At 43.1% G+C, this 132,500-nt stretch overlaps 1 protein-coding gene and 1 long non-coding RNA gene across 2 annotated transcripts in view; both read left to right on the top strand.

Annotated features, from left to right (window-relative positions):
- MAF1 (MAF1 homolog, negative regulator of RNA polymerase III) overlaps positions 1-23,290 on the top strand; it is a gene marked incomplete at its 5' end in the record, with an annotated part of 53,665 nt that extends 30,375 nt beyond the window's left edge. The window contains one exon of the mRNA XM_056554268.1: positions 22,649-23,290. Coding sequence (XP_056410243.1) covers positions 22,649-22,670 — 22 coding nt within the window. The remainder of the gene's footprint in view (positions 1-22,648) is intronic.
- An 8,346-nt stretch (positions 23,291-31,636) lies between these two features.
- LOC130342240 (uncharacterized) lies at positions 31,637-97,042 on the top strand. The gene is made up of 3 exons (XR_008881922.1): positions 31,637-31,727; positions 49,692-49,735; positions 96,941-97,042. It is a non-coding gene; the product is annotated as an uncharacterized LOC130342240 (long non-coding RNA).
- Positions 97,043-132,500: the final 35,458 nt, after the last annotated feature.

Genomic DNA, 132,500 nt, shown 5'->3' with positions numbered 1-132,500 from the left:
AGTCGAAGTCTTCAAGAGTGAGTATACAAACCCCACTTCCTTGGCGAACGAGCATATGTCACTATTCTGGGGCTGGTTTTTAGTGTCCAGGCAGTGAGGGGTTAACCCTCGCTCTTTTATTCATGCAGCTTCGGCTGCATCTCCTAACTGGTGGGGGGTTGCCAGGGAGCTGTGCCATCCTTTTCCTGGCAGGACCTTTTTACTTTTTGCAGTCTCGCAGGCTGGAGCAGTCTCCTCCTCACCTCTGCGCACCAGGGTATTCTGCCTGCGGGAGTTCGGGGGATCATGGCGGCCGTAGCTTCACCCTTCTTCCCCTTACTCAACGCCAGGCAGCTCCTCCTCTCTGGCTCGCGCGCTGCTTGGAGCCGTCCCCTCACACTCTGGCGCCTAACTCCGCCCTCCTTCCCCGCCGCAGGGGCGGCGCTCTAATACTGACAGGACCGCTCAGTTCCTAACAGTTCTCTTTCTCCCGACGGTAGCTCTTTGTTCCGTCCCGCAATTGTTCCCTGCCTCGGACTGCATGATGGCTAGCAGGCGCTTCTATAGCATTCTGCTATGAGCTGTCGCTGCTCCAGGGGCTTCCTGTCTGCCTGCATATGGGACATGTGTACTGCAGGCAACACTTTGCAGGGCGCCTTGCGCCCCATGCTCCCTTCCAGCCTTAGTGCATGATATTTTCTCACAAAAGACAAATATAATAAAAATTTTAATAAAATAAAAATGAATAAAAAAAATAAATGTTATGTATTCCTTGGCCCCTCACACCTTTTGGTGTGGTTTGGCACCCCCTTGTGGCCCATACTTCTATTGCACTCACTTGAGGTGTCCCTTTGGCATCCCTAATCTTGCCGTCATGGAGCATACACAAACCGCAGTGTCGGGTTGTTGCCGGGCTTCACGTTTCCTTGGAAACTGCCAGAGGATATATTCAAGCCGTCCGTCATACAATGTGCAAGCCCTTTTGCGTTCCTGTGAGATGCTCCAGGTTTCTTTTGAGATTCTGCATCTGTCAGGTCTGCCGGCCTCCCATCCTAGGGATGTTATTGGCAGGTCATGCTCTATGATTCCCTTCTCCACAGGCTACCGCATCCGCGGCTGGTGCTCTGGTTCCCCACATTAAACGGTTGGTCTCCATTGGAGTATTCCTGCATGGATTGGTCCTGATATCATTATGCCAGACAGTAGTCTCGCATGTCATGCATGTATGTGCGGCTGGAATTCCGCTACCTCACTACCAAGCGAGGTGTCTGATGGAGTGACCCGTTGTCTACTCTGGACCCATACCAGTAAGCCAGACAGTGGTCTGCATGGTTTCCTCTGCCGCCTGTCTCTCATCACATGGCTGATGTATCTGCGGCTGGAATACCGGTAACACCACTACTGAGCGAGGTGTCCGACGGAGTGACCCGTTGTCTACTCTGGACCCATACCAGTAAGCCAGACAGTGGTCTGCATGGTTTCCTCTACGGCCTGTCTCTTATTACATGGCTGATGTATCTGCGGCTGGAGTTCTGGTACCTCACTACCAAGCGAGGTGTCTGATGGAGTGAACCATTGTCTACTGTGGACCCGTACCAGTACACCAGACAGTGGTCTACATGGTTGCTCTGCCACCTGTCACACATCAGTCGGCTGCTGTATCTGCGGCTGGAGTACCGGTAACTCACTACTGAGCGAGGTGTCCGATGGAGTTACCCGTTGTCCTCTATGGTCACATACCGGTAAGCCAGACAGTGGCCTGTATAGTTTCCTACACCTCCTGTCGCACATCACATGGCTGATGTAGCTACGGCTGGACTTCCGGTACCTCACTACTGTGTGAGGTGCCTGTCGGAATGACTTGTTGTCTACTATTGACCCGTACCAGTACGCCAGACAGTGGTATGCATCGTTTCCTACACCACCTGTGATCGGCTGATGTATCTGCAGCTGGAGTTCTGGTGCCCCCCTGCTGTGCACGGTATATGTAGAACTGACCAAGCATGTCCTGTGGACCCCATCAGATTACAGGGATGCATTCCACAGCTCCTCAGCCTTCCCCTATCTCCAAGGGGTTTCTATCTATGTCTCTCCTAGGCCTCCCTGCCCTCCCACGTATGACGAAGGGGCACAGTTATTCTGACTGTTCCCTTTTCGCCAGTACCTGGAGGTGTTCTTGTTCAACCAGGCTGTTGTATGCACGGTTTCCGCCGCCTTCGGTCTTTGATCTCAGGACTGCCGCAGACATAGCCAGGTTTCCCGTACCTCACTGCTGGGTGAAGGTTCTGGAGGAGGGTCCCTATAGATACACGGGATTCATGCCAGTCACAGTCCTTCATCTGTTGGGTCTTCTACGCCACCAGGTCGCCCGTTGGAGGGGCCGCACTCCAGTTTCCTGCTTTCTGTGGGAGGTTGAATGGAGTGACCTTGTGCGATCAGGAATCCTATTCCAGTCGTCCAGACGGTTTTCCGCATGGCCTACTACTACGTCGGGTCACCTGCCATACTCTTTTCACATCGTGGACGGTGGTTCTGGTATAACCGACTGCCAAGGTGTAGTTCCGAGTGAGTCACTCGTGGGCCTTCGACAATGCACCACATACTGGTTTGTAGGATACCCTACTTTACCAGGTCCCTCTCTGCATGCTTCTACTCTGTCTGAAGGCTGGTATCTCTCTTCACTGTGTGTTTCTGTATGCAGGACCGGCGTGGCCATAGTCCCTATGCCACATATCCAGACTGCGTCTGCATGCTTTTCTAGTCCAGTGTCTCTACCTCCATTTCTGCTGATGCCGCAGTCCGGTGTCTCTCTTCCAGGTGACCTTCCACAAAGTGTGTGGGTTCATGGGACCTTTTCTACCTGTAAAGTCCAATGGTGTCTGCATGTTTCCTGCTCCACATACATTCTTTTTCTCTTGATTCTGCGCCTACAGTCTTGGCGTGTGACCCCATTAGATCAGATATGGGTTTATTCTGCAGGTCCCTTGGATGTCTGCGGTTTCTTTAATGTCTGCAGTCTTGGTACTCCACTACTATCGTGAGGTACCCATGTCTGTGTCCCTCCATATGATAAGGCTGCTCTGTCAGTGTTAAACCAGCCTTTCCTTCTGTTCGGTGGGGTGTGCCTCGGGGCTTCCTGGGATTTTGTTTCCGCAGTTCTGTTGAGCACTTCGGTTCTGGCATGGTTCCTACCGGGGTGACAGTCAGTTCTGCCCCTCCCTATACCTCTAGGTACCTCCTGGGTTTCTGTCCAGGGTGGCTCAGGCACCTACTTTGCTGCCTTAGTCATCGTCCGGACTGGCTCTCCATACATCTTGTATGTTTGCCCAGCTCCAGTGTGCAGGATTTCTATCCCCCTGGGGACACGAGGTGGCTTCTCCATACAGCGATGGGTTGTCGCTGGTGTCTGGGGGCTACGTCCTCCCAGTTCTGGTCCCGTGGCTGTGGGGCAGAATTTCCCTGCTCCTACTGTGCCTGGCGCACTTGCCACTTCCCTTTTCCACAGGGGGTACGGGGATCAGGGTGCTTGACATGGTCAGTACCTGCGTTTCATCTCGGCCACCCTTGTTTTCCCTCCTCTAGGGGGACTATTTTTGTTGAGCTTGAGATGATGCCATTTTGTAGAGCTTAAGATGATGCCATCTCTCTGTTACCGCTATATAGGTAGGGTATCTGGCTGGGCCTTTTTTTATTTTTTATTGGTGGGAGCGATCACCAGGGCTTTTTACTGTCTTGATGCTGCTCACACAGCCTTGACTCTCTCCTCTCTTGGAGGAGTTTGTCATCTTGTATGGCCGGCAACAGCCGTCTGTTGTTCGGGTCCTGTCATTGCTCTTCTCCTCCCTTCTCACAATCTCCCTGGAAGGCTGTGTTCTTCCTTCCCTTTTGTCACCTTAGTCTTCTGGAGTAACTTTCCTGTGCCCAGAACCTAAGGAGCCCGGCTGGGTCCTTCTTGTTCCCCCCCCCCCCCCCCTCCCTCCGTTCTCGCTCTGGCGGGATGTTTATTCGGAGTGCTCCGGTCTGCTCGGACCACTGGGATCCAAGATCGGTTAGTCCTTGGCTTGGTCTCTGTCCTAGGATGCTGTGGCGTGCCTTCCTTTCAGGTGACTCTTCCGGTCCTTGGGCCTTGTTGATGGTTGAGGTCTCGGGCATGTGTAGTGATCCAGCCCGGGCTCCTCCATGATCCCTTTTGGTGGTGCGATTGTTCTTTGCTGCAGTTCTTCACATCTTCATGTTTCCACAGGAAAGTTTGTCGTCAGGAGAGTTTTCATGGACGTCTGTTTTCCTTACTCTTCACGTATGAGTCTTCCAGGTGACTCTTGATCCTCCATTTCACCATGTCGGCTGCTCCAGTGTTCTGGGATGTTCTCTTTCTGGGTGTTCCGCTTGTTCCTTGGCCATTTGATTTACGGGTTCGTCTTCCGGGTGAATCAGACATCTCTAGTTTCCATGTCTGGTTCTCTGTTAATTGGGATGCCCCTTTTTTAGGGTGATCCGCTCCTTTCTTCATTCTGGGTTCATGTCCTCCCGAGTTAGAGGGCGTTCAAGTCATCCTGATTACACCAGCCTGGCTACTGTCTCCTTCCGGGTACTCATGGTGGGCCCCTGGGACGGGTTTTGGGGTCTGCAGCTGTTTAGGTCTTTCTTCTCATGCACCAGACCTTTCTTGTCTCTCTTTATGGCCCGTGGACGGGGGTTCTTCCGGGAGGCCATTTTTCTGGGCTTGGTTTGTCTCTGGCCTGGGGGCTTATCCGCAGGCCTTGTGGACACGTGAGTTCGGTCTTGGGACTGATTCCTTTTCTCTGGTGTTTTTTTTTTTTTCCCCACCCTGGGGGACTACTTTGGTACGTCCCGTCAGTACGGTGTCCCCAATGAAGAGCGACCGAGAAAAGGAGATTGATTTGATTTATTTATTTTTGTACTCACCGTAAAATCTCTTTCTCGTAGCCTTTATTGGGGGACACCGCACCCACCCATTTCTTCGTTTTTCGTCCAAATGATCGCATCCGGTTGTGTTTTCATTTTTATTATTTTTTTTATTTTTTTTAAATCCGAGATTCTTTTCTAGGGTCTTTTGGACATGTTCTTGGTTGGCTTCTCATACTGCTTTTTGATACATCTGGTTACCTCACTTCCAGTGGGCGGGTATATCCTGCCAGGGAGGAGCCGACTTTTTTTTTTTTCCTAGTGGCAAGAGCATATACCCCATCAGTAAGATGTCCCCCAATGAAGGCTACGAGAGAGCCTAGTGAGTACAAAAAAATCTACTTACATGTACGCCCCTGTCCCGCCGCCTTCTATGACGCACACTCAGGAGCTTGGGTCATAGCGGGGTGTTCCTGGTAACTGTCTGCCACCGGGACCCCTGGCTAATGCCAGACATAATCGATCATGGTGATGCCTAGCATTAACCTCTTAGACATTGCAATAAAAGTTGATCGGGGTGTCTAAAATGTTTATAAAAAAAAAAAATTATATAAAATTCCCAGTTGCTCAGCTGAGAGGCCGGTAGGAGGGCCCTTACCCGCCTTCTTTCCGTCCGACCAGTACTTCTATGTTCCAGTCATCATGGCAGGCTGGAGCAATGGAGCACTGATAACACTGATCAATGCTATGGCACAGAACAGTGTATACAATCAGAAGATCACATGTAATAGTTTCCTATGGGAACTATAAAATATTGTTTAACCCCTTAAGGACCGGGGTTTTTGCATTTTCGTTTTTTGCTCCTTGCCTTTAAAAAATCATAACTCTTTCAATTTTGCACCTAAAAATCCATATGATTGCTTATTTTTTGCGCCATGTATTCTACTTTGTAATGACGTTAGTCATTTTGCCCAAAAATCTACGGTGAAACGGAAAAAAAAATCATTGTGCGACAAAATTGAACAAAAAATGCCGTTTTGTAACTTTTGGGGGCTTCCGTTTCTACGTAGTACATTTTTCGGTAAAAATGACACCTTATTATTCTGTAGGTCCATATGATTAAAATGATCTCCTACTTATATAGGTTGGATTTTGTCGCACTTCTGGAAAAAATCATAACTACATGCAGGAAAATTAATACGTTTAAAATTGTCATCTTCTGACCCCTATAACTTTTTTATTTTTCCGTGTATGAGGGCTAATTATTTGCGCCGTGATCTGAAGTTTTTAGCGGTATCATTTTTGCATTGATAGGACTTATTGATCGCTTTTTATTCATTTTTAAATGATATAAAAAGTGACCAAAAATGCACTATTTTGGACTTTGGAATTTTTTTGTGCGTAAGCCATTGACCGAGCGGTTCAATTAACAATATATTTTTATAATTCGGACATTTCCGCACGCGGTGATACCATATATGTTTATTTTTATTTACACTGTGTTTCTTTTTTATGGGAAAAGGGGGGTGATTCAAACTTTTAATAGGGAAGTGGTTAAGTGATCTTTATTCACTTTTTTTTTCCCACTTTTTTTTTTTGCAGTGTTATAGGTCCCATAGGAGACTATAACACTGCACGCACTGATCTCTTATACTGATCATTGTTATCCCATAGGAGACTATAACACTGCACGCACTGATCTCTTATACTGATCATTATTATCCCATAGGAGACTATAACACTGCACACACTGATCTCTTATACTGATCATTATTATCCCATAGGAGACTATAACACTGCACGCACTGATCTCTTATACTGATCATTATTATCCCATAGGGACCTATAACACTGCACACACTGATCTCTTATACTGATCATTATTATCCCATAGGAGACTATAACACTGCACACACTGATCTCTTATACTGATCATTATTATCCCATAGGAGACTATAACACTGCACACACTGATCTCTTATATTGATCATTGTTATCCCATAGGAGACTATAACACTGCACGCACTGATCTCTTATACTGATCATTATTATCCCATAGGGACCTATAACACTGCACACACTGATCTCTTATACTGATCATTGTTATCCCATAGGAGACTATAACACTGCACACACTGATCTCTTATACTGATCATTGTTATCCCATAGGGGACTATAACACTGCACACACTGATCTCTTATACTGATCATTATCCCATAGGAGACTATAACACTGCACACACTGATCTCTTATACTGATCATTGTTATCCCATAAGGACCTATAACACTGCACACACTGATCTCTTATACTGATCATTATTATCCCATAGGAAACTATAACACTGCACACACAGATCTCTTATACTGATCATTATTATCCCATAGGAGACTATAACACTGCACACACTGATCTCTTATACTGATCATTGTTATCCCATAGGGGACTATAACACTGCACACACTGATCTCTTATACTGATCATTATTATCCCATAGGAGACTATAACACTGCACACACTGATCTCTTAAACTGATCATTATTATCCCATAGGGACCTATAACACTGCACACACTGATCTCTTATACTGATCATTGTTATCCCATAGGAGACTATAATACTGCACACACTGATCTCTTATACTGATCATTATTATCCCATAGGGACCTATAACACTGCACACACTGATCTCTTATACTGATCATTATTATCCCATAGGAGACTATAACACTGCACACACTGATCTCTTATACTGATCATTGTTATCCCATAGGGACCTATAACACTGCACACACTGATCTTTATCATTGATCACTGATTTCTCATAGGAAACCAGTGATTGATGATTCTGCCGCATGACTGCTCATGTCTGGATCTCAGGCACTGAGCAGTCATTCGGCGATCGGACAGCGAGGAGGCAGGTAGGGGCCCTCCCGCTGTCCTGTAAGCTGTTCGGGACGCCACGATTTCGCCGCGGCTATCCCGAACAGCCCACTGAGTTAACCAGCAGTTTTTACTTTCACTTTTAGCCACATGGCTCGGCTCTGAGCGCGCGGCTAAAGGGTTAATAGCGGCGCCGCGCGCCGGGCCCGCCGTGATATGATGTGGGGTTACCGTGTAACCCCGCGTTATATCACGGGAGCAAGACCAAGGACGTACCTGTACGTCCTTGGTCCTTAAGGGGTTAAAAGAAAGAAAAGTTCATAGAAGTGATTTAACCCCTTCCCTAATAAGTTTGAATTACTGCATATTTTTGGTCACTTTGTATACCCTAAAAAATTTATAAAAAAGCGATCAAAAAGTCCCATCAAAACAAAAATAGTACCAATAAAAACTACAGATCAGTTATAGGGGACAGAAAGGGCATTTTTAAATGCGCTAAAAGTTATAATCTATTAAAAGTACACTAAAATAAAACCTATATAAATTGGGTGTCATTTTAATCGTATCGACCTACAGAATAAAGATAAGGTGTCCTTTTACCGAAAAGTGCACCGCATAGAATCGGAAGCCCCCAGAATTTAAATGGCATTTTTATTTTTGTTTTCAATTTTGCCCTACAAATAATTATTTTTTTTGGGTTTTGCCATAGATTTTGTGGTAAAATGATTGATGTTAATGCAAAGTAAAATTGGTGGCGCAAAAAAAAAAAAAAACAAGCCCTCATATGGGTTTGTAGTGGGAAAACTGAAAGATGATTTTTAGAAGGGGAGGAGGAAAAAACGAAAGTGCAAAAAATGAAAAAAGGGGCGTATACTTAAGGGGACACACACACAAATATATATAATATAGTGTTATCTCAGGAGAGAGGGAGGAGCCGGGGAGCTGCTGAGACAACACCACACTAACCGTGAGAGGGCTACACAACCTTCTGTCTGGGGTGAATCCCACAAAACATGCTGAAGCCAGTAGGATTAGTGTAAACACTAATATTAGCTATAAAGGTAAAACTAGAAAAATGTGAATCTCGTGCAAAGTTCATTTCTTTCAGTAATGCAACTTAAAAGGTAAAATGAATATATGAGAGACTCAGTACATGCAAAGCGAGATAGTTCAAGCCGTGATTTGTCATAACTGGTGATTATGGCTACAGCTCATGAAAACCCCAAAGCGTGATTTGGGGAACCATGTCATCTGTCCCCGGTGCGGTCTTATCCTTTGATTGATTTTTCTTTCTTTCTTTATTTATTATATATATAATACACTGAGGGGAGATATATAGATATATAGAATGTAGACTGAGCGGAGATATATAGATATATAGACTGTAGACTGAGGGGAGATATATAGACTGTAGGCTGAGGGGAGATATATAGATATAGTGGGGATCAAAAATTTGGGCCCCCAGGTAAAAATGTGTATTAATGTGCATAAAGAAGCCAAGGAAAGATGGAAAAATCTCCAAAAGGCATCAAATTACAGATTAGACATTCTTATAATATGTCACCAAAAGTTACATCTTATTTCCATCATTTACACTTTCAAAATAACAGAAAACAAAAAAAATGGCATCTGCAAAAGTTTGTGCACCCTGCAGAGTTAATATCTTGTACTGCCCCCTTTGGCAAGTATCACAGCTTGTAAACGCTTTTTGTAGCAGCAAAGAGTCTTTCAGTTCTTGTTTGAGGTATCTTTGCCCATTCTTCCTTACAAAAGTCTTCCAGTTCTTTGAGATTTCTGGGCTGTCTGTCACGCACTGCTCTTTTAAGGTCTATCCATAGATTTTCAATTATGTTAAGGTCAGGAGATGGTGAAGGCCATGGTAAAACCTTCAGTTTACGCCTCTTGATGTAATCCCCCGTGGATTTCGAGGTGTGTTTAGGATCATTATACATTTGTAGAAGCCATCCTCTCTTTAACTTCAGCTTTTTCACAGATGGCATCAAGTTAGCATCCAAAATTTGCTGAAATGTTATTGAATCCATTTTTCCTTCTACTCGTGAGATGTTCCCTGTGCCACTGGCTGCAATACAACCCCAAAGCATGATTGATCCACCCCCCATGCTTAACAGTTGGCCAGAGGTTCTTTTCATTAAATTCTGTTCCCCTTCTTCTCCAAACGTACCTTTGCTCATTCCGGCCAAAAAGTTCAATTTTAACCTCATCTGTCCACAGAACTTTTTTCAAAATGCATCAGGCTTGTCTATATGTTCATTTGCAAAGTTCAAATGCTGATTTTTTTGGTGAGGACGTAGAAGAGGTTTTCTTCTGATGACTCTTCCATGAAGACCATATTTGTACAAGTATCTCTTTATAGTGGAATAGTGAACCACAACTCCAGTGTCTGCCAGATCTTTCTGGAGGGATTGTGCAGTCAAACGTGGGTTTTGAATAGTTTTTCTCACAATCCTGCGAGCTGTTCTCTGATATTTTTCTTGGTCTTCCAGATCTTGCTTTAACTTCCACTGTTCCTGATGACTGCCATTTCTTAATTACATTCTGAACAGAGGATATTGACATCTGAAAACGTTTTGCTATCTTCTTATAGCCTTCTCCAGCTTTGTGAGCGTCAACTATTTTCAGTTTCAGATTTCTAGACAACTGCTTAGAAGAACCCATGGTGCTGATTGTTGGGGCAAGGTCAGATGAGTCTGGGCATTTATAACCTTTGAGATGACATCACCCGGTCTTCCCAGATGATGATTGAGAACAATTCCTGACACTGACAGGTCTCAGCTTTATAAAGGGGGCAGTGCATGCTATAAATTCTGCAGGGGGCCCAAACTTTTGCAGACGCCATTTTTTTGTTTTCTGTTATTTTGAAAGAGTAAATGATGGAAATAAAATGTAACTTTTGGTGACCTATTATAAGAAGGTCTAATCTGTAATTTGATGACTTTTGGAGATTTTTCCATCTTTCCTTGGATTCTTTATGCACATTAATACAAATTTTTACCTGGGGGGCCCAAACATTTGATCCCCCACTGTAGATAGATAGATATAGATAGATATATAGACTGTATACTGAGGGGAGATATATAGATATATAGACTGAGGGGAGATATATAGACTGTATACTGAGGGGGGAGATATATATCTCCCCTAAGTATACAATATTATATATATCCCCTCAGTAGGGCTGGGCGGTATGACCAAAAATGTGTATCACAGTGTTTTTGTAACTTATGGCAGTTCCACGGTATATAACATTATTTCTCCCCCCCCACCCCCAAATTATCAGCGCTGGAACTCTGTACTGTACGCTGTATCCCTATGCCCGGGCTGCAAAAGATAAACAAAATAAACTTTAACTCACCTTCCGTTTGTCCGGTACCGGCCTCACCTGCTTCCTGGGGACGGGAACGTCTGAGAGCCGTTAGCCTATCGCTGGCCGCAGCCATGTTCCGCCTCGGCCAGCTTCTTACATTACAGTGCGCTCGCTGCAGCCGGTGATAGGCTGGCGGCTCTCCGACGTTTCCATCCCCAGGAAGCAGGTGAGGCCGGTACCGGACCAATGGGGGAAGGTGAGTTAAAGTTTATTTTGTTTATCTTTTGCAGCCCGGGCATAGGGATACAGCGTACAGTACAGAGTTCCAGCGCCGGCGGCCGCAACAAACAGGAGGATGAGGAGGGCAGCGCTTGCGGGTGACATGTGATTAGTTCCCTGATGGGGACAGCGCAGCGCTGACAATTCATTCCCTGGGGGAGGGGCCAAACCGGTATTGCGGTATGGGAAATATTCATATCGTGCAGGACAAAAACTTCGGTATAAACCGATATACCGCCCAGCACTACCCCTCAATATACAGTGTGTGTGTATGTATATATAATATGGTATACTGAGGGGATATATAGATATATAATATTGTATACTGAGGGGAGATATATAGATATATAATATTGTATACTGAGGGGATATATATAGATATATAATATTGTATACTGAGGGGAGATATATAGATATGTAATATGGTATACTGAGGGGAGATATATAGATATATATAATATGGTATACTGAGGGGAGATATATAGATATATATAATATGGTATACTGAGGGGAGATATATAGATATATATAATATGGTATACTGAGGGGAGATATATAGATATATATAATATGGTATACTGAGGGGAGATATATAGATATATATAATATGGTATACTGAGGGGAGATATATAGATATATATAATATGGTATACTGAGGGGAGATATATAGATATATATAATATGGTATACTGAGGGGAGATATATAGATATATATAATATGGTATACTGAGGGGAGATATATAGATATATATAATATGGTATACTGAGGGGAGATATATAGATATATATAATATGGTATACTGAGGGGAGATATATAGATATATATAATATGGTATACTGAGGGGAGATATATAGATATATAATATGGTATACTGAGGGGAGATATATAGATATATAATATGGTATACTGAGGGGATATATAGATAATATTGTATACTGAGGGGAGATATATAGATATATAATATGGTATACTGAGGGGAGATATATAGATATATAATATTGTATGCTGAGGGGAGATATATAGATATATAATATGGTATACTGATGGGAGATATATAGATATATAATATTGTATACTGAGGGGAGAGATATATATAGATATATAATGTATACTGAGGGGAGATATATAATATTGTATACTGAGGGGAGATATATAGATATATAATATTGTATACTGAGGGGAGATATATAGATATATAATATGGTATACTGAGGGGAGATATATAGATATATAATATTGTATACTGAGGGGAGAGAGATATATAGATATATAATATTGTATACTGAGGGGAGATATATAGATATATAATATTGTATACTGAGGGGAGATATAGATATATAATATGGTATACTGAGGGGAGATATATAGATATATAATATTGTATACTGAGGGGATATATAGATATATAATATTGTATACTGAGGGGATATATAATATTGTATACTGAGGGGAGATATATAGATATATAATAGTGTATACTGAGGGGAGATATATAGATATATAATATTGTATACTGAGGGGAGAGAGATATATAGATATATAATATTGTATACTGAGGGGAGATATATAGATATATAATATGGTATACTGAGGGGAGATATATAGATATATAATATTGTATACTGAGGGGAGATATATAGATATATAATATTGTATACTGAGGGGAGATATAGATATATAATATGGTATACTGAGGGGAGATATATAGATATATAATATTGTATACTGAGGGGAGATATATAGATATATAATATGGTATACTGAGGGGAGATATATAGATATATATAATATGGTATACTGAGGGGAGATATATAGATATATATAATATGGTATACTGAGGGGAGATATATAGATATATATAATATGGTATACTGAGGGGAGATATATAGATATATATAATATGGTATACTGAGGGGAGATATATAGATATATATAATATTGTATACTGAGGGGAGATATATAGATATATATAATATTGTATACTGAGGGGAGATATATAGATATATATAATATTGTATACTGAGGGGAGATATATAGATATATAATATTGTATACTGAGGGGAGATATATAGATATATAATATGGTATACTGAGGGGAGATATATAGATATATAATATGGTATACTGAGGGGAGATATATAGATATATAATATTGTATACTGAGGGGAGATATATAGATATATAATATTGTATACTGAGGGGAGATATATAGATATATAATATTGTATACTGAGGGGAGATATATAGATATATAATATTGTATACAGAGGGGAGACATATAGATATATAATATGGTATACTGAGGGGAGATATATAGATATATAATATGGTATACTGAGGGGAGATATATAGATATATAATATTGTATACTGAGGGGAGAGAGATATATAGATATATAATATTGTATACTGAGGGGAGATATATAGATATATAATATTGTATACTGAGGGGAGATATATAGATATATAATATTGTATACTGAGGGGAGATATATAGATATATAATATGGTATACTGAGGGGAGATATATAGATATATATAATATGGTATACTGAGGGGAGATATATAGATATATATAATATGGTATACTGAGGTGAGAGAGATATATAGATATATAATATGGTATACTGAGGGGAGATATATAGATATATAATATTGTATACTGAGGGGAGATATATAGATATATAATATTGTATACAGAGGGGAGACATATAGATATATAATATGGTATACTGAGGGGAGATATATAGATATATAATATTGTATACTGAGGGGAGATATATAGATATATAATATTGTATACTGAGGGGAGAGAGATATATAGATATATAATATTGTATACTGAGGGGAGAGAGATATATAGATATATAATATTGTATACTGAGGGGAGATATATAGATATATATAATATGGTATACTGAGGGGAGATATATAGATATATAATATTGTATACTGAGGGGAGATATATAGATATATAATATTGTATACTGAGGGGAGATATATAGATATATAATATTGTATACTGAGGGGAGATATATAGATATATAATATGGTATACTGAGGGGAGATATATAGGTATATATTTTATATCTATATATCTCCCCTCAGTATACCATATTATATATCTATATATCTCCCCTCAGTATACAATATTATATACCTATATATCTCTCTCCCCTCAGTATACAATATTATATATCTATATATCTCCCCTCAGTATACAATATTTTATATCTATATATCTCCCCTCAGTATACCATATTATATATCTATATATCTCCCCTCAGTATACAATATTATATACCTATATATCTCTCTCCCCTCAGTATACAATATTATATATCTATATATCTCCCTTCAGTATACAATATTATATATCTATATATCTCCCCTCAGTATACCATATTATATATCTATATATCTCCCCTCAGTATACCATATTATATATCTATATATCTCCCCTCAGTATACCATATTATATATCTATATATCTATATATCTCCCCTCAGTATACCATATTATATATATCTATATATCTCCCCTCAGTATACAATATTATATATCTATATATCTCCCCTCAGTATACAATATTATATATCTATATATCTCCCTTCAGTATACAATATTATATATCTATATATCTCCCCTCAGTATACCATATTATATATCTATATATCTCCCCTCAGTATACATTATATATATATATATATATATATATATATATATATATATATATATATATATATGTATATATATCTATATATCTCCCCTCAGTATACCATATTATATATCTATATATCTCCCCTCAGTATACAATATTATATATCTATATATCTCCCCTCAGTATACACTATTATATATCTATATATCTCCCCTCAGTATACACTATTATATATCTATATGAGGGGAGATGTATAGATATATAATATGGTATACTGAGGAGAGATATATAGATATATAATATGGTATACTGAGGGGAGATATATAGATATATAATATGGTATACTGAGGGGAGATATATAGATATATAATATGGTATACTGAGGGGAGATATATAGATATATAATATTGTATACTGAGGGGAGATATATAGATATATAATATGGTATACTGAGGGGAGATATATAGATATATATACATATACATATATATATATATAATGTATATGTATATATATCTATATATCTCCCCTCAGTATACCATATTATATATCTATATATCTCCCCTCAGTATACAATATTATATATCTATATATCTCCCCTCAGTATACACTATTATATATCTATATATCTCCCCTCAGTATACACTATTATATATCTATATGAGGGGAGATGTATAGATATATAATATTGTATACTGAAGGGAGATATATAGATATATAATATTGTATACTGAGGGGAGATATATAGATATATAATATGGTATACTGAGGGGAGATATATAGATATATATACATATATATATATAATGTATACTGAGGGGAGATATATAGATATATAATATGGTATACTGAAGGGAGATATATAGATATATAATATTGTATACTGAGGGGAGATATATAGATATATAATGTATACTGAGGGGAGATATATAGATATATATAATATGGTATACTGAGGGGAGATATATAGATATATAGATGTATAATATGGTATACTGAGGGGAGATATATAGATATATAATATTGTATACTGAGGGGAGATATATAGATATATAATATGGTATACTGAGGGGAGATATATAGATATATAATATGGTATACTGAGGGGAGATATATAGATATATAATATTGTATACTGAAGGGAGATATATAGGTATATAATATTGTATACTGAGGGGAGAGAGATATATAGGTATATAATATTGTATACTGAGGGGAGATATATAGATATATAATATGGTATACTGAGGGGAGATATATAGATATAAAATATTGTATACTGAGGGGAGATATATAGATATATAATATTGTATACTGAGGGGAGATATATAGATATATAATATTGTATACTGAGGGGAGACATATAGATATATAATATGGTATACTGAGGGGAGATATATAATATGGTATACTGAGGGGAGATATATAGATATATAATATGGTATACTGAAGGGAGATATATAGATATATAATATGGTATACTGAGGGGAGAGAGATATATAGATATCTATATATTGTATACTGAGGGGAGATATATAGATATATAATATTGTATACTGAGGGGAGATATATAGATATATAATATGGTATACTGAGGGGAGATATATAGATATATAATGTATACTGAGGGGAGAGATATATATAATATGGTATACTGAGGGGAGATATATAGATATAAAATATTGTATACTGAGGGGAGATATATAGATATATAGATATATAATATTGTATACTGAGGGGAGATATATAGATATATAATATTGTATACTGAGGGGAGATATATAGATATATAATATTGTATACTGAGGGGAGAGAGATATATAGATATCTATATATTGTATACTGAGGGGAGATATATAGATATATAATATTGTATACTGATGGGAGATATATAGATATATAATATTGTATGCTGAGGGGAGATATATAGATATATAATATGGTATACTGAGGGGAGATATATAGATATATAATATGGTATACTGAGGGGAGATATATAGATATATAATATGGTATACTGAGGGGAGATATATAGATATATATAATATGGTATACTGAGGGGAGATATATAGATATATATAATATGGTATACTGAGGGGAGATATATAGATATATAATATTGTATACTGAGGGGAGATATATAGATATATAATATTGTATACTGAGGGGAGACATATAGATATATAATATTGTATACTGATGGGAGATATATAGATATATAATATTGTATGCTGAGGGGAGATATATAGATATATAATATGGTATACTGAGGGGAGATATATAGATATATATAATATGGTATACTGAGGGGAGATATATAGATATATTATATTGTATACTGAGGGGAGATATATAGATATATAATATTGTATACTGAGGGGAGATATATAGATATATAGATATATAATATGGTATACTGAGGGGAGAGAGATATATAGATATCTATATATTGTATACTGAGGGGAGATATATAGATATATAATATTGTATACTGATGGGAGATATATAGATATATAATATTGTATACTGAGGGGAGATATATAGATATATAATATTGTATGCTGAGGGGAGATATATAGATATATAATATGGTATACTGAGGGGAGATATATAGATATATATAATATGGTATACTGAGGGGAGATATATAGATATATATATAATATGGTATACTGAGGGGAGATATATAGATATATATATATAATATGGTATACTGAGGGGAGATATATAGATATATAATATTGTATGCTGAGGGGATATATATAGATATATAATATTGTATACTGAGGGGAGATATATAGATATATAATATTGTATACTGATGGGAGATATATAGATATATAATATGGTATACTGAGGGGAGATATATAGATATATAATATGGTATACTGAGGGGAGATATATAGATATATATAATATGGTATACTGAGGGGAGATATATAGATATATAATATTGTATACTGAGGGGAGATATATAGATATATAATATTGTATACTGAGGGGAGATATATAGATATATAATATTGTATACTGATGGGAGATATATAGATATATAATATTGTATGCTGAGGGGAGATATATAGATATATAATATGGTATACTGATGGGAGATATATAGATATATAATATTGTATACTGAGGGGAGATATATAGATATATAATATTGTATACTGAGGGGAGATATATAGATATATAATATGGTATACTGAGGGGTGATATATAGATATATAATGTATACTGATGGGAGATATATAGATATATAATATTGTATGCTGAGGGGAGATATATAGATATATAATATGGTATACTGAGGGGAGATATATAGATATATATAATATGGTATACTGAGGGGAGATATATAGATATATATAATATGGTATACTGAGGGGAGATATATAGATATATATAATATGGTATACTGAGGGGAGATATATAGATATATATAGTATGGTATACTGAGGGGAGATATATAGATATATATAATATGGTATACTGAGGGGAGATATATAGATATATATAATATGGTATACTGAGGGGAGATATATAGATATATATAATATGGTATACTGAGGGGAGATATATAGATATATATAATATGGTATACTGAGGGGAGATATATAGATATATATAATATGGTATACTGAGGGGAGATATATAGATATATATAATATGGTATACTGAGGGGAGATATATAGATATATATAATATGGTATACTGAGGGGAGATATATAGATATATATAATATGGTATACTGAGGGGAGATATATAGATATATATAGTATGGTATACTGAGGGGAGATATATAGATATATATAATATGGTATACTGAGGGGAGATATATAGATGTATATATAATATGGTATACTGAGGGGAGATATATAGATATATATAATATGGTATACTGAGGGGAGATATATAGATATATATAATATGGTATACTGAGGGGAGATATATAGATATATATATAATATGGTATACTGAGGGGAGATATATAGATATATATATAATATGGTATACTGAGGGGAGATATATAGATATATATATAATATGGTATACTGAGGGGAGATATATAGATATATAATATTGTATACTGAGGGGAGATATATAGATATATAATATGGTATACTGAGGGGAGATATATAGATATATAATATTGTATACTGAGGGGAGATATATAGATATATAATATTGTATACTGAGGGGAGATATATAGATATATAATATTGTATACTGATGGGAGATATATAGATATATAATATTGTATACTGAGGGGAGATATATAGATATATAATATTGTATACTGAGGGGAGATATATAGATATATAATATTGTATACTGAGGGGAGATATATAGATATATAATATTGTATACTGAGGGGAGATATATAGATATATAATATGGTATACTGAGGGGAGATATATAGATATATAATATGGTATACTGAGGGGAGATATATAGATATATAGTATGGTATACTGAGGGGAGATATATAGATATATAATATGGTATACTGAGGGGAGATATATAGATATATAATATGGTATACTGAGGGGAGATATATAGATATATATAATATGGTATACTGAGGGGAGATATATAGATATATAATATGGTATACTGAGGGGAGATATATAGATATATATATAATATGGTATACTGAGGGGAGATATATAGATATATATATAATATGGTATACTGAGGGGAGATATATAGATATATAATATTGTATACTGAGGGAGATATATAGATATATAATATGGTATACTGAGGGGAGATATATAGATATATAATATTGTATACTGAGGGGAGATATATAGATATATAATATGGTATACTGAGGGAAGATATATAGATATATAATATGGTATACTGAGGGAAGATATATAGATATATAATATTGTATACTGAGGGGAGATATATAGATATATAATATGGTATACTGAGGGGAGATATATAGATATATATAATATGGTATACTGAGGGGAGATATATAGATATATATAATATGGTATACTGAGGGGAGATATATAGATATATATAATATGGTATACTGAGGGGAGATATATAGATATATATAATATGGTATACTGAGGGGAGATATATAGATATATATAGTATGGTATACTGAGGGGAGATATATAGATATATATAATATGGTATACTGAGGGGAGATATATAGATATATAATATTGTATACTGAGGGGAGATATGTAGATATATAATATGGTATACTGAGGGGAGATATATAGATATATATAATATTGTATACTGAGGGGAGATATATAGATATATAATATTGTATACTGAGGGGAGATATATAGATATATAGATATATAATATTGTATACTGAGGGGAGATATATAGATATATATAATATGGTATACTGAGGGGAGATATATAGATATCAATATATTGTATACTGAGGGGAGATATATAGATATATATAATATGGTATACTGAGGGGAGATATATAGATATATATAATATGGTATACTGAGGGGAGATATATAGATATATATAATATGGTATACTGAGGGGAGATATATAGATATATAATATGGTATACTGAGGGGAGATATATAGATATATAATATGGTATACTGAGGGGAGATATATAGATATATATAATATTGTATACTGAGGGGAGATATATAGATATATATAATATGGTATACTGAGGGGAGATATATAGATATATAATATGGTATACTGAGGGGAGATATATAGATATATAATATGGTATACTGAGGGGAGATATATAGATATATAATATGGTATACTGAGGGGAGATATATAGATATATAATGTATACTGATGGGAGATATATAGATATATAATATTGTATACTGAGGGGAGATATATAGATATATAATATTGTATACTGAGGGGAGATATATAGATATATAATATTGTATACTGAGGGGAGATATATAGATATATAATATGGTATACTGAGGGGAGATATATAGATATATAATATGGTATACTGAGGGGAGATATATAGATATATAATATGGTATACTGAGGGGAGATATATAGATATATAATATGGTATACTGAGGGGAGATATATAGATATATAATATGGTATACTGAGGGGAGATATATAGATATATAATATGGTATACTGAGGGGAGATATATAGATATATATAATATGGTATACTGAGGGGAGATATATAGATATATAATATGGTATACTGAGGGGAGATATATAGATATATATAATATGGTATACTGAGGGGAGATATATAGATATATATAATATGGTATACTGAGGGGAGATATATAGATATATATAATATGGTATACTGAGGGGAGATATATAGATATATAATATGGTATACTGAGGGGAGATATATAGATATATAATATTGTATACTGAGGGGAGATATATAGATATATAATATGGTATACTGAGGGGAGATATATAGATATATAATATGGTATACTGAGGGGAGATATATAGATATATAATATTGTATACTGAGGGGAGATATATAGATATATAATATGGTATACTGAGGGGAGATATATAGATATATAATATTGTATACTGAGGGGAGATATATAGATATATAATATGGTATACTGAGGGAAGATATATAGATATATAATATGGTATACTGAGGGAAGATATATAGATATATAATATTGTATACTGAGGGGAGATATATAGATATATAATATGGTATACTGAGGGGAGATATATAGATATATAATGTATACTGAGGGGAGATATATAGATATATAATATGGTATACTGAGGGGAGATATATAGATATATAATGTATACTGATGGGAGATATATAGATATATAATATGGTATACTGAGGGGAGATATATAGATATATATAATATGGTATACTGAGGGGAGATATATAGATATATAATATTGTATACTGAGGGGAGATATATAGATATATAATATTGTATACTGAGGGGAGATATATAGATATATAATATTGTATACTGATGGGAGATATATAGATATATAATATGGTATACTGAGGGGAGATATATAGATATATATAATATGGTATACTGAGGGGAGATATATAGATATATAATATTGTATACTGAGGGGAGATATATAGATATATAATATTGTATACTGAAGGGATAGAGATAATAAAAATATATAATATTGTATACAGAATATATAATATAATATATATCGATATATCCCCTCAGTATACAATCTATATATCTCCCCCTCAGTATACAGTGTATGTGTGTGTGTATGTATATATAATTATACACTGTATACTGAGGGGAGATAAATAGTTATATGAACTGTATACAGAGGGGATATGTGTGTATATATATATATTAGTATACTGAGGGGATATATACACTTCATGCTTCCTTTCCTTTGAAGTTGCATTCTTGATAGACAATGGACCTTTGCACGATATTGTAATTTTTGTAGCTTGACCTGTATGTCTGGGAATGATGACCTTTAACCTGTGGTTTTGGCGTAGTGAACGGGATTTCTTTGAGGCCGGGGCCATTCAGTCTCTTCTATCATCTCTAACACCGTTTCCTTTCTACTAGGACATTTCTAGTCTTATATGAGGAGGTGGAAATGACCATAATGTCCCCTGTAGCACTGGGCCGGCACCTTCTGGACACTCAACCTGTTTCTCTCCATTTCAGGCCTTCGATGATGTGCAACTAAAGTGTCCAGCACAACCCTGTGATGTGACGGAGCTGGTGGTCTCGTCCCCCCGTGTCATCATGTGCCTTGTCGTCCTGAGGCCCAGATCCCGGTGATGTCCGCTCCTTGTTGTACTGATGACCGTGGTGAAGGGGCTTTGATGCCCTCGCTGTGTGTGAAGACCGGTGGATGGACGCCGGCTGCTGTGCATAGAAGATCCGGACCATTCTTTTGTAAACCTACCCCAGGACACTTGTGTATTACCGCGTGTAATGGGCGCAGCGCCGGCTGCCATATAATGTTTCAATCTTTTTGCCTTTTAACTCCTCAGTTTTTGGGCTGTGAACATGATATTGGCTTGTGCACTGACTTACAATGAGTGTTGTGTGTGTATATATTCTGGTCAGCCACGGCTCATATATATATATTATATATATATATATATATGTGGCCCAGGCTGGGAATGTCTGTCCCCTATGGAGTCCGTCCTCTCCTCATCCCCCTCTTTACAGCTTGGACTCGGACGGCCTCTCATTATCCTGCTGTGTCAGCTCCTCTTTATTCCTTAATGTTGGTTACAGAATGTTTGTGTTTTTAGAAGTTTTTTATGCAATTGATAATTTTCTTCAAATTATTAAAAGTTCTTTGAAAACAAAACCTTTTCTTTTAATCTCCAACAATATGAATAGTGAGGACTGTCTATAGTGACCGGGACTGCACTAGAGAAGATGTATATATTGTATATAGTGACCGGGACTGCACTAGAGAAGATGTATATATTGTATATAGTGATAGGGAGAACACTAGAGAAGATGGACGATGCTTCTATATGATGTATATATTGTATATAGTGATGGACGATGCTTCTATATGACGTATATATTGGATATAGTGATGGACGATGCTTCTATATGATGTATATATTGTATATAGTGATGGACGATGCTTCTATATGACGTATATATTGTATATAGTGATGGACGATGCTTCTATATGACTTATATATTGGATATAGTGATGGACGATGCTTCTATATGACGTATATATTGGATATAGTGATGGACGATGCTTCTATATGATGTATATATTGGATATAGTGATGGACGATGCTTCTATATGATGTATATATTGTCTATAGTGATGGACGATGCTTCTATATGATGTATATATTGGATATAGTGATGGACGATGCTTCTATATGATGTATATATTGTATATAGTGATGGACGATGCTTCTATATGATGTATATATTGTATATAGTGATGGACGATGCTTCTATATGACGTATATATTGTCTATAGTGATGGACGATGCTTCTATATGATGTATATATTGGATATAGTGATGGACGATGCTTCTATATGACGTATATATTGGATATAGTGATGGACGATGCTTCTATATGACGTATATATTGTCTATAGTGATGGACGATGCTTCTATATGATGTATATATTGGATATAGTGATGGACGATGCTTCTATATGACGTATATATTGTCTATAGTGATGGACGATGCTTCTATATGACGTATATATTGGATATAGTGATGGACGATGCTTCTATATGACTTATATATTGTCTATAGTGATGGACGATGCTTCTATATGACGTATATATTGGATATAGTGATGGACGATGCTTCTATATGACGTATATATTGTCTATAGTGATGGACGATGCTTCTATATGACGTATATATTGGATATAGTGATGGACGATGCTTCTATATGACGTATATATTGGATATAGTGATGGACGATGCTTCTATATGATGTATATATTGTATATAGTGATGGACGATGCTTCTATATGACTTATATATTGGATATAGTGATGGACGATGCTTCTATATGACTTATATATTGGATATAGTGATGGACGATGCTTCTATATGACGTATATATTGGATATAGTGATGGACGATGCTTCTATATGACTTATATATTGGATATAGTGATGGACGATGCTTCTATATGACGTATATATTGGATATAGTGATGGACGATGCTTCTATATGATGTATATATTGTATATAGTGATAAGGAGAACACTAGAGAAGATGGACGATGCTTCTATATGATGTATATATTGGATATAGTGATAAGGAGAACACTAGAGAAGATGGACGATGCTTCTATATGATGTATATATTGGATATAGTGATGGACGATGCTTCTATATGATGTATATATTGGATATAGTGATGGACGATGCTTCTATATGATGTATATAGGGATGGACGATGCTTCTATATGATGTATATATTGGATATAGTGATAGGGAGTGTACTAGTAAATCCTCCTAGTTGCTATCAGTTTTGGTATAGGCATCTAAGAAGCCCTCGACCTTCACCCCTGTATAGGGAGCCCGCTGTTGGCATGATTCCGGTATTCACTCAGCGCACACTTGTAACAATGCTTCCAGTTTGTGGAGCTGTAGGAGCCGGTGGGGGGGACGTGTAAAAAGACGTGACCAATCACAGCTCAGCTGTCAGTCTATAGTGACCAATCACAGCTCAGCTGTCAGTCTATAGTGACCAATCCCAGCTCAGCTTACATTTTACTTTAGCATATTAATATGATAGCTGAGCCTCAGAGGTTCTGGTAAATGGTATAAGACTGTGTTTAATCCATGGGTTCTCAAGGATTGAAGAGAATAAGGAGGTCGTTACACCAGTCCTGAGGAAAGAAGAGGGAGGTCATTACACCAGTCCTGAGGAAGGAAGAGGGAGGTCATCACACCAGTCCTGAGGAAGGAAGAGGGAGGTCATCACACCAGTCCTGAGGAAGGAAGAGGGAGGTCATCACACCAGTCCTGAGGAAGGAAGAGGGAGGTCATCACACCAGTCCTGAGGAAGGAAGAGGGAGGTCATCACACCAGTCCTGAGGAAGGAAGAGGGAGGTCATTACACCAGTCCTGAGGAAGGAAGAGGGAGGTCATCACACCAGTCCTGAGGAAGGAAGAGGGAGGTCATCACACCAGTCCTGAGGAAGGAAGAGGGAGGTCATCACACCAGTCCTGAGGAAGGAAGAGGGAGGTCATCACACCAGTCCTGAGGAAGGAAGAGGGAGGTCATCACACCAGTCCTGAGGAAGGAAGAGGGAGGTCATCACACCAGTCCTGAGGAAGGAAGAGGGAGGTCATCACACCAGTCCTGAGGAAGGAAGAGGGAGGTCATCACACCAGTCCTGAGGAAGGAAGAGGGAGGTCATCACACCAGTCCTGAGGAAGGAAGAGGGAGGTCATCACACCAGTCCTGAGGAAGGAAGAGGGAGGTCATCACACCAGTCCTGAGGAAGGAAGAGGGAGGTCATCACACCAGTCCTGAGGAAGGAAGAGGGAGGTCATCACACCAGTCCTGAGGAAGGAAGAGGGAGGTCATCACACCAGTCCTGAGGAAGGAAGAGGGAGGTCATCACACCAGTCCTGAGGAAGGAAGAGGGAGGTCATCACACCAGTCCTGAGGAAGGAAGAGGGAGGTCATCACACCAGTCCTGAGGAAGGAAGAGGGAGGTCATCACACCAGTCCTGAGGAAGGAAGAGGGAGGTCATTACACCAGTCCTGAGGAAGGAAGAGGGAGGTCATCACACCAGTCCTAATACCCCAAACTTGGAGACCTCTCCATCCTAATACCCCAAACCTGGAGACCTCCCTCCGTCTGGAGAAGAAAAGGTTTAGTCTCAAGGGGCGGCACGCCTTCTATACCATCAGAACTGTGAACTAATGGAATGGTCTACCTCAGGAACTGGTCACAGCAGGAAAAATTAACAGCTTTAAAACAGGGTTAGATACATTCCTGGAACAAAATAACATTAATGCTTATGAAGAAATATAAAATCCCATCCCTTCCCCAATATCGCGCCGCGCCCCTACCCTTCATTTCCCTGGTTGAACTTGATGGACATATGTCTTTTTTTTTCAACCGTACTAACTATGTAACCTCTCCATCCACCCTAATACCCCAAACCTGGAGACCTCTCCATCCACCCTAATACCCCAAACCTGGAGACCTCTCCATCCACCCTAATACCCCAAACCTGGAGACCTCTCCATCCACCCTAATACCCCAAACCTGGCGACCTCTCCGTCCACCCTAATACCCCAAACCTGGCGACCTCTCCGTCCACCCTAAGGGTACGTTCACATGGGCAGATTTTTTTTCCCGGTTTCCTGCTGCGTATTTGAGGGGGGACTCTTCTTGGCTGTCCGCAGCAGATTTTTCGCGGCGGAATTTCCGCTGCGGAAATACCGCCACAAGCCCCATTGAAGTCAGTAGGGGCTGCGGCGGATTTTCCACAGCGTAAATTCCGCCGCGGAAAATCTGCTGCGGACAGCCGAGAAGGGCCTGCCCCCTTTCAAATACGCAGCGGGAAACCGGCAAATAAAATCCGTCCGTGTGATTGTACCCTAATACCCCAAACCTGGAGACCTCTCCTTCTACCCCCCAATACCCCAACCCTGGAGACCTCTCTGTCTACTCCAATACCCTAAACCAGGAGATCGCTTCATCCACCCCTCTATCCCAAACCTGGAGACCTCTCCACCACCCTAATGCCTCAAACCTGAAGATCTCTCAGTCAACCCCCAAAACCCCAAACCTGGAGGGCATTCCATCCACCCCTTAGTGACCTATACCTCAAACCTGAAAACCTCTCTGTCCGCTTCTTAGTGACCAATACCCCAAACCTGGAGTCCTCTCCGTCCACCCTAATACCCTAATCCTGGAGACCTCTCTGTCTACTCCATTACCCTAAACCAGGAGAACTTTCTAGCCACCCTAATACCCCAAACCTGGAGACCTCTCCATCCACCCTAATACCCCAAACCTGGTGTCCTCTCCGGCCACCCTAATACCCCAAACCAGGAGGCCTCTCCGGCCACCCTAATACCCTAATCCTGGAGACCTCTCCTTCTACCCCATTACCCTAAACCAGGAGAACTTTCCATCCACCCTAATACCCCAAACCTGGAGACCTCTCCATCCACCCTAATACCCCAAACCTGGTGTCCTCTCCGGCCACCCTAATACCCCAAACCAGGAGGCCTCTCTGGCCACCCTAATCCTGGAGACCTCTCCTTCTACCCCATTACCCTAAACCAGGAGAACTTTCCATCCACCCTAATACCCCAAACCTGGAGTCCTCTCCATCCACTCTAATGCCTCAAACCTGGAGACCTCTCCATCCACCCTAGTACCCCAAACCTGGAGACCTCTCTATCCACCCTAGTACCCCAAACCTGGAGACCTCTCTATCCACCCTAGTACCCCAAACCTGGAGACCTCTCTATCCACCCTAGTACCCCAAACCTGGAGACCTCTCTATCCACCCTAGTACCCCAAACCTGGAGACCTCTCTTTCCACCTTAATACTCCAAACCTGGAGACCTCTCTATCCACCTTAATACCCCAAACCTTGAGACCTCTCCATCCACCCTAATACCCCAAACCTGGAGACCCCTCCATCCACCCCAATACCCAAAAGCTGGAGACCTCTCCATCTACCCCAAACCTGGAGAACTCTCTGTCCATCCCTTAGTGACTGATACCCCAAATCTGGAGATCTCTCCGTCCTCCCCCAAAACCCCAAACCTGGAGGGCATTCCATCCACCCCTTAGTGACCAATACCTCAAACCTGAAGACCTCTCTGTCCAACCCTAAGTGACTGATACCCCAAACCTAGAGTCCTCTTCGCCCACCCGAATACCCCAAACCTGGAGACCTCTCCGGCCACCCTAATACCCCAAACCTAGAGTCCTCTTCGCCCACCTGAATACCCCAAACCTGGAGACCTCTCCGGCCACCCTAATACCCCAAACCTGGAGACCTCTCCTACCCCAATACTTAAAACCAGGAGACCTTTCCATCCACCCTAATGCCCCAAACCTGGAGACCTCTCCATCCACCCCAATACCCCAAACCTGGAGACCTCTTCATCCACCCTAATACCCCAAACCTGGAGACCTCTCCATCCACCCTAATACCTCAAACCTGGAGACCTCTCCATCCACCCCAATACCCCAAACCTGGAGACCTCTTCATCCACCCTAATACCCCAAACCTGGAGACCTCTTCATCCACCCTAATACCCCAAACCTGGAGACCTCTTCATCCACCCTAATACCCCAAACCTGGAGACCTCTCCATCCACCCCAATACCCTAAGCCTGGAGACCTCTTCATCCACCCTAATACCCCAAACCTGGAGACCTCTCCATCCACCCTAATACCCCAAACCTGGAGACCTCTCCACCACCCTAATACCCCAAACCTGGAGACCTATCCATCCACCCTAATACCTCAAACCTGGAGACCTATCCATCCACCCTAATACCTCAAACCTGGAGACCTCTCCATCCACCCTAATATCCCAAACCTGGAGACCTATCCATCCACCCTAATACCTCAAACCTGGAGACCTCTCCATCCACCCTAATACCCCAAACCTGGAGACCTCTCCATCCACCCTAATACCCCAAACCTGGAGACCTCTCCATCCACCCTAAAACCCCAAACCTGGAGACCTCTCCATCCACCCTAAAACCCCAAACCTGGAGACCTCTCCATCCACCCTAAAACCCCAAACCTGGACACCTCTCCGGCCACCCTAATACCCCAAACCTGGAGACCTCTCGGGCCACCCTAATACCCCAAACCTGGAGACCTCTCCGGCCACCCTAATACCCCAGACCTGGAGACCTCTCTCCAGCCACCCTAATACCCCAAACCTGGAGACCTCTCCATCCATCCCTTAGTAACCAATACCCCTGAACAGGAGACCTCCAACTACCCCAAACCTGGAGACCTCTTCATCCACCCTAATACCCCAAACCTGGAGACCTCTCCATCTACCCTAATACCCCAAACCTGGAGACCTCTCCATCCACCCTAATACCCCAAACCTGGCGACCTCTCCGTCCACCCTAAGGGTACATTCACATGGGCAGATTTTTTTCCGGGCTTCCTGCTGCGTATTTGAAAGATGGGGGGACTCTTCTTGGCTGTCCGCAGCAGATTTTTCGCGGCGGAATTTCTGCTGCGGAAAATCCGCCACAAGCCCCATTGAAGTCAGTAGGGGCTGCGGCGGATTTTCCACAGCGTAAATTCCGCCACGGAAAATCTGCTGCGGACAGCCGAGAAGGGCCTGCCCCCTTTCAAATACGCAGCGGGAAACCGGCAAATAAAATCCGTCCGTGTGATTGTACCCTAATACCCCAAACCTGGAGACCTCTCCTTCTACCCCCAATACCCCAAACCTGGAGACCTCTCTGTCTACTCCAATACCCTAAACCAGGAGATCGCTTCATCCACCCCTCTATCCCAAACCTGGAGACCTCTCCACCACCCTAATGCCTCAAACCTGAAGATCTCTCCGTCAACCCCCAAAACCCCAAACCTGGAGGGCATTCCATCCACCCCTTAGTGACCTATACCTCAAACCTGAAAACCTCTCTGTCCGCTTCTTAGTGACCAATACCCCAAACCTGGAGTCCTCTCCGTCCACCCTAATACCCTAATCCTGGAGACCTCTCTGTCTACTCCATTACCCTAAACCAGGAGAACTTTCTAGCCACCCTAATACCCCAAACCTGGAGTCCTCTCCGTCCACCCTAATACCCCAAACCTGGTGTCCTCTCCGGCCACCCTAATACCCCAAACCTGGAGACCTCTCCATCCACCCTGATACCCCAAACCTGGAGACCTCTCCATCCACCCTAATACCCCAAACCTGGAGACCTCTCCATCCACCCTAATACCCCAAACCTGGAGACCTCTCCATCCACCCTAATGCCTCAAACCTGGAGACCTCTCCATCCACCCTAATACCCCAAACCTGGAGACCTCTCTGTCTACTCCAATACCCTAAACCTGGAGACCTCTCCATCCACCTTAATACCCCAAACCTGGAGACCTCTCCACCACCCTAATACCCCAAACCTGGAGACCTCTCTGTCTACTCCAATACCCTAAACCTGGAGATCACTTCATCCACCCTAATACCCCAAACCTGGAGACCTCTCCATCCACCCTAATACCCCAAACCTGGAGACCTCTCCATCCACCCTAATACCCCAAACCTGGAGACCTCTCCATCCACCCTAATACCCCAAACCTGGAGACCTCTCCATCCACCCTAGTACCCCAAACCTGGAGACCTCTCCATCCACCCTAATACCCCAAACCTGGAGACCTCTCCATCCACCCTAATACCCCAAACCTGGAGACCTCTCTATCCACCCCAATACCCCAAACCTGGAGACCTCTCCATCCACCCTAATACCCCAAACCTGGAGACCTCTCCATCCACCCTAATACCCCAAACCTGGAGACCTCTCTATCCACCCTAATACCCCAAACCTGGAGACCTCTCCATCCACCCTAATACCCCAAACCTGGAGACCTCTCCATCCACCCTAATACCCCAAACCTGGAGACCTCTCCATCCACCCTAATGCCTCAAACCTGGAGACCTCTCCATCCACCCTAATACCCCAAACCTGGAGACCTCTCTGTCTACTCCAATACCCTAAACCTGGAGACCTCTCCATCCACCTTAATACCCCAAACCTGGAGACCTCTCCACCACCCTAATACCCCAAACCTGGAGACCTCTCTGTCTACTCCAATACCCTAAACCTGGAGATCACTTCATCCACCCTAATACCCCAAACCTGGAGACCTCTCCATCCACCCTAATACCCCAAACCTGGAGACCTCTCCATCCACCCTAATACCCCAAACCTGGAGACCTCTCCATCCACCCTAATACCCCAAACCTGGAGACCTCTCTATCCACCCTAATACCCCAAACCTGGAGACCTCTCCATCCACCCTAATACCCCAAACCTGGAGACCTCTCATCCACCCCTTAGTGACCGACGCCCCATAACCAGATCACGTCTCCTCTTTGTCCCGCACTATCCTGTAACCGTCTGTCAGCTGATTCTTATGGATGACCCCGCCCTCTAGGTCACTGCGCCCCGCCCTTACCGTGCGACGAGACCCGCCCCGCCCCGTCCTCACTGTCCGTCTCTATGACAACAGAACGCAGCGGCGACCGGATCCAGTGCTGAGGTGAGTGCTGCCTCGTACATATCCCCCCACCGGACCCCCAAACCGGACCTCCTACGTACTGACTGCACCCCCCCCAACCGGACCCCTTATACTTACTACACCCCCCAAACCGGACCCCCTAAATACTGACTGCACCCCCCCCCCAAACACCGGACCCCCTTATACTTACTACACCCCCCAAACCGGACCCCCTAAATACTGACTGCACCCCCCCCCCCCAAACACCGGACTCCCTTATACTTACTACACCCCCCAAACCGGACCTCCTACGTACTGACTGCACCCCCCCCCAAACACCGGACTCCCTTATACTTACTACACCCCCCAAACCGGACCTCCTACGTACTGACTGCACCCCCCCCCCAAACACCGGACTCCCTTATACTTACTACACCCCCCAAACCGGACCTCCTACGTACTGACTGCACCCCCCCCAAACACCGGACTCCCTTATACTTACTACACCCCCCAAACCGGACCCCCTAAATACTGACTGCACCCCCCCCCAACCGGACTCCCTTATACTTACTACACCCCCCAAATCGGACCCCCTAAATACTGACTGCATCCCCCCCCCCACCGCATCCCCTTATACTTACTACACCCCCCAAACCGGACCCCCTAAATACTGACTGCACCCCCCCCCAAACACCGGACTCCCTTATACTTACTACACCCCCCAAACCGGACCCCCTAAATACTGACTGCACCCCCCCCCCCCAAACACCGGACTCCCTTATACTTACTACACCCCCCAAACCGGACCTCCTACGTACTGACTGCACCCCCCCCAAACACCGGACTCCCTTATACTTACTACACCCCCCAAACCGGACCCCCTAAATACTGACTGCACCCCCCCCCAACCGGACTCCCTTATACTTACTACACCCCCCAAATCGGACCCCCTAAATACCGACTGCACCCCCCCAAACACCGGACCCCCTTATACTTACTACACCCCCCAAACCGGACCCCCTAAATACTGACTGCACCCCCCCCCCAAACACCGGACCCCCTTATACTTACTACACCCCCCAAACCGGACCCCCTACGTACTTACTGCAACCCCCCCCCCCCCCCAACCGGACTCCCTTATACTTACTACACCCCCCAAACCGGACCCCCTAAATACTGACTGCACCCCCCCAACCGGACTCCCTTATACTTACTACACCCCCCAAACCAGACCCCCTAAATACTGACTGCAACCCCCCCCAACCGGACCCCCTTATACTTACTATACCTCCCAAACCGGACCCCCTAAATACTGACTGCACCCCCCCCTCCCCCCACCGGACTCCCTTATACTTACTACACCACCCAAACCGGACCCCCTACATACTGGCTGCACTCCCCCCCCCCATCGGACCCCTTATACTTACTACACCCCCCAAACCAGACCCCCTAAATACTGACTGCCCCCCCCCCCCCATCGGACCCCTTATACTTACTACACTCCCCCAAACCGGACCCACTACATACTGACTGCACCCCCCCCCCACCGGACCCCTTCTACTTACTACACCCCCCAAACCAGACCCCCTAAATACTGACTGCAACCCCCCCAACCGGACCCCCTTATACTTACTATACCCCCCAAACCGGACCCCCTAAATACTGACTGCACCCCCCCCAACCGGACTCCCTTATACTTACTACACCCCCCAAACCGGACCCCCTACATACTGACTGAACCCCCCCCCAAACACCGGACCCCCTTATACTTACTACACCCCCCAAACCGGACCTCCTACGTACTGACTGCACCCCCCCAACCGGACCCCCTTATACTTACTATACCCCCCAAACCGGACCCCCTAAATACTGACTGCACCCCCCCCAACCGGACTCCCTTATACTTACTACACCCCCCAAACCGGACCCCCTACATACTGACTGAACCCCCCCCCAAACACCGGACTCCCTTATACTTACTACACCCCCCAAACACCGGACCCCTTATACTTACTACACCCCCCAAACACCGGACCCCTTATACTTACTACACCCCCCAAACCGGACCCCTTAAATACTGACTGCACCCCCCAACCGGACCCCCTACATACTGACTGCACCCCCCCCCCAACCAACCGGACTCCCTTATACTTACTACACCCCCCAAACCGGACCCCTTAAATACTGACTGCACCCCCCAACCGGACTCCCTTTTACTTACTACACCCCCCAAACCGGACCCCCTAAATACCGACTGCACCCCCCCCCCAACCGGACTCCCTTATACTCACTACACCCCCCCAAACTGGACCCCCTAGACACTGACTGCAACCCCCCCCCCAGCCGGACTCCCTTATACTTACTAAACCCCCCAAACCGAACCCCTAGACACTGACTGCACCCCCTCACCGGACCCCTTATACTTAATACACCCCCCACCAAACCGGACCCCCTACATACTGACTGCACCCCCCCCCCCACTGGACCCCTTATACTTACTACACCCCCCAAACCGGACCCCTAGATACTGACTGCACCCCCCCCCCCACCGGACCCCTTATACTTACTGCACCCCCCAAACACCGGACCCCTTAAATACTGACTGCACCCCCCACCCCACCGGACCCCTTATACTTACTACACCCCCCAAACCGGACCCCCTAAATACTGACTGCACCCCCCCCCCCAACCGGACTCCTTATACTTACTACACCCCCCAAACCGGACCCCCTAAATACTGACTGCACCCCCCCAACCGGACCCCCTTATACTTACTACACCCCCCCCAAACTGGACCCCCTAGATAATGACTGCCCCCCCCCCCCACCGGACCCCTTATACTTACTACACCCCCCAAACCGGACCCCCTACATACTGACTGCACCCCCCCACCAGACCCCTTATACTTACTACACCCCCCAAACCGGACCCCCTAAATACTGATTGCCCCCCCCCACCGGACCCCTTATACTTACTACACCCCCCAAACCGAACCCCCTACATTCTGACTGCACCCCCCCCCCAACCAACCGGACCCCCTTATACTTACTACACCCCCCAAACTGGACCTCCTACGTACTGACTGCACCCCCCCCCAACCGGACTTCCTTATACTTACTACACCCCCCAAACCGGACCCCCTAAATACTGACTGCAGCCCCCCCCCCAACCGGACCCCCTAATACTTACTACACCCCCCAAACCGGACCCCCTAAATACCGACTGCACCCTCCCCCCAACCGGACTCCCTTATACTTACTGCACCCCCCCAAACTGGACCCCCTAAATACTGACTGCACCCCCCCCACAACCAGACTCCCTTATACTTACTACACCCCCCAAACCGAACCCCTAGACACTGACTGCACCCCCCCCACCGGACCCCTTATACTTAATACACCCCCCACCAAACCGGACCCCCTACATACTGACTGCACCCCCCCCCACTGGACCCCTTATACTTACTACACCCCCCATACCGGACCCCTAGATACTGACTGCACCCCCCCCCCACCAGACCCCTTATACTTACTGCACCCCCCAAACACCGGACCCCCTAAATACTGACTGCACCCCCCACACCACCGGACCCCTTATACTTACTACACCCCCCCAAACCGGACCCCCTAAACACTGACTGCACCCACCCCTACCGGACCCCTTATACTTACTACACCCCCCAAACCGTACCCCCTAAATACTGACTGCACCCCCCCCCCAACCGGACCCCCTTATACTTACTACACCCCCCCCCCCCCAAACTGGACCCCCTAGATAATGACTGCCCCCCCCACCGGACCCCTTATACTTACTACACCCCCCAAAACCGGACCCCCTACATACTGACTGCACCCCCCCCACCAGACCCCTTATACTTACTACACCCCCCAAACCGGACCCCCTACATACTGATTGCCCCCCCCCCCCCACCGGACCCCTTATACTTACTACACCCCCCAAACCGGATCCCCTAAATACTGACTGCATCCCCCCCCACCGGACCCCCTTATACTTACTACACTCCCCCAAACCGGACCCACTACATACTGACTGCACCCCCCCCACCGGACCCCCTTATACTTACTACACCCCCCAAACCGGACCCCCTAAATACTGACTGCACCCCCCCATCGGACCCCTTATACTTACTACACTCCCCCAAACCGGACCCCCTACATACTGACTGCACCCCCCCCACCAGACCCCTTATACTTACAACACCCCCCAAACCGGACCCCCTACATACTGATTGCCCCCCCCCCCCCACCGGACCCCTTATACTTACTACACCCCCCAAACCGGACCCCCTAAATACTGACTGCACCCCCCCTCCCCCCATCGGACCCCTTATACTTACTACACCCCCCAAACCGCACCCCCTAAATACTGACTGCACCCCCCCCCTCCCCCCACCGGACCCCTTATGCTTACTGCACCCCCCAAACTGGACCCCCTAGATACTGACTGCCCCCCCACCGGACCCCTTATACTTACTAAACCCCCCCAAACCGGACCCCCTACATACTGACTGCACCCCCCCCCCCCACGGACTTCTTATACTTACTACACCCCCCAAACCGGACCCCCTAAATACTGACTGCATCCCCCCCACCGTACCCCCTTATATTTACTACACCCACCAAACCGGACCCCCTTATACTGACTGCCCCCCCCACCCCACCGGACCCCCTTATACTGACTGCACCCCCCAAAACCGGACCCCCTTATACTGACTGCACCCCCCACACCGGACCCCCTTATACTGACTACACCCCCCAAACCGGACCCCATTATACTTACTACACCCCCCAAACCGGACCCCCTTATACTTACTACACCCCCAAAACCGGACCCCATTATACTTACTACATCCCCCAAACCGGACCCCCTTATGCTTACTACACCCCCCAAACCGGACCCCCTTATGCTTACTACACCCCCAGCTGGACCCCCTAGATACTGACTGCCCACCCCCCACCGGACCCCTTATACTTACTACACCCCCCAAACCGGACCCCCTAAATACTGACTGCACCCCCCCCCCATCGGACCCCTTATACTTACTACACACTCCAAACCGGACCCCCTACATACTGACTGCCCCCCCCCCCCACCAGACCCCTTATACTTACTACACCCCCCAAACCGGACCCCCTAAATACTGACTGCACCCCTCCCCCCACCGGAATCCTTATGCTTACTGCACCCCCCAAACTGGACCCCCTAGATACTGACTGCCCCCCCCCCCCCCGGACCCCTTATACTTACTACACCCCCCCAAACCGGACCCCCTACATACTGACTGCACCCCCCCCCCCCCACCGGACCCCTTCTACTTACTACACCCCCCAAACTGGACCCCCTACATACTGACTGCAACCCCCCCCCCCACGGACCCCTCATACTTACTACAGCCCAAAAACGGACCCCCTAAATACTGACTGCACCCCCCCCACGGACTCCTTATACTTACTACACCCCCCAAACCGGACCCCCTAAATACTGACTGCATCCCCCCCCCACCGCATCCCCTTATACTTACTACACCCACCAAACCGGACCCCCTTATACTGACTGCACCCCCCACCGGACCCCTTATATTTACTACACCCCCCAAACCGGACCCCCTTATACTGACTACACCCCCCAAACCGGACCCCATTATAGTTACTACACCCCCCAAACCGGACCCCCTCATACTTACTACACCCCCAAAACCGGACCCCATTATACTTACTACATCCCCCAAACCGGACCCCCTTATGCTTACTACACCCCCCAAACCGGACCCCCTTATGCTTACTACCCCCCTCCAACACAGACCCCCTACATCCTGACTGCACCCCCCCCCCCTGGACCCCCTTATACTTACTACACTCCTCCAACACGGACCCTCTTATACTGACTGCCCCCCCCCCAACACAGACCCCCTTATACTTACTACACCCGTCCAACATGGACCCCCTTATACATAATTCACCCCCCCACATACACCTTCTACACACCGACTGCACCTCCTACACACCGACTGCACCTCCTGCACACCGACTGCACCTCCTACACACCGACTGCACCTCCTACACACCGACTGCACCTCCTACATACCGACTGCTCCTCCTACATACCGACTGCACCTCCTACACACCGACTGCACCTCCTACACACCGACTGCACCTCCTACATACCGACTGCTCCTCCTACATACCGACTGCTCCTCCTACACACCGACTGCACCTCCTGCACACCGACTGCACCTCCTACATACCGACTGCACCTCCTGCACACCGACTGCACCTCCTACATACCGACTGCACCTCCTACACACCGACTGCACCTCCTACACACCGACTGCACCTCCTACATACCGACTGCTCCTCCTACACACCGACTGCACCTCCTGCACACCGACTGCACCTCCTACACACCGACTGCAGCTCCTACACACCGACTGCACCTCCTACATACCGACTGCTCCTCCTACACACCGACTGCACCTCCTGCACACCGACTGCACCTCCTGCACACCGACCGCACCTCCTGCACACCGACCGCACCTCCTGCACACCGACCGCAGCTCCTACACACCGACCGCAGCTCCTACACACCGACCGCACCTCCTACACACCGACCGCACCTCCTGCACACCGACCGCACCTCCTGCACACCGACCGCACCTCCTGCACACCGACCGCACCTCCTGCACACCGACCGCAGCTCCTGCACACCGACCGCAGCTCCTGCACACCGACCGCACCCCCTGCACACCGACCGCACCTCCTGCACACCGACCGCACCTCCTGCACACCGACCGCACCTCCTGCACACCGACCGCACCTCCTGCACACCGACCGCACCCCCTGCACACCGACCGCACCCCCTGCACACCGACCGCACCCCCTGCACACCGACCGCACCCCCTGCACACCGACCGCACCCCCTGCACACCGACCGCACCCCCTGCACACCGACCGCACCCCCTGCACACCGACTGCTCCTCCTACACACCGACTGCCCCGAAGTATTTAAACTAGGAAGGAGTATTTAAACTATGAAGGGGGGGGGGGGGGCAAAAGAGTGAAAATCCATGAGTCCAATAGCCCCCCGAAACAATGCCAGAACATGTCAGTAGCCCAGAGGTTAAGAAATGACAAGCTCAGAGTCCTGTCTACAAATACCCGCAGTCTAGGTAATAAAATCAATGAACTTGGGTCAATAATGGCATCTGAGAATGTAGATTTAGTGGCTGTTACTGAGACATGGTTTAATGAAAGGAATGACTGGGACATATCCATACCAGGGTTCTCTTTATACAGAAGAGACAGAGAAGGCAAGAAAGGAGGAGGAGGGGCCCTATATGTGAAAGATAGCATAAAATCTAACCTAATACAAGTTAGTGAGGAAACCACAGAGTCAGTTTAGGTTACGTTCCAGTTTGGTAATCATGCAGAAACTCGTGTAGGTGTTATATATAGATACCTGGCCAAGTTAAAGAAGTAGATGATCTACTAGTTGAAGAAATATCTAAAATGACAATGAAAGGAGAAGTTATCATTATGGGAGATTTCAATCTTCCGGATATAAACTGGAAAACCAAAATAGAAAGTTCTGCCAGGAGTACAGATATTCTAAATTCCCTACTGGAATTATCTCTACAACAAGTGGTTGAGGAGCCAACGCGGAAGGAGGCCATTTTGGATTTGATATTCACAAATGGGGATTTGGTACATGATGTTATTGTTGGCGAAAGCTTGGGATCTGTAACGCTGAGCACTCCGGTCCCTGTTCCTGGACCGGAGCGCTCACAGCATCTGTCTCAGCGGGGTGCCTCGGTCGGACTCTCTGACCGGGGACACTCCGTCTCTGCTCCCGTTGGGGACACGGTCCACGCTGCGGGATGTCCCCGCGCGCGTCCCGCACCTCAGCGCCACTTACCTGTGCCTGCTCCGGCCCTCTCCTCTGCTCCCCGCTCACGTGACTCCCGGTGCGCGCGTCCCTGCACTATAGGGCGCGTGCGCGCTGGCAGTTTAAGATTTAAAGGGCCAGTGCACCATTGATTGGTGCCTGGCCCAATCCATTCATTTTCACCCCTATAAAGTTGTCCTGCCCCTTCCTGCCCTTGCTGGATCTTTGTTGCCTCAGTGCCCTAGAGAAAGCGTTTTTGTGTATATCCTTGCCTGTTGCCTATCCCATTGCTAAAGACTACCGCCTGTGAACCCGTGCTGCCTGCCTGACCTTTGCTATATCTGACTACGCCTCTGCCTGCCCCTTCTGTACTTCGCCTGTCTCAGCTGCCAGTTGAGGTTGAGCCGCTATCGGAGGATACGACCTGGTAGTTACCGCCGCAGCAAGTCCATCCCGCTTTGCGGCGGGCTCTGGTGAAAACCAGTAACTGCTTAGAACTGATCCTCCGGTATGGTCCACTCCAATCCCTCTCTGGCATAGAGGATCCACCACCTGTACCGCTTCCCGCTATTATTCCGGATCCTGACAGTAAGATCCGGCCATGGATCCCGCTGAGGTGCCTTTGCCAAGTGTCACGGACCTTTCTACGATTGTGGCCCAGCAGTCGCAGCAGATCGCCCAGCAAGGCCAACAGGTGGCACAGTTGACCGCCATGTTGCAGCAACTACTACCTGCGCAGCAGCAGCCGCTACCTCCTCCTGCACCAACTTCACCACCGCAGCCTGCGGCCGCCTCCTCTTCTAGAGTCCGTTTGTCCCTGCCGGCCAAGTACGACTGTGATCCCAAGTTGTGCCGCGGATTCCTGTCACAATGCTCTCTCCATCTTGAGATGTTGACGGACCAGTTACCCTCACAACGAGCCAAGGTGGCCTTCGTTGTTAGCCTGCTTTCTGGGAACGCCCTGGCCTGGGCTACACCGCTTTGGGACCTCAACGATCCTGCAACTGCAAGTGTCCAGAGTTTCTTCCAGGAATTCCGGAGTGTCTTTGAGGAGCCAGCCCGGGCTTCCTCTGCTGAGACTGCTTTACTGAACTTGTCCAAGGGGAGCTCATCTGTGGGAGACTACGCTATTCGTTTCCGTAGCCTTGCTTCTGAACTCTCCTGGAATAACGAGGCACTCTGTGCTACTTTCAAGAAAGGCTTGTCCAGCGCCATAAAGGATGTCCTGGCCGCATGAGATGTGTCTTCCAACCTGAGTGACCTCATCCACTTGGCCACCAGGATTGACCTGTGTTTTGCTGAGAGACGAGAGGAACTGCTGCAGGAAAAGGGAAGTGCTCGCTCCAGACATTTTCCTCGTCTGGCTCCTATCTTCCAGCATCCACCTTAATCCTCTACTGGGCCCCCCGCTGAGGAAGCCATGCAGGTGGATCGGTCTCGCCTGACCACGCAAGAAAGGAACCGCCTTAGAGACGAGAATCTACTGTGCTAGTACTGAGCATTTCCTAAGGGACTGTCCTCTTCGTCCACCACGTCAGGGAAACGCCCGCACCTAGTCAACGTTGGAGAGGCGTTACTAGGTGTGAATATCTCCTCTCCACGCATTACAGTATCCGTGCGGATCTCTGTACCCGCCAAGACATCCTTTGCTGCCACAGCTTTTCTGGATTCCGGTTCTGCCGGTAACTTCACCGACGCCTCGTTGGTAAACAAGTTCAACCTCCCTGTGGTTCGCTTGCAAAAGTCCTTCTTCATCTCCACAGTCAACGGAGAGAGACTCGACAGCAAGGTGCAGTTCCGTACGCACCCCCTCCAGATGGACATCAGAGCTCTGCATTCCGAGAGATTGGAGTTTTTTGTGTTACCCCATTGCACCTCTGAACTCCTCTTGGGTCTGCCCTGGCTCCAGCGCCATTGTCCGGATCTGGATTGGACCTCCGGAGAGATCCGAAGCTGGGGCTCGGCTTGTCTTGGCAGATGCTTCAAGCCGGTACAAGTCAAGTCTGCACCAGTCGTTCCTCCTCCTCCTCCCGGTCTGCCTGAACCTTATGTGGATTTTTCGGACGTTTTTGGCAAGAAACAAGCGGAGGTGTTGCCTCCACATAGGCCGTATGACTGCCCCGTCGACTTGCAACCTGGTTCTTCGCCACCTAGAGGAAGAATCTACCCTCTTTCTCCTCCAGAGACTCTTGCCATGTCGGAGTATATCCGGGAGAATCTGCAGAGAGGGTTTATCATGAAATCCTCTTCCCCTGCTGGAGCAGGATTCTTCTTTGTTTCTAAAAAGGACGGCACCCTCAGACCTTGCATTGACTATCGAGGACTTAACAGCATTACTATTAAGAACCGTTACCCTCTTCCCCTGATTGCTGAACTCTTTGACCGCTTACAAGGCGCCAAGTATTTTACCAAGTTAGATCTCAGGGGAGCCTATAATCTCATTCGCATCCGAGGGGGGGATGAGTGGAAGACGGCTTTTAATACCCGAGACGGTCATTTCGAGTACTTAGTCATGCCCTTTGGACTCTGTAACGCCCCAGCAGTCTTCCAGGAGTTCGTAAACGACATTTTCAGAGACCTGCTCTATACCTGTGTCGTAGTCTATTTGGACGACATCCTCATCTTCTCTTCTAACTTGGATCAACACCGAACTCATGTCCGCTTGGTGCTCTCCCGTCTCAGGAAGAACCGCCTCTATGCCAAATTCGAAAAGTGCTTATTTGACCGCACCAGTCTCCCCTTCTTGGGCTACATCATCTCCGTCAAGGGGCTTCAAATGGACCCTACCAAACTCTCTGCCGTTCCGGAATGGCCTCGTCCTTCTGGCCTCAAGGCCATTCAGCGATTTCTCGGATTTGCTAATTACTATAGACAGTTTATCCCGCATTATTCCTCCCTTGTGGCACCAATTGTAGCCCTAACCAAGAAGGGGGCTAATCTGAAATCCTGGCCTCCTCAGGCTGTTGAGGCCTTCTGCGCTCTCAAGTCTGCCTTTGCCTCGGCTCCAGTTCTGTCTAGGCCGGACCCCACAAAGCCTTTCTACCTGTAGGTAGACGCCTCCTCTGTGGGTGCTGGTGCTCTGTTCATGCAAAGGACTCCGAAAGGCAAGTCGATTACTTGTGGGTTTTTCTCTAAAACTTTCTCTCCAGCTGAGAGAAATTATTCCATTGGAGATAGAGAATTACTCGCCATCAAGTTGGCTTTGGAGGAGTGGCGGCATTTATTACAAGGTTCTGTACATCCCGTGAACATCTACACGGATCATAAAAATCTATCATACCTTCAGTCTGCTCAGAGATTAAACCCCCGCCAAGCTCGCTGGTCTCTATTTTTTGCTAGATTTAATTTCCTAATCCACTTTCGTCCAGCGAGTAAGAACTTCAGGGCTGACGCCCTCTCTCGTTCCTCTGATGTCTCAGGAGATGAGGCCAAGCCACAACACAATTTGCCGCCGGAATGTCTTGTCACCGTGGCGCCTGTAGACTTGCGCAATATCCCGCCAGGGAAGACCTATGTTTCTCCCCGTCTTCGTCTAAAAATTCTTAAGTGGGGGCATTCTTCTCTACTCGCAGGGCATTCTGGTGTCCGAAAAACTGTACAACTTATCTCCAGAAGATATTGGTGGCCATCCTTAGAAAAGGACATCTCTGAGTTTGTGCAGTCCTGTTCTGTGTGCGCTAGAGACAAGACGCCTCGCCAGAGACCCGCCGGCTTTCTCCAGCCACTTCCTGTACCGGAGACCCCTTGGTCCCATATCGCTATGGACTTCATTACTGATCTACCACCCTCTCACGGGAAAACAGTTATTTGGGTCGTCGTGGACCGCTTCTCTAAGATGGCGCACTTCATCCCATTGCCAGCCTTACCATCTGCGCCACAGTTGGCCAAGCATTTCTTGCGACACATCTTCCGGTTACACGGCCTTCCTTCGCATATTGTCTCTGACAGAGGGGTCCAATTTGTGTCCAAATTCTGGAGGGCCCTTTGTGGACGGCTTAAAATCAAGCTGGACTTCTCTTCATCTTACCACCCCCAAACCAACGGTCAAGTGGAGCGGGTAAATCAAATTCTGGGCGACTACCTTCGCCACTTCGTCTCCTCCCGCCAATATGACTGGGTCGTTCTCCTTCCATGGGCGGAGTTCTCGTATAACCACAAGGACTCTTCCGCCACCAACAAGTCTCCTTTCTTCGTGGTTTACGGTCGTCATCCTCTACCGCCTCTGCCTTTATCCTCCTCCTCCGGAATACCTGCAGTGGACGACCTGATGCAGGACTTTTCCTCCATCTGGCGCGAAACGCACCTCTCCCTAATACAGGCCTCATCCCGAATGAAAGTCCAAGCGGACAAGAAACGTCGGCATCCTCCTGTCCTGGTCCCTGGGGACAGAGTTTAGCTCTCCTCCAGGTACATCCGCTTCAGGGTCCCTAGTTACAAGCTTGGTCCTCGCTACTTGGGACCCTACAGAGTCAAGAAAAGGATCAATCCTGTGTGTTATCAGCTTCATCTCCCTTCCTCTCTTAGAATTCCCAACTGTTTTCATGTCTCCCTCCTCAAGCCTGCTGTCTTTAATCGCTTTTCCCCCAAGAGTCTTCCTCCCACACCTGTATCCGGTACCTCTGATGTCTTCTCCGTCCGGGAGTTATTGGCCTCTAAGTTGGTCAGGGGGAGAAGATTTTTTCTGGTTGACTGGGAGGGTTGCGGTCCTGAGGAGAGATCATGGGAGCCAGAGGAGAACATCTTGGACCGCAACCTCATCCTCAGGTTCCTGGGTACCAAGAGGAGGGGGAGACCAAAGGGGGGGTACTGTAATGCTGAGCACTCCGGTCCCTGTTCCTGGACCGGAGCGCTCGCAGCGTCTGTCCCAGCGTGCCCCGGTCGGACTCTCTGAGCGGGGACACTTCGTCTCTGCTCCTGTCGGGGACGCGGTCCGCGCTGTGGGATGTCCCCGCGCGCGTCCCGCGCCTCAGCGCCACTTACCCGTGCCCGCTCCGGCCCTCTCCTCTACTCCCTGCTCACGTGACTCCCGGCACGCGCGTCCCTGCACTATAGGGCGCGCGTGCGCCGGCAATTTAAGATTTAAAGGGCCAGTGCACCATTGATTGGTGCCTGGCCCAATCCGTTCATTTTCACCCCTATAAAGGTGTCCTGCCCCTTCCTGCCCTTGCTGGATCTTTGTTGCCTCAGTGCCCTAGAGAAAGCGTTTTTGTGTATATCCTTGCCTGTTGCCTATCCCGTTGCTAACGACTACCGCCTGTCAACCCGTGCTGCCTGCCCTGACCTTTGCTATGTCTGACTACGCCTCTGCCTGCCCCTTCTGTACTTCGCTTGTCTCAACTGCCAGTTGAGGTTGAGCCGCTATCGGAGGATACAACCTGGTAGTTACCACCGCAGCAAGTCCATCCCGCTTTGCGGCAGGCTCTGGTGAAAACCAGTAACTGCTTAGAACCGATCCTCCGGTACGGTCCACGCCAATCCCTCTCTGGCATAGAGGATCCACCACATGTACCTCTTCCCGCTATTAGTCCGGATCCTGACAGGATCTAGTGATCACCAATCAGTGTGGTTTAATATAAGAACAGTGAAGGAGTCACACCACACAAAAACAAAAGTTTTAGATTTTAGAAAAACAGACTTTTCAAAAATGAGATTAGTCATAAATGAGTCCCTATCAGACTGGAACAAATTACATGGAGTTCAGGAAAAATGGGACTACTTAAAAGATGCTTTATTGAAGGCAACAGAAAATTGCATTAGACTTTAAAAGCAGAAAAAGGAAGAGACCACTGTGGTACTCGGCAGAAGTGGCCAAAATCATTAAAAACAAAAAACTAGCATTTAGTATTTATAAAACAACCCAGAGCAATGAAGATGGGAAATCTACAAGACTATGCAGAAAGAGGCCAAGCAAGTTATAAGAACTTCTAAAGCACAGGCAGAAGAAAAACTAGTCCAGTCTGTGAAAAAAGGGGATAAGACATTCTTCAGATATATAAATGAAAAAAGGAAATCAAAACAAGGAATAAATAATTTAAAACAAAGGAAGGAAGGTATGTAGAAGAGAATAAGGGGCGAGCCGACTGCCTTAATGATGTCTTCTGTTCAGTTTTTACAGAAGAAAAAGAAGGAAAAGGACGTCCATTAGGGAGGAAGACTAAGGAATCGTTTGATGCATGTGTCTTTACAGAGGAAGAGGCTCTACGTTTGCTTTCTAAAGTGAAGACAAATAAATCACAGGGGCCTGATGGGATAACAGAAAACAGAGGGTTGTAGTCAATGAAGAATATTCAGAGCGAGGTCTTGTCACCAGTGGGGACCTCAGGGATCTGTACTGGGACCAATATTGTGTAATATCTTCATTAGTGATATTACAGAAGGCCTTGTCACCAGTGGGGACCTCAGGGATCTGTACTGGGACCAATATTGTGTAATATCTTCATTAGTGATATTACAGAAGGCCTTGTCACCAGTGGGGACCTCAGGGATCTGTACTGGGACCAATATTGTGTAATATCTTCATTAGTGATATTACAGAAGGTCTTGTCACCAGTGGGGACCTCAGGGATCTGTACTGGGACCAATATTGTTTAATATCTTCATCAGTGATATTACAGAAGGCCTTGTCACCAGTGGGGACCTCAGGGATCTGTACTGGGACCAATATTGTTTAATATCTTCATTAGCGATATTACAGAAGGTCTCGATGGTAAGTAAGTGTTACGCCGAGCGCTCCGGGTCCCTGCTCCTTCCCGGAGCGCTCGCGGCGTTCTCCTCTCTGCAGCGCCCCGGTCAGACCCGCTGACCGGGAGCGCTGCACTGACATTCACGATGGGGATGCGATTCGCATAGCGGGACGCGCCCGCTCGCGAATCGCATCCCAAGCCACTTACCCGTCCCGGTCCCCGGCTGTCACGTTCTGGCACGCGCGCCAGCTCTCTAAGATTTAAAGGGCCAGTGCACCAATGATTGGTGCCTGGCCAAATCAGTCTAATTAGCCTCCACCTGCTCCCTGTCTATTTAACCTCACTTCCCCTTTCCTTCCTTGCCGGATCTTGTTGCCTTGTGCCAGAGAAAGCGTTTAGTGTTGTCCAAAGCCTGTGTTCCAGATCTTCTGCTATTGCCATTGACTACGAACCTTGCCGCCTGCCCCGACCTTCTGCTACGTCTGACCTTGCCTCTGTCTAGTCCTTCTGTCCCACGCCTTCTCAGCAGTCAGCGAGGTTGAGCCGTTGCCGGTGGATACGACCTGGTTGCTACCGCCGCAGCAAAACATTCCCGCTTTGCGGCGGGCTCTGGTGAATACCAGTAGCAACCCTAGAACCGGTCCACCGACACGGTCCACGCCAATCCCTCTCTGACACGGAGGATCCACCTCCAGCTTGCCGAATCATAACAGTAAGGTATGTCATTTTGCTGATGACACAAAGATATGTAACAGGGTTGATGTTCCTGGAGGGATACGCCAAATGGAAAAGGATTTAGGCAAACTAGAAGAATGGTCAGAACTCTGGCAACTGAAATTTAATGTGGATAAGTGCAAGATAATGCACCTGGGGCGTAAAAACCCTCAGGCAGAATATAGATTATTTGACACAGTCCTGACCTCAGTATATGAGGAAAGGGATTTAGGAGTAATTATTTCAGAAGACTTAAAGGTAGGAAGACAATGTAACAGAGCAGCAGGAAATGCTAGCAGAATGCTTGGATGTATAGGGAGAGGTATAAGCAGTAGAGAGAAGTGCTCATGCCGCTGTACAGAACACTGGTGAGACCTCAATTGGAGTATTGTGCGCAGTACTGGAGGCCGTATCTCCAGAAGGATATAGATACTCTAGAGAGAGTACAAAGAAGAGCTACTCAACAAGTACATGGATTGCAGGATAAAACTTACCAGGAAAGGTTAAAGGACCTTAACATGTATAGAAGAAAGAAGAGACAGAGGGGATATGATAGAGACTTTTAAATACATAAAGGGAATCAACAGGGTAAAGGAGGAGAGCATATTTAAAAGAAGAAAAACTACCACAAGAGGACAGAGTTTTAAATTAGAGGGGCAAAGGTTTCTGCAGTAATATCAGGAAGTATTACTTTACTGAGAGAGTAGTGGATGCATGGAATATCCTTCCTGCAGAAGTGGTCGCTGCAAATACAGTGAAGGAGTTTAAACATGCATAGGATAAGCATAAGGCTATCCTTCATATAAGATAGGGCCAGGGACTATTCATAGTATTCAGATTATTGGGCAGACTAGATGGGCCAAATGGTTCTTATCTGCCGACACATTCTATGTTTCTACACACCGACTGCACCTCCTACACACCGACTGCACCTCCTACACACCGACTGCACCTCCTGCACACCGACTGCACCTCCTGCACACCGACTGCACCTCCTACACACCGACTGCACCTCCTACACACCGACTGCACCTCCTACACACCGACTGCACCTCCTGCACACCGACTGCACCTCCTGCACACCGACTGCACCTCCTGCACACCGAATGCACCTCCTGCATACCGACTGCACCTCCTGCACACCGACTGCACCTCCTGCACACCTCCTGCACCTCCTGCACACCTCCTGCACCTCCTACACACCGACTGCACCTCCTACACACCGACTGCACCTCCTACACACCGACTGCACCTCCTACACACCGACTGCACCTCCTACACACCGACTGCACCTCCTACACACCGACTGCACCTCCTACACACCGACTGCACCTCCTGCACACCGACTGCACCTCCTGCACGCCGACTGCACCTCCTACACGCCGACTGCACCTCCTACACGCCGACTGCACCTCCTGCACTCCGACTGCACCTCCTGCACACCGACTGCACCTCCTGCACACCGACTGCACCTCCTGCACACCGACTGCACCTCCTGCACACCGACTGCACCTCCTGCACACCGACTGCACCTCCTGCACACCGACTGCACCTCCTGCACACCGACTGCACCTCCTGCACCTCCTGCACACCGACTGCACCTCCTGCACACCGACTGCACCTCCTGCACACCGACTGCACCTCCTGCACACCGACTGCACCTCCTCCACACCGACTGCACCTCCTACACACCGACTGCACCTCCTACACACCGACTGCACCTCCTACATACCGACTGCACCTCCTGCACACCGACTGCACCTCCTGCACACCGACTGCACCTCCTGCACACTGACTGCACCTCCTACACACCAACTGCACCTCCTACATACCGACTGCACCTCCTACACACCGACTGCACCTCCTGCACACCGACTGCACCTCCTGCACACTGACTGCACCTCCTGCACACTGACCGCACCCCCTACACACCGACCGCACCTCCTACACACCGACCGCAGCTCCTACACACCGACCGCACCTCCTGCACACCGACCGCACCTCCTGCACACCGACCGCACCTCCTACACACCGACCGCACCTCCTACACACCGACCGCAGCTCCTACACACCGACCTCACCTCCTACACACCGACCGCACCTCCTACACACCGACCGCACCTCCTACACACCGACCGCACCTCCTACACACCGACCGCACCTCCTACACACCGACCGCACCTCCTACACACCGACCGCACCTCCTACACACCGACTGCACCTCCTACACACCGACTGCACCTCCTACACACCGACTGCACCTCCTGCACGCCGACTGTACCTCCTACACGCCGACTGCACCTCCTACACGCCGACTGCACCTCCTGCACACCGACTGCACCTCCTGCACACCGACTGCACCTCCTGCACACCGACTGCACCTCCTGCACACCGACTGCACCTCCTGCACACCGACTGCACCTCCTGCACACCGACTGCACCTCCTACACACCGACTGCACCTCCTACACACCGACTGCACCTCCTACACACCGACTGCACCTCCTACACACCGACCGCACCTCCTACACACCGACTGCACCTCCTACACACCGACTGCACCTCCTACATACCGACTGCTCCGCCTGCATACCAGGCACATATTGCACCTCCCGTACTGTCTGGGCCCCCGTAGTGATACTTAGGTTTGGGGGTGGAGACTCTGTTTATTATTCTTCTGGTACAATGTCTCAGTTTTTCTCTTACAGGGAGAAGTCTTGATATCTGAGGACGCGGATGGATCCAGGAGGGGGTAGGTCTCTTTCTCCTCACTGTCGGGGACTGGTTGTCTGTTGTGGGGTCCTTTGGTGACCACATGGTGAAATATAATAATTCTTATATTTCTATGGCGCCCACATTTTCCATAGCGCTGTGTTGAGCTCGTCTTCCCTGTTTTGGTCCCTATTGAGGTTCAGTCTAAATTTAACAGAAACTAAAGACAAATGTCCTCAGACAATCCCCAGATCCCAATAATATCCAGGTAACATATAAATTATTATGTATATTATATTGTATCCAGACCACAGGGCCCTTGTGATTACAAAAATAAAATACAACTAAATAAAATAGCTGCACCGCACATCAATGTAGAAAGACCTCACCGGCTGCGTAGATTGGCAGCCAACAATGAGGCCATGTTCACACATGGATATCCGCATGGGATTTCTGCATGTATCTGTAGCCTTATTAACTTCAATGGGATTCTGCAGTCCCATTAACACTGCAGAATTTTTGCTGCAGACATTCTGCGTTCCGAAAAAGTATAGGTCATGTTTTATATTTTTGCGGAATTCAGCTGTGGAAGCCCATTGAAGTGAATGGGGTTTTATCTCAGCAAAATGCGGATTTCATGTGGAATTCGAGCAGAAGTTGCGCAAAATTTATCTTAAAGGGATACTCCTGTGGAAATGTGTTTTTTTTTAAATCAACTGGGGCAAGAAAGTAAAACGGATTTGTAAGCTACTTCTATTTAAAAATCTTAATCCTTCCAGTACTTATCAGCTGCTGTATGTTCCACAGGAAGTCCTTATCTTTTTGAATTTCTTTTCTGTCTGACCACACTGCTCTCTGCTGACACCTCTGTCCATGTCAGGAACTTTCCAGAGTACAAGCAAATCCCCATAGCAAACCTATCCTGCTCTGGACAGTTCCTGACATGGACAGAGGTGTCAGCAGAGAGCACTGTGGTCAGACAGAAAATAAATTCAAAAAGAAAAGAACTTCCTGTGGAACGTACAGCAGCTGATAAGTACTGGAAGGATTTAGATTTTTTAATAGAAGTAATTTACAAATCTATTTCACTTTCTGGCACCAATTGATTTAACATAAATAGTTTTCCACCGGAGTACCCCTTTAAAGCATTGCTATTCCCAGGTTGTGGCACAATGTTTCAGGGGCGGACCCCATTAATCCTGTGCACGGACCACTGGTACCACCAGACATATAGGACGAAAATATCAGCTGCAAGAATTCAGTAGATCGTACACACTCAGACTTGTGCGACACAAATGGATACAACGTACACAAAGCAGCTTGATAGAAATTTATACAAATACAAGTGTAATGTCTGACTGCAGAGGATCCAGCCACCCGGTGTTCTGAACATTTTTATTCAGAACACTGGATTTGGGCACCCATGGTTGTGACATCACGCCCCCTCCATTCATGTCTGTGACAGGGGGTGTGGCAAGCAAGCACAGCTGTCACACCCCCTCCCATAGACATAATTTGACGTCAACACTACGGCCAGATTGCAGGGGTCCAAGTGGCCGGAATAGGATGTCTAGGGACGGAGTACCCCTTTAAAGTGACTACTGTGGTTTCTCCATATTTGGTGCTGGACATTCGGATAAATCTTGTGTTTTAATCATTATTATGCGTTTAAGCACCATTTTGTGTTCAGACAATTACATTTTTGTCCTCCTTGATGTTGGTTCTACAGGGACACTTTAATAAATGCATTATATTACTGCCATGGCAGGTGAAAGATCCTTTTGCTTTAATTTTATGTACTTTTGATGGGTGATATATCAACCCTTTGATAAGGTTGTTACAATGGCACATGACAGACATGTGGAGACATAACATCATATATTACATGACAGACATGTGGAGACATAACATCATATATTACATGACAGACACGTGGAGACATAACATCATATATTACATGACAGACATGTGGAGACATAACATCATATATTACATGACAGACATGTGGAGACAAAACATTATATATTACATGACAGACATGTGGAGACATAACATCATATATTACATGACAGACATGTGGAGACAAAACATTATATATTACATGACAGACATGTGGAGACATAACATCATATATTACATGACAGACATGTGGAGACATAACATCATATATTACAGACATGTGGAGACATAACATCATATATTACATGACAGACATGTGGAGACATAACATCATATATTACATGACAGACATGTGGAGACATAACATTATATATTACATGACAGACATGTGGAGACATAACATTATATATTACATGACAGACATGTGGAGACATAACATTATATATTACATGACAGACATGTGGAGACATAACATTATATATTACATGACAGACATGTGGAGACAAAACATTATATATTACATGACAGACATGTGGAGACATAACATCATATATTACAGACATGTGGAGACATAACATCATATATTACATGACAGACATGTGGAGACATAACATTATATATTACATGACAGACATGTGGAGACATAACATCATATATTACAGACCTGTGGAGACATAACATCATATATTACATGACTGACATGTGGAGACATAACATCATATATTACAGACATGTGGAGACAAAACATTATATATTACATGACAGACATGTGGAGACAAAACATTATATATTACATGACAGACATGTGGAGACATAACATCATATATTACAGACCTGTGGAGACATAACATTATATATTACAGACATGTGGAGACATAACATCATATATTACAGACATGTGGAGACATAACATCATATATTACATGACTGACATGTGGAGACATAACATCATATATTACATGTCAGACATGTGGAGACATAACATCATATATTACATGACAGACATGTGGAGACATAACATCATATATTACATGACAGACATGTGGAGACAAAACATTATATATTACATGACAGACATGTGGAGACATAACATCATATATTACATGACAGACATGTGGAGACATAACATCATATATTACATGACAGACATGTGGAGACAAAACATTATATATTACATGACAGACATGTGGAGACATAACATCATATATTACAGACATGTGGAGACATAACATCATATATTACATGACAGACATGTGGAGACATAACATTATATATTACATGACAGACATGTGGAGACATAACATTATATATTACATGACAGACATGTGGAGACATAACATCATATATTACATGACAGACATGTGGAGACATAACATCATATATTACATGACAGACATGTGGAGACAAAACATTATATATTACATGACAGACATGTGGAGACATAACATCATATATTACAGACATGTGGAGACATAACATCATATATTACATGACAGACATGTGGAGACATAACATTATATATTACATGACAGACCTGTGGAGACATAACATTATATATTACATGACAGACATGTGGAGACATAACATCATATATTACATGACAGACATGTGGAGACATAACAACATATATTACATGACAGACCTGTGGAGACATAACATCATATATTACATGACAGACCTGTGGAGACATAACATTATATATTACATGACAGACATGTGGAGACATAATGTTATATATTACAGACCTGTGGAGACATAACATCATATATTACATGACAGACATGTGGAGACATAACATCATATATTACAGACATGTGGAGACATAACATCATATATTACATGACAGACATGTGGAGACATAACATCATATATTACATGACAGACATGTGGAGACATAACATCATATATTACATGACAGACATGTGGAGACATAACATCATATATTACATGACAGACATGTGGAGACAACATCATATATTACATGACAGACATGTGGAGACATAACATCATATATTACATGACAGACATGTGGAGACATAACATCATATATTACATGACAGACATGTGGAGACATAATGTTATATATTACAGACCTGTGGAGACATAACATCATATATTACATGACAGACATGTGGAGACATAACATCATATATTACAGACATGTGGAGACATAACATCATATATTACATGACAGACATGTGGAGACATAACATCATATATTACATGACAGACATGTGGAGACATAACATCATATATTACATGACAGACATGTGGAGACATAACATCATATATTACATGACAGACATGTGGAGACATAACATCATATATTACATGACAGACATGTGGAGACATAACATCATATATTACATGACAGACATGTGGAGACATAACATCATATATTACATGACAGACATGTGGAGACATAACATTATACATTACATGACAGACATGTGGAGACATAACATCATATATTACATGACAGACATGTGGAGACATAACATCATATATTACATGACAGACATGTGGAGACAACATCATATATTACATGACAGACATGTGGAGACATAACATCATATATTACATGACAGACATGTGGAGACATAACATCATATATTACATGACAGACATGTGGAGACATAACATCATATATTACAGACATATGGAGACATAACATTATATATTACATGACAGACATGTGGAGACATAACATCATATATTACAGACCTGTGGAGACATAACATCATATATTACATGACAGACATGTGGAGACATAACATCATATATTACATGACAGACATGTGGAGACATAACATCATATATTACATGACAGACATGTGGAGACATAACATCATATATTACATGACAGACATGTGGAGACATAACATCATATATTACATGACAGACATGTGGAGACATAACATCATATATTACATGACAGACATGTGGAGACATAACATTATACATTACATGACAGACATGTGGAGACATAACATCATATATTACATGACAGACATGTGGAGACATAACATCATATATTACATGACAGACATGTGGAGACAACATCATATATTACATGACAGACATGTGGAGACATAACATCATATATTACATGACAGACATGTGGAGACATAACATCATATATTACATGACAGACATGTGGAGACATAACATCATATATTACAGACATATGGAGACATAACATTATATATTACATGACAGACATGTGGAGACATAACATTATACATTACATGACAGACATGTGGAGACATAACATTATATATTACATGACAGACATGTGGAGACATAACAACATATATTACATGACAGACCTGTGGAGACATAACATCATATATTACATGACAGACATGTGGAGACATAACATCATATATTACATGACAGACATGTGGAGACATAACATCATATATTACATGACAGACATGTGGAGACATAACATCATATATTACAGACATGTGGAGACATAACATCTTATATTACATGACAGACATGTGGAGACATAACATCTTATATTACATGACAGACATGTGGAGACATAACAACATATATTACATGACAGACATGTGGAGACATAACATCATATATTACATGACAGACATGTGGAGACATAACATCATATATTACATGACAGACATGTGGAGACATAACATCATATATTACATGACAGACATGTGGAGACATAACATCATATATTACATGACAGAAATGTGGAGACATAACATCATATATTACATGACAGACATGTGGAGACATAACATATAATCCATGACAGACATGTGGAGACATAACATATAATCCATGACAGACATGTGGAGACATAACATCTTATATTACAGACATGCGGAGACATAACATCATATATTACATGACAGACATGTGGAGACATAACATTATATATTACATGACAGACATGTGGAGACATAACATCATATATTACATGACAGACATGTGGAGACATAACATCATATATTACATGACAGACATGTGGAGACATAACATCATATATTACATGACAGACATGTGGAGACATAACATCATATATTACATGACAGACATGTGGAGACATAACATCATATATTACATGACAGACATGTGGAGACATAACATCATATATTACATGACAGACATGTGGAGACATAACATCATATATTACATGACAGAAATGTGGAGACATAACATCATATATTACATGACAGACATGTGGAGACATAACATATAATCCATGACAGACATGTGGAGACATAACATATAATCCATGACAGACATGTGGAGACATAACATATATTACATGACAGACATGTGGAGACAAAATATTATATATTACATGACAGACATGTGGAGACATAACATATATTACATGACAGACATGTGGAGACAAAACATATAATACATGACAGACATGTGGAGACATAACATATATTACATGACAGACATGTGGAGACATAACATATATTACATGACAGACATGTGGAGACATAACAACATATATTACATGACAGACATGTGGAGACATAACATATATTACATTACAGACATGTGGAGACATAACATATAATACATGACAGACATGTGGAGACATAACATCATATATTACATGACAGACATGTGGAGACATTATATATTACATGACAGACATGTGGAGACATAACGACGTATATTACATGACAGACATGTGGAGACATAACATCATATATTACATGACAGACATGTGGAGACATAACATTATATATAACAGACATGTGGAGACAAAACATTATATATTACATGACAGACATGTGGAGACATAACATCATATATTACAGACATGTGGAAACATAACATCATATATTACAGACATGTGGAGACATAACAACATATATTACATGACAGACATGTGGAGACATAACATTATATATAACAGACATGTGGAGACAAAACATTATATATTACATGACAGACATGTGGAGGCATAACATATATTACATGACAGACATGTGGAGACAAAACATATAATCCATGACAGACATGTGGAGACATAACATCATATATTACATGACAGACATGCGGAGACATAACATCATATATTACATGACAGACATGTGGAGACATAACATCATATATTACATGACAGACATGTGGAGACATAACATATAATACATGACAGACATGTGGAGACATAACAACATATATTACATGACAGACATGTGGAGACATAACATATATTACATTACAGACATGTGGAGACATAACATATAATACATGACAGACATGTGGAGACATAACATCATATATTACATGACAGACATGTGGAGACATTATATATTACATGACAGACATGTGGAGACATAACGACGTATATTACATGACAGACATGTGGAGACATAACAACATATATTACATGACAGACATGTGGAGACATAACATTATATATTACATGACAGACATGTGGAGACATAACATCATATATTACATGACAGACATGTGGAGACATAACATATAATACATGACAGACATGTGGAGACATAACAACATATATTACATGACAGACATGTGGAGACATAACATATATTACATTACAGACATGTGGAGACATAACATATAATACATGACAGACATGTGGAGACATAACATCATATATTACATGACAGACATGTGGAGACATTATATATTACATGACAGACATGTGGAGACATAACAACATATATTACATGACAGACATGTGGAGACATAACATATAATACATGCAGACATGTGGAGACATAACAACATATATTACATGACAGACATGTGGAGACATAACATTATATATTACAGACATGTGGAGACATAACATTATATATTACATGACAGACATGTGGAGACATAACAACATATATTACATGACAGACATGTGGAGACATAACAACATATATTACATGACAGACATGTGGAGACATAACATTATATATTACATGACAGACATGTGGAGACATAACATCATATATTACATGACAGACATGTGGAGACATAACATATAATACATGACAGACATGTGGAGACATAACAACATATATTACATGACAGACATGTGGAGACATAACATATATTACATTACAGACATGTGGAGACATAACATATAATACATGACAGACATGTGGAGACATAACATCATATATTACATGACAGACATGTGGAGACATAACAACATATATTACATGACAGACATGTGGAGACATAACATTATATATTACATGACAGACATGTGGAGACATAACGACGTATATTACATGACAGACATGTGGAGACATAACATTATATATTACATGACAGACATGTGGAGACATAACAACATGTATTACATGACAGACATGTGGAGACATAACATCATATATTACAGACATGGGGAGACATAACATCATATATTACAGACATGTGGAGACATAACATCATATATTACATGACAGACATGTGGAGACATAACATCATATATTACATGACAGACATGCGGAGACATAACATCATATATTACATGACAGACATGTGGAGACATAACATCATATATTACATGACAGACATGTGGAGACATAACATCATATATTACATGACAGACATGTGGAGACATAACATATAATACATGACAGACATGTGGAGACATAACAACATATATTACATGACAGACATGTGGAGACATAACATCATATATTACATGACAGACATGTGGAGACATAACATCATATATTACATGACAGACATGTGGAGACATAACATCATATATTACATGACTGACATGTGGAGACATAACATCATATATTACATGACAGACATGTGGAGACTGTCACGATTCGGCTGGCTGGAGGTGAATCCTCTGTGCCAGAGAGGGATTGGCGTGGACCGTGTCGGTGGACCGGTTCTAAGTTGCTACTGGTTTTCACCAGAGCCCGCCGCAAAGCGGGATGGTCTTGCTGCGGCGGTAGCAACCAGGTCGTATCCACCGGCAATGGCTCAACCTCTCTGACTGCTGAGATAAGCGCGGTACAAGGGAGTAGACAAGAGCAAGGTCGGACGTAGCAGAAGGTCGGGGCAGGCAGCAAGGATCGTAGTCAGGGGCAACGGCAGGAGGTCTGGAACACAGGCTAGGAACACACAAGGAAACGCTTTCACTGGCACAATGGCAACAAGATCCGGCAAGGAAGTGCAGGGGAAGTGAGGTATAAATAGGGAAGTGCACAGGTGAAGGTACTGATTAAAACCCATGCGCCAATCAGTGGCGCACTGGCCCTTTAAATCGCAAAGACGCGGCGCGCGCGCGCCCTAGGGAGCGGGGGAGCGGGGCCGCTCGCGCCGGGACAGCACAGACGGAGAACGAGTCTGGTAAGCGGGTCGGGATGCGCATCGCTAGCGGGCGCGTCCCGCATCGCGAATCGCATCCCGGCTGAGAATATTATCGCAGCGCACCCGGTCAGCAGGTCTGACCGGGGCGCTGCGAATAGGAGAACGCTGTGAGCGCTCCGGGGAGGAGCGGGGACCCGGAGCGCTCGGCGTAACAGTACCCCCCCCCCCCCCCTTGGGTCTCCCCCTCTTTTTAGAACCTGAGAATTTGAGGATGAGGTCCTTGTCAAGGATGTTGTCCTCGGGTTCCCATGACCTCTCCTCTGGGCCGTCTTGGATGCCAGAATTTCTTTCACCGAAAAGATGTCAGAGGACCCGGAAACAGGAGTAGGAGCAACAACCTTGGGAGAAAAGCGGTTAAGGATGAGTGGTTTAAGGAGAGAGACATGAAAAGCATTGGGAATACGGAGAGAAGGAGGAAAAAGGAGTTTGTAAGAGACAGGGTTGATTTGGCATTTGATTTTGAAAGGACCAAGATAACGTGGTCCCAGTTTATAACTGGGGACACGAAAGCGGACATACTTGGCGGAGAGCCATACTTTGTCTCCGGGAGAAAAAACGGGGGGGATTCTTTTTTTATCGGCATGTCTCTTCATCCGGGATGAGGCCTGTAGGAGAGAATTTTGAGTCTCTTTCCAGATGGTGGAGAAGTCCCGAGTCACCTCATCAACAGCGGGCAAACCAGAAGGCGTGGGAGTGGGAAGGGGGGGAAGAGGGTGACGGCCGTACACCACAAAAAATGGGGATTTAGCGGAAGACTCAGAGACTCTGAAATTGTACGAGAATTCGGCCCATGGTAGAAGATCGGCCCAGTCATCCTGGCGGGAGGAAACAAAATGTTGCAAATAGTCACCCAGAACCTGATTAATTCTTTCCACTTGCCCATTGGATTGGGGATGATAAGAAGACGAGAAGTTTAATTTGTTTTTGAGTTGATTACAGAGGGCCCTCCAGAATTTCGACACAAATTGAACGCCTCTATCCGAGACAATATGCGTAGGAAGCCCGTGAAGGTGAAAAATGTGCATAAAAAATTGTTTCGCCAACTGAGGCGCAGAAGGAAGACCTGGAAGAGGGATAAAATGTGCCATCTTGGAGAATCGATCAACGACCACCCAAACAACTGTGTTGCCATGGGATAAAGGTAAGTCAGTAATAAAGTCCATACCAATCTGAGACCATGGTCGCTCAGGAACAGGCAGAGGATGGAGGAGACCAGCAGGCTTCTGGCGAGGGGTCTTGTCCCGGGCACAGACTGTACAAGCCCGAACAAAATCAACAACATCAGCTTCCAGGGTAGGTCACCAATAAAAACGAGAGATGAGCTGGATGGATTTTTTGATGCCAGCATGACCTGCGAGGTGTGAGGAGTGTCCCCACCTGAGAATCCCGAGGCGCTGGCGTGGAGAGACGAAGGTCTTCCCTGGAGGAGTTTGTCTGATGGAGGCTGGAGAAGTTGAGATCAGACAGTCCGGAGGAATAATGTGTTGCGGGGAAGCTTCCATTTCAGAGGCATCCGATGAACGAGAGAGGGCGTCAGCCCTAATGTTCTTGTCAGCAGGGCGAAAATGAATTTCAAAGTTAAAACGGGCAAAGAACAACGACCACCTAGCCTGGCGAGGGTTCAGCCGTTGGGCAGACTGAAGATAAGAGAGATTCTTGTGATCAGTGTATATAATAACTGGATATTTGGATCCCTCCAGCAGGTGCCTCCATTCCTCAAGCGCCAGTTTTATGGCCAGTAGTTCTCGATCACCAATGGAGTAGTTTTTCTCCGCCGGAGAGAAGGTCCTAGAAAAGAAACCACAAGTAACAGCATGTCCGGAAGAATTTTTCTGTAGGAGTACTGCTCCAGCTCCCACCGAGGAGGCGTCTACCTCCAACGAGATGGGCCTAGATGGATCAGGTCTGGAGAGTACGGGAGCAGAAGAAAAGGCAGTTTTGAGATGATTGAATGCATCTTCCGCTTGAGGAGGCCAGGACTTAGGGTTGGCGTTTTTCTTGGTTAGGGCCACGATAGGGGCCACAATAGTGGAAAAATGCGGAGTAAATTGTCTGTAATAATTGGCAAACCCCAAGAAACGTTGGATAGCACGGAGTCCGGAGGGGCGTGGCCAATCCAATACGGCTGATAGTTTGTCCGGGTCCATTTGGAGTCCCTGGCCAGAGACTAAGTAGTATCCTAGGAAGGGAAGAGATTGACATTTTTCCATTTTGGTATATAATTGATTGTCCCGAAGTCTCTGAAGAACCATGCGGACATGCCGGCGGTGTTCTTCTAGGCTAGCAGAAAAAAATCAAAATATCGTCCAGGTAGACCACAACACAGGTATATAGAAGATCACGAAAAATGTCATTGACAAAGTCTTGGAAGAAGGCAGGGGCGTTGCAAAGCCCAAAGGGCATAACCAGATATTCAAAGTGTCCATCTCTGGTGTTAAACGCGGTCTTCCACTCGTCCCCCTCCCTGATGCGGATGAGATTATATGCACCTCTTAAGTCCAGCTTGGTAAAGATGTTGGCGCCTCGTAGGCGGTCAAAGAGTTCCGAGATAAGAGGTAGGGGATAGCGTTTTTTGACAGTGATTTTATTAAGTCCGCGGTAATCAATGCAAGGACGTAAGGAGCCGTCTTTTTTGGAAACAAAGAAAAACCAGCTCCGGCAGGGGAGGAAGACTTGCGGATAAACCCCTTTTTTAAATTTTCTTGGATGTACTCCGACATGGCTTGTGTTTCCGGAGCAGACAGAGGATAGATTCTGCCTCGGGGTGGAGTAGTACCATGGAGGAGGTCAATAGGACAGTCATAAGGCCTGTGAGGAGGCAAAGTTTCTGCTTGTTTTTTGCAAAAAACCTCGGCATAGTCCAGATAGGCCTTGGGGAGACCAGGTATCGGAGGAACCATAGGGTTTTGACTGACAGTACTGGGATCAGGCTTAAGACAGTTATTGTGGCAAGTAGTACCCCAGTTCTTGATCTCCCCGGTGGTCCAATCGAGGGTTGGGGAATGGCGTTGAAGCCACGGTAGTCCAAGAAGAATTTCCGAAGTGCAGTTAGAGAGGACCAGAAATTCAATCTTTTCGTGATGGGGTCCAATGCACATTAAGAGGGGTTCGGTGCGGTAACGCACAGTACAGTCCAATCTCTCATTATTAACAGAGGTGATGTAGAGGGGTCTGGCGAGACTGGTCACCGGGATGTTGAACCTGTTGACGAAAGAGGCCAAAATAAAATTTCCTGCAGATCCGGAATCCAAGAAAGCCACAGCTGAGAAGGAGAAGGTAGAAGAAGAAATCCGCACAGGCACAGTAAGGCGTGGAGAAGCAGAGTTCACATCAAGAGCTGTCTCACCTTTGTGCGGAGTCGGAGTGCGTCTTTCCTGACGTGGAGGTCAGATAGGACAATCCTTCAAGAAGTGTTCGGTACTGGCACAGTACAGGCAAAGGTTCTCCATGTGGCGTCGTGTCCTCTCTTGAGGTGTCAAGCGAGACCGGTCAACTTGCATAGCCTCCACGGCGGGAGGCACAGGAACGGATTGCAGAGGAGAGAGGAGCCGGGGAGAGAAACCGCCTCGTGCGAACAAAGTCCATATCCTGGCGGAGCTCCTGACGCCTTTCGGAAAAACGCATGTCATTGCGGGTGGCAAGATGAATAAGTTCATGCAGGTTAGCAGGGATTTCTCGTGCGGCCAGCACATCTTTGATGTTACTGGATAGGCCTTTTTTTAAAGGTCGCGCAGAGGGCCTCGTTATTCCAGGACAATTCGGAGGCGAGAGTACGGAATTGGATGGCGTACTCGCCGACAGAAGAATTACCCTGGACCAGGTTCAGCAGGGCAGTCTCGGCAGAAGAGGCTCGGGCTGGTTCCTCGAAGACACTTCGAATCTCCGTGAAGAAAGAGTGTACAGAGGCTGTGACAGGATCATTGCGGTCCCAGAGCGGTGTGGCCCATGACAGGGCTTTCCCAGACAGAAGGCTGACTACGAAAGCCACCTTTGACCTTTCAGTTGTAAATTGGTCCGACATCATCTCCAAATGCAGGGAACATTGTGAAAGAAAACCACGGCAAAATTTAGAGTCCCCATCAAATTTGTCCGGCAATGATAAATGGAGGCTGGATGCGGCCACTCGCTGCGGAAGAGGTGCAGGAGCTGGCGGAGGAGATGGTTGCTTAAGCTGTGGTAGAAGCTGCTGTAGCATCACAGTCAGTTGAGACAGCTGGTGGCCTTGTTGCGCTATCTGTTGCGACTGCTGGGCGACCACTGTGGTGAGGTCAGCGACAACTGGCAGCGGGACCTCAGCGGGATCCATGGCCGGATCTACTGTCACGATTCGGCTGGCAGGAGGTGGATCCTCTGTGCCAGAGAGGGATTGGCGTGGACCGTGTCGGTGGACCGGTTCTAAGTTGCTACTGGTTTTCACCAGAGCCCGCCGCAAAGCGGGATGGTCTTGCAGCGGCGGTAGCAACCAGGTCGTATCCACCGGCAACGGCTCAACCTCTCTGACTGCTGAAGATAGGCGCGGTACAAGGGATTAGGCAAGAGCAAGGTCGGACGTAGCAGAAGGTCAGAGCAGGCAGCAAGGATCGTAGTCAGGGGCAACGGCAGGAGGTCTGGAACACAGGCTAGGAACACACAAGGAAACGCTTTCACTGGCACAATGGCAACAAGATCCGGCAATGCTGGGAAGGGGAAGTGAGGTAATATAGGGAAGTGCACAGGTGAAGGTACTGATTAAAACCCATGCTCCAATCAGTGGCGCACCGGCCCTTTAAATTGCAAAGACCCGACGCGCGCGCGCCCTAGGGAGCGGGGCCACGCGCGCCGGGACAGCACAGATGGGGAACGAGTCTGGTAAGCGGGTCGGGATGCGCATCGCGAGCGGGCGCGTCCCGCATCGCGAATCGCATCCCGGCTGGGAACATTATCGCAGCGCACCTGGTCAGCAGGTCTGACCGGGGCGCTGCGAATAGGAGAACGCTGTGAGCGCTCCGGGGAGGAGCGGGGACCCAGAGCGCTCGGCGTAACAGAGACATTACATCATATATTACATGACAGTCATGTCGAGACATAACATTATATATTACATGACATACACGTGGAGACATAACATCATATATTACATGACAGACATGTGGAGACATAACATCTTATATTACATGACAGACATGTGGAGACATAACATCATATATTACAGACATGTGGAGACATAACATCATATATTACATGACAGACATGACAACATATATTACATGACAGACATGTGGAGACATAACATCTTATATTACATGACAGACATGTGGAGACATAACATCATATATTACAGACATGTGGAGACATAACAACATATATTACATGACAGACATGCGGAGATATAACATATAATACATGACAGACATATGGAGACATAACATCATATATTACATGACAGACATGCGGAGACATAACATCATATATTACAGACATGTGGAGACATCATATATTACAGACATCTGGAGACATAACATCATATATTACATGACAGACATGTGGAGACATAACATCATATATTACATGACAGGCATGCGGAGACATAACATCATATATTACATGACAGACATGCGGAGATATAACATATAATACATGACAGACATATGGAGACATAACATCATATATTACATGACAGACATGCGGAGACATAACATCATATATTACAGACATGTGGAGACATCATATATTACATGACAGACATGTGGAGACATCATATATTACATGACAGACATGTGGAGACATAACATCATATATTACATGACAGACATGTGGAGACATAACATATAATACATGACAGACATATGGAGACATAACATCATATATTACATGACAGACATGCGGAGACATAATATCGTATATTACAAGACAGACATGGGGAGACATAACATCATATATTACATGACAGACATGTGGAGACATAACATCATATATTACATGACAGACATGTGGAGACATAACATCATATATTACATGACAGACATGTGGAGACATAACATCTTATATTACATGACAGACATGTGGAGACATAACATCATATATTACAGACATGTGGAGACATAACATTATATATTACAGACATGTGGAGACATAACATCATATATTACATGTCAGACATGTGGAGGCATAACAACATATATTACATGACAGACATGTGGAGACATAACATATTTTACATGACAGACATGTGGAGGCATAACATCATATATAACAGACGTGCGGAGACATAACATCTTATATTACATGACAGACATGTGGAGACATAACATCATATATTACATGACAGACATGTGGAGACATAACATCTTATATTACATGACAGACATGTGGAGACATAACATCTTATATTACATGACAGACATGTGAAGACATAACATTATATATTACATGACAGACATGTGGAGACATAACATCATATATTACATGACAGACATGCGGAGACATAGCATATAATACATTCCAGACATGTGGAGACATAACATCATAGATTACATGACAGACATGTGGAGACATAACATCATATATTACAGACATGTGGAGACATAACATCATATATTACATGTCAGACATGTGGAGACATAACATCATATATTACATGACATGTGGAGACATAACATCATATATTACATGACAGACATGTGGAGACATAACATCATATATTACATGTCAGACATGTGGAGACATAACATCATATATTACATGACATGTGGAGACATAACATCATATATTACATGACAGACATGTGGAGACATAACATCATATATTACAGACATGTGAAGACATAACATCATATATTACAGACATGTGGAGACATAACATCATATATTACATGACAGACATGTGGAGACATAATGTTATATATATTACAGACATGTGGAGACATAATGTTATATATATTACAGACATGTGGAGAAATAACATCATATATTACATGACAGACATGCGGAGACATAACATCATATATTACATGACAGACATGTGGAGACATAACATCATATATTACATGACAGACATGTGGAGACATAACATCTTATATTACAGACATGCGGATACATAACATCATATATTACATGACAGACATGTGGATACATAACATCATATATTACATGACAGACATGGGGAGACATAACATCTTATATTACAGACATGCGGAGACATAACATCATATATTACATGACAGACATGGGGAGACATAACATCATATATTACAGACATGTGGAGACATAACATCATATATTACAGACATGTGGAGACATAACATCATATATTACATGACAGACATGTGGAGACATAATGTTATATATTACAGACATGTGGAGACATAATGTTATATATTACAGACATGTGGAGACATAACATTATATATTACATGACAGACATGTGGAGACATAACATCATATATTACATGACAGACATGTGGAGACATAACATTATATATTACAGACATGTGGAGACATAACATCTTATATTACATGACAGACATGTGGAGACATAATGTTATATATAACATGACAGACATGTGGAGACATAACATTATATATTACAGACATGTAGAGACATAACATCATATATTACATGACAGACATGTGGAGACATAACATCATATATTACATGACAGACATGTGGAGACATAACATCATATATTACATGACAGACATGTGGAGACATAACATCATATATTACATGACAGACATGTGGAGACATAACATCATATATTACATGACAGACATGTGGAGACATAACATCATATATTACATGACAGACATGTGGAGACAACATCATATATTACATGACAGACATGTGGAGACATAACATCATATATTACAGACATGTGGAGACATAACATCATATATTACATGACAGACATGTGGAGACATAACATCATATATTACATGACAGACATGTGGAGACATAACATCATATATTACAGAAATGTGGAGACATAACATCATATATTACATGACAGACATGTGGAGACATAACATCATATATTACATGACAGACATGTGGAGACATAACATCATATATTACAGACATGTGGAGACATAATGTTATATATTACAGACATGTGGAGACACAACATTATATATTACAGACATGTGGAGACATAACATCTTATATTACATGACAGATATGTGGAGACATAATGTTATATATTACATGACAGACATGTGGAGACATAACATTATATATTACAGACATGTGGAGACATAACATCATATATTACATGACAGACATGTGGAGACATAACATCATATATTACATGACAGATATGTGGAGACATAATGTTATATATAACAGACATGTGGAGACATAACATCATATATTACATGACAGACATGTGGAGACATAACATCATATATTACAGACATGTGGAGACATAACATCATATATTACATGACAGACATGTGGAGACATAACATCATATATTACATGACAGACATGTGGAGACATAACATTATACATTACATGACAGACATGTGGAGACATAACATCATATATTACATGACTGACATGTGGAGACATAACATCATATATTACATGACAGACATGTGGAGACATAACATCATATATTACATGACAGACATGTGGAGACAACATCATATATTACATGACAGACATGTGGAGACATAACAACATATATTACATGACAGACATGTGGAGACACAACATCATATATTACATGACAGACATGTGGAGACATAACATTATACATTACATGACAGACATGTGGAGACATAGCATCATATATTACATGACAGACATGTGGAGACATAACATTATACATTACATGACAGACATGTGGAGACATAGCATCATATATTACATGACAGACATGTGGAGACATAACATCATATATTACATGACAGACATGTGGAGACATAACATCATATATTACATGACAGACATGTGGAGACATAACATTATACATTACATGACAGACATGTGGAGACATAGCATCATATATTACATGACAGACATGTGGAGACATAATATCATATATTACATGACAGACATGTGGAAACATAACATCATATATTACAGACATGTGGAGACATAACATCATATATTACATGACAGACATGTGGAGACATAACATATAATACATGACAGACATGTGGAGACATAACATCTTATATTACATGACAGATATGTGGAGACATAATGTTATATATTACATGACAGACATGTGGAGACATAACATTATATATTACAGACATGTGGAGACATAACATCATATATTACATGACAGACATGTGGAGACATAACATCATATATTACATGACAGACATGTGGAGACATAACATCATATATTACAGACATGTGGAGACATAACATCATATATTACATGACAGACATGTGGAGACATAACATCATATATTACATGACAGACATGTGGAGACATAACATTATACATTACATGACAGACATGTGGAGACATAACATCATATATTACATGACAGACATGTGGAGACATAACAACATATATTACATGACAGACATGTGGAGACATAACATATAATACATGACAGACATGTGGAGACATAACATCATATATTACATGACAGACATGTGGAGACATAACATTATACATTACATGACAGACATGTGGAGACATAACATCATATATTACATGACGGACATGTGGAGACATAACATCATATATTACATGACAGACATGTGGAGACATAACATCATATATTACATGACAGACATGTGGAGACAACATCATATATTATATGACAGACATGTGGAGACATAACAACATATATGACATTACAGACATGTGGAGACATAACATATAATACATGACAGACATGTGGAGACATAACATCATATATTACATGACAGACATGTGGAGACATCATATATTACATGACAGACATGTGGAGACATCATATATTACATGACAGACATGTGGAGACATAACATCATATATTACATGACAGACATGTGGAGACATAACATTATACATTACATGACAGACATGTGGAGACATAACATCATATATTACATGACGGACATGTGGAGACATAACATCATATATTACATGACAGACATGTGGAGACATAACATCATATATTACATGACAGACATGTGGAGACAACATCATATATTATATGACAGACATGTGGAGACATAACATTATATATTACATTACAGACATGTGGAGACATAACATTATACATTACATGACAGACATGTGGAGACATAACATCATATATTACATGACGGACATGTGGAGACATAACATCATATATTACATGACAGACATGTGGAGACATAACATTATACATTACATGACAGACATGTGGAGACATAACATCATATATTACATGACGGACATGTGGAGACATAACATCATATATTACATGACAGACATGTGGAGACATAACATCATATATTACATGACAGACATGTGGAGACAACATCATATATTATATGACAGACATGTGGAGACATAACATTATATATTGCAGACATGTGGAGACATAACATCATATATTACATGACAGACATGTGGAGACATGACATCATATATTACATGACAGACATGTGGAGACATAACATCATATATTACATGACAGACATGTGGAGACATAACATCATATATTACATGACAGACATGTGGAGACATAACATCATATATTACATGACAGACATGTGGAGACATAACATCATATATTACAGACATGTGAAGACATAACATCATATATTACATGACAGACATGTGGAGACATAACATCATATATTACATGACAGACATGTTGAGACATAACATCTTATATTACAGACATGCGGAGACATAACATCATATATTACATGACAGACATGTGGAGACATAACATCATATATTACAGACATGTGGAGACATAACATCATATATTACAGAAATGTGGAGACATAACATCATATATTACATGACAGACATGTGGAGACATAACATCATATATTACAGACATGTGGAGACATAATGTTATATATTACAGACATGTGGAGACATAATGTTATATATTACAGACATGTGGAGACATAACATTATATATTACAGACATGTGGAGACATAACATCATATATTACATGACAGATATGTGGAGACATAATGTTATATATAACAGACATGTGGAGACATAACATCATATATTACATGACAGACATGTGGAGACATAACATCATATATTACAGACATGTGGAGACATAACATCATATATTACATGACAGACATGTGGAGACATAACATTATACATTACATGACAGACATGTGGAGACATAACATCATATATTACATGACGGACATGTGGAGACATAACATCATATATTACATGACAGACCTGTGGAGACATAACATCATATATTACATGACAGACATGTGGAGACATAACATCATATATTACATGACAGACATGTGGAGACATAACATCATATATTACATGACAGACATGTGGAGACAACATCATATATTACATGACAGACATGTGGAGACATAACAACATATATTACATGACAGACATGTGGAGACATAACATCATATATTACATGACAGACATGTGGAGACATAACATCATATATTACATGACAGACATGTGGAGACATAACATTATATATTACATGACAGACATGTGGAGACATAATGTTATATATTACAGACATGTGGAGACATAACCTATAATACATGACAGACATGTGGAGACATAACATCATATATTACATGACAGACATGTGGAGACATAACATTATACATTACATGACAGACATGTGGAGACATAACATCATATATTACATGACAGACATGTGGAGACATAACATCATATATTACATGACAGACATGTGGAGACATAACATCATATATTACAGACATGTGGAGACATAACATTATATATTACATGACAGACATGTGGAGACATAACATATAATACATGACAGACATGTGGAGACATAACATCATATATTACATGACAGACATGTGGAGACATAACATTATACATTACATGACAGACATGTGGAGACATAGCATCATATATTACATGACAGACATGTGGAGACATAACATCATATATTACATGACAGACATGTGGAGACATAACATCATATATTACATGACAGACATGTGGAGACATAACATTATACATTACATGACAGACATGTGGAGACATAACATCATATATTACATGACGGACATGTGGAGACATAACATCATATATTACATGACAGACATGCGGAGACATAACATCATATATTACATGACAGACATGTGGAGACATAATGTTATATATTACAGACATGTGGAGACATAACATCATATATTACATGACAGACATGTGGAGACATAACATCATATATTACATGACAGACATGTGGAGACATAATGTTATATATTACAGACATGTGGAGACATAACATCATATATTACATGACAGACATGTGGAGACATAACATATATTACATGACAGACATGTGGAGACATAATGTTATATATTACAGACATGTGGAGAGATAACATCATATATTACATGACAGACATGTGGAGACATAACATTATATATTACAGACATGTGGAGAAATAACATCATATATTACATGACAGACATGTGGAGACATAACATCATATATTACAGACATGTGCAGACATAACATCATATATTACATGACAGACATGCGGAGACATAACATCATATATTACATGACAGACATGTGGAGACATAACATCATATATTACATGACAGACATGTGGAGACATAACATCATATATTACATGACAGACATGCGGAGACATAACATCATATATTACATGACAGACATGTGGAGACATAACATCATATATTACATGACAGACATGTGGAGACATAATGTTATATATATTACAGACATGTGGAGACATAACATCATATATTACATGACAGACATGTGGAGACATAACATTATATATTACATGACAGACATGTGGAGACATAACATCATATATTACATGACAGACATGTGGAGACATAACATCATATATTACAGACATGTGGAGACATAACATCTTATATTACATGACAGACATGTGGAGACATAACATTATATATTACATGACAGACATGTGGAGACATAACATCTTATATTACATGACAGACATGTGGAGACATAACATCATATATTACATGACAGACATGCAGAGACATAACATCTTATATTACATGACAGACATGTGGAGACATAACATCATATATTACATGACAGACATGTGGAGACATAACATCATATATTACATGACTGACATGTGGAGACATAACATCATATATTACATGACAGACATGTGGAGACATAACATCATATATTACATGACAGACATGTGGAGACATAACATATATTACATGACAGACATGTGGAGACATAACATTATATATTACATGACAGACATGTGGAGACATAACATATATTACATGACAGACATGTGGAGACATAACATTATATATTACATGACAGACATGTTGAGACATAACATCATATATTACATGACAGACATGCGGAGACATAACATCATATATTACATGACAGACATGTGGAGACATAATGTTATATATTACAGACATGCGGAGACATAACATCATATATTACATGACAGACATGTGGAGACATAACATCATATATTACATGACAGACATGTGGAGACATAATGTTATATATTACAGACATGCGGAGACATAACATCATATATTACCTGACAGACATGTGGAGACATAACATCATATATTACATGACAGACATGTGAAGACATAATGTTATATATTACAGACATGTGGAGACATAACATTATATATTACATGACAGACATGCGGAGACATAACATTATATATTACAGACATGTGGAGACATAACATTATATATTACATGACAGACATGTGGAGACATAACATCATATATTACATGACAGACATGTGGAGACATAACATATATTACATGACGGACATGTGGAGACATAACATCATATATTACATGACAGACATGTGGAGACATAACATCATATATTACATGACAGACATGCGGAGACATAACATCATATATTACATGACAGACATGTGGAGACATAATGTTATATATTACAGACATGTGGAGACATAACATTATATATTACATGACAGACATGTGGAGACATAACATTATATATTACAGACATGTGGAGACATAACATCATATATTACATTACAGACATGTGGAGACATAACATTATATATTACAGACATGTGGAGACATAACATATATTACATGACAGACATGTGGAGACATAACATCGTATATTACATGACAGACATGTGAAGACATAACATCATATATTACATGACAGACCTGTGGAGACATAACATTATATATTACATGACAGACATGTGGAGACATAACATTATATATTACAGACATGTGGAGACATAACATCATATATTACATTACAGACATGTGGAGACATAACATTATATATTACAGACATGTGGAGACATAACATATATTACATGACAGACATGTGGAGACATAACATTATATATTACAGACATGTGGAGACATAACATTATATATTACATGACAGACCTGTGGAGACATAACATTATATATTACATGACAGACATGTGGAGACAACATCATATATTACATGACAGACATGTGGAGACATAACATTATATATTACATGACAGACATGTGGAGACATAACATTATATATTACAGACATGTGGAGACATAACATTATATATTACATGACAGACCTGTGGAGACATAACATTATATATTACATGACAGACATGTGGAGACATAACATCATATATTACATGACAGACATGTGGAGACATAACATCATATATTACAGACATGTGGAGACAACATCATATATTACATGACAGACATGTGGAGACATAACATTATATATTACAGACATGTGGAGACATAACATTATATATTACATGACAGACCTGTGGAGACATAACATTATATATTACATGACAGACATGTGGAGACATAACATTATATATTACATGACAGACATGTGGAGACATAACATTATATATTACATGACAGACATGTGGAGACATAACATTATATATTACATGACAGACATGTGGAGACATAACATCATATATTACATGACAGACATGTGGATACATAACATCATATATTACATGACAGACATGTGGAGACATAACATTATATATTACATGACAGACATGTGGAGACATAATGTTATATATTACAGACATGTGGAGACATAACATTATATATTACATGACAGACATGTGGAGACATAACAACATATATTACATGACAGACATGTGGAGACATAACAACATATATAACATGACAGACATGTGGAGACATAACATTATATATTACAGACATGTGGAGACATAACATCATATATTACATGACAGACATGTGGAGACAACATCATATATTACATGACAGACATGTGGAGACATAACATCATATATTACAGACATGTGAAGACATAACATCATATATTACAGACATGTGGAGACATAACATCATATATTACATGACAGACATGTGGAGACATAATGTTATATATATTACAGACATGTGGAGACATAATGTTATATATATTACAGACATGTGGAGAAATAACATCATATATTACATGACAGACATGCGGAGACATAACATCATATATTACATGACAGACATGTGGAGACATAACATCATATATTACATGACAGACATGTGGAGACATAACATCTTATATTACAGACATGCGGATACATAACATCATATATTACATGACAGACATGTGGATACATAACATCATATATTACATGACAGACATGGGGAGACATAACATCATATATTACAGACATGTGGAGACATAACATCATATATTACAGACATGTGGAGACATAACATCATATATTACATGACAGACATGTGGAGACATAATGTTATATATTACAGACATGTGGAGACATAATGTTATATATTACAGACATGTGGAGACATAACATTATATATTACATGACAGACATGTGGAGACATAACATCATATATTACATGACAGACATGTGGAGACATAACATTATATATTACAGACATGTGGAGACAAAACATCTTATATTACATGACAGACATGTGGAGACATAATGTTATATATAACATGACAGACATGTGGAGACATAACATTATATATTACAGACATGTAGAGACATAACATCATATATTACATGACAGACATGTGGAGACATAACATCATATATTACATGACAGACATGTGGAGACATAACATCATATATTACATGACAGACATGTGGAGACATAACATCATATATTACATGACAGACATGTGGAGACATAACATCATATATTACATGACAGACATGTGGAGACATAACATCATATATTACATGACAGACATGTGGAGACAACATCATATATTACATGACAGACATGTGGAGACATAACATCATATATTACAGACATGTGGAGACATAACATCATATATTACATGACAGACATGTGGAGACATAACATCATATATTACATGACAGACATGTGGAGACATAACATCATATATTACAGAAATGTGGAGACATAACATCATATATTACATGACAGACATGTGGAGACATAACATCATATATTACATGACAGACATGTGGAGACATAACATCATATATTACAGACATGTGGAGACATAATGTTATATATTACAGACATGTGGAGACACAACATTATATATTACAGACATGTGGAGACATAACATCTTATATTACATGACAGATATGTGGAGACATAATGTTATATATTACATGACAGACATGTGGAGACATAACATTATATATTACAGACATGTGGAGACATAACATCATATATTACATGACAGACATGTGGAGACATAACATCATATATTACATGACAGATATGTGGAGACATAATGTTATATATAACAGACATGTGGAGACATAACATCATATATTACATGACAGACATGTGGAGACATAACATCATATATTACATGACAGACATGGGGAGACATAACATCATATATTACAGACATGCGGAGACATAACATCATATATTACATGACAGACATGGGGAGACATAACATCATATATTACAGACATGTGGAGACATAACATCATATATTACAGACATGTGGAGACATAACATCATATATTACATGACAGACATGTGGAGACATAATGTTATATATTACAGACATGTGGAGACATAATGTTATATATTACAGACATGTGGAGACATAACATTATATATTACATGACAGACATGTGGAGACATAACATCATATATTACATGACAGACATGTGGAGACATAACATTATATATTACAGACATGTGGAGACAAAACATCTTATATTACATGACAGACATGTGGAGACATAATGTTATATATAACATGACAGACATGTGGAGACATAACATTATATATTACAGACATGTAGAGACATAACATCATATATTACATGACAGACATGTGGAGACATAACATCATATATTACATGACAGACATGTGGAGACATAACATCATATATTACATGACAGACATGTGGAGACATAACATCATATATTACATGACAGACATGTGGAGACATAACATCATATATTACATGACAGACATGTGGAGACATAACATCATATATTACATGACAGACATGTGGAGACAACATCATATATTACATGACAGACATGTGGAGACATAACATCATATATTACAGACATGTGGAGACATAACATCATATATTACATGACAGACATGTGGAGACATAACATCATATATTACATGACAGACATGTGGAGACATAACATCATATATTACAGAAATGTGGAGACATAACATCATATATTACATGACAGACATGTGGAGACATAACATCATATATTACATGACAGACATGTGGAGACATAACATCATATATTACAGACATGTGGAGACATAATGTTATATATTACAGACATGTGGAGACACAACATTATATATTACAGACATGTGGAGACATAACATCTTATATTACATGACAGATATGTGGAGACATAATGTTATATATTACATGACAGACATGTGGAGACATAACATTATATATTACAGACATGTGGAGACATAACATCATATATTACATGACAGACATGTGGAGACATAACATCATATATTACATGACAGATATGTGGAGACATAATGTTATATATAACAGACATGTGGAGACATAACATCATATATTACATGACAGACATGTGGAGACATAACATCATATATTACAGACATGTGGAGACATAACATCATATATTACATGACAGACATGTGGAGACATAACATCATATATTACATGACAGACATGTGGAGACATAACATTATACATTACATGACAGACATGTGGAGACATAACATCATATATTACATGACTGACATGTGGAGACATAACATCATATATTACATGACAGACATGTGGAGACATAACATCATATATTACATGACAGACATGTGGAGACAACATCATATATTACATGACAGACATGTGGAGACATAACAACATATATTACATGACAGACATGTGGAGACACAACATCATATATTACATGACAGACATGTGGAGACATAACATTATACATTACATGACAGACATGTGGAGACATAGCATCATATATTACATGACAGACATGTGGAGACATAACATTATACATTACATGACAGACATGTGGAGACATAGCATCATATATTACATGACAGACATGTGGAGACATAACATCATATATTACATGACAGACATGTGGAGACATAACATCATATATTACATGACAGACATGTGGAGACATAACATTATACATTACATGACAGACATGTGGAGACATAGCATCATATATTACATGACAGACATGTGGAGACATAATATCATATATTACATGACAGACATGTGGAAACATAACATCATATATTACAGACATGTGGAGACATAACATCATATATTACATGACAGACATGTGGAGACATAACATATAATACATGACAGACATGTGGAGACATAACATCTTATATTACATGACAGATATGTGGAGACATAATGTTATATATTACATGACAGACATGTGGAGACATAACATTATATATTACAGACATGTGGAGACATAACATCATATATTACATGACAGACATGTGGAGACATAACATCATATATTACATGACAGACATGTGGAGACATAACATCATATATTACAGACATGTGGAGACATAACATCATATATTACATGACAGACATGTGGAGACATAACATCATATATTACATGACAGACATGTGGAGACATAACATTATACATTACATGACAGACATGTGGAGACATAACATCATATATTACATGACAGACATGTGGAGACATAACAACATATATTACATGACAGACATGTGGAGACATAACATATAATACATGACAGACATGTGGAGACATAACATCATATATTACATGACAGACATGTGGAGACATAACATTATACATTACATGACAGACATGTGGAGACATAACATCATATATTACATGACGGACATGTGGAGACATAACATCATATATTACATGACAGACATGTGGAGACATAACATCATATATTACATGACAGACATGTGGAGACAACATCATATATTATATGACAGACATGTGGAGACATAACAACATATATGACATTACAGACATGTGGAGACATAACATATAATACATGACAGACATGTGGAGACATAACATCATATATTACATGACAGACATGTGGAGACATCATATATTACATGACAGACATGTGGAGACATCATATATTACATGACAGACATGTGGAGACATAACATCATATATTACATGACAGACATGTGGAGACATAACATTATACATTACATGACAGACATGTGGAGACATAACATCATATATTACATGACGGACATGTGGAGACATAACATCATATATTACATGACAGACATGTGGAGACATAACATCATATATTACATGACAGACATGTGGAGACAACATCATATATTATATGACAGACATGTGGAGACATAACATTATATATTACATTACAGACATGTGGAGACATAACATTATACATTACATGACAGACATGTGGAGACATAACATCATATATTACATGACGGACATGTGGAGACATAACATCATATATTACATGACAGACATGTGGAGACATAACATTATACATTACATGACAGACATGTGGAGACATAACATCATATATTACATGACGGACATGTGGAGACATAACATCATATATTACATGACAGACATGTGGAGACATAACATCATATATTACATGACAGACATGTGGAGACAACATCATATATTATATGACAGACATGTGGAGACATAACATTATATATTGCAGACATGTGGAGACATAACATCATATATTACATGACAGACATGTGGAGACATGACATCATATATTACATGACAGACATGTGGAGACATAACATCATATATTACATGACAGACATGTGGAGACATAACATCATATATTACATGACAGACATGTGGAGACATAACATCATATATTACATGACAGACATGTGGAGACATAACATCATATATTACAGACATGTGAAGACATAACATCATATATTACATGACAGACATGTGGAGACATAACATCATATATTACATGACAGACATGTTGAGACATAACATCTTATATTACAGACATGCGGAGACATAACATCATATATTACATGACAGACATGTGGAGACATAACATCATATATTACAGACATGTGGAGACATAACATCATATATTACAGAAATGTGGAGACATAACATCATATATTACATGACAGACATGTGGAGACATAACATCATATATTACAGACATGTGGAGACATAATGTTATATATTACAGACATGTGGAGACATAATGTTATATATTACAGACATGTGGAGACATAACATTATATATTACAGACATGTGGAGACATAACATCATATATTACATGACAGATATGTGGAGACATAATGTTATATATAACAGACATGTGGAGACATAACATCATATATTACATGACAGACATGTGGAGACATAACATCATATATTACAGACATGTGGAGACATAACATCATATATTACATGACAGACATGTGGAGACATAACATTATACATTACATGACAGACATGTGGAGACATAACATCATATATTACATGACGGACATGTGGAGACATAACATCATATATTACATGACAGACCTGTGGAGACATAACATCATATATTACATGACAGACATGTGGAGACATAACATCATATATTACATGACAGACATGTGGAGACATAACATCATATATTACATGACAGACATGTGGAGACAACATCATATATTACATGACAGACATGTGGAGACATAACAACATATATTACATGACAGACATGTGGAGACATAACATCATATATTACATGACAGACATGTGGAGACATAACATCATATATTACATGACAGACATGTGGAGACATAACATTATATATTACATGACAGACATGTGGAGACATAATGTTATATATTACAGACATGTGGAGACATAACCTATAATACATGACAGACATGTGGAGACATAACATCATATATTACATGACAGACATGTGGAGACATAACATTATACATTACATGACAGACATGTGGAGACATAACATCATATATTACATGACAGACATGTGGAGACATAACATCATATATTACATGACAGACATGTGGAGACATAACATCATATATTACAGACATGTGGAGACATAACATTATATATTACATGACAGACATGTGGAGACATAACATATAATACATGACAGACATGTGGAGACATAACATCATATATTACATGACAGACATGTGGAGACATAACATTATACATTACATGACAGACATGTGGAGACATAGCATCATATATTACATGACAGACATGTGGAGACATAACATCATATATTACATGACAGACATGTGGAGACATAACATCATATATTACATGACAGACATGTGGAGACATAACATTATACATTACATGACAGACATGTGGAGACATAACATCATATATTACATGACGGACATGTGGAGACATAACATCATATATTACATGACAGACATGCGGAGACATAACATCATATATTACATGACAGACATGTGGAGACATAATGTTATATATTACAGACATGTGGAGACATAACATCATATATTACATGACAGACATGTGGAGACATAACATCATATATTACATGACAGACATGTGGAGACATAATGTTATATATTACAGACATGTGGAGACATAACATCATATATTACATGACAGACATGTGGAGACATAACATATATTACATGACAGACATGTGGAGACATAATGTTATATATTACAGACATGTGGAGAGATAACATCATATATTACATGACAGACATGTGGAGACATAACATTATATATTACAGACATGTGGAGAAATAACATCATATATTACATGACAGACATGTGGAGACATAACATCATATATTACAGACATGTGCAGACATAACATCATATATTACATGACAGACATGCGGAGACATAACATCATATATTACATGACAGACATGTGGAGACATAACATCATATATTACATGACAGACATGTGGAGACATAACATCATATATTACATGACAGACATGCGGAGACATAACATCATATATTACATGACAGACATGTGGAGACATAACATCATATATTACATGACAGACATGTGGAGACATAATGTTATATATATTACAGACATGTGGAGACATAACATCATATATTACATGACAGACATGTGGAGACATAACATTATATATTACATGACAGACATGTGGAGACATAACATCATATATTACATGACAGACATGTGGAGACATAACATCATATATTACAGACATGTGGAGACATAACATCTTATATTACATGACAGACATGTGGAGACATAACATTATATATTACATGACAGACATGTGGAGACATAACATCTTATATTACATGACAGACATGTGGAGACATAACATCATATATTACATGACAGACATGCAGAGACATAACATCTTATATTACATGACAGACATGTGGAGACATAACATCATATATTACATGACAGACATGTGGAGACATAACATCATATATTACATGACTGACATGTGGAGACATAACATCATATATTACATGACAGACATGTGGAGACATAACATCATATATTACATGACAGACATGTGGAGACATAACATATATTACATGACAGACATGTGGAGACATAACATTATATATTACATGACAGACATGTGGAGACATAACATATATTACATGACAGACATGTGGAGACATAACATTATATATTACATGACAGACATGTTGAGACATAACATCATATATTACATGACAGACATGCGGAGACATAACATCATATATTACATGACAGACATGTGGAGACATAATGTTATATATTACAGACATGCGGAGACATAACATCATATATTACATGACAGACATGTGGAGACATAACATCATATATTACATGACAGACATGTGGAGACATAATGTTATATATTACAGACATGCGGAGACATAACATCATATATTACCTGACAGACATGTGGAGACATAACATCATATATTACATGACAGACATGTGAAGACATAATGTTATATATTACAGACATGTGGAGACATAACATTATATATTACATGACAGACATGCGGAGACATAACATTATATATTACAGACATGTGGAGACATAACATTATATATTACATGACAGACATGTGGAGACATAACATCATATATTACATGACAGACATGTGGAGACATAACATATATTACATGACGGACATGTGGAGACATAACATCATATATTACATGACAGACATGTGGAGACATAACATCATATATTACATGACAGACATGCGGAGACATAACATCATATATTACATGACAGACATGTGGAGACATAATGTTATATATTACAGACATGTGGAGACATAACATTATATATTACATGACAGACATGTGGAGACATAACATTATATATTACAGACATGTGGAGACATAACATCATATATTACATTACAGACATGTGGAGACATAACATTATATATTACAGACATGTGGAGACATAACATATATTACATGACAGACATGTGGAGACATAACATCGTATATTACATGACAGACATGTGAAGACATAACATCATATATTACATGACAGACCTGTGGAGACATAACATTATATATTACATGACAGACATGTGGAGACATAACATTATATATTACAGACATGTGGAGACATAACATCATATATTACATTACAGACATGTGGAGACATAACATTATATATTACAGACATGTGGAGACATAACATATATTACATGACAGACATGTGGAGACATAACATTATATATTACAGACATGTGGAGACATAACATTATATATTACATGACAGACCTGTGGAGACATAACATTATATATTACATGACAGACATGTGGAGACAACATCATATATTACATGACAGACATGTGGAGACATAACATTATATATTACATGACAGACATGTGGAGACATAACATTATATATTACAGACATGTGGAGACATAACATTATATATTACATGACAGACCTGTGGAGACATAACATTATATATTACATGACAGACATGTGGAGACATAACATCATATATTACATGACAGACATGTGGAGACATAACATCATATATTACAGACATGTGGAGACAACATCATATATTACATGACAGACATGTGGAGACATAACATTATATATTACAGACATGTGGAGACATAACATTATATATTACATGACAGACCTGTGGAGACATAACATTATATATTACATGACAGACATGTGGAGACATAACATTATATATTACATGACAGACATGTGGAGACATAACATTATATATTACATGACAGACATGTGGAGACATAACATTATATATTACATGACAGACATGTGGAGACATAACATCATATATTACATGACAGACATGTGGATACATAACATCATATATTACATGACAGACATGTGGAGACATAACATTATATATTACATGACAGACATGTGGAGACATAATGTTATATATTACAGACATGTGGAGACATAACATTATATATTACATGACAGACATGTGGAGACATAACAACATATATTACATGACAGACATGTGGAGACATAACAACATATATAACATGACAGACATGTGGAGACATAACATTATATATTACAGACATGTGGAGACATAACATCATATATTACATGACAGACATGTGGAGACAACATCATATATTACATGACAGACATGTGGAGACAACATCATATATTACATGACAGACATGTGGAGACATAACATTATATATTACAGACATGTGGAGACATAACATTATATATTACATTACAGACATGTGGAGACATAACATTATATATTACATGACAGACATGTGGAGACATAACATCATATATTACATGACAGGCATGTGGAGACAACATCATATATTACATGACAGACATGTGGAGACAACATCATATATTACATGACAGACATGTGGAGACATAACATCATATATTACATGACAGACATGTGGAGACATAACATTATATATTACAGACATGTGGAGACATAACATTATATATTACATTACAGACATGTGGAGACATAACATCATATATTACATGACAGACATGTGGAGACATAACATCATATATTACATGACAGACATGTGGAGACATAACATTATATATTACAGACATGTGGAGACATAACATCATATATTACATTACAGACATGTGGAGACATAACATCATATATTACATGACAGACATGTGGAGACATAACATCATATATTACATGACAGACATGTGGAGACATAATGTTATATATTACAGACATGCGGAGACATAACATCATATATTACCTGACAGACATGTGGAGACATAACATCATATATTACATGACAGACATGTGGAGACATAATGTTATATATTACAGACATGTGGAGACATAACATTATATATTACATGACAGACATGCGGAGACATAACATCATATATTACATGACAGACATGCGGAGACATAACATCATATATTACATGACAGACATGTGGAGACATAACATTATATATTACAGACATGTGGAGACATAACATCCTATATTACATTACAGACATGTGGAGACATAACATTATATATTACAGACATGTGGAGACATAACATATATTACATGACAGACATGTGGAGACATAACATCATATATTACATGACAGACATGTGGAGACATAACATTATATATTACAGACATGTGGAGACATAACATTATATATTACAGACATGTGGAGACATAACATCATATATTACATTACAGACATGTGGAGACATAACATCATATATTACATGACAGACATGTGGAGACATAACATTATATATTACAGACATGTGGAGACATAACATATATTACATGACAGACATGTGGAGGCATAACATTATATATTACATGACAGACATGTGGAGGCATAACATTATATATTACAGACATGTGTAGACATAACATTATATATTACATGACAGACCTGTGGAGACATAACATTAAATATTACATGACAGACATGTGGAGACAACATCATATATTACATGACAGACATGTGGAGACATAACATTATATATTACATGACAGACATGTGGAGACATAACATTATATATTACAGACATGTGGAGACATAACATTATATATTACATGACAGACCTGTGGAGACATAACATTATATATTACATGACAGACATGTGGAGACATAACATCATATATTACATGACAGACATGTGGAGACATAACATCATATATTACAGACATGTGGAGACAACATCATACATTACATGACAGACATGTGGAGACATAACATTATATATTACAGACATGTGGAGACATAACATTATATATTACATGACAGACATGTGGAGACATAACATCATATATTACATGACAGACATGTGGAGACATAACATTATATATTACAGACATGTGGAGACATAACATCATATATTACATTACAGACATGTGGAGACATAACATTATATATTACATGTCAGACATGTGGAGACATAACATTATATATTACATGACAGACCTGTGGAGACATAACATTATATATTACATGACAGACATGTGGAGACATAACATTATATATTACATGACAGACATGTGGAGACATAACATTATATATTACATGACAGACATGTGGAGACATAACATTATATATTACATGACAGACATGTGGAGACATAACATCATATATTACATGACAGACATGTGGAGACATAACATCATATATTACATGACAGACATGTGGAGACATAACATTATATATTACATGACAGACATGTGGAGACATAATGTTATATATTACAGACATGTGGAGACATAACATTATATATTACATGACAGACATGTGGAGACATAACATCATATATTACATGACAGACATGTGGAGGCATAACATTATATATTACAGACATGTGGAGACATAACATTATATATTACAGACATGTGGAGACATAACATTATATATTACATTACAGACATGTGGAGACATAACATCATATATTACATGACAGACATGTGGAGACATAACATTATATATTACATGACAGACATGTGGAGACATAACATTATATATTACAGACATGTGGAGACATAACATCATATATTACATGACAGACATGTGGAGACATAACATCATATATTACATGACAGACATGTGGAGACATAACATTATATATTACATGACAGACATGTGGAGACATAATGTTATATATTACATGACAGACATGTGGAGACATAACATTATATATTACAGACATGTGGAGACATAACATCATATATTACATGACAGACATGTGGAGACATAACATCATATATTACATGACAGACATGTGGAGACATAACATTATATATTACATGACAGACATGTGGAGACATAACATTATATATTACATGACAGACATGTGGAGACATAACATTATATATTACAGACATGTGGAGACATAACATCATATATTACATTACAGACATGTGGAGACATAACATCATATATTACATGACAGACATGTGGAGACATAACATTATATATTACATGACAGACATGTGGAGACATAACATCATATATTACATGACAGACATGTGGAGACAACATCATATATTACATGACAGACATGTGGAGACATAACATCATATATTACATGACAGACATGTGGAGACATAACATTATATATTACATGACAGACATGTGGAGACATAACAACATATATTACATTACAGACATGTGGAGACATAACATTATATATTACAGACATGTGGAGGAAGGGTGGGAAGGTTTGTCGATTTTTTTTTTTCTTTTCTAAAATTTCACTTCATATGAATTTTCTTCAACATAACATCATCAATCTTACATGACAAATTACAGAGCAGGTCCCTATTCACACTAAAGAAGAATATTACAGGACGCCTCCTTTTAGAGAGACACATACTGCTGAGCCGAATTAGACACTTTAGTACCAAAGGGGATGAATGAAAGTATTTGTATAAATTTCTATCAAGCTGCTTTGTGTACGTTGTATCCATTTGTGTCGCACAAGTCTGAGTGTGTACGATCTACTGAATTCTTGCAGCTGATGTTTTCTTCCTAAATGCCTGGTGGTACCAGTGGTCCGTGCACAGGATTAATGGGGTCCGCCCCTGAAACATTGTGATATGACCTGGGAAGAGCAATGCTTTAACCCTTTACCTGTCTCGTAAGACATCTAGAAAATTAGAAGAAAGACAAAGAAATGTTTGGGAAAACGTTCCTCAGTATCGGAAGTCGGACTCCTTTGGGATTTCTATAATTTACTATGTGGAACTTTGTTACGTTTGCCCTATAGTGTGTGTTGTATAGTGGAGCTCCAGAAGGGGTCTGTATGCAAGCACTATTTATTTGAAAGTTGGGAACGAAGCACGCTAATTGTTATATTAACCATTATATAATGCTAACCACTGAGCCACCATATAATTCTCACCACTGAGCCACCGTATAATGCTCACCACTGAGCCACCATATAATGCTCACCACTGAGCCACCATATAATGCTACCCACTGAGCCACCGTATAATGCTACCCACTGAGCCACCGTATAATGCTCACCACTGAGCCACCGTATAATGCTAACCACTGAGCCACCATATAATGCTCACCACTGAGCCACCATATAATGCTACCCACTGAGCCACCGTATAATGCTCACCACTGAGCCACCGTATAATGCTCACCACTGAGCCACCGTATAATGCTACCCACTGAGCCACCGTATAATGCTCACCACTGAGCCACCGTATAATGCTACCCACTGAGCCACCGTATAATGCTCACCACTGAGCCACCATATAATTCTCACCACTGAGCCACCGTATAATGCTACCCACTGAGCCACCGTATAATGCTCACCACTGAGCCACCGTATAATGCTCACCACTGAGCCACCGTATAATGCTACCCACTGAGCCGCCGTATAATGCTCACCACTGAGCAACCATATAATGCTCACCACTGAGCCACCATATATTTCTCACCACTGAGCCACCGTATAATGCGACCCACTGAGCCACCGTATAATGCTCACCACTGAGCCACCGTATAATGCTCACCACTGAGCCACCATATAATTCTCACCACTGAGCCACCGTATAATGCTCACCACTGAGCCACCGTATAATGCTACCCACTGAGCCACCATATAATGCTCACCACTGAGCCACCATATAATGCTACCCACTGAGCCACCGTATAATGCTCACCACTGAGCCACCGTATAATGCTACCCACTGAGCCACCGTATAATGCTCACCACTGAGCCACCGTATAATGCTCACCACTGAGCCACCATATAATTCTCACCACTGAGCCACCGTATAATGCTCACCACTGAGCCACCATATAATTCTCACCACTGAGCCACCATATAATGCTACCCACTGAGCCACCGTATAATGCTCACCACTGAGCCACCGTATAATGCTCACCACTGAGCCACCATGTAATTCTCACCACTGAGCCACCGTATAATGCTCACCACTGAGCCACCATGTAATTCTCACCACTGAGCCACCGTATAATGCTCACCACTGAGCCACCATGTAATTCTCACCACTGAGCCACCGTATACGTGGTACGGCCTCACCTGGAATATGCTGTTCAGTTTTGGTCGCCTGTTCATAAAAGGGACACTGCAGAGTTGGAAAGGGTGCAGAGACGCGCGACCAAACTAATATGGGGCCTGGAACATCTTAGCTATGAGGAGCGATTAAAGGAGTTACAATTGTTTAGTCTTGAGAAGAGACGTATAAGGGGGGATATGATAAACGTATATAAGTATATAAATGGCCCATACAAAAAATATGGAGAAAAACTGTTCCAGGTTAAACCCCCCCAAAGGACGAGGGGGCACTCCCTCCGTCTGGAGAAGAAAAGGTTTAGTCTAAAGGGGCGGCACGCCTTCTTTACCGTGAGGACTGTGAATTTATGGAACGGTCTACCTCAGGAACTGGTCACAGCAGGAACAATTAACAGCTTTAAAGCAGGGTTAGATACATTCCTGGAACAAAATAACATTAATGCTTATGCAGAATTATAAAACTACATCCCTTTCCCTTATCCCCTTACATCCTTCCCTTCAATCCCCTGGTTGGACTTGATGGACGTCTGTCTTTTTTCAACCATACTAACTATGTAACTATGTATAATGCTCACCACTGAGCCACCATATAATGCTACCCACTGAGCCACCGTATAATGCTCACCACTGAGCCACCATGTAATTCTCACACTGAGCCACCGTATAATGCTCACCACTGAGCCACCATGTAATTCTCACCACTGAGCCACCGTATAATGCTCACCACTGAGCCACCATATAATACTAACCACTGAGCTGCCGTATAATGCTCACCACTGAGCAACCATGTAATGCTCACCACTGAGCCACCATATAATGCTACCCACTGAGCCACCGTATAATGCTCACCACTGAGCCACTATGTAATTCTCACACTGAGCCACCGTATAATGCTCGCCACTGAGCCACCATGTAATTCTCACCACTGAGCCACCGTATAATGCTCACCACTGAGCCACCGTATAATGATCACCACTGAGCCACTATGTAATTCTCACACTGAGCCACCGTATAATGCTCGCCACTGAGCCACCATGTAATTCTCACCACTGAGCCACCGTATAATGCTCACCACTGAGCCACCATATAATACTAACCACTGAGCCGCCGTATAATGCTCACCACTGAGCAACCATGTAATGCTCACCACTGAGCCACCATATAATGCTACCCACTGAGCCACCATATAATGCTCTCCACTGAGCCACCGTATAATGCTCACCACTGAGCCACCGTATGATGCTAACCACTGAGCCACCGTATAATGCTAACCACTGAGCCACCGTATAATGCTGAGCCACCATATAATGCTCACCACTTAGCCACCGTATAATGCTAACCACTGAGCCACCGTATAATGCTAACCACTGAGCCACCGTATAATGCTGAGCCACCATATAATGCTCACCACTTAGCCACCGTATAATAGTAACCACTGAGCCACCATATAATAGTAACCACTGAGCCACCATATAATACTAACCACTGAGCCACCGTGTAATGCTCACCACTGAGCCACCATATAATGCTCACCACTGAGATACAATATGATGCTAATCACTTAGCCACCAAATAATGCTCACCACTGATCCACCATGTAATACTAACCACTGAGCCACCATATAATGTTAACCACTGAGCCACCATATTATGCTAACCACTGAGCCACCATATAATGCTAACCACTGAGCCACCATATAATGCTCACCACTGAGCCACCATATAATGCTAACCACTGAGCCACCATATAATGCTGACCACTGAGCCACTGAATAATGCTCACTACTGAGCAACCGTATAATGCTCACCACTGAGCCACTATGTAATTCTCACACTGAGCCACCGTATAATGCTCACCACTGAGCCACCATGTAATTCTCACCACTGAGCCACCGTATAATGCTCACCACTGAGCCACCGTATAATGCTGAGCCACCATATAATGCTCACCACTTAGCCACCGTATAATAGTAACCACTGAGCCACCATATAATAGTAACCACTGAGCCACCATATAATACTAACCACTGAGCCACCGTGTAATGCTCACCACTGAGCCACCATATAATGCTCACCACTGAGATACAATATGATGCTAATCACTTAGCCACCAAATAATGCTCACCACTGATCCACCATGTAATACTAACCACTGAGCCACCATATAATGTTAACCACTGAGCCACCATATTATGCTAACCACTGAGCCACCATATAATGCTAACCACTGAGCCACCATATAATGCTCACCACTGAGCCACCATATAATGCTAACCACTGAGCCACCATATAATGCTGACCACTGAGCCACTGAATAATGCTCACCACTGAGCAACCGTATAATGCTCACCACTGAGCCACTCTGTAATTCTCACACTGAGCCACCGTATAATGCTCACCACTGAGCCACCATGTAATTCTCACCACTGAGCCACCGTATAATGCTCACCACTGAGCCACCATATAATACTAACCACTGAGCCGCCGTATAATGCTCACCACTGAGCAACCATATAATGCTCACCACTGAGCCACCATATAATGCTACCCACTGAGCCACCGTATAATGCTCACCACTGAGCCACCGTATAATGATCACCACTGAGCCACTATGTAATTCTCACACTGAGCCACCGTATAATGCTCACCACTGAGCCACCATGTAATTCTCACCACTGAGCCACCGTATAATGCTCACCACTGAGCCACCATATAATACTAACCACTGAGCCGCCGTATAATGCTCACCACTGAGCAACCATGTAATGCTCACCACTGAGCCACCATATAATGCTACCCACTGAGCCACCGTATAATGCTCACCACTGAGCCACCGTATAATGATCACCACTGAGCCACTATGTAATTCTCACACTGAGCCACCGTATAATGCTCGCCACTGAGCCACCATGTAATTCTCACCACTGAGCCACCGTATAATGCTCACCACTGAGCCACCATATAATACTAACCACTGAGCCGCCGTATAATGCTCACCACTGAGCAACCATGTAATGCTCACCACTGAGCCACCATATAATGCTACCCACTGAGCCACCGTATAATGCTCACCACTGAGCCACCGTATAATGCTCACCACTGAGCCACTGTATAATGCTCACCACTGAGCCACCGTATGATGCTAACCACTGAGCCACCGTATAATGCTAACCACTGAGCCACCGTATAATGCTGAGCCACCATATAATGCTCACCACTTAGCCACCGTATAATGCTAACCACTGAGCCACCGTATAATGCTAACCACTGAGCCACCGTATAATGCTGAGCCACCATATAATGCTCACCACTTAGCCACCGTATAATAGTAACCACTGAGCCACCATATAATAGTAACCACTGAGCCACCATATAATACTAACCACTGAGCCACCGTGTAATGCTCACCACTGAGCCACCATATAATGCTCACCACTGAGATACAATATGATGCTAATCACTTAGCCACCAAATAATGCTCACCACTGATCCACCATGTAATACTAACCACTGAGCCACCATATAATGTAAACCACTGAGCCACCATATTATGCTAACCACTGAGCCACCATATAATGCTAACCACTGAGCCACCATATAATGCTCACCACTGAGCCACCATATAATGCTAACCACTGAGCCACCATATAATGCTGACCACTGAGCCACTGAATAATGCTCACCACTGAGCAACCGTTTAATGCCCACCACTGAGCAACAATATATTGCTCACCACTGATCCACCATGTAATACTAACCACTGAGCCACCATATAATGCTAACCATTGAGCAACCGTATAATGCTAACCACTGAGCGAACATATGTTAACCACTGAGCTGCCATGTCATGCTATCCACTGAGCCACCATGTAATGCTAACCTGTGAGTCTAAATATAATGCTTATAACTGAGCCACCGTATAATGCTAATCACTGAGCCACCGTATAATGCTAACCACTGAGCCAACATATAATGCTAACCACTGAGCTGCTGTATAATGTTAACCACTGAGCCACCATATAATGCTAACCACTGAGTACTGTATAATACTAACCACTGAGTCTAAATATAATGCTAATCACTGAGCCAAAATATAATGCTAATCACTTAGCCACCGTATAATGCTACCCACTGAGCTCTGTATAATATTAACCACTGAGCACTGTATAATATACTAACCACTGAGCACTGTATAATACTAACCACTGAGCACCGTATAATATACTAACCACTGAGCACTGTATAATATACTAACCACTGAGCACTGTATAATACTAACCACTGAGCACTGTATAATATACTAACCACTGAGCACTGTATAATATACTAACCACTGAGCACTGTATAATATACTAACCACTGAGCACTGTATAATACTAACCACTGAGCACTGTATAATATACTAAACACTGAGCACTGTATAATATACTAACCACTGAGCACTGTATTATACTAACCACTGAGTACTGTATAATACTAACCACTGAGCACTGTATAATATACTAACCACTGAGCACTGTATAATATACTAACCACTGAGCACTGTATAATATACTAACCACTGAGCACTGTATAATACTAACCACTGAGCACTGTATAATATACTAACCACTGAGCACTGTATAATACTAACCACTGAGCACTGTATAATATACTAACCACTGAGCACTGTATAATATACTAACCACTGAGCACTGTATAATATACTAACCACTGAGCACTGTATAATACTAACCACTGAGCACTGTATAATATACTAAACACTGAGCACTGTATAATATACTAACCACTGAGCACTGTATTATACTAACCACTGAGTACTGTATAATACTAACCACTGAGCACTGTATAATATACTAACCACTGAGCACTGTATAATATACTAACCACTGAGCACTGTATAATATACTAACCACTGAGCACTGTATAATATACTAACCACTGAGCACTGTATAATATACTAACCACTGAGCACTGTATAATATACTAACCACTGAACACTGTATAATATACTAACCACTGAGCACTGTATAATACTAACCACTGAGCACTGTATAATATACTAACCACTGAGCACTGTATAATATACTAACCACTGAGCACTGTATAATATACTAACCACTGAGCACTGTATAATACTAACCACTGAGCACTGTATAATATACTAACTACTGAGCACTGTATAATATACTAACCACTGAGCACTGTATAATACTAACCACTGAGCACTGTATAATACTAACCACTGAGCACTGTATAATACTAACCACTGAGCACTGTATAATATACTAACCACTGAACACTGTATAATATACTAACCACTGAGCACTGTATAATACTAACCACTAAGAACTGTATAATACTAACCACTGAGCACTGTATAATATACTAACCACTGAGCACTGTATAATATACTAACCACTGAGCACTGTATAATACTAACCACTAAGAACTGTATAATACTAACCACTGAGCACTGTATAATACTAACCACTGAGCACTGTATAATATACTAAGCACAGAGCACTGTATAATACTAACCACTGAGCACCGTATAATACTAACCACTGAGCACTGTATAATACTAACCACTGAGCACTGTATAATACTAACCACTGAGCACTGTATAATATACTAACCACTGAGCACTGTATAATACTAACCACTGAGCACTGTATAATATACTAACCACTGAGCACTGTATAATATACTAACCACTGAGCACTGTATAATACTAACCACTGAGCACTGTATAATATACTAACCACTGAGCACTGTATAATACTAACCACTGAGCACTGTATAATATACTAACCACTGAGCACTGTATAATACTAACCACTGAGCACTGTATAATATACTAAACACTGAGCACTGTATAATATACTAACCACTGAGCACTGTATTATACTAACCACTGAGCACTGTATAATACTAACCACTGAGCACTGTATAATATACTAACCACTGAGCACTGTATAATATACTAACCACTGAGCACTGTATAATACTAACCACTGAGCACTGTATAATATACTAACCACTGAGCACTGTATAATATACTAACCACTGAGCACTGTATAATATACTAACCACTGAGCACTGTATAATACTAACCACTGAGCACTGTATAATATACTAACCACTGAGCACTGTATAATATACTAACCACTGAGCACTGTATAATACTAACCACTGAGCACTGTATAATATACTAACCACTGAGCACTGTATAATACTAACCACTGAGCACTGTATAATATACTAACCACTGAGCACTGTATAATATACTAACCACTGAGCACTGTATAATATACTAACCACTGAGCACTGTATAATACTAACCACTGAGCACTGTATAATATACTAACCACTGAGCACTGTATAATATACTAACCACTGAGCACTGTATAATATACTAACCACTGAGCACTGTATAATATACTAACCACTGAGCACTGTATAATATACTAACTACTGAGCACTGTATAATATACTAACCACTGAGCACTGTATAATATACTAACCACTGAGCACTGTATAATACTAACCACTGAGCACTGTATAATATACTAACCACTGAGCACTGTATAATACTAACCACTGAGCACTGTATAATATACTAACTACTGATCACTGTATAATATACTAACCACTGAGCACTGTATAATATACTAACTACTGAGCACTGTATAATATACTAACCACTGAGCACTGTATAATATACTAACCACTGAGCACTGTATAATACTAACCAGTGAGCACTGTATAATATACTAACCACTGAGCAGTGTATAATATACTAACCACTGAGCACTGTATAATATACTAACCACTGAGCACTGTATAATATACTAACCACTGAGCACTGTATAATATACTAACCACTGAACACTGTATAATATACTAACCACTGAGCACTGTATAATACTAACCACTGAGCACTGTATAATATACTAACCACTGAGCACTGTATAATATACTAACCACTGAGCACTGTATAATATACTAACCACTGAGCACTGTATAATATACTAACCACTGAGCACTGTATAATACTAACCACTGAGCACTGTATAATATACTAACCACTGAGCACTGTATAATATACTAACCACTGAGCACTGTATAATACTAACCACTGAGCACTGTATAATATACTAACCACTGAGCACTGTATAATACTAACCACTGAGCACTGTATAATACTAACCACTGAGCACTGTATAATACTAACCACTGAGCACTGTATAATACTAACCACTAAGCACTGTATAATACTAACCACTGAGCACTGTATAATATACTAACCACTGAGCACTGTATAATATACTAACCACTGAGCACTGTATAATATACTAACCACTGAGCACTGTATAATATACTAACCACTGAGCACTGTATAATACTAACCACTGAGCACTGTATAATACTAACCACTGAGCACTGTATAATATACTAACCACTGAGCACTGTATAATATACTAACCACTGAACACTGTATAATATACTAACCACTGAGCACTGTATAATACTAACCACTGAGCACTGTATAATATACTAACCACTGAGCACTGTATAATATACTAACCACTGAGCACTGTATAATATACTAACCACTGAGCACTGTATAATACTAACCACTGAGCCGATGAATGGAGACATGTAGTGGTGTTGTAGAGTTGTGGATACACGGTACACTTTATCATACACGTTGCGGTCATGTGATGCCTTACATCATTTCTGCAGGTCTCCAGGAGCCGCGCCTCCCAGCCAATCCTGCATCCAGAGAGAAGAGTCAGGAGATGTGGAGTCGTCTGAGGAGGAAATATCACAGCGCTGTCACCCAGGTACACGTCATTATATTACTATTATATTATATCAGTGATGTCATACAGGGGGCGGGGCTGTGATCACATGTCAAGATATTATATTATATCAGTGATGTCATTCAGGGGGCGGGGCTGTGATCACATGTCATTTTATCAGTGATGTCATACAGGGGGCGGGGCTGTGATCACATGTCATTATATCAGTGATGTCATACAGGGGGTGGGGCTGTGATCACATGTCATTATATTACTATTATATTATATCAGTGATGTCGTACAGGGTGCGGGGCTGTGATCACATGTCATTATATTACTATTATATTATATCAGTGATGTCATACAGGGGGCGGGGCTGTGATCACATGTCATTATATCAGTGATGTCATACAGGGGGCGGGCTGTGATCACATGTCATTATACTACTATTATATTATATCAGTGATGTCATACAGAGGGCGGGGCTGTGATCACATGTCATTATATTACTATTATATTATATCAGTGATGTCATACAGGGGGCGGGGCTATAGTCACATGTCATTATATTACTATTATATCAGTGATGTCATACAGGGGGCAGGACTGTGATCACATGTCATTATATTACTATTATATCAGTGATGTCATACAGAGGGCGGGGCTGTGATCACATTTCATTATATTACTATTATATTATATCAGTGATGTCATACAGGGGGCGGGGCTGTAGTCACATGTCATTATATTACTATTATATCAGTGATGTCATACAGGGGGTGGGGCTGGGATCTCATGTCATTATATTACTATTATATTATATCAGTGATGTCATACAGGGGGCGGGGCTGTGATCACATGTCATTATATTACTATTATATCAGTGATGTCATACAGGGGGCGGGACTGTGATCACATGTCATTATATTACTATTATATCAGTGATGTCATACAGGGGCGGGGCTGTGATCACATGTTATTATATTACTATTATGTTATATCAGTGATGTCATACAGGGGGCGGGGCTGTGATCACATGTCATTATATTACTATTATATTATATCAGTTATGTCATACAGGGGGCGGGGCTGTAGTCACATGTCATTATATTACTATTATATCAGTGATGTCATAAAGGGGGCGGGGCTGTGATCACATGCCATTATATTACTATTATATTATATCAGTGATGTCATACAGGGGCGGGGCTGTAATCACATCATTATATTACTATATTATAGCAGTAATGTCATACAGGGGGCAGGGCTGTGATCACATGTCATTATATTACTATTATATCAGTGATGTCATACAGGGGGTGGGGCTGTGATCTCATGTCATTATATCACTATTATATTATATCAGTGATGTCATACAGGGGGTGGGGCTGGGATCTCATGTCATTATATTACTATTATATTATATCAGTGATGTCATACAGGGGGCGGGGCTGTGATCACATGTCATTATATTACTATTATATCAGTGATGTCATACAGGAGGCAGGGCTGTGATCACATATCATTATATTACTATTATATCAGTGATGTCATACAGGGGGCGGGGCTGTGATCACATGTTATTATATTACTATTATGTTATATCAGTGATGTCATACAGGGGGCGGGGCTGTGATCACATGTCATTATATTACTATTATATTATATCAGTGATGTCATACAGGGGGCGGGGCTGTAGTCACATGTCATTATATTACTATTATATCAGTGATGTCATACAGGGGGCGGGGCTGTGATCACATGCCATTATATTACTATTATATTATATCAGTGATGTCATACAGGGGCGGGGCTGTAATCACATCATTATATTACTATATTATAGCAGTGATGTCATACAGGGGGCAGGGCTGTGATCACATGTCATTATATTACTATTATATCAGTGATGTCATACAGGGGGTGGGGCTGTGATCTCATGTCATTATATCACTATTATATTATATCAGTGATGTCATACAGGGGGTGGGGCTGGGATCTCATGTCATTATATTACTATTATATTATATCAGTGATGTCATACAGGGGGCGGGGCTGTGATCACATGTCATTATATTACTATTATATCAGTGATGTCATACAGGGGGCGGGGCTGTGATCACATGTCATTATTATACTACCAACAAAGTCCTGGCCACTATAACATAACCACAATTGGTTCACTTAACCAATTCACAAATTTATTGAACATGCATCAAAAAGACAGACAGAAATGTTACAATACAGGCACTGAGGGTACAATGACCGGAGATGGTACAGGTGACACAACGTGGAATACAGGGAAAAAGATGAATGCGGATAAGGCGACTCTCAGAGACCAAACAGAATGGAAATAATAGCACTAGATGCAGCAAGGAGAGATATCATAGAAAGCATAATGTACATTAAGGAAACAGAAAGAGCAGCCATAAAGACATGAGACTACCCGCCATGCAAGTTACCAGTTCCAACCCCACCGTACATTTCACGTTGTGCTTCATCTGGGGGCGTGTCTAATCCCCCTTACTGGTGGGTATAAATATCCAACATCAGCCAATCAGAGTAACACTCAAATCCTCCAATCCCAATAAGATCAACTCTGAATAAAGACCATAATAATAGCCGGGTGTGCGCCCTACCTATTGCATGTGCCAAATGCCGGCGTGTGACGTACTGCAGAGGCGTCCGGATATGACCGGAACACTAATAGTTATATTGGAGCTAGGACGTAAAGGCAGGGGACGGAGAACGCTCCAACAGTCACCTGACAGGGTAATGTCACGTGACGTGCCGGCAGCTCCGGCAGAGAGCGGGGCGGGGCCGAATATGCTCTGTCCCGATTACTGAAGGAGAAATAGTGGCCCAACCTCTAGATGGGAGGTGCATCAGGGGCCACGGTACCTCTATGCAAATAGACCCTAATGTTCACGGAGGCCTCCCAGGGGTAACTAGTGGCAACCATGGTAATATATAGACATGACCAGACAGACAAAAACACATGACAACAAACACCCAGTGACAATTAAGTGCAAAACATTAACCCCTTGTGTACTGTGCCACAAAACACAATGAATACCACCACCAAGAAAAAATATATATATATAAAAGTGAGAGTAAGAGGATGTGAGAGTGGGATGAAAGAGTTAAAGTGATGGGGGGGGGGGGGGGAATACAAGTGCATATGGATATTAAGGGGGTAAAATTAAGGGAATGGTGTGACAAGTGTGTATACAAGTGTATGCACTGTGTCCTCAGTAAATAGTGGAGCTGAACCCACAGCATAAGATACTTCTTTAGGAGAGGGAACAGCATAGGACAAAGGCAATGGGAGGACAGGGACTGCTCCCGGGCCATGCCAACTGAGGGTTGTGTCTGAGGAACCCACCGACTGTTGACTGGGGGTGTCAGATGTCACTTGTGATGATGTGGATGAGCGTGTTAACAAATCGACGACGGCAGATGGGTGGCTGGTCGAGACACGACCGCTGGCTGATAACGGGAGCTCAGGCCTCTCGCTGCGACTCCTGCTGCCACTCGCTCCAAGTCTGCTGCCAACTCTGCCTGAAGTATTTAGGCCTCTGCCACTCCTCTGTGCACGTCCTGGCACTTCTCTGCCTTACATACGTTTATGAGGGTATTACAATACGCTACACTACTGTTACGCCGAGCGCTCCGGGTCCCTGCTCCTCCCCGGAGCGCTCGCGGCGTTCGTCTCCGTGCAGCGCCCCGGTCAGACCCGCTGACCGGGAGCGCTGCATTAGTGTCACCGGCGGGGATGCGACCCGCGTAGTGGGACGTGCCCGCCCGCGGCTCGCATCCCAATCTCCTCACCTGCTCCGTCGGCTCAGTCCCGGCGCGCGCGGCCCCGCTCCCTTGGGCGCGCCCGTGCCGGCTCTCTGAGATTTAAAGGGCCAGTGCGCCATTGATTGGCGCCGGGCCCAATCAGTACCTGCACCTGTGTCCTCCTTATAAAAACCCACTTCCCCTTCCTGGTATCGCCGGATCTTGTTGCCTAGTGCCAGTGAAAGCGTTTTGTGTATGTTCCAAGCCAGTGTTCCAGACCCTCTGCTGTTGCCCCTGACTACGAACCTTGCCGCCTGCCCTGACCTTCTGCTACGTCTGACCTCGCCTCTGTCTAGTCCTCCTGTACCACGCCAGTCTCAGCAGTCAGTGAGGTTGAGCCGCTACCGGTGGACACGACCTGGTTGCTACCGCCGCAGCAAGACCATCCCGCTTTGCGGCGGGCTCTGGTGAAAACCAGTAGCAACTTAGAACCGGTCCTCCGGTACAGTCCACGCCAATCCCTCAATGACACAGAGGATCCACCACCAGCCTGCCGAATCTTGACAGTAGATCCGGCCATGGATCCCGCTGAGGTTCCGCTGCCAAGTCTCGCTGACCTAACCACGGTGGTCGCCCAGCAATCTCAACAGATCGCCCAACAAGGACAGCAGCTGTCGCAGTTGACCGCCATGCTACAGCAGCTTCTGCCTCTACAGCAACAACCATCTCCTCCGCCAGCTCCTGCTTCTCCTCCACAGCAAGTTGCCACTTCCAGACTCCGCTTGTCCCTACCTGACAAGTTCGATGGGAACTCTAAGTTGTGCCGTGGATTCTTGTCCCAGTGTTCCTTGCATTTGGAGATGATGTCGGACCTATTCCCCACTGAACGGTCTAAGGTGGCTTTCGTAGTCAGTCTCCTGTCTGGAAAGGCCTTGTCATGGGCTACACCACTCTGGGACCGCAACGATCCTGCCACTGCTACTATCCAGTCCTTCTTCGCTGAAGTTCGTAGTGTCTTTGAGGAGCCAGCCCGGGCCTCCTCAGCCAAGTCTGCTTTGCTGAACATCGTCCAAGGGAGTTCTTCCGTAGGCGAATACGCCATCCAGTTTCGTACCCTCACCTCAGAGCTATCCTGGAACAATGATGCCCTCTGTGCGACCTTCAAGAAAGGCTTATCCAGCAACATCAAATATGTACTGGCTGCACGAGAAATTCCTGCTAACCTGTCTGAACTTATCCATTTGGCCACCCGCATCGACATGCGTTTTTCCGAAAGACACCAGGAGCTCTGCCAGGAAAAGGACCTTGATCTCTGGGTACCTCTCTCCCAGAATCCTCTGCAATCTACCCCTGTGCCTCCTGCTGAGGAGGCTATGCAAGTGGATCGGTCTCGCCTGACCCATGAAGAGGGCTCTCGTCGCAGAGATCAAAATGTATGCCTGTACTGCGCTAGTACCGAACATTTCCTAGTGGACTGCCCTATTCGTCCCCCGCGTCTGGGAAACGCACTCACGCACCCTGTCCGCCGTCATGTCCGCCTGGTGCTCCAGAGACTCTGTGACAATCAATTATATGCCAAGATGGAGAAATATCTCTTTGAATGCCAATCTCTTCCCTTCCTAGGATATTTAGTCTCCTGCCAGGGACTTCAAATGGACCCAGACAAACTGTCAACCGTGTTAGATTGGCCACGCCCCTCCTGACTCCGAGCTATCCAACGCTTTTTGGGGTTTGCCAATTACTATCGACAATTTATTCCACATTTTCCACCATTGTGGCCCCAATTGTGGCCCTAACCAAGAAAAACACCAACTCTAAGTCCTGGTCTCCCCAAGCGGACGAGGCATTCAACCATCTCAAATCGGCCTTTTCTTCTACTCCCGTACTCTCCAGACCTGATCCATCTAAACCCTTCTCACTGGAGGTAGACGCCTTCTCGGTGGGAGCCGGAGCTGTACTCCTACAAAAAAACTCTTCTGGACATAACGCTACTTGTGGTTTCTTTTCTAGGACCTTCTCTCCGGCGGAGAAAAATTACTCCATTGGTGATCGAGAACTACTGGCCATAAAACTGGCGTCAAAAAGTCCATCCAACTCATCTCATCTTTTTATTGGTGGCCTACCCTGGAAGCAGATGTTGCTGATTTTGTTCGGGCTTGTACAGTCTGTGCCCGGGACAAGACTCCTCGCCAGAAGCCTGCCGGTCTCCTTCATCCTTTGCCTGTTCCTGAGCTACCATGGTCTCAGATTGCCATGGACTTTATTACGGACCTGCCTTTATCCCATGGCAACACAGTCATTTGGGTGGTCGTTGATCGTTTCTCCAAGATGGCACATTTTATTCCACTTCCAGGTCTTCCTTCTGCGCCACAGTTGGCGAAACAATTTTTTGTGCACATTTTTCGCCTTCACGGGCTTCCCACGCATATCGTCTCGGATAGAGGCGTTCAATTTGTGTCGAAATTCTGGAGGGCTCTCTGTAATCAACTTAAAATCAAATTACATTTCTCGTCTTCCTATCATCCCCAATCCAATGGGCAAGTAGAGAGAGTTAACCAGGTTCTTGGTGACTATTTACGACATTTTGTTTCCTCCCGCCAGGATGATTGGGCCAATCTTCTACCCTGGGCTGAATTCTCGTACAATTTAAAAATCTCTGAATCCTCTGCTAAATCCCCGTTCTTTGTGGTGTACGGCCGTCACCCTCTCCCCCCCCCCCCCCCTCCCCACTCCCACGCCTTCTGGTTTGCCCGCTGTTGATGAGGTTACCCGGGACTTCTCCACCATCTGGAAAGAGACTCAAAAATCCCTCTTACAGGCCTCATCCCGGATGAAGAAGCATGCCGTCAAAAAAAGAAGAACTCCTCCTGTCTTTGTTCCTGGAGACAAAGTGTGGCTCTCCGCCAAGTATATCCGCTTTCGTGTCCCCAGTTATAAACTGGGACCACGTTATCTTGGACCCTTTAAAATCAAGTGCCAAATCAATCCTGTCTCCTATAAACTCCTTCTTCCCCCTTCTCTCCGTATTCCTAACGCTTTTCATGTTTCTCTCCTTAAACCGCTTATCCTTAACTGCTTCTCTCCCAAGGTTGTCGCTCCTACTCCTGTCTCCGGGTCCTCAGATGTCTTCTCGGTTAAAGAAATTCTCGCATCTAAGACGGTCAGAGGTAAAAAAAAAATTCTTGTAGATTGGGAGAATTGCGGCCCTGAGGAGAGGTCATGGGAACCCGAGGATAACATTCTCGACAAGGACCTCATTCACAAATTTTCAGGTTCCAAAAATAGGGGGAGACCCAAGGGGGGGGTACTGTTACGCCGAGCGCTCCGGGTCGCGCTCCGGGTCCCCGCTCCTGCCCGGAGCGCTCGCAGCATTTTCCTGTTCGCAGCGCCCCGGTCAGACCCGCTGACCGGGAGCGCTGCGATAATGTCCCAAGCCGGGATGCGATCCGCGATGCAGGACTTGCCCGCTCGCGATTCGCATTCCCGGCCCGCTAACCAGACTCGTTCCCCGTCTGTTCTGTCCCGGCGCGCGCGGCCCCGCTCCCTAGGGCACGCGCGCGCCGGCTCTCTGCGATTTAAAGGGCCGGTGCGCCACTGATTGGCGCCTGGTTCTAATTAGTGTGTTCACCTGTGCACTTCCCTATATAACCTCACTTCCCCTTCCCTTCCTTGCTTTATCTTGTTGCCATTGTGCCAGTGAAAGCGTTCTTTGTATGTCCCAAGCCAGTGTTCCAGACCTCTTGCCGTTGCCCCTGACTACGATCCTTGCTGCTTGCCCTGACCTTCTGCTACGTCCGACCTTGCTCTTGCCTAATCCCTTGTACCGCGCCTATCTCAGCAGTCAGAGAGGTTGAGCCGTTGCCGGTGGATACGACCTGGTTGCTACCGCCGCTGCAAGACCATCCCGCTTTGAGGCTGGCTCTGGTGAATACCAGTAGCAACTTAGAACCGGTCCGCCGGCACGGTCCACGCCAATCCCTCTCTGGCACAGAGGATCCACCTCCAGCCTGCCGAATCCTGACACCGGTGAATACTATTGTTTGGACTTTGACGGTATGGAGCACCTTGACAGATTAACAAGTACTAAATGGTACAATACTTGGATGTACCTATGCGGAATGCACTGATGAGGGCAATAATATGCACAACTATAGGCAGAAAAGATAAGTATATTTTAAAAACACCAGCAGGTGATTACTTTTGCCTGGAGTCAGAACTTTCCCTGTATCTAGACTTGTTACAGATACAGAATAGTAGACTGCTTTGATGTAGGCATGTGTTATGCACATATGAGGGCAGACAAATGCACTACAGTCCGCTGAAAAAGAACGTATTTGTGAACAGCAGCAGGACCCAACAGTGCAGCACCACAAAAAAAAAAATACAGGGATTAAACCGTAAATTGCACTCTGTCACACAATTCTGAGCAGCAGATTATTTCTGGAGCAAAATAAAGACTGAATTGCGCTGAAAAATAAGATGGTTGATAAAGATGAAGATAAGATGGTTGATAAAGTTCAGGCAGCTTGGAGATCTGTATGAGGCAGCTGACAGCTATCTGCCCCTCTCTGCTGCAATGCTCAATGACGTGAATAGGAGGTTTAGCAATCAATGATCCTTCTCAGTGTGAACGGCAAAGCACTCTGCACTCCTGTCTTTCCCTAATGCTGATGTGACTAGCAGTTGCAGTGTAACGCTGTGGTATAAGCTATTCGCACACACACAGTCCCGTCCTCTCCATCTGAGTGCATAGATGCAATGAAGAGAGGCAAGATGACCGCCGATTATATAGGGCTGTGACATCACAGGGGTCAGTGAACACTGATAGGCTGCATCTCACATGTGATTCAGGGTCAGCCCGTCTACCTTCATTCCAGCCGCTGTTTCCCGCCCTCCGATAATTCCCTGCCCCATGTACTGACATGTGGATCCACCATTTTAGGTCTCCAATTGTTAGGATTCGGCTAGCTGGATGTGGATCCTCTGGGTCAGCGAGGGATTGGCGTGGACCGTGTCGGTGGACCGGTTCTAGGGTTGCTACTGGTTTTCACCAGAGCCCGCCGCAAAGCGGGATGGTCTTGCTGCGGCGTAGCAACCAGGTCGTATCCACCGGCAACGGCTCAACCTCGCTGACTGCTGAGAAGGCGTGGGACAGAAGGACTAGGCAGAGGCAAGGTCAGACGTAGCAGAAGGTCGGGGCAGGCGGCAAGGTTCGTAGTCAAAGGATAGCAGTAGATCTGGAACACAGGCTTTGGACAACACTAAACGCTTTCTCTGGCACAAGGCAACAAGATCCGGCCAGGAAGTGCAGGGGAAGTGAGGTAATATAGACAGGGAGCAGGTGGAAGCTAATTAGGCTGATTGGGCCAGGCACCAATCACTGGTGCACTGGCCCTTTAAATCATAGAGAGCTGGCGCACACGCGCCCTAGAGAGCGGAGCCGCGCGCGCCAGAACATGACAGCCGGGGACCGGGACGGGTAAGTGGCTTGGGATGCGATTCGCGAGCGGGCGCGTCCCGCTATGCGAATCGCATCCCCATCGCGAATGTCAGTGCAGTGCTCCCGGTCAGCGGGTCTGACCGGGGCGCTGTAGAGAGGAGAACTGTCACGATGCCGGCTGGCAGGTAGTGGATCCTCTGTGCCAGAGAGGGATTGGCGTGGACCGTGCTAGTGGACCGGTTCTAAGCCACTACTGGTTTTCACCAGAGCCCGCCGCAAAGCGGGATGGTCTTGCTGCGGCGGTAGTGACCAGGTCGTATCCACTAGCAACGGCTCACCTCTCTGGCTGCTGAAGATGCTGAAGATAGGCGTGGTACAAGGGAGTAGGCAGAAGCAAGGTCGGACGTAGCAGAAGGTCGGGGGCAGGCGGCAAGGATCGTAGTCAGGGGCAACGGCAGGAGGTAAGGAACACGGACTAGGAACAGACAAGGGAACGCTTTCACTAGGCACAAGTGCAACAAGATCCGGCAAGGGAGTGCAAGGGAAGTGAGGTAATATAGGGAAGTGCACAGGTGATTACCCTAATTGGAACCACTGCGCCAATCAGCGGCGCAGTGGCCCTTTAAATCGCAGAGACCCGGCGCGCGCGCGCCCTAGGGAGCGGGGCCGCGCGCGCCGGGACAGAACAGACGGGGAGCGAGTCAGGTAGGGGAGCCGGGGTGCGCATCGCGAGCGGGCGCTACCCGCATCGCGAATCGCATCCCGGCTGGCAGCGGGATCGCAGCGCCCCGGGTCAGAGGACGTGACCGGAGCGCTGCAGCAGAGAGAGAGAAGCGAGCGCTCCGGGGAGGAGCGGGGACCCGGAGCGCTCGGCGTAACAGTACCCCCCCCCCTTGGGTCTCCCCCTCTTCTTGGGGCCAAAGAACCTGAGGAAAAAAAACTCAATTTTTCCGTGATGAGGTCCGATGCAAATTAGGAGGGGTTCTGTGTGGAAACGTACGAGACAGTCCAATCTTTTATTGTAAAAACAATAGATGTAGAGGGGTCTGGCGAGACTGGTCACAGGAACGTAGAACCTGTTGATGAGAGAGGCCAAAAAAAATTTTCCTGCAGATCCGGAATCCAAGAAGAGCATAGTAGAGAAGGAGAAGGTAGAGGCAGATATCCGCACAGGCACAGTAAGGCGTGGAGAAGCAGAGTTGACATCAAGAACTGTGTCACCTTTGTGCGGAGTCAGCGTACGTCTTTCCAGGCGGGGAGGACGGATAGGACAATCCTTCAGGAAGTGTTCGGTACCGGCATAGTACAGGCAAAGATTCTCCATGCGGCGTCGTGTCCTCTCTTGAGGTGTCAAGCAAGACCGGTCAACTTGCATAGCCTCCGCGGCGGGAAGCACAGGAACAGATTGCAGAGGACCAGAGGAGAGAGGAGCCGGAGAGAAAAAACGCTTCGTGCGAACAAAGTCCATATCCAGGCGGAGCTCCAGACGCCATCCGGAAGAACGCATGTCAATGCGAGTGGCTAGATGAATGAGTTCATGTAGGTCAGCAGGAGTCTCTCGTGCGGCCAGAACATCTTTAATGTTGCTGGATAGGCCTTTTTTAAAGGTCGCGCAGAGAATCTCACTATTCCAGGACAACTCGTAAGCAAGAGCACGGAACTGAATGGCGTACTCGCCAACGGAAGAAACACCCTGGGCCAGGTTCAGCAGGGCAATCTCGGCTGAAGAAGCTCGGGCAGGTTCCTCAAAGACACTTCGAATTTCCGAGAAGAAGGAGTGTACAGAGGCAGTGACGGGGTCATTGCGGTCCCAGAGCGGTGCGGCCCATGACAGGGCTTTTCCAGACAGAAGGCAGAACACGAAAGCCACCTTAGACCTTTCAGTAGGAAACTGGTCCGACATCATCTCCAAGTGCTGGGAACATTGCGAAAGAAAGCCACGGCAATACTTAGAGTCCCCATTAAATTTGTCCGGCAAGGACAGGCGGAGGCTAGGAGTGGCCGCTCGCTGCGGAGGAGGTGCAGGAGCTGGCGGAGGAGAAGATTGCTGGAGAAGTTGCGACTGAAGTTGGTGCGAAATGGTGGACATTTCCGACAGCTGACGGGTTAGAAGGGCGATCTGTCGGGCTTGCTGGGCGGCCACCGTGGTGAGGTCAGCGACAACTGGCAGAGGAACTTCAGCGGGATCCATGGCCGGATCTACTGTCACGATGCCGGCTGGCAGGTAGTGGATCCTCTGTGCCAGAGAGGGATTGGCGTGGACCGTGCTAGTGGACCGGTTCTAAGCCACTACTGGTTTTCACCAGAGCCCGCCGCAAAGCGGGATGGTCTTGCTGCGGCGGTAGTGACCAGGTCGTATCCACTAGCAACGGCTCACCTCTCTGGCTGCTGAAGATGCTGAAGATAGGCGTGGTACAAGGGAGTAGGCAGAAGCAAGGTCGGACGTAGCAGAAGGTCGGGGGCAGGCGGCAAGGATCGTAGTCAGGGGCAACGGCAGGAGGTAAGGAACACGGACTAGGAACAGACAAGGGAACGCTTTCACTAGGCACAAGTGCAACAAGATCCGGCAAGGGAGTGCAAGGGAAGTGAGGTAATATAGGGAAGTGCACAGGTGATTACCCTAATTGGAACCACTGCGCCAATCAGCGGCGCAGTGGCCCTTTAAATCGCAGAGACCCGGCGCACGCGCGCCCTAGGGAGCGGGGCCGCGCGCGCCGGGACAGAACAGACGGGGAGCGAGTCAGGTAGGGGAGCCGGGGTGCGCATCGCGAGCGGGCGCTACCCGCATCGCGAATCGCATCCCGGCTGGCAGCGGGATCGCAGCGCCCCGGGTCAGAGGACGTGACCGGAGCGCTGCAGCAGAGAGAGAGAAGCGAGCGCTCCGGGGAGGAGCGGGGACCCGGAGCGCTCGGCGTAACAAGAACGCCGCGAGCGCTCCGGGAAGGAGCAGGGACCCAGAGCGCTCGGCGTAACAGTACCCCCCCCCTTGGGTCTCCCTCTTTTTGTCTCCTTGTCCCTTTAAATGAAAGGAGAACATAGAGGCGCCTCTTGAGTTTCCTTCCGGAACAAAAAGTCCTGAGTAGCTACCTCAGCGGCAGGTAGTTCAGAAGGAATGGAAATGGGGATGGGGGGCAGAGGGTGAAGCATGTCACAGGGCAGAGTGTCACCAGGTCATGGGCTATGAGGAGGCACGGCACAGTCCTGATAGGCCTTGGGGAGACCAGGCACAGGAGAAGACACTGGGGCCCGACAGACGGGACTGGGAGCAGACGTGAGGCATTTCTTGCGGCAAGCAGGACCCCAATTCATGATCTCCCCGGTGGTCCAGTCAAGGGTGGGAGAATGATGCTGGAGCCATGGAAGACTGAGGAGGACTTCAGAGGTGCAGTTGGGCAGGATGAAAAATTCAATTTTCTCGTGATGCAGTCCAATGCTCATAAGCAAGGGCTCTGTGCGGTAACGCACAGTGCAGTCCAACTTCACTCCGTTGACCGAAGAAATGTAGAGCGGCTTCACGAGAACGGGTCACCGGGATGCAGAACCTATTCACCAAAGAGGCCAGAATAAAATTTCCAGAAGAACCAGAGTCCGAGAAGGCCGCGGCTGAGAAGGAGGAGTTGGCAGAAGGAGAAATCCGCACGGGCACAGTGAGACGTGGAGAAGCAGACTTCGTACCCAGAGACGCCACTCCCACGTGAGCTGGGTGCGTGCGTTTCCCAGACGTGAAGGGCGAATAGGGCAATCCACCAAGAAATGTTCGGTACTAGCGCAATACAGACATAAATTTTCATCCCTACGGTGAGTCCTCTCTTCGTGGGTCAGGCGAGACCAATCCACTTGCATAGCCTCCTCGGCGGGAGGCACAGGGGTAGATTGCAAAGGATACTGTGAGAGAGGTGCCCAGAGATCAAGGTCTTTTTCCTGGCAGAGCTCATTGTGTCTTTCAGAAAAACGCATGTCAATGCGGGTGGCCAAATGGATAAGTTCTTGCAGGTTGGCAGGAATTTCTCGTGCGGCCAGCACATCCTTGATGTTACTGGATAGGCCTTTTTTAAAGGTCGCGCAGAGAGCCTCGTTATTCCAAGATAATTCGGAAGCGAGAGTACGAAATTGGATGGCGTACTCGCCTACTGAAGAATTACCCTGGACCAGGTTCAGCAGGGCAGTCTCGGCAGAAGAAGCTCGGGCTGGTTCCTCAAAGACACTACGGACTTCAGCGAAGAAGGACTGGACTGTGGCAGGATCATTGCGGTCCCAGAGCGGTGTGGCCCAAGACAAGGCCTTTCCAGACAGAAGACTCACTACGAACGCCACCTTAGACCGTTCTGTGGGAAATTAGTCCGAAAACATCTCCATATGTAGGGAACATTGAGACAGGAAGCCACGGCAGAGTCTAGAGTCCCCATCAAATTTGTCCGGCAGGGACAAGCGGAGGCTAGGAGCGGCCACTCGCTGCGTAGGAGGTGCAGGAGCTGGCGGAGGAGATGGTTGCTGCTGTAGCAGTGGCAGAAGTTGCTGTAACGTGGTGGTCAACTGCGACAGCTGCTGTCCTTGTTGGGCAATTTGCTGCGATTGCTGGGCGACCACCGTGGATAGGTCAGCGAGACTTGGCAGCGGCACCTCAGCGGGATCCATGGCCGGATCTACTGTTAGGATTCGGCTAGCTGGATATGGATCCTCTGTATCAGCGAGGGATTGGCGTGGACCGTGTCGGTGGACCGGTTCTAGGGTTGCTACTGGTTTTCACCAGAGCCCGCCGCAAAGCGGGATGGTCTTGCTGCGGCGGTAGCAACCAGGTCGGATCCACCGGCAACGACTCAACCTCGCTGACTGCTGAGAAGGCGTGGGACAGAAGGACTAGGCAGAGGCAAGGTCAGACGTAGCAGAAGGTCGGGCCAGGCGGCAAGGTTCGTAGTCAATGAGGATAGCAGAAGATCTGGAACACAGGCTTTGGACAACACTAAACGCTTTCTCTGGCACAAGGCAACAAGATCCGGCAAGGAAGTGCAGGGGAAGTGAGGTAATATACCCAGGGAGCAGGTGGAAGCTAATTAGACTGATTGGGCCAGGCACCAATCACTGGTGCACTGGCCATTTAAATATTGGTGGCTATTAGCGGCGGCCCCCAGCTACTAAAAACAGCTGGGGGCTGCAGAGAACAGAGCGTGTTCGAGCCCGGAGCCCACTCCATACACCCTGAGCGCTGCCGTGCTTCTCGGGTGCTTTCAGGTTCAGCCCTGCTTGCCCGAAGCTAAGGGCCTGAAAAATTCATGTGCGCGGCGCCCGGAACTGCATGTCCCGGGCATCGGGCGATAGGAATTCCACATCCCTGGGCCAGAATTTATCATTGTAGTTTAAGTGAAGTATTTATCATTGTAGATGTAAGTGAAGCATTTATCATTGTAGGTGTAAGTGAAGCATTTATCATTGAAGGTGTATGTGAAGCATTTATCATTGTAGTTGTAAGTGAAGCATTTATCATTGTAGGTGTAAGTGAAGCATTTATCATTGTAGGTGTAAGTGAAGCATTTATCATTGTAGGTGTAAGTGAAGCATTTATCATTGTAGGTGTAAGTGAAGCATTTATCATTGTAGGTGTAAGTGAAGCATTTATCATTGTGGGGGTAAGTGAAGCATTTATCATTGTAGGTGAATGTGAAGCATTTATCATTGTAGTTGTAAGTGAAGCATTTATCATTGTAGGTGTAAGTGAATAATTTATCATTGTTGGTGTAAGTGAAGTGTTACGCCGAGCGCTCCGGGTCCCCGCTCCTCCCCGGAGCGCTCGCTACACTCTCCCCGCTGCAGCGCTCCGGTCAGATCCACTGACCCGGGGCGCTGCGATTCCGCTTCCAGCCGGGATGCGATTCGCGATGCGGGTAGCGCCCGCTCGCGATGCGCACCCCGGCTCCCGTACCTGACTCGCTCTCCCTCGGTCCTGTCCCGGCGCGCGCGGCCCCGCTCCCTAGGGCGCGCGCGCGCCGGGTCTTTGCGATTTAAAGGGCCACTGCGCCGCTGATTGGCGCAGTGATTCCAATTAGTGTCTTCACCTGTGCACTTCCCTATATCACCTCACTTCCCCTGCACTTCCTTGCCGGATCTTGTTGCCATTGTGCCAGTGAAAGCGTTTCCTGTGTGTTCCTAGCCTGTGTTCCAGACCTCCTGCCGTTGCCCCTGACTACGATCCTTGCTGCCTGCCCCGACCTTCTGCTACGTCCGACCTTGTTTCTGTCTACTCCCTTGTACCGCGCCTATCTTCAGCAGCCTGAGAGGTGAGCCGTTGCTAGTGGATACGACCTGGTCACTACCGCCGCAGCAAGACCATCCCGCTTTGCGGCGGGCTCTGGTGAAAACCAGTAGTGACTTAGAACCGGTCCACTAGCACGGTCCACGCCAATCCCTCTCTGGCACAGAGGATCCACTACCTGCCAGCCGGCATCGTGACAGTAGATCCGGCCATGGATCCCGCTGAAGTTCCTCTGCCAGTTGTCGCTGACCTCACCACGGTGGTCGCCCAGCAGTCACAACAGATAGCGCAACAAGGCCAACAGCTGTCTCAACTGACCGTTATGCTACAGCAGTTACTACCACAGCTTCAGCAGTCATCTCCTCCGCCAGCTCCTGCACCTCCTCCGCAGCGAGTGGCCGCTCCTGGTCTACGCCTATCCTTGCCGGATAAATTTGATGGGGACTCTAAGTTTTGCCGTGGCTTTCTTTCCCAATGTTCCCTGCATCTGGAGATGATGTCGGACCTGTTTCCCACTGAAAGGTCTAAGGTGGCTTTCGTAGTCAGCCTTCTGTCTGGAAAAGCCCTGTCTTGGGCCACACCGCTCTGGGACCGCAATGACCCCGTCACTGCCTCCGTACACTCCTTCTTCTCGGAAATCCGAAGTGTCTTTGAGGAACCTGCCCGAGCCTCTTCTGCTGAGACTGCCCTGTTGAACCTGGTCCAGGGTAATTCTTCCGTTGGCGAGTATGCCGTACAATTCCGTACTCTTGCTTCAGAATTATCCTGGAACAATGAGGCCCTCTGCGCGACCTTTAAAAAAGGCCTATCCAGCAACATTAAAGATGTTCTGGCCGCACGAGAAATGCCTGCTAATCTTCATGAACTTATTCACCTAGCCACTCGCATTGACATGCGTTTTTCCGAAAGGCGTCAGGAGCTCCGCCAAGATATGGACTCTGTTCGCACGAGGCGTTTCTTCTCCTCGGCTCCTCTCTCCTCTGGTCCCCTGCAATCTGTTCCTGTGCCTCCCGCCGTGGAGGCTATGCAGGTCGACCGGTCTCGCCTGACACCTCAAGAGAGGACACGACGCCGCATGGAGAACCTCTGCCTGTACTGTGCTAGTACCGAACACTTCCTGAGGGATTGTCCTATCCGTCCTCCCCGCCTGGAAAGACGTACGCTGACTCCGCACAAAGGTGAGACAATCCTTGATGTCTACTCTGCTTCTCCACGTCTTACTGTGCCTGTGCGGATGTCTGCCTCTGCCTTCTCCTTCTCTACTGTGGCCTTCTTGGACTCTGGATCTGCAGGAAATTTTATTTTGGCCTCTCTCGTCAACAGGTTCAACATCCCAGTGACCAGTCTCGCCAGACCCCTTTACATCAATTGTGTAAACAATGAAAGATTGGACTGTACCATACGTTTCCGCACGGAGCCCCTTCTAATGAGCATCGGATCTCATCACGAGAGGATTGAACTTTTGGTCCTCCCCAATTGCACCTCGGAAATTCTCCTTGGACTTCCCTGGCTTCAACTTCATTCCCCAACCCTGGATTGGTCCACTGGGGAGATCAAGAGTTGGGGGCCCTCTTGTTCCAAGGACTGTCTAAAACCGGTTCCCAGTAACCCTTGCCGTGACTCTGTGGTTCCTCCAGTAACCGGTCTCCCTAAGGCCTATATGGACTTCGCGGATGTTTTCTGCAAAAAACAAGCGGAGACTCTACCTCCTCACAGGCCTTATGATTGTCCTATCGACCTCCTCCCGGGCACTACTCCACCCCGGGGCAGAATTTATCCTCTCTCTGCCCCAGAGACTCTTGCCATGTCTGAATACGTCCAGGAAAATTTAAAAAAGGGCTTTATCCGTAAATCCTCCTCTCCTGCCGGAGCCGGATTTTTCTTTGTGTCCAAAAAAGATGGCTCCCTACGTCCTTGCATTGACTACCGCGGTCTTAATAAAATCACGGTTAAGAACCGCTACCCCCTACCCCTCATCTCTGAACTCTTTGATCGCCTCCAAGGTGCCCACATCTTCACTAAATTGGACTTAAGAGGCGCCTATAACCTCATCCGCATCAGAGAGGGGGATGAGTGGAAAACAGCATTTAACACCAGAGATGGACACTTTGAGTATCTGGTCATGCCCTTTGGCCTGTGCAACGCCCCTGCTGTCTTCCAAGACTTTGTTAATGAAATTTTTCGTGATCTGTTATACTCCTGTGTTGTTGTATATCTGGATGATATCCTAATTTTTTCGGCCAATCTAGAAGAACACCGCCAGCATGTCCGTATGGTTCTTCAGAGACTTCGTGACAATCAACTCTATGCTAAAATTGAGAAATGTCTGTTTGAATGCCAATCTCTTCCTTTTCTAGGATATTTGGTCTCTGGCCAGGGACTACAAATGGATCCAGACAAACTCTCTGCCGTCTTAGATTGGCCACGCCCCTCCGGACTCCGTGCTATCCAACGCTTTTTGGGGTTCGCCAATTATTGCAGGCAATTTATTCCACATTTTTCTACCCTTGTGGCTCCTATCGTGGCTTTAACCAAAAAAAATGCCGATCCCAAGTCCTGGCCTCCTCAAGCGGAAGACGCCTTTAAACGACTCAAGTCTGCCTTTTCTTCGGCTCCCGTGCTCTCCAGACCTGACCCTTCCAAACCCTTCCTACTGGAGGTTGATGCCTCCTCAGTGGGAGCTGGAGCTGTTCTTCTACAGAAAAATTCTTCCGGGCATGCCGTCACTTGTGGTTTTTTTTCTAGGACCTTCTCTCCGGCGGAGAGGAACTACTCCATCGGGGATCGAGAGCTTCTAGCCATTAAATTAGCACTTGAGGAATGGAGGCATCTGCTGGAGGGATCAAGATTTCCAGTTATTATTTACACCGACCACAAGAACCTCTCCTACCTCCAGTCTGCCCAACGGCTGAATCCTCGCCAGGCCCGGTGGTCTCTGTTCTTTGCCCGGTTTAATTTTGAGATTCACTTTCGTCCTGCCGATAAGAACATTAGGGCCGATGCTCTCTCTCGTTCCTCGGATGCCTCAGAAGTTGAACTCTCTCCGCAACACATCATTCCACCTGACTGCCTGATCTCCACTTCTCCTGCCTTCATCAGGCAAACTCCTCCAGGAAAGACCTTTGTTTCTCCACGCCAACGCCTCGGAATCCTCAAATGGGGTCACTCCTCCCATCTCGCAGGTCATGTGGGCATCAAGAAATCTCTGCAACTCATCTCCCGCTTCTATTGGTGGCCGACTCTGGAGACGGATGTTGTGGACTTTGTGCGAGCCTGCACTATCTGTGCCCGGGATAAGACTCCTCGCCAGAAGCCCGCTGGTTTTCTTCATCCCCTGCCTGTCCCCGAACAGCCTTGGTCTCTGATTGGTATGGATTTTATTACTGATTTACCCCCTTCCCGTGGCAACACTGTTATTTGGGTGGTCGTTGATCGATTCTCCAAAATGGCACATTTCATCCCTCTTCCTGGTCTTCCTTCAGCGCCTCAGTTGGCTAAACAATTTTTTGTACACATTTTTCGTCTTCACGGGTTGCCCACGCAGATCGTCTCGGATAGAGGCGTCCAATTCGTGTCTAAATTCTGGAGGGCTCTCTGTAAACAACTCAAGATTAAATTAAATTTTTCTTCTGCATATCATCCCCAGTCCAATGGACAAGTAGAAAGAATTAACCAGGTCTTGGGTGATTATTTGCGACATTTTATTTCCTCCCGCCAGGATGACTGGGCAGATCTCCTTCCATGGGCCGAATTCTCGTATAACTTCAGAGTCTCTGAATCTTCCTCCAAATCCCCATTTTTCGTGGTGTACGGCCGTCACCCTCTTCCCCCCCTCCCTACCCCCTTGCCCTCTGGTCTACCCGCTGTGGATGAAATTTCTCGTGACCTTTCCATCATATGGAGAGAGACCCAAAATTCTCTCTTACAGGCTTCATCACGCATGAAGAAGTTCGCAGATAAGAAAAGAAGAGCTCCTCCCGTTTTTTCCCCTGGAGACAAGGTATGGCTCTCCGCTAAATATGTCCGCTTCCGTGTCCCTAGCTACAAGTTGGGACCACGCTATCTTGGTCCTTTCAAAGTTTTGTGTCAAATTAATCCTGTCTCTTACAAACTTCTTCTTCCTCCTTCTCTTCGTATCCCTAATGCCTTTCACGTCTCTCTTCTTAAACCACTCATCCTCAACCGTTTTTCTCCCAAATCTGTTCCTCCCACTCCTGTTTCCGGCTCCTCGGACATCTTCTCTGTCAAAGAGATCTTAGCCTCTAAAAAGGTCAGAGGGAAAACTTTTTTTTTAGTGGACTGGGAGGGTTGTGGTCCTGAAGAGAGATCCTGGGAACCTGAGGACAACATCCTAGACAAAAGTCTGCTCCTCAGGTTCTCAGGCTCTAAGAAGAGGGGGAGACCCAAGGGGGGGGGGTACTGTTACGCCGAGCGCTCCGGGTCCCCGCTCCTCCCCGGAGCGCTCGCTACACTCTCCCCGCTGCAGCGCTCCGGTCAGATCCACTGACCCGGGGCGCTGCGATTCCGCTTCCAGCCGGGATGCGATTCGCGATGCGGGTAGCGCCCGCTCGCGATGCGCACCCCGGCTCCCGTACCTGACTCGCTCTCCCTCGGTCCTGTCCCGGCGCGCGCGGCCCCGCTCCCTAGGGCGCGCGCGCGCCGGGTCTTTGCGATTTAAAGGGCCACTGCGCCGCTGATTGGCGCAGTGATTCCAATTAGTGTCTTCACCTGTGCACTTCCCTATATCACCTCACTTCCCCTGCACTTCCTTGCCGGATCTTGTTGCCATTGTGCCAGTGAAAGCGTTTCCTGTGTGTTCCTAGCCTGTGTTCCAGACCTCCTGCCGTTGCCCCTGACTACGATCCTTGCTGCCTGCCCCGACCTTCTGCTACGTCCGACCTTGCTTCTGTCTACTCCCTTGTACCGCGCCTATCTTCAGCAGCCTGAGAGGTGAGCCGTTGCTAGTGGATACGACCTGGTCACTACCGCCGCAGCAAGACCATCCCGCTTTGCGGCGGGCTCTGGTGAAAACCAGTAGTGACTTAGAACCGGTCCACTAGCACGGTCCATATTATATCAGTAATGTCATACAGGGGGCGGGGCTGTGATCACATGTCATTATATTATATCAGTGATGTCATACAGGTGGCGGGCCTGTGATCACATATCATTATATTATATCAGTGATGTCATACAGGGGGCGGGGCTGTGATCACATGTTATGATATTATATCAGTAATGTCATACAGGGGGCGGGGCTGTGATCACATGTCATTATATTATATCAGTAATGTCATACAGGGGGCGGGGCTGTGATCACATGTCATTATATAATATCAGTGATGTCATACAGGTGGCGGGGCTGTGATCACATGTCATTATATTATATCAGTGATGTCATACAGGGGGCGGGGCTGTGATCACATGTCATTATATTATATCAGTGATGTCATACAGGGGGCGGGGCTGTGATCACATGTCATTATATTATATCAGTGATGTCATACAGGTGGCGGGGCTGTGATCACATGTCATTATATTATATCAGTGATGTCATACAGGTGGCGGGCCTGTGATCACATATCATTATATTATATCAGTGATGTCATACAGGGGGCGGGGTTGTGATCACATGTCATTATATTATATCAGTAATGTCATACAGGGGGCAGGGCTGTGATCACATGTCATTATATTATATCAGTGATGTCATACAGGGGGCGGGGCTGTGATCACATGTCATTATATTATATCAGTAATGTCATACAGGTGGCGGGGCTGTGATCACATGTCATTATATTATATCAGTAATGTCATACAGGTGGCGGGGCTGTGATCACATGTTATGATATTATATCAGTAATGTCATACAGGGGGCGGGGCTGTGATCACATGTCATTATATTATATCAGTAATGTCATACAGGGGGCGGGGCTGTGATCACATGTCATTATATAATATCAGTGATGTCATACAGGTGGCGGGCCTGTGATCACATGTCATTATATTATATCAGTAATGTCATACAGGGGGCGGGGCTGTGATCACATGTCATTATATTATATCAGTAATGTCATACAGGGGGTGGGGCTGTGATCACATGTCATTATATTATATCAGTAATGTCATACAGGGGGCAGGGCTGTGATCACATGTCATTATATTATATCAGTGATGTCATACAGGGGGCGGGGCTGTGATCACATGTCATTATATTATATCAGTAATGTCATACAGGGGGCGGGGCTGTGATCACATGTAATGATATTATATCAGTAATGTCATACAGGGGGCGGGGCTGTGATCACATGTCATTATATTATATCAGTAATGTCATACAGGGGGCGGGGCTGTGATCACATGTCATTATATTATATCAGTGATGTCATACAGGTGGCGGGGCTGTGATCACATGTCATTATATTATATCAGTGATGTCATACATGGGGCGGGGCTGTGATCACATGTCATTATATTATATCAGTGATGTCATACAGGGGGCGATGCTGTGATCACATGTCATTATATTATATCAGTGATGTCATACAGGTGGCGGGGCTGTGATCACATGTCATTATATTATATCAGTAATGTCATACAGGGGGCGGGGCTGTGATCACATGTCATTATATTATATCAGTAATGTCATACAGGGGGCGGGGCTGTGATCACATGTCATTATATTATATCAGTAATGTCATACAGGGGGCAGGGCTGTGATCACATGTAATGATATTATATCAGTAATGTCATACAGGGGGTGGGGCTGTGATCACATGTCATTATATTATATCAGTAATGTCATACAGGGGGCAGGGCTGTGATCACATGTCATTATATTATATCAGTGATGTCATACAGGGGGCGGGGCTGTGATCACATGTTATGATATTATATCAGTAATGTCATACAGGGGGCGGGGCTGTGATCACATGTCATTATATTATATCAGTAATGTCATACAGGGGGCGGGGCTGTGATCACATGTCATTATATAATATCAGTGATGTCATACAGGTGGCGGGGCTGTGATCACATGTCATTATATTATATCAGTGATGTCATACAGGGGGCGGGGCTGTGATCACATGTCATTATATTATATCAGTGATATCATACAGGGGGCGGGGCTGTGATCACATGTCATTATATTATATCAGTGATGTCATACAGGTGGCGGGGCTGTGATCACATGTCATTATATTATATCAGTGATGTCATACAGGTGGCGGGCCTGTGATCACATATCATTATATTATATCAGTGATGTCATACAGGGGGCGGGGTTGTGATCACATGTCATTATATTATATCAGTAATGTCATACAGGGGGCAGGGCTGTGATCACATGTCATTATATTATATCAGTGATGTCATACAGGGGGCGGGGCTGTGATCACATGTCATTATATTATATCAGTAATGTCATACAGGTGGCGGGGCTGTGATCACATGTCATTATATTATATCAGTGATGTCATACAGGGGGCGGGGCTGTGATCACATGTCATTATATTATATCAGTAATGTCATAAAGGGGGCGGGGCTGTGATCACATGTCATTATATTATATCAGTAATGTCATACAGGTGGCGGGGCTGTGATCACATGTCATTATATTATATCAGTGATGTCATACAGGGGGGCGGGGCTGTGATCACATGTCATTATATTATATCAGTGATGTCATACAGGGGGCGATGCTGTGATCACATGTCATTATATTATATCAGTGATGTCATACAGGTGGCGGGCCTGTGATCACATATCATTATATTATATCAGTGATGTCATACAGGGGGCGGGGCTGTGATCACATGTTATGATATTATATCAGTAATGTCATACAGGGGGCGGGGCTGTGATCACATGTCATTATATTATATCAGTAATGTCATACAGGGGGCGGGGCTGTGATCACATGTCATTATATAATATCAGTGATGTCATACAGGTGGCGGGGCTGTGATCACATGTCATTATATTATATCAGTGATGTCATACAGGGGGCGGGGCTGTGATCACATGTCATTATATTATATCAGTGATGTCATACAGGGGGCGGGGCTGTGATCACGTCATTATATTATATCAGTGATGTCATACAGGTGGCGGGGCTGTGATCACATGTCATTATATTATATCAGTGATGTCATACAGGTGGCGGGCCTGTGATCACATATCATTATATTATATCAGTGATGTCATACAGGGGGCGGGGTTGTGATCACATGTCATTATATTATATCAGTAATGTCATACAGGGGGCAGGGCTGTGATCACATGTCATTATATTATATCAGTGATGTCATACAGGGGGCGGGGCTGTGATCACATGTCATTATATTATATCAGTAATGTCATACAGGTGGCGGGGCTGTGATCACATGTCATTATATTATATCAGTGATGTCATACAGGGGGCGGGGCTGTGATCACATGTCATTATATTATATCAGTAATGTCATACAGGGGGCGGGGCTGTGATCACATGTCATTATATTATATCAGTAATGTCATACAGGGGGCGGGGCTGTGATCACATGTCATTATATAATATCAGTGATGTCATACAGGGGGCGGGGCTGTGATCACATGTCATTATATTATATCAGTAATGTCATACAGGGGGCGGGGCTGTGATCACATGTCATTATATTATATCAGTAATGTCATACAGGGGGTGGGGCTGTGATCACATGTCATTATATTATATCAGTAATGTCATACAGGGGGCAGGGCTGTGATCACATGTCATTATATTATATCAGTGATGTCATACAGGGGGCGGGGCTGTGATCACATGTCATTATATTATATCAGTAATGTCATACAGGGAGCGGGGCTGTGATCACATGTAATGATATTATATCAGTAATGTCATACAGGGGGCGGGGCTGTGATCACATGTCATTATATTATATCAGTAATGTCATACAGGGGGCGGGGCTGTGATCACATGTCATTATATTATATCAGTGATGTCATACAGGTGGCGGGGCTGTGATCACATGTCATTATATTATATCAGTGATGTCATACATGGGGCGGGGCTGTGATCACATGTCATTATATTATATCAGTGATGTCATACAGGGGGCGATGCTGTGATCACATGTCATTATATTATATCAGTGATGTCATACAGGTGGCGGGGCTGTGATCACATGTCATTATATTATATCAGTAATGTCATACAGGGGGCGGGGCTGTGATCACATGTCATTATATTATATCAGTAATGTCATACAGGGGGTGGGGCTGTGATCACATGTCATTATATTATATCAGTAATGTCATACAGGGGGCGGGGCTGTGATCACATGTTATGATATTATATCAGTAATGTCATACAGGGGGCGGGGCTGTGATCACATGTCATTATATTATATCAGTAATGTCATACAGGGGGCGGGGCTGTGATCACATGTCATTATATAATATCAGTGATGTCATACAGGTGGCGGGGCTGTGATCACATGTCATTATATTATATCAGTGATGTCATACAGGGGGCGGGGCTGTGATCACATGTAATGATATTATATCAGTAATGTCATACAGGGGGCGGGGCTGTGATCACATGTCATTATATTATATCAGTAATGTCATACAGGTGGCGGGGCTGTGATCACATGTCATTATATTATATCAGTGATGTCATACAGGGGGGCGGGGCTGTGATCACATGTCATTATATTATATCAGTAATGTCATACAGGGGGCGGGGCTGTGATCACATGTCATTATATTATATCAGTAATGTCATACAGGTGGCGGGGCTGTGATCACATGTCATTATATTATATCAGTGATGTCATACAGGGGGCGGGGCTGTGATCACATGTCATTATATTATATCAGTGATGTCATACAGGTGGCGGGGCTGTGATCACATGTCATTATATTATATCAGTGATGTCATACAGGTGGCGGGGCTGTGATCACATGTCATTATATTATATCAGTGATGTCATACAGGGGGGCGGGGCTGTGATCACATGTCATTATATTATATCAGTAATGTCATACAGGGGGCGGGGCTGTGATCACATGTCATTATATTATATCAGTGATGTCATACAGGTGGCGGGCCTGTGATCACATATCATTATATTATATCAGTGATGTCATACAGGGGGCGGGGCTGTGATCACATGTTATGATATTATATCAGTAATGTCATACAGGGGGCGGGGCTGTGATCACATGTCATTATATTATATCAGTAATGTCATACAGGGGGCGGGGCTGTGATCACATGTCATTATATAATATCAGTGATGTCATACAGGGGGCGGGGCTGTGATCACATGTCATTATATTATATCAGTGATGTCATACAGGGGGCGGGGCTGTGATCACATGTCATTATATTATATCAGTGATGTCATACAGGTGGCGGGGCTGTGATCACATGTCATTATATTATATCAGTGATGTCATACAGGTGGCGGGCCTGTGATCACATATCATTATATTATATCAGTGATGTCATACAGGGGGCGGGGTTGTGATCACATGTCATTATATTATATCAGTAATGTCATACAGGGGGCAGGGCTGTGATCACATGTCATTATATTATATCAGTGATGTCATACAGGGGGCGGGGCTGTGATCACATGTCATTATATTATATCAGTAATGTCATACAGGTGGCGGGGCTGTGATCACATGTCATTATATTATATCAGTAATGTCATACAGGGGGCGGGGCTGTGATCACATGTCATTATATTATATCAGTAATGTCATACAGGGGGTGGGGCTGTGATCACATGTCATTATATTATATCAGTAATGTCATACAGGGGGCGGGGCTGTGATCACATGTTATGATATTATATCAGTAATGTCATACAGGGGGCGGGGCTGTGATCACATGTCATTATATTATATCAGTAATGTCATACAGGGGGCGGGGCTGTGATCACATGTCATTATATAATATCAGTGATGTCATACAGGTGGCGGGGCTGTGATCACATGTCATTATATTATATCAGTAATGTCATACAGGGGGCGGGGCTGTGATCACATGTCATTATATTATATCAGTAATGTCATACAGGGGGCGGGGCTGTGATCACATCTCATTATATTATATCAGTGATGTCATACAGGGGGCGGGGCTGTGATCACATGTAATGATATTATATCAGTAATGTCATACAGGGGGCGGGGCTTTGATCACATGTCATTATATTATATCAGTAATGTCATACAGGTGGCGGGGCTGTGATCACATGTCATTATATTATATCAGTGATGTCATACAGGGGGCGGGGCTGTGATCACATGTCATTATATTATATCAGTAATGTCATACAGGTGGCGGGGCTGTGATCACATGTCATTATATTATATCAGTGATGTCATACAGGGGGCGGGGCTGTGATCACATGTCATTATATTATATCAGTGATGTCATACAGGTGGCGGGGCTGTGATCACATGTCATTATATTATATCAGTGATGTCATACAGGTGGCGGGGCTGTGATCACATGTCATTATATTATATCAGTGATGTCATACAGGGGGGCGGGGCTGTGATCACATGTCATTATATTATATCAGTAATGTCATACAGGGGGAGGGGCTGTGATCACATGTCATTATATTATATCAGTGATGTCATACAGGTGGCGGGCTGGCCTGTGATCACATATCATTATATTATATCAGTGATGTCATACAGGGGGCGGGGCTGTGATCACATGTTATGATATTATATCAGTAATGTCATACAGGGGGGCGGGGCTGTGATCACATGTCATTATATTATATCAGTAATGTCATACAGGGGGCGGGGCTGTGATCACATGTCATTATATAATATCAGTGATGTCATACAGGTGGCGGGGCTGTGATCACATGTCATTATATTATATCAGTGATGTCATACAGGGGGCGGGGCTGTGATCACATGTCATTATATTATATCAGTGATGTCATACAGGGGGGCGGGGCTGTGATCACATGTCATATTATATCAGTGATGTCATACAGGTGGCGGGGCTGTGATCACATGTCATTATATTATATCAGTGATGTCATACAGGTGGCGGGCCTGTGATCACATATCATTATATTATATCAGTGATGTCATACAGGGGGCGGGGTTGTGATCACATGTCATTATATTATATCAGTAATGTCATACAGGGGGCAGGGCTGTGATCACATGTCATTATATTATATCAGTGATGTCATACAGGGGGCGGGGCTGTGATCACATGTCATTATATTATATCAGTAATGTCATACAGGTGGCGGGGCTGTGATCACATGTCATTATATTATATCAGTGATGTCATACAGGGGGCGGGGCTGTGATCACATGTCATTATATTATATCAGTAATGTCATACAGGGGGCGGGGCTGTGATCACATGTCATTATATTATATCAGTAATGTCATACAGGTGGCGGGGCTGTGATCACATGTTATGATATTATATCAGTAATGTCATACAGGGGGCGGGGCTGTGATCACATGTCATTATATTATATCAGTAATGTCATACAGGGGGCGGGGCTGTGATCACATGTCATTATATAATATCAGTGATGTCATACAGGGTGGCGGGCCTGTGATCACATGTCATTATATTATATCAGTAATGTCATACAGGGGGCGGGGCTGTGATCACATGTCATTATATTATATCAGTAATGTCATACAGGGGGTGGGGCTGTGATCACATGTCATTATATTATATCAGTAATGTCATACAGGGGGCAGGGCTGTGATCACATGTCATTATATTATATCAGTGATGTCATACAGGGGGCGGGGCTGTGATCACATGTCATTATATTATATCAGTAATGTCATACAGGGGGCGGGGCTGTGATCACATGTAATGATATTATATCAGTAATGTCATACAGGGGGCGGGGCTGTGATCACATGTCATTATATTATATCAGTAATGTCATACAGGGGGCGGGGCTGTGATCACATGTCATTATATTATATCAGTGATGTCATACAGGTGGCGGGGCTGTGATCACATGTCATTATATTATATCAGTGATGTCATACATGGGGCGGGGCTGTGATCACATGTCATTATATTATATCAGTGATGTCATACAGGGGGCGATGCTGTGATCACATGTCATTATATTATATCAGTGATGTCATACAGGTGGCGGGGCTGTGATCACATGTCATTATATTATATCAGTAATGTCATACAGGGGGCGGGGGCTGTGATCACATGTCATTATATTATATCAGTAATGTCATACAGGGGACGGGGCTGTGATCACATGTCATTATATTATATCAGTAATGTCATACAGGGGGCAGGGCTGTGATCACATGTAATGATATTATATCAGTAATGTCATACAGGGGGGTGGGGCTGTGATCACATGTCATTATATTATATCAGTAATGTCATACAGGGGGCAGGGCTGTGATCACATGTCATTATATTATATCAGTGATGTCATACAGGGGGCGGGGCTGTGATCACATGTCATTATATTATATCAGTAATGTCATACAGGGGGCGGGGCTGTGATCACATGTTATGATATTATATCAGTAATGTCATACAGGGGGCGGGGCTGTTGATCACATGTCATTATATTATATCAGTAATGTCATACAGGGGGCGGGGCTGTGATCACATGTCATTATATAATATCAGTGATGTCATACAGGTGGCGGGGCTGTGATCACATGTCATTATATTATATCAGTGATGTCATACAGGGGGCGGGGCTGTGATCACATGTCATTATATTATATCAGTGATATCATACAGGGGGCGGGGCTGTGATCACATGTCATTATATTATATCAGTGATGTCATACAGGTGGCGGGGCTGTGATCACATGTCATTATATTATATCAGTGATGTCATACAGGTGGCGGGCCTGTGATCACATATCATTATATTATATCAGTGATGTCATACAGGGGGCGGGGTTGTGATCACATGTCATTATATTATATCAGTAATGTCATACAGGGGGCGGGGCTGTGATCACATGTCATTATATTATATCAGTAATGTCATACAGGTGGCGGGGCTGTGATCACATGTCATTATATTATATCAGTGATGTCATACAGGGGGCGGGGCTGTGATCACATGTCATTATATTATGTCAGTAATGTCATACAGGGGGCGGGGCTGTGATCACATGTCATTATATTATATCAGTAATGTCATACAGGTGGCGGGGCTGTGATCACATGTCATTATATTATATCAGTGATGTCATACAGGGGGGCGGGGCTGTGATCACATGTCATTATATTATATCAGTGATGTCATACAGGGGCGATGCTGTGATCACATGTCATTATATTATATCAGTGATGTCATACAGGTGGCGGGCCTGTGATCACATATCATTATATTATATCAGTGATGTCATACAGGGGGCGGGGCTGTGATCACATGTTATGATATTATATCAGTAATGTCATACAGGGGGCGGGGCTGTGATCACATGTCATTATATTATATCAGTAATGTCATACAGGGGGCGGGGCTGTGATCACATGTCATTATATAATATCAGTGATGTCATACAGGTGGCGGGGCTGTGATCACATGTCATTATATTATATCAGTGATGTCATACAGGGGGCGGGGCTGTGATCACATGTCATTATATTATATCAGTGATGTCATACAGGGGGCGGGGCTGTGATCACATGTCATTATATTATATCAGTGATGTCATACAGGTGGCGGGGCTGTGATCACATGTCATTATATTATATCAGTGATGTCATACAGGTGGCGGGCCTGTGATCACATATCATTATATTATATCAGTGATGTCATACAGGGGGCGGGGTTGTGATCACATGTCATTATATTATATCAGTAATGTCATACAGGGGGCAGGGCTGTGATCACATGTCATTATATTATATCAGTGATGTCATACAGGGGGCGGGGCTGTGATCACATGTCATTATATTATATCAGTAATGTCATACAGGTGGCGGGGCTGTGATCACATGTCATTATATTATATCAGTGATGTCATACAGGGGGCGGGGCTGTGATCACATGTCATTATATTATATCAGTAATGTCATACAGGGGGCGGGGCTGTGATCACATGTCATTATATTATATCAGTAATGTCATACAGGTGGCGGGGCTGTGATCACATGTTATGATATTATGTCAGTAATGTCATACAGGGGGCGGGGCTGTGATCACATGTCATTATATTATATCAGTAATGTCATACAGGGGGCGGGGCTGTGATCACATGTCATTATATAATATCAGTGATGTCATACAGGTGGCGGGCTGTGATCACATGTCATTATATTATATCAGTAATGTCATACAGGGGGCGGGGCTGTGATCACATGTCATTATATTATATCAGTAATGTCATACAGGGGGTGGGGCTGTGATCACATGTCATTATATTATATCAGTAATGTCATACAGGGGGCAGGGCTGTGATCACATGTCATTATATTATATCAGTGATGTCATACAGGGGGCGGGGCTGTGATCACATGTCATTATATTATATCAGTAATGTCATACAGGGGGCGGGGCTGTGATCACATGTAATGATATTATATCAGTAATGTCATACAGGGGGCGGGGCTGTGATCACATGTCATTATATTATATCAGTAATGTCATACAGGGGGCGGGGCTGTGATCACATGTCATTATATTATATCAGTGATGTCATACAGGTGGCGGGGCTGTGATCACATGTCATTATATTATATCAGTGATGTCATACATGGGGCGGGGCTGTGATCACATGTCATTATATTATATCAGTGATGTCATACAGGGGGCGATGCTGTGATCACATGTCATTATATTATATCAGTGATGTCATACAGGTGGCGGGGCTGTGATCACATGTCATTATATTATATCAGTAATGTCATACAGGGGGCGGGGCTGTGATCACATGTCATTATATTATATCAGTAATGTCATACAGGGGGCGGGGCTGTGATCACATGTCATTATATTATATCAGTAATGTCATACAGGGGGCAGGGCTGTGATCACATGTAATGATATTATATCAGTAATGTCATACAGGGGGTGGGGCTGTGATCACATGTCATTATATTATATCAGTAATGTCATACAGGGGGCAGGGCTGTGATCACATGTCATTATATTATATCAGTGATGTCATACAGGGGGCGGGGCTGTGATCACATGTCATTATATTATATCAGTAATGTCATACAGGGGGCGGGGCTGTGATCACATGTTATGATATTATATCAGTAATGTCATACAGGGGGGCGGGCTGTGATCACATGTCATTATATTATATCAGTAATGTCATACAGGGGGGCGGGGCTGTGATCACATGTCATTATATAATATCAGTGATGTCATACAGGTGGCGGGGCTGTGATCACATGTCATTATATTATATCAGTGATGTCATACAGGGGGCGGGGCTGTGATCACATGTCATTATATTATATCAGTGATATCATACAGGGGGCGGGGCTGTGATCACATGTCATTATATTATATCAGTGATGTCATACAGGTGGCGGGGCTGTGATCACATGTCATTATATTATATCAGTGATGTCATACAGGTGGCGGGCCTGTGATCACATATCATTATATTATATCAGTGATGTCATACAGGGGGCGGGGTTGTGATCACATGTCATTATATTATATCAGTAATGTCATACAGGGGGCAGGGGCTGTGATCACATGTCATTATATTATATCAGTGATGTCATACAGGGGGCGGGGCTGTGATCACATGTCATTATATTATATCAGTAATGTCATACAGGTGGCGGGGCTGTGATCACATGTCATTATATTATATCAGTGATGTCATACAGGGGGCGGGGCTGTGATCACATGTCATTATATTATATCAGTAATGTCATACAGGGGGCGGGCTGTGATCACATGTCATTATATTATATCAGTAATGTCATACAGGTGGCGGGGCTGTGATCACATGTCATTATATTATATTAGTGATGTCCTACAGGTGGCGGGGCTGTGATCACATGTCATTATATTATATCAGTGATGTCATACAGGGGGCGGGGCTGTGATCACATGTCATTATATTATATCAGTGATGTCATACAGGGGGCAGGGCTGTGATCACATGTCATTATATTATATCAGTAATGTCATACAGGGGGCGGGGCTGTGATCACATGTCATTATATTATATCAGTAATGTCTTACAGGGGGCGGGGCTGTGATCACATGTCATTATATTATATCAGTAATGTCATACAGGGGGCAGGGCTGTGATCACATGTCATTATATTATATCAGTGATGTCATACAGGTGGCGGGGCTGTGATCACATGTCATTATATTATATCAGTAATGTCATACAGGGGGCAGGGCTGTGATCACATGTCATTATATTATATCAGTGATGTCATACAGGTGGCGGAGCTGTGATCACATGTCCTTATATTATATCAGTAATGTCATACAGGGGGCGGGGCTGTGATCACATGTCATTATATTATATCAGTAATGTCATACAGGGGGCGGGGCTGTGATCACATGTCATTATATTATATCAGTGATGTCATACAGGGGGCAGGGCTGTGATCACATGTCATTATATTATATCAGTAATGTCATACAGGGGGCAGGGCTGTGATCACATGTCATTATATTATATCAGTGATGTCATACAGGGGGCAGGGCTGTGATCACATGTCATTATATTATATCAGTAATGTCATACAGGGGGCAGGGCTGTGATCACATGTCATTATATTATATCAGTGATGTCATACAGGGGGCAGGGCTGTGATCACATGTCATTATATTATATCAGTAATGTCATACAGGGGGCGGGGCTGTGATCACATGTCATTGTATTATATCAGCAATGTCATACAGGGGGCGGGGCTGGGATCACATGTCATTATATTACTATGTTATATCAGTAATGTTATACAGGGGGCGGGGCTGTGATCACCTGTCATTATATTATATCAGTAATGTCATACAGGGGGCGGGGCTGTGATCACATGTCATTATATTATATCAGTGATGTCCTACAGGTGGCTGGGCTGTGATCACATGTCATTATATTATATCAGTGATGTCATACAGGTGGCGGGGCTGTGATCACATGTCATTATATTATATCAGTGATGTCATACGGGGGGCGGGGCTGTGATCACATGTCATTATATTATATCAGTAATGTCATACAGGGGGCGGGGCTGTGATCACATGTCATTATATTATATCAGTAATGTCATACAGGGGCAGGGCTGTGATCACATGTCATTATATTATATCAGTGATGTCCTACAGGGGGCGGGGCTGTGATCACATGTCATTATATTACATAGTTACATAGTTAGTACAGTCGAAAAAAGACATATGTCCATCAAGTTCAACCAGGGAATTAAGGGGTAGGGGTGCGGCGCGATATTGGGGAAGGGATGAGATTTTATATTTCTTCATAAGCATTAATGTTATTTTGTTCCAGGAATGTATCTAACCCTGTTTTAAAGCTGTTAATTGTTCCTGCTGTGACCAGTTCCTGAGGTAGACCGTTCCATAAATTCACAGTCCTCACGGTAAAGAAGGCGTGTCGCCCCTTGAGACTAAACTTTTTCTTCTCCAGACAGAGGGAGTGCCCCCTCGTCCTTTGGGGGGGTTTAACCTGGAACAGTTTTTCTCCATATTTTTTGTATGGGCCATTTATATACTTATATACGTTTATCATATCCCCCCTTATACGTCTCTTCTCAAGACTAAACAATTGTAACTTCTTTAATCGCTCCTCATAGCTAAGATGTTCCAGGCCCCATATTAGTTTAGTCGCACGTCTCTGCCCCCTTTCCAACTCCGCAGTGTCCCTTTTATGGACAGGCGACCAAAACTGAGCAGCATATTCCAGGTGAGGCCGTACCAATGCTTTATAAAGGGGGAGTATTATACACTATAGACTGTACCAATGCTTTATAAAGGGGGAGTATTATACACTATAGACTGTACCAATGCTTTATAAAGGGGGAGTATTATACACTATAGACTGTACCAATGCTTTATAAAGGGGGAGTATTATACACTATAGACTGTACCAATGCTTTATAAAGGGGGAGTATTATACACTATAGACTGTACCAATGCTTTATAAAGGGGGAGTATTATACACTATAGACTGTACCAATGCTTTATTAAGGGGGAGTATTATACACTATAGACTGTACCAATGCTTTATAAAGGGGGAGTATTATACACTATAGACTGTACCAATGCTTTATAAAGGGGGAGTATTATACACTATAGACTGTACCAATGCTTTATAAAGGGGGAGTATTATACACTATAGACTGTACCAATGCTTTATAAAGGGGGAGTATTATACACTATAGACTGTACCAATGCTTTATAAAGGGGGAGTATTATACACTATAGACTGTACCAATGCTTTATTAAGGGGGAGTATTATACACTATAGACTGTACCAATGCTTTATAAAGGGGGAGTATTATACACTATAGACTGTACCAATGCTTTATAAAGGGGGAGTATTATACACTATAGACTGTACCAATGCTTTATAAAGGGGGGAGTATTATACACTATAGACTGTACCAATGCTTTATAAAGGGGGAGTATTATACACTATAGACTGTACCAATGCTTTATAAAGGGGGAGTATTATACACTATAGACTGTACCAATGATTTATAAAGGGGGAGTATTATACACTATAGACTGTACCAATGCTTTATAAAGGGGGAGTATTATACACTATAGACTGTACCAATGCTTTATAAAGGGGGAGTATTATACACTATAGACTGTACCAATGCTTTATAACGGGGGAGTATTATACACTATAGACTGTACCAATGATTTATAAAGGGGGAGTATTATACACTATAGACTGTACCAATGCTTTATAAAGGGGGAGTATTATACACTATAGACTGTACCAATGCTTTATAAAGGGGGAGTATTATACACTATAGACTGTACCAATGCTTTATAAAGGGGGAGTATTATACACTAT

This window comes from Hyla sarda, unplaced genomic scaffold (assembly GCF_029499605.1).
Source record: "Hyla sarda isolate aHylSar1 unplaced genomic scaffold, aHylSar1.hap1 scaffold_644, whole genome shotgun sequence".
NCBI classification, from domain to species: Eukaryota; Metazoa; Chordata; class Amphibia; order Anura; family Hylidae; genus Hyla; species Hyla sarda.
This window is presented reverse-complemented; position numbering and strand designations above follow the sequence as displayed.